This window comes from Pan paniscus, chromosome 22, assembly GCF_029289425.2.
Source record: "Pan paniscus chromosome 22, NHGRI_mPanPan1-v2.0_pri, whole genome shotgun sequence".
Taxonomy (NCBI): Eukaryota; Metazoa; Chordata; class Mammalia; order Primates; family Hominidae; genus Pan; species Pan paniscus.
The window spans coordinates 12036441-12180619 of NC_073271.2; the positions used below are offsets into that span (position 1 = coordinate 12036441).

General features: G+C 37.3%; 1 long non-coding RNA gene and 1 other non-coding gene across 2 annotated transcripts; one reads left to right on the plus strand and one right to left on the minus strand.

Annotated features, from left to right (window-relative positions):
* Positions 1-21253: 21253 nt before the first annotated feature.
* On the minus strand, positions 21254-80723 carry LOC106634208 (uncharacterized). The gene is made up of 5 exons (XR_004668414.3): positions 80436-80723; positions 61579-61627; positions 28634-28774; positions 24566-24729; positions 21254-21375 (listed from the first exon to the last, which is right to left on the minus strand). It is a non-coding gene; the product is annotated as an uncharacterized LOC106634208 (long non-coding RNA).
* LOC112438116 (U6 spliceosomal RNA) lies at positions 67612-67718 on the plus strand. The gene has a single exon (XR_003026597.1). It is a non-coding gene; the product is annotated as a U6 spliceosomal RNA (small nuclear RNA).
* Positions 80724-144179: the final 63456 nt, after the last annotated feature.

Here is a 144179-nt window from a genome sequence, read left to right on the forward strand (position 1 = left end):
CATGAGGCTAAGTGATTCATTAAGAAAAGAGGTTAATTTGGCTCATGGTTCTTCAGGCTGCACAAGATGCTGCAGGTACCAGCATCTGCTTCTGGTGGGGACTTCAGGATGCTTTACTTTTGGCCGAAGGCAAAGGAGAGCTGGCCTGCAGGTATCACACGGCGAGAGAAGTGAGAGAGAGAAGGGGAGCTGCCAGGCTCTTTTCAACAATCAGTTCTTGCAGGAACTAAGAGTAAGAATTCACACACAAGAAAATGTCTCCAAGCCATTCATGCAGGATCTGCCCCCATGACCCAAACACCCTGCACCAGGCCCTACCTCCAACATTAAGGATCAAATTTCAATATGAGACTCGGTGGGGGACAAACAGGCCATATCCAAGTCATGGCAGGACAAAAAAGCAAAGGTGTGAATTATGAGATGTAATATTTTTGTTTCTTAACCACAAATTTTAGTTTACTCATAATGAATAGTATCTTTAAAATTTAAAAAAAATTAGTAAGCATCTTAAAGCCAAAGAATCAAGAAAACAAAATATTTCATCAGTGTTATCCCTTCGCTGTTCCCAAATTGTATTTTTTGCAGACATTTTGGTTTTATTAAAATGCACTTATTATCAAAACACTATTTACATAAGATATTACAATAGCTCTATAACCTGATATTAAAGTTCAAAATGTTAAATAGCAACAAAAATAATTGAATGAATACTTTTTTTCCTATTTTGTGCTTTGTTATTTATTTTTTAATTTTTTAAAAATTGGCATGATTATATACACAAAGTTCAGTGAAAAAATCCTTCCTTGTCTGTATTTCTTTTTTAGCCATTATTGTTATAAGCTGTTTGTTTCATTTGATGATTGCTGAAAATAATTTGTCACATGGGGAGGTATTAAAAAATGAGGTACTCCACTGTGAAATGCACCAGGTATACCCATGCTGTCACCCACCCTAATCATATTCACTGTTTTCTCTCAAATCATAGACCCTACCTCGTGTTTGGATTTCTTCCCACTCAGGCACCCTTACAATCTGTTTTCCATACAAAAGTCAGATTGACCTTTCCAAAAAACAGTTCTGATCATATCCACCACCTTTTCTATACATCCTTTCATGAAGTCAAAATGCTCTTAGAATAAGAACTAATTCACTCAATATTTATTTAGCATAATCTCTCATGCAAATCTCTTCTCCAGTGATTACTTTGTAAGGCCCTCATTGTAAACGCATGTTCAAAAAAATTCAAGAAAACATCAAATAAAAGTAAAAGTTAAATGACAAAAACTGGATAAATGTATTTTCAAATTATATCACAAATAAAGTGTTAGTACCTCTTATGTAGAAGACCTTCTGGAAAACAAGAAGAGAAAGGCTAATAGCCCTATAGAAAAATGGACAAAAGATATGAGGAAAGAGCCCACGAATAAACACAACAATATGCTCAATCTCTAATATAATAAAAGAATGCAATTAAAAGTACACTGATGAGATTGGCAGAAATCCAAAAGTTTGACAACCTACTCTATCAAGGTGACTACAGGGAAATAGGATAGGCTCTCTTAGACTTTATTGGTAAGAACAATCTAAAATGATATAATCTTTATCATGAGGAATTGAGTTATAACTAGCAGAATTATATATGTATTTATTTTTCAATCTCCCCTCTATAATAACCTTGTCTAGGAATGTCTTTCAAAGATAACACTGGGGAAACGGTATATGGGGTGAAGGGTTCATGAGGGTCACTTTTACTCCTCTCTATACTTTTGTGCTTATTTATAAATACCTACAATGAAAGGTTTTAAAAATTAATCTTTGCTGGTGTTTTCTCTTGACCTTGGTATCCTATCACCTTAGCCTGGGTTTCCCAAAAAGCGAAGGCTAAGAGAAAAGCTGCTGCCTGACTGGACTATTCAGAAGTGTGATGGAGGGAGGGTGGTAAACAGGAAATAAGAGAGGGTCTTCACAAAGCTGCATTGTTGAGTTGGCCACCACGTGAGGCTGCTCATATGGAAGGGCTTTCGGAGAAGTGTGATGAAATGAACCTCGGCAACAGACACTCTTAGCCTCAGAGAGACCCCAGGGCAGGGAGTAAGTGGCACATCTGGTATACCCAAGTCCTTGTCCTGCTAGGGTACCCATGGGATGAGAAGTCAAGCCTATGCAGAGTTAGCTTTCATATCTGTGGCTACACAAAGAGGGGAGGCAGGGAGAATTTGATATGTGGCAAGAGAGCTGTATGCTTCCCCAAAAAGGGATTACTAACACTTGCATATAAGTTGTAGAACTTGCCTTTAATTTGATACAATAAAATGAATCATCGGATTAATTTTGGGAATGTTGATATTAAACAGCCAAACTCCTAATAGGTAATTTTATGATTGATGTCTTTACCAAGATATACAGCTTCCTCAGGAGAGAATAGTACATATTAAAACTAGAAAATTATACTATAGATGTTAAGAGTTCAAATAATATATGCCAATCTATAAGAAAGCCAGTCGTAAATAGTTTTCACTGATGCATGCCAGAATATTTAAATATTTAGCATATTTAATACATTAAATGTGGTAATGAAGTGGGACAACCATCTTAAATCTATACACACACACATATGACATAAGGTATTGTAAAATAGTATAGTATAATCTATATATGTACATAAATATTGATTTTGAAAAGTTGATAATACAAAGAGAAGAGAAGTAAGCTGGCATCACATGTGCTCTGTAAGCAGTTACTGAGGCAATGATACAACAGCCAAGGGCTCATTTTGAAGTGCTGATTATTTCTTTGTGCCAGACAGAAGCGACAATCAAAGTGATTTACTCTGAGAACTTTGCATTACTGTGAAATCATTTACACACTGTAAATGATTTGAATACCCATGAAGTCCGTAGGTCTCCAAATCATGTTCTTTTGCATTTCCCTGCCTTTCTTCCACCAAAGACAGATATCATGTGAAGTAACGTATCTGAAATTCATAAGCAGACAAAATTTCTACTGACTTCAATCATATGGGCCAATGAAAAGGTTATCATCTTCCCAAATGGTCTCCCAACCTATATTAGTTTCCTATTGCTACCGTAAAAAATAATCACAAATAGCCACAAATTATGGGAAATTATCATAGCCACCTTGGTGGTTTAAAACAACAGAAGTTTATGTACTCACAGTTCTAGAAGCCAGAAGTCCAAAATCAAAGCGACAGTGACTGTGCTTCCTCCTGAGACTCTTGGAGAGAATCCATCCCTTGCCTCTTCTGGCTTCTGGCAGCTGCTAGCATTCCTTGCATTCCTTGACTTGCCAGCGCTATCATTCCTATCTCTGCCTCTATCTTCACACTTCCTTCTCTATGTGTATAGCAGATCTCCCTCCACCTCTTAGATCTTCCTATGAGGACATTCAAGATGACATTTAGGGCCCACCCAGCTAATCCAGGTATACCTTCTCATCTCAAGATCCTTAATCACATCTGTAAAGACCCTTTTTCCAAGTAAGGTAACATTTACAATATTTGCATGTTCTAGACATTAAGACCTGATATCTTTGGGGCCACAATGTAGCTTACCTCACCAACCATGAGTTATTCTATTGAGATATTGTCTGTCATGCTTATTGCCACTGTAAAATAACAATTAAAAAAAAGTCTGCACCCCCCCTCCCTATTCACATACTCATCCTAAGATTAGCGATAATTTTGTTTCCAAGACAGAAGACAGTACACTTTTTCTGAAAAGGGCCAGATAATAAATGTTTAAGAACTTGTCAACCATATGATCTCTGTCATAACTGTTCCAATAGTTTCTTATATGTGCTGTAACAAATTGACACAAATTTTGTGGCTCAAAACAACACAAAGGTATTACCTTCCAGTTCTGTAGGTTAGAAGTGCAACAGTGTTCTCCCTGAATTGAAATCAAGATGATAGCAAGACTATGTTTCTCCTGGAGGCTTGAGGAGAACGTATGTTTCCTTGAATTCACCAGCTTCACATGTCCTGGTTCATGGTCCTCCACCTCCATCTCCAAAGCCAGCAACAGGTCCAGTGCTTCTGAGATGGCATCGCTCCAACTTTTTTCTCTGCCTCCCTCTTCCACTTTTAAGAACTCTTATGATTACATTGAGCCCACCCAAATAATTCAGGATAATCTCCTTTTAAATCAATTGATTGGCAATCTTAATTGATCTGCAATCTTAATTCCCCTTTTTTATATCATATAACATTCACAAGTTCTGAGAATCAGGATGTAACATCTTTGAGAAACCATTATTCTACCTACCACAAGGAACATGCAAAACCTATATTTTACTCCCAACCAGAACTTAGAAGGTGGCAGAACCTCTGATGAGGGACAAATGTAGAGACCCAAAGAGGCTAAAATGTAAACACCCTGACCTTGAGAGCAGCTACAAATTTTTTTTTCTTCAACTTTTTTTTTAAGTAAATTTCAGGGTACATGTGCAAGATGTTCAGGTTTATTACATAGGTAAACATGTGCAAATTTCTTGTATCAAAGAGGACCATATGACAAGGCATCTCTGGAACCCAACCAGAACAGTTTTGCAGTTGTCAACCAAGCCACCCAGAAACAAAAGGAACAAGAAAGCAATGTTGACCATCTTGAACTAAGAACCAAGGACCTCCCATGTTCTCACAGAATAATGTGAATTAAACTGATTAATTCACAGTAAGTTGATATGGAATAAAGTTTCACCTACCTTCTTACATGAAGGTAAGAAATGAGTTCAAGTAATGACTGATATTGGATGTCCTGCCGGTCAGATAATTGGGAACTCAGACACAGAGTACATTTGGTTTAGAAAAATAGAATATGGCATTCTTATTATTGCCAGCATAACACAGAACATACTGATATCGACTACATATCTTCAAAATATATAATACGTTTTATTCCTTTCCTTCTCTGACTTCCTAATATTGCAACCTTCCTGCCCAAAAGCCTTAAATAGTTCAGCAATTCTGAGCCTGGTATTAAAGATCCCTCCCCCTACTCTACACTAAGATCTGATTCAATTTTACCTTTGGTAATTTATTATTAAATATTAACTTTTACATATTATGATTTCCAGCTGAATTATATGTTGTGTTCCCTGTTATTAAATATTTTTATAATGTTTTCCTGCTTTGAAAGTCTTTTTTCACCCCATCTTTATACCTCTAAATCCTACCTATATTCAAGATCTTTTGCAAATCCTATTTTTTTCATAAATTCTTCCCTGATCTTTCCAACTGAATTATTGGGGGACCCCCACTCTATTTACATAGATCTTTTATTGCTATAGTCTTCTCACAGTTTATCAGTCAGGTGCAGTCAGAAAAAAACAGAAACCACACTAGGGACTCCAACAAGGAGGATTTAATATAGGGGCTGGTTATACAGATGTTTGAGGGATGAAAGAGCAACAGAAAACACTAAAGGTTAGCATGAAATAACAAGCAGCTATTTCTCATAGAGCTGGAAGAATAAAAAAGAAGAGGTTAGACTATTAAAGTTTAGGATCTCACAAAAGGGGACTTACATAACTGTGACTTGGATTTTTTTTTTTTTTTTTCAAAAAACAGGGTCTTGCTCTGTCACCCAGGGTGGGTGGCATTGGCATGAACATAGTTCATTGCAGCCTTGAAATCCTGGGCTCAAAAGGCCCTCCTGTCTCAGCCTCCTGAGTAGCTAGGACTACAGGCAGGCACCAGCACACCTGGCTAATTATTATTATCATTATTTTATTTTGTAGACAGTGTCTCACTATATTGTCAGGTTGATCTCCAACTCCCAGCCTCATGCTATCTTCCTGCTTCTGCCTCACTGGGATTTCAGGCATAAGCCACCACAACTGGCAGGACTCAAACTTCTAAAGAGTAGGCAATGCTTGACGGTGGTTAGTTCTTATGAAGGAGAGCAACCAACTGGTTTGGGAATTTGAAGGCAGTTGGACATTGAAACCAACTGGCACTCTTAAGATAACTGTTTCTGCAGGGATGAAATGTTATTGCTGGAGAAAACTGTCACCATGCAGGTGAGAGCAAGAATAACAAACAGGAAACAGGAAGTCCTTCCTTCTTTCTTCCTGTGTTCCAGTCACTCTAGTGTTTCTTGGTAGAACCCAAAAGGAGGCCAGCTGGCAAATAAATCAGGGAAATGTTTGCTGTGTCTTTAGCCACAGAATGGTAAGGCATTCTGGAAGACAAGTGAGGAAAGTTTTCTGAGGTGGCAATTCCTTCTGTAGCTTTAAATTTTTATCATATAGAAGTCAAAGGCCAGGTGCGGTGGCTCACGCCTTTAATCCCAGACTTTGGGAGGCCAAGGCGAGCAGATCACTTGAGGTCTGGAGTTCAAGACCAGCCTGGCCTATATGGTGAAACCCCTTCTCTACTAAAAATACAAAAACTAGCCAATGTGGTGGTGGGCATCTGTAATCCCAGCTACCACTGAAGGCCACTAGAGTCATCCAAAGCGTGTTGGTGCAACAGGATCCATATTTGCCAGAGGGATCTCTCTCAAGACCTTGGCAAGGCCAGACTCCACAGTGGGAGATTCCCCTCCACAGACCCTGAAATGTCTTTGAAAATTGCAACAGTTCATTTTCTCTCTTGCTCGATGATTTCTTGTGTCATTCCAACTTTATAGCTTATGCAATTTACTTTTTTCTCTCTCTCTCTCTTTTCAAAGAAGAGAGATCCCTCTAGTGGTTTGAGTGAGTCTCTGTTTTTCAGTAACCAAAGAGAACATGGAGAGAGAGCTCTTTTAATTTCCAAAGAGCTATGAGAGTTGATGAGCTGGGAGGAGAAAGAGATGAGCTGCAATAAGAGGAGACACAAAGAAGCATGACTTGATGATGCTCATACAGTACCTTTCTTTGCTATGCTGGCAGCAATCAAGGAATTTTATGAACCTTTAGAGACTTGTAAGATCCTTGCCACTGGTTTATCAGGATCTTTCTGATTATCATTTATGATTTATTCCCATTTTCTCATTCCTGTTATTTCAGTTCATTTTTCCACTATCTGCATTGCTTTTGGAGGATGCAAATTCCCCTCACATAATTGCCAAGTCTATGTACAGTTTCCATGCATGATTCTATATGGAAGTAGTTGATGAAAAAGAGTTCGTTAGCATGCTAATCAGTGTATTAGAAGGAAAGACTCAAGAAAATCCATTTGCATTTCTGGTTTTGTGAATTTTACTTCATTACAATGAGAGAGGAGGGTGACGGGATGGGCCACTTTCTCTCTCTTCAATTCTAATGAAGCAGCTGAAAAGATTTAAAAAATCATTCTGCATAGTCAAAATCAATTAAAAGAAGAACACTAGCAACCTGCAATTATTTATTTTTTTAAAAAAGATGCCTGATATTTAATTGGCTAAATAAAGTCTGCCTATATATCAGTAACATTTTAACTAAGAATCCCACTGCAGACATTTAGCCAAAGTAGCTAACATGTTTGATATTCCAGCTTTGAAGGGTTGGTTGGTTAAGCCTAAGGATATACTTTCTGTCCCCTCCAACAATGACCAAGTGGAAGATCTTAAGAATGGGTCTAGTTTCTTCCTGGTTTAGTCTTGGGAGGGTGTATGTGTCGAGGAACAGGCTCTGAAATTGTGGCAATAATCAATAGCTTACCAACCAAAAAGAGTCCAGGACCAGATGGATTCACAGCCGAATTCTACCAGAGGTACAAGGAGGAACTGGTACCATTCTTTCTGAAACTATTCCAATCAATAGAAAAAGAGGGAATCCTCCCTAACTCATTTTATGAGGCCAGCATCATCCTGATACCAAAGCCGGGCAGAGACACAACCAAAAAAGAGAATTTTAGACCAATATCTTTGATGAACATTGATGCAAACATCCTCAATAAAAGATCGGCAAACCGAATCCAGCAGCATATCAAAAAGCTTATCCACCATGATCAAGTGGGCTTCATCCCTGGGATGCAAGGCTGGTTCAATATACGCAAATCAATAAATGTAATCCAGCATATAAACAGAACCAAAGACAAAAACCACATGATTATCTCAATAGATGCAGAAAAGGCCTTTGACAAAATTCAACAACCCTTCATGCTAAAAACTCTCAATAAATTAGGTATTGATGGGATGCATCTCAAAATAATAAGAGCTATGTATGACAAACCCACAGCCAATATCATACTGAATGGGCAAAAACTGGAAGCATTCCCTTTGAAAACTGGCACAAGACAGGGATGCCCTCTCTCATCACTCCTATTCAACATAGCGTTGGAAGTTCTGGCCAGGGCAATTAGGCAGGAGAAGGAAATAAACGGTATTCAATTAGGAAAAGAGGAAGTCAAATTGTCCCTGTTTACAGATGACATGATTATATATCTAGAAAACCCCATTGTCTCAGCCTAAAATCTCCTTAAGCTGATAAGCAACTTCAGTAAAGTCTCAGGATACAAAATCAATGTACAAAAGTCACAAGCATTCTTATATACCAATAACAGAAAAACAGAGAGCCAAATCATGAGTGAACTCCCATTCACAATTGCTTCAAAGCGAATAAAATACCTAGGAATCCAACTTACAAGGGATGTGAAGGACCTCTTCAAGGAGAACTACAAACCACTGCTCAATGAAATAAAAGAGGATACAAACAAATGGAAGAAGATTCCATGCTCATGGGTAGGAAGAATCAATATCATGAAAATGGCCATACTGCCCAAGGTAATTTATAGATTCAATGCCATTCCCATCAAGCTACCAATGACTTTCTTCACAGAACTGGAAAAAACTACTTTAAAGTTCATATGGAACCAAAAAAGAGCCTGCATCGCCAAGTCAATCCTAAGCCAAAAGAACAAAGCTGGAGGCATCACACTACCTGACTTCAAACTATACTACAAGGCTACAGTAACCGAAACAGCATGGTACTGGTACCAAAACAAAGATATAGATCAATGGAACAGAACAGAGCCCTCAGAAATAATGCCACATATCTACAACTATCTGATCTTTGACAAACCTGAGAAAAATAAGCAATGGGGAAAGGATTCCCTATTTAATAAATGGTGCTGGGAAAACCGGCTAGCCATATGTAGAAAGCTGAAACTGGATCCCTTCCTTACACCTTATACAAAAATTAATTCAAGATGGATTAAAGACTTAAACGTTAGACCTAAAACCATAAAAACCCTAGAAGAAAACCTAGGCAATACCATTCAGGACATAGGCATGGGCAAGGACTTCATGTCTAAAACACCAAAAGCAATGGCAACAAAAGCCAAAATTGACAAATGGGATCTAATTAAACTAAAGAGCTTCTGCACAGCAAAAGAAACTACCATCAGAGTGAACAGGCAACCTACACAATGGGAGAAAATTTTCGCAACCTACTCATCTGACAAAGAGCTAATATCCCGAATCTACAATGAACTCCAACAAATTTACAAGAAGAAAACAAACAACCCCATCAAAAAGTGGGCAAAGGACATGAACAAACACTTCTCAAAAGAAGACATTTATGCAGCCAAAAAACACATGAAAAAATGCTCACCATAACTGGCCATCGGAGAAATGCAAATCAAAACCATAATGAGATACCATCTCATACCAGTTAAAACAGCAATCATTAAAAAGTCAGGAAACAACAGGTGCTAGAGAGGATGTGGAGAAATAGGAACACTTTTACACTGCTGGTGGGACTGTAAACTAGTTCAACCATCGTGGAAGTCAGTGTGGCGAGTCCTCAGGGATCTAGAACTAGAAATACCATTTGACCCAGCCATCCCATTACTGGGTATATACCCAAAGGATTATAAATCATGCTGCTATAAAGACACATGCACATGAATGTTTATTGCGGCACTATTCACAATAGCAAAGACTTGGAACCAACCCAAATGTCCAACAATGATAGACTGGATTAAGAAAATGTGGCACATACACACCATGGAATACTACGCAGCCATAAAAAATGATGAGTTCATGTCCTTTGTAGGGACATGGGTGAAACTGGAAATCATCATTCTCAGTAAAATATCACAAGAACAAAAAACCAAACACCGCATATTCTCACTCATAGGTGGGAACTGAACAATGAGAACGCACGGACGCAGGAAGGGGAACATCACACTCTGGGGACTGTTGTGGGGTGGGGGGAGGAAGGAGGGATAGCTTTAGGAGATATACCTAATGCTAAATGACGAGTTAATGGGTGCAGCACACCAGCCTGTCACATGTATACATATGTAACTAACCTGCACATTGTGCACATGTACCCTAAAACTTAAAGTATAATAATAATAACATAAAATTTTTTTAAAAAATGGGTCTAGTTTCTTAAGCAACCCTGGAGAATAGAAAAGAAAAATCTCCCATATTCAGGGTGCTTTTGTATAACAGCTGAGCTGCTTCAAGTGTCCCAGAGAGAATGGGACTGAACACTGTTCATGCTCATTATCGTTTATCTAAAAACTAAAGTTATTGGTTACAGAGCGTTGTTTAGATACTATGGCAATAAATCATTTTTGTGAGCTGCTGTGATGAAACATATATTGTCCTTCAATATAAGCAATCAACAGCAATGGTGTTTCTTGTTCTACTTCAAACTGTTGGTCCCTGGAAAATCTACAGAACAAAATCTCTTAATGTCACAGTATATTATGTGTTTCAGAAACTCTACATGAAATCATTCATGTACATTCATTCTACGTGAATTCTACATTTATTCTACATGAATGAATAAAATGGCAATCAGTAAATGGAAGAGATAAATAGACAATGAAGAAACAAAATTGGCTAATTCACAAGCCAGGTAATCTCTGAGGAATACCAGAGTATGCCACCCTAAAATATGCCTCTTTGGATTATGGATTATTTTGAGCTAAAAGCCATTAAAAACCAGCAGCAGGAAAAGCTCTAAAAATAAAGCACAGATTTTCCTTTTATTAGGGAAGTCTCCATTTATAGAGGTGTCTCCCTCATACCAGGAAGAGGAGGACTCTTAACAACTCTTAACTCTTATCAATGGAGAAAGCACCAATTTAAATCTGCAAACAAATCTTAATAAACAACCCTTGTTTGCCATTCTTTTCTCTTGTCACCTTCCCATAACTTGCCTCCTTCCACCCACAACATGAAACCCTTTTTCTTTAGTCTAAGATGGTATATAATCCTAAATTCTAACCACCCCCATAGGTCATTCATCTCTGGGTACTCGTGTGTGTAAGTACAACACATGTGTTAATGATATAGGAGTTAAAAAGAAATTATTTAGGCAGATAGTGAGGCTAAGTAAGGTTTTCCTTTTAATAAAAAGCAGCCCCCAAATCATTTTCTTTTCTAACAAAGAGCAGCCTGTAAAATCAAGCTGCAGACATACATATGCAAGCTGGAAGCTTGCATGGGTGAATGTTAGCAGTTGTGTCAGTAGGAAAAGGCTACCTATGACTAGGCATAATCAAAATGGCGGCTCCATCTTCCCTTCACTTTGCCAGCCACATGTACAATAAGAAGCAGACAAGATGATGCTGGCCAAGTGGAAAGTCCATTTGCATAATAAGATTAGGGTGGTGCAACCAGCCTTCCCTGGCCCCACCCCTCGCTATGTAAACGTCACACCTGGTAGAACCAATCTGTGGCCCTATGTAAATCAGACACTGCCTCCTCATGCCTGCCTATAAAATCTGCTGTGATCTGCTGCAGGCTGGCTTTTCCCTTTCAGACACCTCACTTCAGATAGCTGCTGTCCTCTCTTCTTTCTTCTGCCTATTAAACTTTTTGCTCCTTAACCCACCCACATGTGTCCATGTTCTTAATCTTCTTGGTGCAAAATGATGAACCCCGGGTATTTACCCCAGACAAGGATGCCACTTCACTAATAAACTATTGTTTGTTTTTCTCTTGTTAATCTGTTTTTGGACAGTCTAATTTATAGAGCCCCAGCTGAAGAATCTAAGATGGATAGAGAAAACGATTTTTTCCTCACCTACATCTGTAATTATATTAGTTTGAGGGTAAATATGAAGCAATAATGATCACTACTTGGTAATCTCCTTTACCAATCCTCTGTAATTTGGTTAATTATAAAGCAAAGTTATAGCCAATTCTCATGATTCAGGCTTCTTTTTATAGCATTATGTCTAATATATCTGATTCATGTCTATTGTTTTAGTAATAACATGCCAACCTCATGGAAACCAAAAAGTATCTCAGACAGCTCTCAATCAATTTAGAAAGCTTATTTTGCCAAGGTTAAGGATGCACGCCTGAGAGGCAGATCTGTGCCTTTCTCCAAAGATGGTTTTGAGGGCTTCAATGTTTAAAGGTGAAAGAGTGGGTATTTGGGAAAGAGAAAGAAATTTTCAAAAGGTGTGGGTAGACAAATGGTTGCATTCTTTTGAATCTTTGATCAGCCTTTCACTGAATACACAATTTACATGTCGGTGGTGTGGAGGAATAGACACTTATGCTGTCATCTGGCTCACTGAATCAGCATTTTTACATCAGAGGAAACAATCAGATATGTGTTTGTCTCAAGTGATCAGAGGGATGACTTAGAGTTCTGTCCTTTGTCCTGCACCTGTAAAGATAAGCTGTCTATTTCACTGTCAGAGTAAAATTCAACAGAACTGTCGTAGGGTGAAGATCTTGAAGTCCACAAGGAATTTCCTAGTGGGCAAATTGTGAGGGAGGTATATACTTTGTATTTTTGTAGCTATCTTATTTAGGAATAAAATGGGAGGTAGGTTTGCCTGATGCGGTTCCCAGCTTGACTTTTCTGTTTGGCTTAGTGATTTGGGGGTCCCGTATTTTCCTTTCACACTCACAGTAAAATTTTAATACCCTCAAAATCTGCAGGACAAAACTCACACATAAAGCTCCTTGAGAAGTTACTAGAGGTTAAATGGGTCCGAAGGGCTCTTTCCATTCTAGGAGAAGGATCATGATACTATGATAAGGTCACTAATATCAGCATCATTTATTTATTTAACAAATAATATTGAGTACCTGTGGTGGATTTATATCATGTCAACTTAGCTAAGGTGTAACCACAGTTTTCAGACTTCCCTTCACTGCATAATTCCAAGTTAGTATGGGCCACAAATGACATTTGCAAAAACTGAGAAGTAGAAGTGAAACAGCAGCCTTAAAAAATAAAACTAATAGTTGGAAGATCTGCGCAGGTCCACTAGGCACCACTGCAACTCATGTACGTTGCGCCCATCTGCTGGCTTGCCTTGAAGATGTAGGAGCCAAAGGGAAATGACCTATTTGCACTTTGAAGTTTCACTGAAAATCAACTGACAAAGGCAAATCAATAGCAGAGAAGGCTTGCACAATTTTATTTTAACATGCATAGCACAGGTGATTCTCAGGAGAATGATTACCCAATAACCCAATGAGGTACAGAAGCTTATATCCTTTTTCACAGGGGAGAGGGGAGAATGGGGAATGTGGACAATGCTTCTCAGAGGCAGCAAATGATTCTTAAGGAGAAGAAATGGACAGAAATTAACTTGTAAATGATTCTCTTTGGAATTCGAATGAGCCAGAAAAGCAGGCATTCTCTTGCGAAAAATCCATTCTAGTTGCATTCCTCAGTCTTCTTTTCTGAAAGAGACAGGGGGACTTCAGGGAGAGGAAGAAGGCAATCTTGTTCATTTTGGAAATAAGATTTCATGGTGAAATAAGAAAATCCCAGAGAATCCCTTCTTGTGCTTGGGCACGAAGCGGGGTTGGGGGAAGAAGACAATATTAGAGGGACCTGGATTCTGAGGCAGCTTCTAAGGCCTCTCAGCATGTCAAAGTGCCAATCTTTGCAGTTTTATTTTCCAAGCCCCAATAATAGCATAGGGCAGATCCCACTCCTAGTTTTTCTGCTCCTATCAGACACCCCGTCAACTCTCTGACAAGCTTCTTCAACTCCCTGTTCAGGTGAATATTTAGTTCCACGACAAAGGGCTCAAATTTTGATTGAAGGTCACCCCTTCAGCATTGAAACTGGAGGTTTGGAAAGACTGACAGAGTTCTAACTCATCCATTGGAGTTCCAGCTCATTCTCGTGGGTTCCAATTTCTCCTTGCTCTTCACCACTTTGCCTTCGTCTTTTCTTCACAGGTGGCTGCCTTCCTGATTCAGACTTCAGAATCAGGCACAAAGACAATAGACTCTGTTAGACCATTTAAGCAACTTCCAAAATTACATAAGTCCAGTTGGAATTTTTTCTTATAAAAGGCAAACCAAAACCGAAACCACATTTTTCTCTCTACTCTCACTCTTAACACAGAATGCCTCTGTGACCAAACGCGTGGGTTTTTTTCCCCTCAACACATCAAGCAATTCTTTAGCAGACACCAGTTGGGTGTCCTATAACTCAAATCAATTCTGACACTATGTGATCCCACAGATTAAGCGTCAGATCCCACAGGTTAAGAGCTCAATCCCACAAAACTGCCGCCCTACCTTAAGATGCCAATTGCAAGCCCCAGGTTGTGACCTGTAATCCTGATCAATGGCTATGGCAACTGGGATTCCCACAGTCTGCCTCCTTGTGTTCCATAATTTGCTAAGACAGCTCACAGAACTGAGTGAAAGGCTTTACTTACATTTACTGGTTTGTTTTAAAGGATATACAGGATATGGATGAACAGCTAGATTTAAGAGATGGCTACAAGTCTGGGGTAGGGGATGTCACAGTTTTCATCTTTCTCTGGGTTTGCCACCCTCTCAGCACCTCCACATGTTCAATAACCAGGAAGCTCATTAAATCTCGTCGTTCAAGAGTTTTTATAGGCTATAATCTCCAGCACCTTCCATCAGGTCAATGAGTGGGGTTGAAAGTTCCAACCCTTTAATTCTTTAATCCCTTGGTCTTTCTGATAACTGGCAGCATCTTGAGGCTATCCAGGGGCTCTGTCCTAAATTGAGATATTAGGATAAATACAGATGTGATCAAAGGGGGTCCATGAATAACAAAAGACACTCTAATTACCCAGGAAATTCCAATGGTTTTAGGAACTAGGTGACAGTAACTGGGTACACAGATCAAATGTATTTCATTCTTAAAGGCTCTGTTTTGTCAGACTGAACCTTGACTCATACAATGCCCACCATGTACCTAGCACTGATCGTATGGATATAAAATAAAAATTAATTTTGTATTCTGATCATACAGATATAAAAATTAAGCCAATCTAGTGAAGAAGTCTGTGTTAGTTTGTTAGGGCTGCCATAATAAAATACCACAAACTGGGTGGCTTAAACAACAGAAATTTATTTTCTCACTGCTCTGGAGGCTGGAAGTCCAAGCTCAAGGTATCAACATGTTTAGCTTCTCCTGAGGCCTCTTTCCTTGGCTTGCAGATGCTTGTATTCTTTCCGTGCCCTCACACAGCCTTTTCTCTGTGTGCGTTCCTGGTGTCTTTTCCTCTTTTTATAAGGACACTAGTCCTATTGGATTAGGGACTCACGTTTTCTACAGCAGATACACGTGTCGGCAATAACTTAAGCATATGCTGAGAATGACCCTGTAGTCTAAGAAGAATGTGTGTGCAGAGTTCTGAATCCCTGGCCTTTCCCTTAGAACACAGGCTGTCCAGCGGATTGAGGCCCTTTGTTTTGGGTTAAATAGTGATTGCTAGATGGATGGTACTGTGTGAAAATACTGTATAAACTGCATGCTTTTTACAAATGGTAGCACTTCTCCTGTTCAGCTCACTGCCACTGGACTGTCCCTGAAAGCAAGTTCCCCCAAAGAACCCTGTGTCTTATTCATTGTCTCCAGGTCTCTTCTTCAGCCTCTCAGACACAGTGCCATCCCTATTGGAGTAAATAGGGGTTCAGGATGACACCTTTGTGACCTCATTTAATCTTTATTACCTCTTTAAGGAACCTATTTCCAATATAGTCACATCTGAGGGTTAGGGCTTCAACATATGAGTTTGAGCCGGACACAATTCTTTCCATGACAAAGGGAAGTAAATAGGAAAGTATAATTGCACCTGAAATATGCTAGATGCAATTATAAAATGTCATGGAAATCCATACAAAAGAAATATAACACAGTTCTGGAAATGTAAATTCAGAGATAGAGTGATTATATAATGTATTATTCAAATAGGGACACTTGTAAGAGTGAAAAGGTGTATTAAAAAGAATTTAAAGGCACTAATTATTTTTAAGCAGGCATAATCTAGAACTTTCCCAGGAAAAGTAGGAGACATATGCACCCTGTTCAAAGAAGACCTAATGGAAGAAATACCATCTAAACTGAGACCTAAAGGAGGAAGGGAAGTTGAGACAAAGGTGAGAAAGAAGGGAGTGTACTCCAGGTGACCAGGCAGAAAGAACATAGTCAGCAGAAAACAATAAGCTGGAGAAACAGTGTGCCATGTTTGGAAAACTGCAAGAGATTTCACATGGCTGAAATTATGGGGGCAGAAGGTGTCAGGCAAGAAGCAAGGCTAAGCAAGATTTAGAGGATAACAGAATTCCTTAAAGAGTTTGGACTAGGTCTGTAGCAGGTGTGGGCCATTAGAGTTTCAGTCATGGAAGCAGCATTGTTTAATTCACATTTTTTAAAGATCTCTCAGATTCGATCAAGACAGCAGACTCCGTCAATTCCTGACTCTTACCAAATACCTCTTTTCCCCCAGGGACAAAGAGCATCATCCAAAAGGCCAAATAAATAACAGCCATGGGAAACAATAAGGAATTCAGAAATGGAAGATTTGCATAAAAACAGAAATTAAACAGTATCAGATAGACAAAGAAGCCACAGGCCAATGTATGAACAAGAGAGAAAAAGAGGTAGGAGAGAACTTTTTACCTCTTTTCATAAGGGTGTCCCAACCTTATGCGGAAGAGATACAGGGCAAACATCAGTGCAGAACACTGAGGAACTCTATTCAGAGCAGCTGAGCAGGTCGGCCTCTACTCCTAACCTCCTCACTCCCAGATCTAAGGGGACTAAAGAGTCAGCTTCCAAGGGCTCTCGTTAAAGATGGGCAATTTGAGTGTCAATAATGATAACTACAATAAATTGAAGTGCATCACATAAGCTTCCATCTATAATGATACTTTGATAACACAAATTAGCTGCCACCAAAGGATACCAATAAATTGTTTTAAAACTGTTAAATAAAGGGAAAGATTCAAGCATTTATCTTGCTTTTTCTATATGAACTGTACCAAAAGGTAAACAATACTAGATGGGATGTTTCTCTTTATAGAAATACTTCAGCTAATAAATGAGGAAGGAATAATTTAATTAGTACATGACCATTTTGCAACTATAAATGAGGTAATGGAGTAGGTATTGATAAGCAATAGCTGCTAAAACCATGAAAGAAAACCCAATGGACATTATGTGCCTCTGAATAGGAGAACATAATATTACCTACGAATTAATTTTGCTAAAAGAAAAAGTTAAACCTGAATCTAATTAAACATCTAATCAAACCTTCAGACCAATTACTAATATGCAGGAAATTTAGAATGATACAGGTTACAGTCAGAAAATCAACAAGACAAATGACCTATTTTTCTTAACAAACAAACTACAAAAATAAAAAAGAAATGGAGAAAGACTACAGATTAGAAGAGTAATCAGAGACATGCCTATCAATCACAATGTGTGGACCTTATTTATACCTTGATTTAAAAAAATCAACTGTACACCAAAATTGCGATATTTATGTCACAGTTGCACACCTAAATACTGACTCAATATATGATGACCGAATAGTTTGAGTTTGGACTAAATGAGGAGACGAGGCAGTTGCATACATAAATCCAAAGCTCTTGACAGACATCTGAACTGGGGAAATATATGTAGAAGTCAGAATCAACTATAAATTCTTGCTGAACACACACGAGCTGATGAGCTACAAAGCTGTGTTTGAAGCTGGGGTTATCAACTTCTGCACTACTGAGGTTTGGGGCCAGCCAATTCTGCGTTGTGTGTTATAAAATGTTTAGGTATATCTATAGCCTCCACCCAACTAGATGCCAGTAGCATTCCCACATGCAGTTGTCACAACCAAAAATGTCTACAGATAGTACCCAATGTCCCCTGGGGGATAGTGGGGGCAAAAGTGACCCCAGTTGAGAACCAGTGGTATGGAGTAAAAAGAGAAGAGGGCAGAGAATGAAGCCTCAAGGAATCATACAACTCCATCATTCACTTACAATTCCATGACTAACTGTGACCATCTTTCCAGACCCCAGTATTCTCATCTACAAAATGGACATGATATAATCTAATTCACAAAATAGGTGTGGCAATTATTTAATATTAAAAACACTTCTTAAAGTGAGAGCATATTCAAAGTGCCTGCCTTTGTAAGTGTCCATTACTGTGGGCCTCTTATCTCTTCCCTTCTCCCTTAAAGCTGTTAGTCCAGTTTAGCTCCACCAAACTCCAGAACAACATTTATCCTCTTATCGCTCTCTTAGGAAACCTGGATCTTTGACTTTGTAGCTACAATGCGGAAGCAATCCTGCTTCTGTGAAGCTGCTTAAGGATTCCCAAGTTTCACCCACTTCCTAACCCTCCACAGGAAGGTACTTTGCATAAGTAAACTAGCAAGCAATCTCAAAAGTAAAGACAAGATGTTGTTCTTCCTGGAATTCAGTATCAGAGCCCACTCTTACACCTTCCCGAGAGCTTTCTCAATATGATTAAGAAACACGTCCTCACTGGAACTCCTTGGATGAAAAAGTAGACAAAAATGTATATTCTCAGTGAATTGAAAAGATTTTGCCAGGAAAAAGTTACCCTGCTGTAAAAGAGGTTCCCTTTCTTACTTAGGTTTTGAGAAAGGGGCCTGAAGTTTGTGCTTTACCTCTGTTTACCCAACATGATTTCCTTTCAGCAGTTATAACTCCCTTATTAAGAGCTTTACTGAGATATAGTTCTTACACAATACAATTCAATCATTTAAAGTGTGCAATGCAAGGATTCATGGTATATTCACAATTGTGTACACCGTTACTGTAGCTAATTTTAGAACATTTTCATCACCGTAAAAGAAAACCTGTTTAGCCATCATTTTCCTACCTCTTTATCCCCCCAATCCAAAGTAACCACAGATCCACTTTCTGTGCCTATAGATTTGCCTATTCTGGATATTTCTTATAAATGGAATCATAATATGTAGTCTTTTGTGCCTGGCTTCTTTCACTTATGAAAATATGAAAAGCATAAGGTCTTCAAGGCTCTTCTTTGTTGTAGTGTGTATCAGAATTTCATTCCCTTCTGTGGTCAAATAATATTCCATTATATGGATATATCACATTTTGTTTATCTTCAGCCAACAACTAGTAAGAAAATGAGGATCTCAGTCATACAAGTTCAAGAAAATGATTTCTGCCAATAACCTGAGAGAGCCGGGAAACAGATTTCCCTAGCTGAGCCTCCAGATGAAAATGCAGCCAGCGGACACCTTGATTGCATCCATGAGACACTGAGCAGAGAACCCAAATAAAGCATGCCAGATTTCTGATAATAAATTAATATTATTGCAAACCACTACATTAGTGGTTATTTTCTATCCAGCATAGAAAACTAATACAACTAATACAGTGGCAAATGTCATTGTGTGTGTGTGTGTGCACGTGTGTGCATGTGTGTGTGTGTGTGTGCATGCGTAGCTTTGTGTGCATGCATAATTTGTGCACTAAGAGAATTTAGTGGCTTTGAAACATGGGCAGGACCTAACACATATTCTTGCTGTTGTTCTGTATGCCTTTTGTATACCTATCATTGACTTATGTTTTATATCTAAATAGCTCTTTTACTACACATCTTCCATACACATCTTCTATAATTAAATAAATTGTTAAGATTCTCATCTTGATGATAATGCAGTAACCTGCACAAGAGATTTGCTTGTTGATTTGTTTTGTCCTGAGAGGTAGAGTTCTAAACCCTTAAACCTTGCAAATGCTTTTCTGTTTTGAGTCCCAAGTTGCACTTATAAACAGAATGAGAGGTAGAAGAAATCAGAGATTAGATACAAAGAGATTTAAAGTTCCTAGGGGAGTGGTAAACCTAAAAGAAAACCTGCAGTTTGTCTGTGTAACCCGCAGACTATTTAAATGTGGATGTTATTGTTTAGTTAGCACAGTATTATGTAAGGGCCTAAAACAATTTTATTCTGGTGATTTCAGAGTACAGTGTGGTATATATCTGTGTCATCAGATTGCAGTCAGAATAAAATACAATGCAAGATAAACTCCAATCATGTTTTTCATTGTGGTGTTAGCCCCAAAGCTCCCCCATTTTACCCAAAGACAAATGGACAACAAATGGTGTTCTGTTATTGGTACAGAACTCAAACTGAATGGGATTTATCAGGATTTTGTATCTAATCTCTCTTCTTAAGGGCTCTGGCTGTTAGCTTTGACGAAGAGAATGGAAACCAGATGTTTAGATACCAGAGGCAGAGTTCCTAGGTTAAAAACAAAGTTTAAAAATGCCTTTTATTTTTATGTATTTTCATATGTCATTCTAAGTATGAACATTTCTCACTGATATTAGTGGATTTGAATTATGGATTAAATAGCCAACCACTCCCCAAATAAAACCAAACTGTGTTAACTACATCTTTAGCAATAAGTATATCTGTCCTTGTTATTACAGAAAATAAAGCCAGTACTGAAATTTCTAAATAATACTAATAAAAAACATATTCAAGAAGTAGAACACTTTCATTTAAAAATTCCAGTAAAATGCATTCCCTCCTGGCATGGAACATCCTGCTCATGAAAACACTTGCAAAGCCTCCAGCTGTTCCTGATTATTTTCCCCCATCAGCTCCACACTATCATCTTAAAAAGGCACAATAGGACTTTCCCAAATAATCACAATGCATGATGAAATTACTTCTCCAGATCTAAGAACTCCAGCAAAGAATTTGTAGGGGATTACTATCTCATTTTCCAAAAGTGTCTTATTCAGATGTAGCTACAACCACCCTACAGTTAGAGCAATAATTTTTTTCTTGTCACACTTCAGGGGGTCTCCAGTTATGTTACCAACTGTCATAAAACTCTAAAAGAAAAAAAAATTAATGTATACTTGCTCTCATAAACAAAAGACTAAAATGTATTCTATTATCCTTAGGAGTAGAAAGGAGAAAGAGTTCCTGAAATCAAAAATTGAATGATAAGATCATAATTGCAAAGAGTCGGCCAGTCTAGATTAGGGAAGTGACTCAATGTTCTACTTCATTTTCTGCTGCTATAACAGAATACCACAGATTGGGTAATTTACAAAGAACTTAAGTTTATTTGGCTTATGGTTCTGGAGGCTAGGAAGTCCAAGAGCATGGCACTAGAATCTGGTGAGGGACATCCCATGGCAGAAGGCATCACATAGGGTGTGAATCTGCAAGACAGAGACAAACAGAGCAAAATTGATTCTATTATCAGGAGCTCACTCCCGAGGCAACAACATTAATCTATTCATGACGGCAGAGTACTCACTGACCTAATCACCTCTTAAAGACCCCACCTCTTAATACTGTTATGATGACAGTTAACTTTTTAACACATGAACTTCTTGGGGACACATTTACATCATAGCACTCTCAAACCTAGCTGATCATAAAAATTGCTTGGAAACAGGTTTAAAACTCATATTTTAAGGACCCTTAACATGCCTTCTAAATTGGAACTCTTGAGAGTCACCATTCATAAAGCAGTTTCCAGGTATTTCAGATGCAGCTCATCTGTCACCAGAGTTTGGAAACCACAAAATTGAGGGGTGTTTAAATATTCCCAATGGTTTGTTAAAGTGTTAATTATCATGTAATACCTGATAATAATCTACTCAAACATTTAAAACACAGACTTTGGTCTGAATACTTGCATGTAACTTCTGACTCCCCAAAATCCCCAATGGAATGACCAAAGGAATTCAAAAATTGTGGGAAAATTGTATCAGCTCTGAAAATCATAGAAGGAGACCAAACTATTATGAAAAAGTAAAGCAATTCCTGCAGAATATATTGTAAGCAAGAAAATTGAGAGAACTGCTGACCAAGTCACAATTCCCACACTGACTCCAAGTTGATAGCAGCAGGGCATTAGGACAAAGTAGGAGGTACTGGAGGGAAGTTACAAATCTGGAGCTGACAAGGATGGGATTACTCTGCATAATTTTTCCCCAGTTTACTATTGAATCATACAGCAAGCCAAGTAGAATAGGGGCAATGCTACAACTAGTCTCAAAAGAGAAAAGCTATGACAGTCAGAGAACAGGCACATTATTCCAGCAATAAAAGAGTGAATTTAATCTCTTTGGCTTAAGAATAAGACTTCTTGATGTTGCTGTCCACACCCCCACCCAGCCTTAATTTATATCCTATTCTTCAGAGGTCATCACCTTATAATTTTTCAATGTAAAACTACAATAGCATTAACTCTTCCTTCCTTTTCCTTTTTAATTTCCTTCATTTTTTTCTTCCTTCCTTCCTTTTTTACTTTCTTTCTTCCACTGTTTCTTTATTCCTTCTCTTCCCTCCTCTTTATTCCTGCTTTATTTTTTATTTTGTCCCAAACTGTATCTATTTAAAAGAAGTCACATAAATCTCCAAATATGGACAAACCTAGAATGTCCTCCAACATTCTATTTACCTAGCCACTCCTTCATTCCCTATCCCATCCATGTGTTATTTGCAAGAAGCAAAGAGAAAATTCTAAAGAGAGTCAATAGTCAGAAGGCAGTCAATCTGAGAAGGCAGACAAAATATTTCATAAGAATGGTTTTATTAATAAAAGCTAGGAAAAACTATAGAAAATATCCAATGTGTACTTTCAAGAAGATTCAAGAGAACAATTTGTGTATGAAGTAAAAGCAAGAAGTCATTAAAAAGGTAGGACCTGAGAGCAGAAAAAGTTGCTTTGAGATGAAAAATATGACCATGAAATTTCTAATGTAATGGAATTTGTGAATACAAGATGAGATTCTGTAGAATTGGAATCAATGGATTAGAAAAATAAGCTAAATAACTTCTTCCAGAACTTCTAAAAATGTAAAAAAATGCTGCCAAAGAAGTAAAAATTTAGAGGAAATATCCAGGAGATCTAAAATAAGTTTTATAAGAAGTCTAGAAGGACACAGGAACAGAAAACCGAATACCACATGCTTTCATGTGTAAGTGGAAGCTGACTGAGGGGAACACATGGGCACATGAGAGGGAACAACACACACTGGGTACCTACTGGGGGTGTGGGGCAGAGAGCATCAGGAAGAATAGCTAATGGATGCTGGGCTTAATTTCTAGGTGATGGGATGATCTGTGCAGTAAACCACCATGGCACACATTTACCTATGTAACAAACCTGCACATCCTGCACATGTACCCCTGGACTTAAAATAAAAGTTGAAAAAGATAGATGTCTAGAAAGAAAGAACTTGGCAGATAGAGCAGCAAAAATTAAAAAAAAAAAAAAAAGGAAGAAGCAATAGAAAACTTAGCAGAGCTGAAGAAAGTCATTTGACTAGAAGTGTAGAGGACATGTTTAATGTCAGGTAAAATTAATTAAAGCAGAGTTAAGCCTGATATATTTTGATGAAATATTTCATTTCAGCACTAAAAACAGAACCCTACAAGCATCAACACAGGGGTGCCAGCAGGGAAGGGCGAGGACAAGTGACTTACAAAAGAAATCCTCAAATTGGCATCAAGTTTTTCACAATACTAAATGCCAAAGGATCATGGAGAGTTGCCTTCAGAGTCTAAGAAAATCAATTTAAGAACCAGGAATTCCATACCTAATTGAGCTGACATACATACAAAAGACAAGAAAAGACACACGCCTGTAATCCCAGCACTTTGGGAGGCTGAGGCGGGCGGATCATCTAAGGTCGGGAGTTCGAGACCAGCCTGACCAACATGGTGAAACCCCATCTCTACTAAAAATACAAAAATTAGCTGGGCGTGGTGGCGCATGCCTGCAATCCCAGCTACTCTGGAGGCTGAGGCAGGAGAATCGCTAGAACCTGGGAGGCAGAGGTTGCAGTGAGCCGAGATCGTGCCATTGCACTCCAGCCTGGGCAACAAGAGTGAAATTCCATCTCAAAAAAAAAAAAAAAGAAAAGAAAAGACAAAACATAATAACTATGTCCCCTTCCAAAACATTACAAAAAGAAGGGAACAGCTGAAAGAGACAAAAGCAGTATCGAAAATCTAAGAAGGGGAAAGACAGTAGTATAATAACAGGTAGTGTTTACCCATTGGTTACTATGGGCAAAGCACTGTTCCAAATACTTCAGTAACCCACTCAAACCTCACAATAACCCTATGAAATAGACTCTGTTGCTATACCCAGTGCAGAGGACAATACAGTTTTAGAGAAATCAAGGAACTTGTTCACAGTTATAGGGCTAGCAAAATGGTGCAGCCAGGAGTTAAGCCCAGAGAGTCTGAGTACCACATCTGAGTGCTTAACCACTAGGCTACCCAGCTCCTCGAAAGGAAAATGAAAGGAGAGCAAAAATAGAAAATGTGAAGGAGGAAGCTCCAAAATAATTATTAAAAATGAATCAATAACAAACGTATTGAAATACATACCTCTTGTGAAAACAAATGACTCTCCAAGCCTTAAAAAAGAAGAAAATCCTGCTTTTGCAACAACCTGGATGAGCCTGGAGGACATTACGCTAAGTGAAATAAGCCAGGCACAGAAAGACAAATATTGCATGATCTCACACATGTGGAGTCCAAAAAAGTCAAACCTAGAGAAACAGAGAGTGGAAGGGTGGTTACCAGGGCCTGGGAGATGGGGAGAAAGGAAAGATGTTTGTTAAAGAGTATAATCTTTCAATTATAACATTAATAACTTTTGAAAATCTAATGTAGATTATGGTGACTATGGTTCATAATAATGTATTATTAGCTTGAAATTTTCCCAGAGAGTAGATTTTAAGTGTTCCCACCCCCAAGAAAGGTAACTATGTGAGCTGATATGTTAATTAACTTAATTTTGAGAATCATTTCACAATGCATATGTATATCAAATCATCACATTATACACTTTAAGTATATGCAATTTTTATTTGTAAATCGTACCTCAATAAAGCTGGAAAAAATTCTTAAAAAAAAAGAAATATATGACTCTTCAGAAGTGTAAAGAACTTAAATCACAGAAAGGTTAGAAATAAAGAGACAAGTAAATATACACCAGGGAAATGCAAATTTAAAAATGCATGTGTCAATCTCAGAAAAGGTAAAATTCAAATTAAACATAAACAGGACAGAGAGAACTATTTTCTGTTCATAAAAAGGAAAATCCAGAATGAATTTGTAAAAGATAAAAACTTTGTATGTGCTATGTACCATGGCACTTCAAAAAAACAGCAAAATCCAATGAAACAATAAAAATTACATTGTAGTTGTGGCAAAAAGCATTTAATGTTTTCTCAGTCTTTGGCCAATCAAGACAAAAGTTCAGTATATAAAATAATTGACTATTACAAATCGTCCCTTGGTATCCAAATGGGATGAGTTTCAGGACCATCTTGGATACTAAAATTCATGCATGCTCAAGTTCCTTATATAAAATGGTGCAGTATTTGTATGTAACCTACGCATATCCTCCCACATTCTTTAAATCATCTCTATATTACTTACAATACCTAATACAATGTAAATGCTATGTAAATTGTTATTGTGCTATCTTTTCTTATGAATTATTTTTTTTTTTTTTTTAATTTTCATCTGCAGTTGATTGACTCCAAGGCTGCAAAATCCATGAATACAGAGGTCTAATTGTATATTTAGTATGTTAATTTTATGGATATGAAAATAATAATATAACAATATAGAGATACATGTAAAAGAGGGTCGTGATTAAGGACATTGCCTGCAGAGCTGTATAACCTGAATTTCAAACTTATTTCCCCCACTTAACTAGCTCAGTCCTTAGACAATACACTTACCATCTTGCTACCTCAGTTTCCTTCTATCCTCCCTTATAAAATGGATGGTATCATTGTTATGATAATTAAATAAGTCTATACATATAGTACAAAAATTAGTGTCCAGCCCATAATAAATAATTAATATGAGCTGCTATAATAATAACTAATGATGTACATATATATATATATATGGAATTTTGAGTTTTACGAATAGAGAATATTCTTTCTTTCCAAATATTTTAGGGATATTTTACAAAAAACAGTAATATAATATGCCACAGGAAAGCACAATAAATTATTTAATGTGGAAATTACATGGACCACATATCTAAGTATACTAAAACTCTAATAATAATAGTAAACAAAAAATCATCCTACAAAGAAATTTTAAAACACCCTCCTAAGAAATTTTTGGGTAACGAAAGAAATCAAAACTGTACTTTAACTTATCCAGATAATTCTAGATTGTATTCTAGATTCTAGAATATAACCAATTAAGTGTCTACATATCAAACCTAGGTGATTATAGTAATACAATAAAAGTTTTACCATACAACAAGGGAGATGTCATCTTTGTAACTTTAGAACAAGAATTTTTAAACAAGAAATAAGACACACCTCTTCAAAGGAAAAAGTGATGCACTGGACAGTGTTTAAATTATAAAACTATGTTAATCAAGGACACCATTGAGAGAGTGAAAAAACAGCTACCATAGAAGAAGATACTCATAATGTACATGTGTAACAAAGACTTCAGATCCAGAAAAAAGAACACTTAAAAATCAGTAGGAGAATACAAAAGAAAAATAGACAAGAAACTTGAACAGTTACTTCACAAAAGAAGTATCTAAATGGCCAATAAACTATGAAAAAATACTAACTTTTCATGTCATCAGAAAAATGCAAATTAAAACCACAGTGTGAGACCATTGCCCACCCACCAGAATGGCTAAAATTTAAAAGAACAATCAATACTAAATTTTTTCAAGGATATGGAGTAACCAAGTATCCCATACATTGCTAGTAGAAATGAAATTAGTACAACCAACTTGGAAAACTGTTCAGAGTATCTATTAATGTTGAAAATACATATTCCAAGTATATCCCCACCAAGACATGCATCCATATGTTCACCAAAAGATGTCTACTAGAAAGTTCATAGCAGCGATATTTATAATACTCTGTAGTTAGGAATGACCCATCAACAGTAGAATGGATGAACAAATGGTGATGTATTCACAGAATAAAATAATATATAGCTATGAGAACGAATACATTATAATTATACATAACAATATGGCGGAAGCTCACAAATAATACTGAGCCAAAGAAGCCAGATGCAAAGACTACAAACTATGATTTCATTTATACAAAGAACAAAGGAGGCAAAATTAATCTATGCTATTAAAAGTTAAGGTATTAGTTACCTTTGGGAGGATTGTGACTAGAAAGAAGGGCTCTGGGAAGCTAGTATATTCTATTTCTTGATCTAGGTACAGATTACACAGGTTTATTCAGTTGGTGATGGTTGTATGAGTGTGTTCAGTTTGTAAAAATTCATTGAGCTTTATGACTATGGTGTACACACTTTTCTCTTTTTATATTAACTATCTTTGAATAAAATGTTTTAAAAATCTATGGGAACAGATTTAAAAGTATACTAACAGGAAAATACAGAGCACTTTGTGCTTAACAAAAGAATATCACTCAAGAAGGTATAAAAAGTAATACAAAATGAACTAAGTTTCTAAATGTAGAAGCAGGAAAGGGAAATTAATAGAGCTTAAGAACCACATTTAAATTAATGATAAAATATTAAAATGCAAAACTGATAAATAAATCCAAGCACCAGCTCTTTGAAAAGACCATAGGCAAACCTCAGGAAATGTAAAATGAAAAAAAATAAAAAGAGGTAAAACCTAAGTTTGAAAAATGATGAAGGGAATGGGATATTATCATAGATCAGAAATTCTCAACTTTAGCAACACTGACATTTGGGGCCAGATAATTCTTTGTTATAAGGGGCTATCTTGTGCATTGTAACAGTACCCCTGGATTCTACCAACTAGATGGCAGTAGCACATTCCCACTTCCATCTGCAAAATCTGAAAATATCTCCATACATTAACAAATGTCAGGAAAGGCAAAATCACCTCCAGTTGAGAAGTAGTGCAATGGTAAAGGAAGTAAAACTCTATACTATTAACTTTTTACATCTGAATAAAAAAGCAATGTTTGAGGAAATATACATTATAAAAAATGGTGGAATTGTGGTAGAGAAGCTCAATAAAACAGTAATCAAAAAATTAAAATTTGTATTAAAGATTCATTACCCAAAAAAGGCATATTCTGAATTTTCTATGTTGTTACGTTGATTTGTGTGTATATTCATGCCCTGGTGCCACACCCATTTAATCATTGTGACAGAGAATACCCTTCAGACTTCTAAGAACTAGATCATTCATCTCCTACTTAGAATGTTATTGAGAGAAGTTATACAATAGAAATATAAATGAATACCCCATATAACTAATAGAAATTGAAGAAATTTGATTTAGTAATAGATAAATAATTATGACATATTAATTGTAATGATAAGATTTTATAAAAGTTGATGTATCAAAAATGTGATTCCAATGTACATTCAATACAAAAGTATAATATTTGAATTCTTTTTTCATAGTAAGTATTTGAAATTTGGTATGTATGATATACTTACAGAACATCTCCATTCAGACTAGCTATATTCCAGTGCTCAGTAGCTATGTGTGTATTGGACAGCACACTTACAGAGTATATTTAAAGATGGAAATTTCCTAGATTCATTTTTCTCATTTCCTGAAGACAGTAGAAATGTGATCTTTAAAAAGAATAAAAAAAACAAAGACAATTGGCACTTCAGAACTTAGAAACAAAATCTTCAAACAAAATGTTAGCAAAACATGATAATTGTATCATTACCTTAAAATGATAATTTGTCATTCATGATCAAGTATGGTTACTCTAAGAATGCAAGGTACAATTTATATTGGACCTATTAATATTATTTATCCTCTACTATATAAGAGAGAAAATCGTATGAGCAGTTTAATGCCAGAAATGTATTTAGTTAATTAAATTTCATTTATATTCCTGATTTTATCTTTTTTTTTTTTTTTTTTTTTCTGAGACAGAGTCTTGCTTTGTCACCCAGGCTGGAGTCCAGTGGTGTGATCTCAGCTCACAACAACCTCCACCTCCTGGGTTCAAGTGATTCTCATGCCTCAGCCTCCCGAGTAACTGGGACTACAGGTGCATGCCACCATACCTGGCTAATCTTTATATTTTTAGTAGAGATCATGTAGGCCAGCCTGGTCTCTAACTCCTGACCTCAAGTGATCCACCCGACTTAGCCTCCCAAAGTGAGATTACAGGTGTGAACCACCGTGCCAGGTCATCCCCCCATGCCCTGCTTCTTATATATTGTACACCATATATTAGAATTCAAAAGCTGATATCAAAGGTAAAAGTAAAATGTCTTATTTTTAATAAAACTGAGAATGATCTAAGAATAAGAATACCCTAATTCTTAAAGATTCACTACTTAAAAGTCAGCTCTCTCCAAATTAATTTATAAATACTTTATAAGTCCGATTAGTGTCAAAATTATTAAAAATATTACCTGTAAGAAATAAATTATAAAATGGCCAACAGATTTTTGGAAAAAAGGTGTGCTTTGACTTACTAGATATTAAAATAAATAAGAAAAAAGTAATTAAAATAGAGAGGAACAAGTGTAGGAAGTATAGGCAGTTCAATCATGCAATGTAAGGTCCAGAAAGAACCCAGATATTTATAGAAATGTAATATACAGAAATAGTTACTTTTCAATTCCAGTAAAGATAGATTCTTCAATACATGTTCGAAAGTTTAGCTACAGTGAATGTTTATTGGAGTACTATTCATTGGTGAAAAATAGGAATCAACTAAAATGTTTGTGACGGTTAATACTGAGTGTCAACTTGATTGGACTGAAGGATGCAAAACATTGATACTGAGTGTGTCTGTAAGGGTGTTGCCAAAGGAGATTAACGTTTGAGTCAGTGGGCTGGGAAAGGCAGATCCACCCTTAATCTGGGTGGGAACCATCTAATCAGCTGCAAGCACAGCCATAATAGAAAGCAGGCAGAAAACCATGAAAAGGTTAGACTGGCCTAACCTCCCAGCCTACATCTTTCTCCCGTGCTGGATATTTCCTGCCCTCAAACAACAGACTCCAAGTTCTTCAGCTTTGGGACTCTGACTGGCTCTTCTTGCTCCCTAACTTGTAGACGGCCTATTGTGGGACCTTGTGATTGTGTGAGTTAATACTCCTTAATAAACTCCTTTTTGTATATATATCCTATTAGTTCTGTTCCTCTAGAGAACCCTAACTAATACAGATTTTGGAACCAGGAGTGGTTCTAGAGGAACAGAATATTAAGGATGGAGTTCTTTCATTGGTTTTGGGGTTTCTGGAATTGTCTGCTTAATATGATTAGAGCCTAAAATGCTAAAGTCTCTGCTTCTAATAGTATGGAGAGAACTGATAGTTCTTGGCATGAACTGTTTAGAGAGTTATGCAAGATAAATGCATTTGACACTCCTGATTCACCGCTCATGAGATGCAAGGAGTTTAGTGACTCTATACATAATACCTTTGACCATATGTAGAGAACCAAAGAACATAATGAAGTTGGTTGGTTGCTCCTAAGTTCACTGGACAAAGTGATGAAAGAAAATGATGAACTCAAGGATTCTAACTCCAGGCTACAGAAGCAGATACTTAGCTTCAAATCTACTCAGATTGCCCTGAGTGAGAAAGAGCTGTAGAGAAAGAGCTGAAATTGTGGAAAAACAGACACAAACTCTTATCATGCGAGGGGCTGGCATGCAATGAAAGATGCATGCACAGCCTCACCAGGTGTCTACTGTTAAAGTGAGGGCATTGACTGGAAAAGAATGGGACCTTGCAACTTGAAATGGGGATGTGTGGGAGGACCCTGATGAAGCTGGGGACACTGAGTTTGTAAACTCTGATGAAACTTTTTTACCAGAAGGAATAGCTTCCCCATCCCCAGTAGTGGCAACATCCCCTCTCTAACCCATGCTGCCATCAGCCTTTCCACCTGTGTCTGAGGGGATAAAGCTTGTACTGTCTGAGGCAACAGTGATGGACTGCTTGAGCCAGTTGCCAGGCAAGATAATGTTGATTCTCCTCAGGAACCACCCCCAAAACCCCTGTTTGCTTCTAGAACTATAACTAGACTAAAGTCTGGGCAGGCCCCTAGAGGTGAGGTTCAGAGTGTGACCCATGAGGAGGTGTGGGACACTTGAAAAGAACTGCTCGAGTTTTCCAATGTACACAAGCAGAAATCTGGAGAACAGGCATGAGAATGGATATTAAAAGTGTAGGATAATGGTGGAAGGAACACAGAGTTGGATCAGGCTAAATTTATTGATTTGGGCCCACTAGGTAGGGATTCTGCATTTAATGTTGAAGCTCAGGGAGTTGAAAAAGGTTCTAATAATTTATTTGCTTGGTTAGCCAAAATACGGATTCCAAGATGGCTCACTCTGAGTGAGCTGGAATTGCCTCATCTACCTTGGTTTAATGTAGATGAAGGGATCCAAAGCCTTAGGGAGATTGGGATGGTGGAGTAGATAAGTCACTTTAGATCCACTCATCCCAGCTGGGAGGGTACAGAAGATATACCCTTGACCAACGCTTTGGGAAACAAATTTGTGAGGGCAGCACCTGCCTCTTAGAAGAGCCCTGTAATTGCTCTTCTCTGTATGTCAGAACTAACAGTGGAAACCACAGTCATTCAACTTCAATATTTAAATACAATGGGTATAATTGGATCCTGAGCTGCTAAGGGCCAAGTGGCAGCACTCAAACAACAAAGGCAAGGTGGGCTACTGTAATGGATGGCAGAGGCAAGGCAGCCATCAGAATAGTCTGACTTGTGTAGACCTCTGGCATTGGTTAATTAATCAAGGTGTTCCTAGAAGTGAAATCGATAGGAAGCCTACTGTATTCCTACTTAATTTATATAAGCAGAAAACTTCTAGATCAAATGGACAAAGACTAACGTGAATTATAAAACCAGAGAATCACGGCACCTCAATCAATTTCCACACCTGAGCCAGTTTACAGACCCAGAAACCCTTGAATGAAGAGGAAGCCAGGTCTCCTTAAGGAAAGACTCCACTACACCACTGACAATTTATGCTGTTAATCTTTCTCCCATTCTTCCCCAAAGGGACCTCTAGTCTTTTACCACTGGGGAAAGGGAAATGATCAGACATTCTGGGGACTGCTGGGCACTGGCTCTGAGGGGATGTTGATTTCAGGGGACTGAAAAGGTCATTGTGGTCCTCCAGTTAAAGTAGTGGCTTATGGAGGTCAGGTAATTAATGGGGTTTTAGCTCAGGTCTGATTTACACTGGGTCCCCGGACTCATTCTGTGGTCATTTCCCCAGTGCCAGAATGCAGAATTGGCATAGACATACTTAGCAGCTGCCAAAACCCCCACATTGGCTCCCTGACTGGTAAGATGAGGGGTATTAAGTGGGAAAGGCCAAATGGAAGCCATTAGAGCTGCCTCAACCTAGAAAAATAGTAAATCAAAAACAATATCACATCCCTGGAGGGACTGCAGAGATTAGTGCCACCATCAAGAAGTTGAAAAATGCAGGGGTGGTGATTCCCACCACATCCCCACTCAACTCTCCCATTTGGCCTGTGCAGAAGACAGATGGATCTTGGAGAATGACCATGGATTATCATAAGCTTAACCAAGTGGTGACTCCAATTGCAGTTGCTGTACCATATGTGGTTGCATTGCTTGAGCAAATTAACACATTTTCTTGTACCTGGTATGCAGCCATCGACTTGGCAAATACCTTTTTCTCCTTTTCTGTTCGTAAGGCCCAAAGAAGCAATTTGCCTTCAGCAGGCAAGGCCAGCAATATACCTTTACTGTCCACCCTTAGTGGTATATCAACTCTCTGGCTTTGTGTCATTACCTGATTTGGAGAGATTTTGATCACTTTTTGCTTCCATAAGATATCACACTGGTCCATTACATTGATGACATTATGCTGATTGGATCCATTGAGCAAAAGGTAGCAAACACACTGGACTTACTGGCAAGACATTTGTGTGCCAGAAAATGGGAAATAAATCTGACTAAAATTTAGGGACCCTCCACCTCAGTAAAATTTCTAGGTGTCCAGTGGTGTGGGGTCTGTTGAGATATTCCTTCTAAGGTGAAGGATAAGTTGCTGCATTTGGCCCCTCCTACAACCAAGAAAAAGACACAATGCCTAGGGGCTTATTTGGATTTTGGAGGCAACACATTCCTCATTTGGGTGTGTTACTCCAGCCCATTTATAGAGTGACCCCAAAGCTGCCAGTTTGGAATGGGGTCCAGAACAGGAAGGAGAAGGCTCTGCAACAGATCCAGGCTGCTGTGGAAGCTCTCCGCTACTTGGGCCATATGACCCAGCAGATCCAATGGTGCCTGAGGTGTCAGTGACTGATAGGGATGCAGTTTGTGGCCTTTGGCAGGCCCCCATAGGTGAATCACAGACGAGGCCCTGCCATCTTCTGCAGATAACTACTGTCCTTTTGAGAGACAGCTCTTGGCCTGTTACTGGGCTTCAGTGGAAACTGAACATTTGACTATGTGTCATCAAGTCACCATACAACTTGAACTGCCTATCATGAACTGGGTGCTTTCTGACCCATCTAGCCATAAACTGGGTCATGCAAAGCAGCATTCCATCATCAAATGGAAGTGGTATATACATGATCGGGCTCGAGCAGGTCCTGAAGGCACAGGTAAGTTACATGAGGAAGTGGCTCAAATGCCCATGGTCTCCACTCCTGCCACCCTGCCTTCTCTCTCCCAGCCTGCACTGATGGCCTCATAGAGAGTTCCCTATGATCAGCTAACAGAGGGAGAGAAGATTAGGACCTGGTTCACAGATGATTCTGCATGATATGCAGGCACCACACAAAAGTGGACAGCTGCAGCACAACAGCCCCTTTCTAGGACATCCCTGCAGGACAGCGGTGAAGGAAAGTCTTCCCAGTGAGCAGAACCTCAAGCAGTGTACCTGGTTGTGCAGGTTGCATGGAAAGAGAAAGGGCCAGATATGCGGTTATATACTGATTCATACGCTGTAGCCAGTGGTTTGGCTGGTCAGGGACTTGGAAGAAGCATGATTGGAAAATTGGTGACAAAGAAATTTGGGGAAGAGATATGTGGATGGACCTCTCTGAGTGGTCATAACTGAAGATATTTCTATTCCATGTGAGTGCTCAGCAACGGGTAACCTTGGGGAAGAGATATATGGATGGACCTCTCTGAGTGGTCATAACTGTGAAGATATTTGTGTTCCATGTGAGTGCTCACCAACAGGTGACCTTAGCAGAGGAAGAGTTTAATAATCAAGTGGATAGAATGACCCGTTCTGTGGACACAATTCAGCCTCTTTCCCCAGCCACCCCTGTCATAGCCCAGTGGTCCCATGAACAAAGTGGCCATGGTGGCAGGGATGGAGTTTACATATGGGCTCAGCAACATGGACTTCCACTCACCAAGGCTAACCTGACTATGGCAACTGCTGAGTGCCCGGTTTTCCAAAAGCAGAGACCAGCACTGAGCCCTCAATATGGCATCATTTCTCAGGGTGATCAGCCAGCTACTTGTTGGCAGGTTGATTATATTGGACCTCTTCCATCATGGAAAGGGAAGAGGTTTGTCCTCACTAGAATAGACACTTACTCTGGTTATGGGTTTGCCTATTCTGCACCCAGTGCTTCTGCCAAGACTACCATCTGTGGACTCACGGAATGCCTTATCCACCATCACGGTATTCCACACAGCATTGCCTCTGACCAAGGCACTCACTTTACGGCTAAAGCAGTGTGGCAGTGGGCTCATGCTCATGGAATTCACTAGCATTACCATGTTCCCCATCATCCTGAAGAGGCTGGATTGATGAACGGGGGAATGGCTTTTAGAAGTCACAAGTACAACACCAACTAAGTGACAATACTTTGCATGCCTGGGCAAAGTTCTCCAGAAGGTCGTGTGTGCTCTGCATCAGCATCCAATATATGGCACTGTTTGTCCCATAGCCAGGATTCACAGGTCCAGGAATCAAGGGGTGGAAGTGGAAGTGGCACCACTCACCATCACCCCAAGTGATCCACTAGCAAGATTTTTGCTTCCTGTTCCCACAATATTACATTCTGCTGGCCTAGAGGTCTTAGTTCCAGAGGGAGGAACACTGCCACTGGGAGACACAACAACAATTCCATTTAACTGGAAGCTAAGATTGCCACCTGGACACTTTAGGCTCCTCCTACCTTTAAATCAACAGGCTAAGAAGGGTGTTACGGTGTTTGCTGGGGTGATTGAGGCTATTAAGATGAAATAAGTCTACTACTCCACAACAGAGTTAAGGAAGAGCATGCATGGAATACAGGAGATCCATTAGGGTGTCTCTTAGTATTACTATGCCCTGTGATTAAAGTCAATGGAAAGCTGCAACAGCCCAATCCAGGCAGGACTACCAATGGCCCATCAGGAATGAAGGATTGGGTCACTCCACCAGGAAAAAAAACTACGACCTGCTGAGGTGCTTGCTGATGGGAATACAGAATGTGTGGTAGAAGAGGGTAATAATTAATACCAACTATGATCACGTGGTCAGTTACAGAAAGAAGGACTGTAATTGTCATGAGTATATCCACCTTCTTTTGTTAAAAACATGTTTGTGCATAGATATACTTGTACTAAGAAAATATCTTCATTTTATTTCCTTTTTCCTTTATCCTGTGACATAAGATTTATTGACTTCATATCAGCATTTAAGTATTGTTGACTTTATGTAATAGCATTTGCGTCGAGGATTGGTGCATTTTCGGTTGTATGAAAGATAGTTGTATCCTGTTAGGTGTAATTATAACTTTATAACTGTCTTTATTTGAAGATTATGTATGATCTCAGGAGATGTATATGGGTTCGAGTTGACAAGGGAGTAGACTAGTGATGGTTAATACTGAGTGTCAACTTGATTGGATTGAAGGATGCAAAGTATTGATCCTGGATGTGTCTGCTAGGTGTTGTCAAAGGAGATTAACATTTGAGTCAGTGGACTGGGAAAGGCAGACTCACCCTTAATCTGGGTGGGCACCACCTAATCAGCTGCCAGAGCAGTCAGAATATAAAGCAGGCAGAAAAAACAGAAAAGGCTAGACTGGCTTAGCCTCCCAGCCTATATCTTTCTCCTGTGCTGGATGCTTCCTGCCCTCAAACATCAGACTCCAAGTTCTTCAGCTTTGGGACTGGCTTCATTGCTCCTCACCTTGCAGACAGCCTATTGTGAGGCCTTATTATTGTGTGAGTTAACACTCCTTAATAAGCTCATATATATATATAATATATACTAATAAGAGATATATATAAATCCTATTAGTTCTGTCCCTCTAGAGAACTCTAATACAATGCTCAAGCAATGAAATTTGTATATAAATTATGATATATTTTTATAATGCAATATTATCCACCCATTTAAAATTATGTTGTGGAAGAGTAATCTATATAAAGAGGTTTATTACACAGCATTAATTGACAATGAAACAGTTTACCAAGTAATAAGTAATGTGAAGTTCAATTTTTGTGTTCTCTTTGGTGTTCACACCAAAAGGATCTCTTTGTAGTCCTCTTAATAACTTTTTGCTGCATTATCAAATCCCTAAGACACAAAAAATCAAATTCTTGAGTTTTACCTAACCTAAACTAGGTTTAACCTTAATTATTTAACCAAATTTCAGTCAAATTTTGATGTTTTTGTTTCCTTATCTCTTCTTTCCCTTCTTCTATTTTGTACCCTTGTTCTCTTTCAGCAAGTTTTTTTTTTAACCTTTTTTTTTGTTTTTTTTTCCATTTCCATTGATCGCATTGGGAGCAATTATGAAAAGCATTTTAGAAGTTATTGCTTATTAAAAGAAATTACTACTACATCACCTTGCTTCCACCTCCATCTTTATCAGTGCAGATACCAAAAGCCTGAATGCTTCTTTGACTTGCCCCTCTGCCTCAAAAGCCATGTCCAAACCTGATGTCATAATTCTGAAATGTGTTCAGAACCCACTGTTCTTCTTTAATACTGCTGTAACTGTGTGTTGTGAGCAGCGAAAGATGAGACGTAACCAAGTCTGTGCATGTTTGTATCTTTCCACAAGGTCAGATTTTCCTTGGTGTTATTTCAATTCCAAAAGTCACGGCTACATGGAGTTCCCAAGGAAGAAATTCTCCTTAGCACTACCTGTTCACTCAGTAGTTAGCACCATGGGCACACGGGCTCATGCCACAAGTCAGTCAATATTGCAAATCACACATTGTAGTATAATTAATATATAAATGTTATAGATTAAATATTCCATATCAGACAAACAATTAACATCAAGACAAAAAGGATTAGGAAAATGGGGTCAAATGAACCAGTGCAAGGAGAGTGACATGGACAAGGAGAGTGTCCTGGCCTGATCCTGATGGATGTCAATGACTTGCACTGAAGAGTCTTTTATTTGGGCAGAGCCTTCAGCCTCAGATGCCAGGTGCTAATCACAAGTGACAGCATAACCGTGTCTATCAAGATGGCCGTCTTGAGCTGGTGAAGTCTTGCTATTCTTATGGCCCCAGAGTCTTCTGGTGAGGACTGAATTGATAGTAAAGAGTGTGCCTGGTTATGTCCTTATCTGATTGATTGCTGTCTCTATTGATTAGACGAACATCTGATCGCTGTTGGTATGATGCCTGTTGGTATGATGCATTCTGAAACATAAGATGAGTCTTTTTCTAAGATGGAGTTACAGATGTCAAGAGTGCTCTATAAACAGCACCATTCAGTCCTTCAACACTTTTCACAGGTATATCTATAACCTACCAATAGACCTCATTGCTAACAATCTCCTCCCCTGTCCAATCCATACCTCAGCCTGAAAGTTCTTTCTAGAATACTGATTAATCATGCCATTTGTCTGCTTTTTGGAGAAAGTTAGAACTTCTGAGAATGGATTTCAAAGCTTTTGAGCCCAACCTGATTTTCCAACCTCACCTCAGTTTATCACTCCCTGCCTACCATACCAAACTCCACCCATCTCAGAAAGTATAGGAACTTTTGAAGAAGTGTTTCTGATGGAATAGTCTAAACAGTATGTACATTTTGCCAAGCCGTGTGTGTGGTACCACTGTAAATTTTATAATGACACTAGATTTTCCAACCATTTGTTTTTCGTCCAAGTATTTCTGATCGTTTTAGTAATAGCAAATTTTTTCACAGTAATTTGTTTTATAAGCATCAGGTAGTACCAAATCTCCCTCATGCAAACACATTATCATCTCTTTAACTTGTGCAGCCCTCACTCCATCCTCCACCCTTTTTCCTTTCAGGAGAAACTTACTTTGTGGTTTCACTCTTATTTTATTTGTTTAAAATGTCCCATCCTGTTAAGCAAAGGATTATTTCTCCAAATGACCTGTATCTTTTCATATTTTTCTCTTTTTTTTGCTCCTGATGTTATCTCTACTTGAAAATTCCTTGATATTTGTCTTCACTGAGCTAAATCCCACAGACATTCAATGCTTACCCCAGACATTACTCCCTTTTCAAAGGTTTCCCTCTTGATATTCCTAACACATCACCTCACATGTGAGTAGAAAGTTGAATTTATTAGGTTGGTGCCAACGTTTGCACCAACCTAATACTTAATCTCCTCATTACTACCACTAACAGTCTCAAAAAGGAAGACATACCTATATCAAAAGTCTAGAAGTAAAAGTTTTGGAGTTAAATGACTTGCTTTTGCCTGGGCGTGGTGGCTCACACCTGTAATCCCAGCACTTTGGGAGGCTGAGGCGAGCGGATCATGAGGTCAGGAGATTGAGACCATCCTGGCTAACACAGTGAAACCCCATCTCTTCTAAAAATACAAAAAATTAGCTGGGCATGGTGGCAGGCACCTGTAGTCCCAGCTACTCGGGAGGCTGAGGCAGGAGAATGGCATGAACCCTGGAAGCAGAGCTTGCAGTGAGCCGAGATCGTGCCACTGCACTCCAGCCTGGGCAACAGAGCAAGACTCCGTCTCAAAAAAAAAAAAAAAAGATCTGCTTTTGTTCCCAGTTTACAAATCACTCAAATTTCAATCTACTCTCTTTCTCTTTTGTATTCCCATTGCTCTTTGTAAATACTCTCTTGAAACATTTAACACACGCCTTTTCTCTCACCATACATAAAATCAGGTGGTACGTGTTAATTCATTTCTGACTTTTTCAAGCCTTAATAATCATTAAAAACAATTAAAGAAGATAAGAAGGAAGGAAGGAACGAAGGAAAGAAGGAAGGAAGGAAGGAACGAAGGAAATCATTCTATTCAGATTTCTAATAGCCTGTCTATCTAAACTTGGAGTTGAGGTAATGTATGATCCAAGAGGAAAAAGAAGCAACACGGATAGCTTAAGCGAAAATTAAATTCCTGTAAAGGGTGAAAGTTTACACTTTTTTTTTTAGGTGGAAGCTTGATTAGACCACTAGAAAAAAAAAAGAGTTAAATTACTTCTTTCTCTTCCAATAATCTTGTTTATTACATTGCAGCAAATGTTTGTATATGGAATTGCTTTTTAAAAGCAGGAAATCTGCTTCTCTGTGAACACTGGTTTGTAGCTCCTTTTTCATTTTCTTGACTAAAAACTCAGTTCTATAAATTGTTTCAGTAGTTCAATAAACAAGTGCTAAATTGTGAGCTCCCTAAGGATAATGACTGTGTCTTATTCAGTAATGTTTCCCAGGAGCCTCACTAATACCAGGAAGGCAAGTTTGAATATATTGTTGTTAATTCTCTAAAGACCAGTGGAGTACATGTTCTCTCAATGCCCATCCACATGGCAAAACTGTGTGAAGAATAACAACCAGACAGACCTCAAATTTGCTCATTTGATGATTTATCTTGTTTGATGAAAGGCACGATAGCCTAAGAAAACTCTCTTTTCTCAGATACTATTTGCCTCAGATCAATAGTGTGCAGAAAATACCATCACAGGACAAATGAAAATCGTCTTGACTGCAACTAGAGCACAAAGGGGAAAAAGATGTAACAATCTAAATTTCAAGAAAGCAGTCTCAGTTAAAAGCATTGCTCTCAGAAGTCTTTTTTGGTGCCTCTGCAGATGATCCTATTAGATGCTAGCAATTGCTAAGATTGAAATACTCCAAGGTGAGAGAGAATGCTTCGGAAACACAGACTAGATGGCCTATGATTCGTTAACTTTATTAAACAGCACTGTATTTCCTGAACAAACAAAAGAGTACACTGGTATGTTCCTGAACTTTTTAAAGTTTTGCAGTTGATGGAGTTCAGGACACACTAACCCAGGATGTGGCATCTTGACATTTGAGAAAATAGTAGAAACATGAAGGTCACTCTCACCTTCCCCTTGCCCCTTCTCCTCTGAAGCAGGCCATAAAATGTAGAAATAATTCTCTGACCTTCTCTCCTGTAGCAGAGAATAAAATCAGCTGACTTTCCCGTGAAGCAGATCATAAAATCCTGTTTCCTCAGGTGCCCTCCTTGTACCTGGAGGGAAAGAATGTTCTTATCTCTGAAGTCAGAGGGACACAGAGAAGAATCTGAACAAACAGGCCTTGCTAAGATGGGGTTTGTTACCATTAGATCATACCTCGTTAGTCCAATCACACTTCTGCACAACTCTCCACTCTTCCTCCTACCTAAGCATAAAAATATACGAGTTTCCCTGTTTCTTGGGGTTTTCATTTCTTTTTTTTCTTTGTTTCTTTCTTTCTTTCTTTTTTTTTTTCTTTTTTCGAGTAGGAGTCTTGCTCTGTCACCCAGGCTGGAGTGCAATGACACGATCTCAGCTCGCTGCAAGCTCCGCCTCCTGGATTCAAGAGATTCACCTGTCTCAACCTCCTGAGCAGCTAGGATTACAGGCATGCACCACCACTCCCAGCTAATTTTTGTATTTTTATTAGAGACAGGGTTTCACCATGTTGGCCAAGATGGTCTCAAACTTCTGACCTCAAGTGATCAACCTGCCTTTGCCTCCCAAAGTGCTGGGGTTACAGACGTGAGCCACTGTATCCAGTGGGTCTTCATTTCTGAAGGCTCCCATGTCAGGCAAAACTTATATTAAATAGATTTGTTTTTCTCTTGTTAATCTATCTTTTGTTACAGGTGCCTTAGCTGGGAACATTGAAACAGGTAAGGAAAAGATTAACGCTTTTTCTCCTTTGCACATTTCACTTAATTAGAGTACACCAGACTCCAAGTCTCTCTTACTTCTTGCTTTCTTACCCCATGCCTAGCTTTAATTCAAATTTAGTTTAAATGGTTAATTGCCTTAGAAGCCTGGTAAAGTAGTTTTTATGTTAACTAAACACCAAATGTGAGTAAATCACTCTGCTAGATGCTTTACATAGTCCACTCAATTTTCCCTTAAACAACTTCCCAAGGCTTATGTTTTTTTTCCTATTTATTCTTAGGAAAACTAAGAGTCAAGTGATCAAGTAACCATCAAGGAAGCATTCATAATCTTTCCATTGGACCAGGTCTATCTCCATGTTTATTCAACACACAGTGGCGTCAAATGGTATCCTCTTTATAAAACTTGCTCAAATTAGGGATTCTTCCCCCTCCTTCCCCATCTCCACCCAGAACTCCAAGGTATGACAGCAATCTGGCTCAACCCTTCAATCTCCCAGGTGAACCAGCATCAAAAGAATTCCTAGCAAGAACAACTTGGCATAGTGAAAAACAACGTGCCAGTTGAGGAATTAGATGTTCTGGGCTCCATTCACCTGATCAGCTGTGTTACCTCTGCCTGATGATTTAACTGCTCTTAGCCTTATGTTCCTTATCTTTAACTGAGGTTAACCATCTAGTTACATAGAATATTTTAGTTTGAGTTATAATGGAATCTCTAAGAGAATAGGTATATGTTGTAAGTATTCTTTAAATTAACATTTAATCCATAAACTGCAAATTAGGGACATTGCCCACACTTTTTAATTTAATTTTATTATTTTTGAGATAGGGTCTCACACTGTCACTCAGGCTGAGTTGCCATGACACAATCATGGCTCACTGTCGCTGTGACCTCCTGGGCTCAAGCAATCCTCTCACCTCTCAGCCTCCTCAATAGCTGGGGCTACGGGTGCCTGCCACCATGCCTGGCTGATTTCTGTATTTTTAGTAGAGATTTGGTCTCACAATGTGGCCTAGGCTGGTCTCGAACTCCTGGGCTCAAGCGATCTGCCTGCCTCAGCCTCCCAAGGTGCTGGGATAGCAGGCATGAGTCACTGTTCCCAGCTGCTCACAACTTTAAAAAAGAAAGCTTGATGTCTCAACTACATTCTAATGTCATATGGATTATGTTCCAACAAATTCTTTTTTTTTCAAAGAAAACAATTATTTAAAAAATCATTAACAGGTTTGTTTATTATTTGACATTTAAAATGTGCTGTTTTTATATTGAAATAACTCTATCCAAAGTGTACGAAGAGAGAATGGATTCCCTAAGATGGTCAAGTGCAGCAGCATGTTAGCTATCAGACAATAATAAATTGGGAATGACAGATAGTGCTGACCATGGTGCATTCCATAGTGAGAATGGTAAGGACTTAGCAGCTTCCCATTAAATTAATGAGAACCCTCAGCCTTTTTGGCCAGCAAGATTAAGCAACATAATGGAGACATCTGAATACCTTTCTACCACCCTGGGAATGAAAGGCAAGATTGAAAGGACAACCAATTCAGTTAAGTGTTTGGCTTTTCACCCAGGTTACCCCTAGATTGGGCTGTTATTCCACTATTCTCTCATTTTGGTTTTCAAGATCAGCAGCAGCTAAAATAGCATTTTGAAGTATTTTAGGTTGTTTATACCCTTGTTTCCTGAATCAATAAGAAATAAAAAGACCAGGAATCCCTCCAGGTCCCTAAAACTGTCCAATAAAGGTGTGCTGTTAATTTGGATTTATAAGCAGGGTTTTCATTTTATGGTCTGCTTGCTTTTTATAATCAGCAACTCTTCAGTCTGCTATCTAAAAGGAGGCATAGCAATTAGTTAAAAATTAAAATGAAAAAGACTAGAATCTAACTGTGGATTTTTCCTCTTCTGTGAGGCAGGATGTGAAAAATCAAAGTATTGGATTAGGAATTAGGCGAGTAGTGCCACTAACAACATGTGCAGCCTGGAAAAATCCAATCTCTCAAAGCCTCAGTCTCTCCATTGGTAATCAGTTTGACAGTATGATGGCTACGTTTTTCAGCATTTCTAACTATATTGCTCTCTTTAAAAACAAAGACTGATATGGAGAATGAGTAGGTAACAGAGCACCAGTATTCCCGAGAAGATATATGCCCAAGAAAATGAATCCTCTCTTGGGCATACATCTTCTTCTGTAAATGGGAATCTATTTACAGATTTTATTTATTCATTTTTCTTGAGACAGAGTCTCACTCTGTCTCTCAGGCTGGAGTGTAGTGATGCGATCTTGGGATCCTGGCTCACTGCAACCTCCGCCTCCTGGGTTTAAGCAATTCTTGTGCCTCAGCTTCTTGAGTACCTGAGAATTCAGGTGTGCGCCACCACACCCGGCTACTTTTTGTGTAGAGATGGAGTTTCACCATGTTGGCCAGGCTGGTCTCACACTCCTGACCTCATGTGGTCCACCCACCCTTGGCCTCCTAGAGTGCTAGGATTACAGGCGTGAGCCACCATGCCCGGCCTATTTACAGATTTATGCTATCTATTTTTCTACTATTGAACACTCAAATTCTAATCCATGGAAATTCCATTTATATATTGAAGAGTAAGCACACAGAACATTGTTCACATTGCTACTGTTAGTATTTTTTACCGGGACTTATAACATCACCTGTTAGGTCAACATTGATCCACCAGTCAACACAATTTGTTTGTATTTTTGCTTTCTTTAATCCATAATTTAATTCTCTTAACCCCCCTGGGAAAAATCCGTAGGCATCACTTTGAAGTTTATTTCTCATAATCTTTGAAAACATAGGTCATTAAGTGACTGTGTTTCCATTTAGAGGATTAATCCTCTGTGTGTTTTCTAATTCCTTAGGCTGACTAGTCTTGTCATCTCAATAGCCATTAACATCTTACCCAGAGAACGGAAGCTTAAAGAAAGCTGTTGAAGATTTAAGATAATCTATAAGTTTGGATAGTTTTTTTTATTTATCGTATTTATTTATTTATTTGAGACAAGAGTCTTGCTCTGTCACCCAGGCTGGAGTGCAGTGATGCGATCTCGGCTCACTGCAACCTCTGTCTCCCCAGTTCAAGCGATTCTCATGCCTCACCCTCCGGAGTAGCTGGGATTACAATCGTGTCCCACCACACCTGGCTAATTTTTGTATTGTTATTAGAGATGAGGTTTCACTGTGTTGGCCTGACCTCAAGTGATCCACCCACCTCAGCCTCCCAAAGTGCTGGGATTATAGGCGTGAGCCACTGTGCCTGGCCAAAGGTTTTAAAATTGTAAAGACCTGTAACATTAACCTTTGCATAGAGAAACACATAGTGGGGTTACTAGATCTGTATGTTTCACAGACTTCTGAGAGAGCTCAAGCCCCAGGAAAATAATGAAATCAAACTTTAGTGTCCAAAATTTCTTAGTAGTTTTTTATGAAAGTCTGCAAGGAAAAGAAATAGCAACATTGAGCACTTACTATTTGACAAGTCCTTTCTGTATATTAGCCTGCTTTATCTTATCTTAGCCCTAAAAGTGTCATGAGTCCTGGTTCACATATAAAGAAACTGAGGCTTAACAATGTAAGGATTCTTCCTTTGACTCTTTCTATGACAGGTAGTCAACAGCAAAATCAGTATTCCAACGCTAGTCTATAAAAGTCTAAAATTGATGTTTTCACTCTGTCACTGCTTCTCTTGCAAAACCTATTAGATATTCCCTTTATTTCTGCCCTTCATGCTTCTTTCTCTCTATTGATTGATTGATTGATTGAGACAGGGTTTCACTCCCATTGCCCAGGCTAGAGTGCAGTGGCGCGATCTCAGCTCACTACAACCTCCACCTCCCCAGTTCAAACACTCCTGTCTCAGCCTCCAGAGTAACTAGGACTACAGGCACGGACCACTATGCCCTGCTGATTTTTATACTTTTAGTAGAGATGGGGTTTCACCATGTTGGCCAGGCTGGTCTTGAACTCCTGACCTCAAGTGATCTGCCCACCTTGGCCCCCCAAAGTACTGGGATTACAGGTGTGAGCCACAGTGCCCGATCACTCTCTCCATCTTTAAACTCAAAGGTGGAGACTTTTTAGTTAAATTTTCTTCCACCTACCAAGCTTCTGCTAATAAAGTAATTTTTGTTTTATTAGAGTTAGCATTTATTGAGAACTATGTGGCCTAAACTGCACTGTAGGGTTTGGCACTATAAGAATAGCATTTACAGATTTGAAAACAAAGGCTAAAAAGATTTAGTAATTGCCTACGATGAGCTTGTTGGTGAGTTCTGAAGAAAAAAATTCAATCCCTTATCCATGTAACTATAGAGTGTGCAGTTAGCCACTATTTAAAAATCTAAGCCTCAGGAAGAAAATATATATTAAAATTTCTTTTATTTCAAGTAGGGGGGATTTAATTAAATTTGTATTTTTCAAAGAGATTTGGTTGCTTATCTCTATTCTGAAAATTCTCTTCAGCCTTTTGCTTTTTGAAAAACGATTTGCACTATGCCTAAGAAAAACAAGAACCAAACAAAATGCCACTGATATTATGGTATACCACTGCCATCTAATGGCCACTATGGCTAACAAATTGCAAATGTTTTATGACTGAAAATGACCAATGTACAATTATTAAAATATGGAGATGCAAGGTTGAATTTGAAGGGAAATGCTAGAGTAGTGTAATTTGATTTTATTACTTACTGTGGATCTGAGCCATCCCAAGAGTAAATACACAGTTTTAGCTCTTCCTGCATGTGTCATGAAGTGAACATTAGTGTTAGAGGCCTTTAAACAATGAATTGTAAAAAGCAAACACACCATGTGCAGTTGGGAATTTTGCTGTAAATTTTGTAAACTTTTTGGGTAAGCACGATTTTAAGTCGCATCTATATATTTCAAAAACATTTTGGAATTAGCTGTGGGAATGCCGTGCTGGGCTTGGTGACTGATACATACACTGAGCAAAACCAACTGGTGTTTTGGTCCATAGGTGCATGGATGGTACTACCGGATACAGCATTTTGGATTTTTATTGCATGTAGATTAATGTAACACTTCATTTTTCATTTGTTTGTTTGTAAATTTGTTCAAACACTTCTTTATTTGTTAGCTTATTTAAACCACTTGTGCCAGAGATGCCTGCCCATTTTGGCATGGAGAAACCAGAGATTTTGGATTCAGATATGTTTAGAACCATGAGTTGGAAGGACATTCAGTTACTCATTTAGCAAATATTTATTGAGTTTTGGTGAGGTGTTGCACACAGAGTAAACATGACATACTCTTCTTCCCTTCAAAGTAATTGTAGAAGTATCAAGTAACTATAGAAAGCAGAAACACAGATAGGCAAACACAAGACAAAATATGGCTAGTGGGATTGAGGACATGTTATCCCAACATGTGAGACCTTGGCTTTTGAGAAAACAGCAGAGGCAGAAAGGTCACTCTCACTTTCCCATCACACTTTTCTCCTAAAGCAGACTACAAAATCCAGCGAGCTTACTCTTTGACCTTCTCTAGACCCTCATTTCAGAGGCATCCTCCCTATACCAGGAGGAGAGAAACAGGGACACAGAAAAGAATCTGCACAAGCAGAACTTGCTAAATCCCCCCTCCCCCAGTTTATTATCACTAGATTATGCCCTCTGTCCAATCACAATTCTTGACAACTGTTCACTCTTAATCAAACTGAAGCATTAAAATACATAAGCTTACCTGTTTGTGGGATCTTCAGATTTCTGAAGCCTCCTCTCTTACATAAAATTTATATTAAATGAATTTAAATCCTACTCAAACTATTCCTAAAAATAGTTGAAGAGGGAATATTTCCAAACTCACTCTATGAGGCCGGTATTACCCTGATATCAAAACCAGACAAAGAAACAACAACAAAAAAGAGAAAACTACAGGTCAATATCTCTGTTGTAAATTGATGCAAAAATCCTCAACAAAATTCCAGCAAACTGAATTCAACAATACATTAGAATGATTATTTATCATGACCAAGTGGGATTTATCCCTGGGATCTAAGGATGGTTCAACACACACAAAATCAATCAGCATGCCACATCATATCAACAGAATGAAGAATAAAACCATATGATCATTTCAATTGATGTAGAAAAAGCATTCGATAAAATTCAATATCCCTTCATGATAAAAACCCTCAAAAAACTGGGTATAGAAGGAACATACCTCAACATAATAAAAGCCATATATGACAGACCCACAGCTAGTATCATACTGAATGGGGAAAAACTGAAAGCCTTTTCTCTAAGATCTGGAACATGGCATGGATGCCCACTGTCACTACTGTTATTCTTCATAATACTGGAAGTCCTAGCCAGAGCATTCAGACAAGAGAAAGATGTAAAGGGCTCCAAATTAGAAAGGAAGAAATCAGATTATCCTTGTTTGCAGATGATATGATCTTGTATTTGGAAATACCTAAAGATTTCACAAGAAAGCTATAAGAACTGTTAAATTTACTGATAAATTCAGTAAAGTTGCAGGATATAAAATCAACATACGAAAATCATTAGCATTTCTATATTCCAACAGTGAACAATGTGAGAAAGAAATAAAAAATAGTCCCACTTACAATAGCAATACATAAAATTAGATACCCAGGAATTAACTTAACCAAATAAGTGAAAGATCTGTATAATGAAAACTATAAAACACTGATGAAGGAAATTGAAGAGGACACCAAAAAATGGAAAAATATTCCATGTTCATGGATTGGAAGAATCAATATTGTTAAAATGTCCCTACTACCCAAAGCAATCTACAGATTCAATGCAATTTCTGTCAAAATACCAATGACATTCATCACAGAAAAGGAAAAAAAAATTCCTAACAATTATATGGAACAAGAAAACATCCAGAATAGCCAAAGGAATCCTGAGTAAAAAGAACAAAACTCGAGGAATCACATTACCTGACTTCAAACTATACTACAGAGCTATAGCAACCAAAATGGCACGATACTGACATAAAGACAGAGTCGTAGACCAATGAGAATAGAGAACCCAGAAACAAGACATGCTTATAGTGAATACATTTTTGACAAAGGTGCCAAGAACATACACTGGGGAAAAGACAGTCTCTTCAATAAATGGTGCTGGGAAAACTTGATGTACAGATGCAGAAGAATGAAACTAGGTCCCTATCTCCAACCATATACAAAAATCAAATCAAAATGGATTAAAGACTTAAGTCTAACACCTCAAAATATAAAACTACTACAAGAAAACATTGGGGAAATTATCCAGGACATTGATCTAAGCAAAGATTTCTTGAGCAATACCCCACAAAGAGGGACAACCAAAGCAAAAACGGATGAGTAGGATCACATCAAGTTAAAAAGCTCCTACATAGCAAAAGATACAATTAACAAAGTGAATAGACAACCCACAGAATGGGAGAAAATATTTGCAAACTACAACTAGCTACTCACCTGACAAGGGATTAATAATCAGAATACATAAGGAGCTCAAACAACTCTATAGGGAAAAAAAACCTAATATTCCAATCAAAAGATGGGCAAAAGGTCTGAATAGACATTACCCAAAATAAGACATACAAATAGAAAACAGGCATATGAAAAGTGCTCAACATCACTGATCATCAGATATATGCAAAAAAAAAAAATCTAACAATGAGATATCATCTCACCCTTGTCAAAATGGCTTATACCCAAAAGACAGGCAATAACAAATGCTTGCAAGGATGTGGAGAAAAGGGAACCTCCTTGTACACTGTTGGTGGAAGTGTAAATTGGTACAACCACTATAGAGAAGAGTTTGGAGGTTCCTCAAAAAACTAAAAATTGAGCTACCATATGATCCAGCAATCCCACTGCTGGGTACATACCCAAGAGAGGAAACCTCTATATTAAAGAGATATCTGCACACCTATGTTTGTTGTGGCACTGTTTACAATAGCTAAGATTAGGAGGCAACTTACATGCCCATCAGCGGAAAAATGGATAAAGAAAATGTGAAACATATACACAACGGAGTACTATTCAGCCATAAGAAAGAATGAGATCCAGTCATTTGCAACAACATGATGGAACCGAAGAAGATCATTATGTTAAGTGAAATAAGCCAGGCACAGAAAGAAAAACATCGCATGTTCTCACTTATTTGTGGGATCTAAAAATCAAAACGGCTGAACTCATGGACATAGCAATTTGAAGGGTGGTTACCAGAGGCTAGGAAGAGTAGCGGGGGATTTGGAGAGAGGTGGTGATGGTTAATAAGTATTAAAAAAAATAGAAAGAATAAATAAGACCTACTATTTGATAGCATAATAGAGTGACTATAGTCAATAATAATTCTATATTTTTTAAATAACTTTAAAGAATGTAATTGGATTGTTTGTAACTCAGACAATCGAGAGGATTCTCCATCGTGTGCTTATTTCTCATTGCATGCCTGTATCAAAACATCTCATGTACCCCAAAAATATGTACACCTACTATATACCCACAAAACTTTTTAAGTAAAATTTTTAAAAAATTAAATTGTATGCTTTTTTTTTGTTGTTAATCTGTCTTTTTTTATCGGGGTCTTGGCCATGAACCTAAGATGAGAAGGAAAGATATTTCTTTTCCCCTACATGGCATTGCAAGGAATGAGTGAAGAACAATGTCTCCTTGCTTATATGTGTGTCTCTAGAAGTCAGCAAGCACCTCACACGTGGTAAACACCCAAATGTTACTGGATGAATGAATAAAGTAGCATTAATTGAGTTAAACGTGAGTGTTATAAGACACCTAACCACAATTCGACAGGTTGCTGTCTGGAGTAGGAGACTGGGCTAAGGCATGATTAGGCATAAGCAGCCATGAGAGTCGGTGGAGCAGTGTGTTTCAGACAGACTTCAGGGATCTTTTTTTCTCTCTTTTTCTTTTTCTTTTCTTTTCTTTTCTTTTTTTTTTTTTTTTTTTTTTGAGACAGAGTCGCACTCAGTCGCCCAGGCTGGAGTGCAGTGGCTCAATCTCGCTCACTGCAAGCTCCACTTCCTGGGTTCACACCCTTCTCCTGCCTCAGTCTCCCGAGTAGCTGGGACTACAGGCACTTGCCACCATGCTCAGCTAATTTTTTGTTGTTTTTTTTTTTTTCAGTAGAGACGGGGTTTCACCGTGTTAGCCAGGATGGTCGCGATCTCCTGACCTTGTGATCCACCCTCCTCGGCCTCCCAAAGTGCTGGGATTACAGGCATGAGCCACAACGCCAGGCCTTTTTTTTCTTTCAGAAATCTGTTTTTCTTTGTTTTCATAGGTTATTGGGGAACAGGTGGTGTTTGGTTATATGATTAAGTTCCTTAGTGGTGATTTGTGAGATTTTGGTGCACCCATCACCCAAGCAGTATACACAGCAGACAATTTGTAATCTTTTATCCCTTACCCCTTTCCCATCCTTTCCCCTGAGTCCCCTGTGGCATTCTTATGCCTTTGCATCCTCATAGCTTAGCTCCCACTTATGAGTGAGAACATGTGATGTTTGGTTTTCCATTCCTGAGTTACTTCACTTAGAATAATAGTCTCCAATCTCATTCAGGCCACTGCAAATGCCATTAATTCATTCCTTTTTATTGCTGAGTAGTATTCTAGTGTGTCTGTGTGTGTGTGTGTGTGTGTGTATGTGTGTGTGTATGTGCCACAGTTTCTTTATCCATTCATTGATTGATGGGCATTTGGGTCGGTTCCACGTTTTGCAATTGTGAATTGTGCTGCTATAAACATGCATGTGCAAGTATCTTTATCTTTTTCGTATAATGATTTCTTTTCCTCTGGGTAGATACCCAGTAGTGGGATTGCTGGATCAAATGGTAGTTCTACTTTTAGTTCTTTAAGAAATCTCCACACTGTTTTCCATAGTGGTTGTACTAGTTTATGTTCCCACCAGCAGTGTAGAAGTGTTCCCAGTTCACCACATCCATGCCAACATCTATTATTTTTTGATTTTTTGTTTATGACCATTCTTGCAGGAGTAAGGTGGTATTGCATTATGGTTTTGATTTGCATTTTCCTGATCATAAGTGACATTGAGCATTTTTTCATATGTTTGTTAGTTATTTGTATATCTTCTTTTGAGAATTGTCTATTCATGTCCTTAGCCCACTTTTTGATGGGATTGTTTGTTTCTTTCCTTGCTAATTTGTTTGAGTTCATTGTAGATTCTGGATATTAGTCCTTTGTTAGATGTATAGATTGTGAATACGTTCTCCCACTCTGTGGGTTGTCTATTTACTCTGCTGACTTTTCCAAATACTTACAGTCAACTGATCTTCAGCAAAGCAAACAAAAACATAAAGTGGGAAAGGACACCCTATTCAATAAATGGTGTTGGAATAATTGGCAAGCCACATGTAGGAGAATGATGATGGATCCTCATCTCTCACCTTATACAAAAATCAACTCAAGATGGATCTAGGACTTAAATCTAAGACCTGAAACTATAAAACTTCTAGAAGATAACATTGGAAAAACCCTTCTAGATATTGGCCTATGCAAGGATATCATGACCAAGAACCCAAAGGCAAATGCAATAAAAAAAGATAAATAGCTGGGACTTAATTAAATTAAAGAGCTTTTACATGGCAAAAGGAGATCTGGTTTTTAAACCTCTGTCAGTGCAGCTATGATTCTAATCCTGAGTGTCATTACTTATATCTTAAGTAAATCTCTATACCTTCCTTGGCCTTCGATCTTCATTTAAGAATGAGGAATGTGATAGTTAATTTTATGTGTTAATTTGACTGGGTCACAGGGTACCCAGATATCTGGTCAAACATTATTCTGGGTGTTTATATGAAGATATTTTTGGATGAGATTAACATTTAAATCAGTAGAAATGAGATAAAGCAGATTATCCTCCATAATGTGGGAGGGCGTCATCCAATCAGTTGAAGGACTAAATAGAACAGAAGACTGATCCTTACTCAGGTGAGAGCAAATTCTCCTGACAGGCAGCCTTCTCACTGTCATATTGGCTCTTCTTCCCAATTAGCCTCAACTTTTCTAATTGCTTAGCAAAGTTGTGCAAGGGATTGCTCAAAAATATGCAACTCTTCAGAAGCCTAGGCTTGGAACCATCATCTTGTCACTCCCGCCACATTTGATTTGCCGAAACATGTCCTGAGGCTAGCCCAGTTTCAGAGGAGAGGAGATGGACACCACCTCCTGATGGGAAGAAAGTTAAAGTCACATTGTGAAGAACTGGGAATGATTTTTGCAATCAGCCTACCACATTTATCTACCATCTTCATGCATTTTCCAAAAATTCCTTTACCAACTCTTTAACATTCTATTTATTCATGAGGTCTACATTACCATAACCATATATGAAATTGTGGGTTTAAAGTTAAAACTTTTTTATGTGCATTAGACATTATAACTCTTAAAAATTTAGAGAAAAAAACTTACCCACATACTTAAATAAGGTAGAGTTCAGAAGTTTGTACGGGATTGAGAGACTGATAGGAAATTCTCTAACATGCTGTGAGATAGTAAAAATGATCTCTCTAACAAGTACTAGAGTCCCTGTTGTGTCCATAGCACTAGAACAAATGCAGGGGAAAGGACTAAGAACTTAAAACCTGTTTTAGGAGAGTTTGCAACGCAGAGTGGCCAACAGAATCATCTTGTCCACCTCCACACTAGCCAACCCATAAAGAATGTAAACCCTATGTCTATCATACAAAGAATAATTAAAATGGTATTTGGAAAAGGAGGTGATCAAGTGGAAAGGAGGGATAGAAGAAGGAATCATGGACTGAATTGGCTTCAAGCTAGACCTTCAAATATGAGTAGGAGAAGAATAGATAACCTTAAGGTAGGGAGGCTTTTTAAATGGGAAAGAAGCCCCAGCTAGAGGCTCAAAGACAGTAAATAAAAAACCACAGTTAGAAGTCAGTAAAATTAGATATATAATGTTAAAACCAACATTATTCACATTATGGTATGTAAATGACATTATATAATACTTACTTTTGGTCATCAACATGGTGGTCATTATGCACATCTGAATTTAAGAGAGACAGGAAATATATATAAAGAGTTGAGAAATGGGGATGAATTCTACTTCTGGTAAGGTAGGGCTGCATACTTTGAACCAATATTCCTACTAAAGACAAGGTGAAAAAACGGACATTTTATCAAAGCCATTAGCCTAATGACACAAAAATCTCAGAAAAATGGTGAAAAATTATCAGGTGAAGATTCAAAAGAAGGTTAAAGTGCAGAAAAGTGAATCCAGCTGAGAGGGTAATTTTTCCCTTGGGACCATTAGCTGCTCAGGACCTGGCCAGCACTTTTGATGGCTTCTCAGGGATAAAGACACCAAAGGTGGCATCTAGGCCCACATTTTAAGCTTGGGGCCCTAAAGACTACATTCTGAATCAACCTCAAGTAGCACTGCCCTCACACAGACTGCAGCCCAGCTTCAAAGCAGCTAAATCTCTGAAATTGAGTTAAGGTGTTCTAAGGCTACCAGCAATTTAGAAATTTTGTTTTTCAGCCTGTTTCATGTTCCTTTCAGCTAAGTTTTCCTTCTACTGGACACAGGTGGAATCTCAATGAGAAAAGATATTCATGAGACTATTAAGGAAATATAAAATGATGTATCATGTGTGCTGCAAAAGGGAATTTTATTTATTATGCTAAGGAATTTAGAGGAAAACATTGCAGCTTTGTTTATTTTAAAAAATAATAAAATTAAAAGTTAAACTTTTTTATTGGTGGCCAACCAAGGACCATTCATATATTTGGCTGTCTTTTGACATCTCCTTTACTTGAAAATCCATTTAGAAGGCTTTTCTAATGTGCTATGTGTGGAAATTGGTTGCAAGATTTAGAACAAAAATAATTCTGAGTGACATGTGAATTATCAAGTCATAGCTGAGAGAACTAAATCCAGTTTCTGAAGAAATAATACAGTTAGCCTTGTACCATTGGCTCTGATGGAGTTTGATTTTTGTGAGGTATGGATGTTTTCAGTTTTTGATACATAGTCTCAAGATATAACTAAAAGTAGGCTTTGGTGCTATTTTTGGAGGTGTATAATCTGCTACTCTACTTAAAATGTTTTGGTACATCTTCCTGTTTAATTCATTTCTCTGAGTCCCAATATGTCAGAACAAGATGTCCTCCTTCTTTCATTTTGGGGGACCCAATTTTTATTTCTGTAATTTTAATTATCACTTGTCTACCCTCTTCTTTACAGTGTTTTTACATGTGGGCCACTTTGTTAAGTGACTAAGCAAAGCCTGAGCCACCAGATGCTGACTTGCAGGAAAAAAATGAACTTAATGTACTCCAGTAAATCCAGTGGTAAAATTTGCCACGGCCAGGTCTTATAGTACAACACATTAAACAGGAATCTGTGTCTAAGATATTCAAAATTATTTTAAATTTTTAGTAAAATCAGCAGAGAATAACCATGAAATAAAAAAAATGGAAGCAAATATAACCACATCATAAACAAAATGTTCTCTTCCTCCAAACCTTCCATGGTAATTAATTTTATGTGTCATCTTAACTAGATTATGGTGCCCAGTTGGTTGGTAAAACCCTAGTCTACACATTGCTGCACAGTATTTTTTAGATGTGATTAACATCTACAATTGGCTGGCTTTAAGTAAAGCAGATTACACTCCATAATGTGAGTGGGCCTCATCCAATCAGTTGAAGGCCTTGAGAGTAGAGACTGAGGTTTCCCAAAGTAGAAGAATTCTGTCTCCAGATTGTCACAAGGAAATTCTTCCTGAGTTTCCACCCTTCAGACTCAAGAATGCAATATCAACTCTTATCTGAAATCTGAGTCCAGTTTTTCTGCCTGCCCCATGAATTTCAGGCTTGCCAGTCCCAATAACTGAGTCAATTCTTTAAAATAGATCTCTCTCTCTCTCAATCTCTCTCTCAATCTCTCTCTTTCTCTCAATCTCTCTCTCTCTCGTGTGTGTGTGTGTGTCTGTGTGTGTGTGTGTTTCCCTGGAGAACCCTGACTAATTCTTACACCTTCCAAGGAAGGAATAAGTTTCCAATGGTTATTTGTAACATTCCATGTAAATATCTGAATGCATCTAACATACATGTAGAGAAGTATTTTTAATATTGCCTTTGCATTTTGTTTAAAACCAAATGGATAGTAGCCACTTATAACCCATTTATTATGTATAGCTGTTTTAATACTTTCCAGGAGGTTATGTTCTTTTGACCCTCTGAGGTTTCTTCCCACAGTTTCACCCTACTTTTGCTTTCATTCTAATCCTTAAAGAGCATGAAAGCTTATTCTTTTCCTCCCTGAGTAAATAAAACCAATATAGTTATGTCATCTTGTGGCCCTTTGTGTATTTTAGGCCAATTTTTTTTTCCTTTCATGAAAGCAACTATTGACACAAAACTATTTAAACAACTATTATTTACATCTATAGGAAAAAATACTACTGATTTTTATAAAACAGTTGCCAGAGAATTATGATTAAGGGCAATTTACGAAAGGCATGTGTGTTACGGCCATTGCTCAGGGCAACAACTAGTTGGGAAGAAACAAAAATAATTTGTTACAAAAGAAAAGTGAGTTAGTAATGGAAAAGTCTAGAAGATAAGTATTTGATGAGTATATGAAGACTAATTTTGACATTTTCATTCTCAGCTTCTTGTAAGTAGGAGAAAAGAGTTCAGTTTTAGACAATCAAATGGAAAATTCTAAAAGGTACATTTAAGAATTTCTTAATCTTTTCTCATAATCTAATCAGACTGACTATATCACAAATAGTTGTCATGGAAAAGAAAAAAAGTGTAGGCAGCTAAGGGAAGGAGATAGAGGAAACAAAAAAAGAACAGTTGATAAAATATCCAAAATTGCATAATACATTAAACTTATAATTTTTCAAATGTCTTTATATAGTCACTTGGAGATGATGATTAACTGTATTAGTTTCTTCAAAACACACTTGGGAAGGTTTTAACGAAGTTATATAAGTACCAGTGTTCACAGTATGGCAGGAGAATTTTATCTTAGCAACTGGTATTAGTGATCTAAAAATGTTTCGCCCTTCTATGAGCACCCTAAAATCTGTTCTTACACACACCCTCCAGATTTTTTCCAACTTAAATTGGCAAGTCTTTGATTCTTTTTATGTATATGACATCAACCAAACTTGCAAGTTTTTAATTTGTAGTTTATTCCCTTTGCTATACTGACACCAAACTCTAGTGACAGGTGTGGACAAAGTAGGGATAAGAGAGACGTGTGGGTAATAGACTGTTTCTTTAAGGAAATCACTATGGTGAGGCGGCAACAAAATAATCCTCAAGCAATGGAGAAAGAACCCTCAGACAAGAAAAAGAAATCTGCTTTTGAAGGTAGGAGATGCTTCATGGAAGGTGGGTGAAAACCCCTGTAGATCTGATTTCTGGTTCTTGAATTTAGATATTTGGGTTTAAAATTCCCTCCCTTTACACCATCTAATTCTACTAGAGTCACGCCACCGTACAGGTCTTCCATTTTTGCTACCATACTTCGGTGGCAACAATACTATCTCCCAAACTTTGTTCCCAAGGACACACAGGATGACATAATTAGCAGTACACAGGATGACTTAATTAGCAGTTTTCACAACTCTTTGTCATGGATTACTGAATTCCAAAACCAAAATATTAGGGAACTTCAACTAGATGCATTCAGACCAGACAACCAATCCCATTTTCTCCATATTTTCCCAGGGATATTTAGTTTGTGTCTATCTGTATCAATTAAGAGGTTGTTTTGCAATAAGTAACAGAAACATACTGTGGATAGCTTAAATACGTATACTTTAAGGATATCAAGAGCTCACTATATTAATAGAAGGCTTGTCTGAAGCCGCATCTCTTAGCATCTCATCTGGCCCAGATGTGGGCACTGCTGTTGAGAATGAATTGCTATCATTCTTGTATGCACCACGAAGTAAAGATTCCAAACCATGTATGGAAAATCCAGTTGAGAGAACTAAATCATCGTAACTGCTTGGCCGCCAGGCTGTTCCTTAACCTCTTTGCCCTTTGCAGTGGGAAATAAGATACTGCCTTCCAAAAGGAATCATCACGGTGGGAAATTACCTGCAAATAGGACACCACGCCAGCTCAAAATACAAGTGGGTACTGAAGTTCCTTATCCTTAGATGTTGCTATCCTTATACTCAGCATAATCTTCACCATTGACTAAAATGCCCTCTAATGTAGATAACTTGCATTTGCCTCTTAGAGAACTCTGAACTGCTGCCACCCTGAACATGTCTTGGCTTCTTTTTTCCCCCTAGTAGGATCAAAAGCAAGTTTTTTTTCATTGTAATTGTTGAGTCATCGTCAATCTATTAACTTGTGTTGATTTGCAAGGCGGCAGCCAAATGACTGTCACAATAACAAAAGCCAAGTCTCCTTTGATTGTAGAATCATCAATAATATTTATTCACTTGTCTCTGGCATGAGACAATTACTTTTCTGCTACAGAAAGGCCGTTTTAATTGAACTTGTATTTCCTGCTTCCCAGGCATTTTGAGTAGGAGGAGGGCAGACCTCCTCACCATCTAATGCAATTGTTTTGCATCATCTTAATTTGAGTGGAGGCTGACATTCCCGAATTCCTGATTACATGCCAAGCTGTGGGGTGTGGCAAACAGCTCAGTTGTTTTAATTCCAGAAACTGAGTGGTGACATTTTGCTAAGCTTCTGTCATATACGCCCTCATGAAGGGTGGGAAAATTTTGAACTCTGGGCTTCAGTTTATGTGTTATGTTTAGTAAGTGTGTAAGTAACTAAAGCACCTTTGTTTACTTGGTTTTGACATTTGGAGAATGAGGTTTTCTCACCACAAGATAGAATACCAAGTGAATCTTGTTCTTCACACGTTCCTGATAAAGATGAAGAAACAAATGATTGAGAAGTTAAATGATAATTTAAAAAATGTGGTAAATACCAAATGAATAGTGTAGGCAGAAAAGGGAATAAGAAAGAACTTTGGTGACGGTCATGGCAGCGGGAATGGTGGGCTATCCCTTTACCCCAAGTTCTGCATCACAGAGAACAGGTTTAATTTTTTCTATGTTCAGATAAAAATCAACCAAAAAATTCTTTTAATTTGTACTACTGCTAGGTAAATATTTCTGCCTCCATTCCCCTAGGAGAAGATACTAATGCGTAAACTTATTCCACTACTACCCCAAATAACTGTTCAAACCCAAAGTAAAGACTTGGACCCCAAGCCTGAATCTGGTACATGTGATCCCTAGGTTGCCAGCCTTAAATATGTATAACTTTGCATTGAACCCAAGGTTAGATCTTGGGGGGGAAATCTTTGAGTTGCTATGTCCAAGGGAAAATGTCTATGAATGTGACCTGGGGCATCATGTCTTTTTGCCCAGACCCTGAGAGGACCTGCATCTGTTTTCAGACCAACCTCCATCTGGAACTTAATATCCGTACAAAGTGGATGATTTTAGGGGACTGCCTGTGGCTTAGGCAGAATTGTAGAGTCAAACAGAGAAAGAAATCATCTTTTTAATAAACTGGTGCTACAGGATTTTCCAGTTTAAACTCCAGTTACCCTTCCTTTATCCCTCCTGAATTGGTTTTATAAGTTTAAAAGAACAGACAATGAAGTCCTGTCAGACTGGTTCACACAAACTCCACAGCACCTGACAGGTTTGAAAAACACTAACATTTGAGTATTCCCAAGTGTCACACACTATCTGCACATATTCTGGGTATATGAGTATGGAAAGGAAGGGACTTCTCCAAAATATTTTACAAACCCTGAATTCCTCTAATGGGGTTAGAAACTCCTTTCCTAAATCACAACTTCAAGAAAAAAACTTCTGGAATCCTACAATATAGTATCACCTCTAAATTTTTTCTATCAAATCCACAGTACAATAAAGACTTCATAAATAAAACTTATAAATAAAATTTATAAATAAAACTTATAAATAAAACTTATAAATAAAATTTATAAATAAAACTTATAAATAAAATTCATTTATAAATAAATAAAATTTACAAATAAAATTTATAAATAAATTTACAAATAAATTTATTTATAAATAAAATTTACAAATAAAATTTATAAATAAATTTATTTATAAATAAAATTATTTATAAGTACATAAAATTTATAAATAAAATTTATGTATTTATAAATAAAATTTATGTATTTATAATAAATAAAATTTATTTATTCATAAATAAAATAAAATTTGTAAGCAAAACTTATTTATTCTTAAATAAAATAAATAAAAGAGTAGATGGGACTACAGGCCCAGATAATTTTTTTTTTTTTTTTTTTTTTGGTAGAGACGAGGTTTCACCATGTTGGTCAGGCTGGTTTTGAACTTTTGACCTCAAGTGATCTGCCTGCCTCAGCCTCCCAAAGTTCTGGGATTACAGGTGTGAGCCACGGCTCCTGGCAAGTCTTGCCTTTAAACATAAAATGCCAAGGAGTAACAAAGTGAAGGAAACAGACTTCCCAGAATTTTTGGTGCTATTCTTTGATAGCAATGGCACTAGTAAGAGGAGAAACCTACACTGTATTTTCTTTGTCCCTGATTGCCATGGAGTAGGTCATCCAGGGGAGGGGGTAGTGTGGTCTTTTGGAAGAATATGAAAAGGGGAGTTAGAAAGAAGAACGAAGGAGGTATGGTTTGTGATATGATCTTGCCCTTCTCAAGTAATTAGAAATTTGAAGGTGCTTGAGAGTATCAAATGTTACTAAATTGTACACATATTTCTAATTCCTTACTCCTAAAACATCACTTAATAAAATTCACTTAAAAAAAAAAACCTCTCATCAGAGGTGTCTAGTTTTTGATTCAACAGCAGGTGAGGATCTTAGAGGTTGCCGCTCCATTCTAACAAGTAAAAAGTTAAACAGCCTGAAAAAATCAGCAACTCTTGTCAGGTCTGTAAGCAAAGTGAGGTCCCAGAGCAAATCGCTAATCCTAAAATTGGAGAGATGGACAAGTGACTATAGAGAAGCACAGCTTACCAGAGCAAAAATCTCCCTGGAAACCAGTAGGAAAACCTGAACTGTAATTTATGGATTGCTAAAGGCTCAGTATGGACAAGTCTGATAGATAAAATCTCTAGGGGAACCCAATCATTTTGGGGTCCCCATAATTTTGTGAGTTTCGCCTCCTGGAGTCCTAACAGGTTCTCTCAGTGAACAGTGAAGAAAAATCTCATTCTTCCAGCACAGGGAGGGGAAAAGATCTCACCTTGAAATACACCAGAGCATTCTGTTCTACTTAACAAGGTTGCCCTCAGGAGAAGCTATTTAACCAGAACCTAACTTAATGTGGTTTTCTCAGAGTCTGCGTGTCCTGGTAGAAGAGAAATACCCAATCCCAGTCCCCTCTGGCTTCCAGATAGGGAAAGAGAAACCCAACTCCAGCCCAGTCCAGCCATCGTGCCTCATGAGAAAGGGAAGGGGACTGAAAAGCCCTTGTGAAGTTCACAGTCCAGGTAAAAGCTCAATAAACACTGACACCTATTCATGAGACTATAGGACACTTCTCCTCCTTTCACATCTTTCCACCATATTACTAAAGTCCTGTTCACAGTAGTTTCTTTAACTCTATCCATCGTGTCCAGCTATCAAGAAAAAAATTACAAGCTGTCCTAAAAGGCAAAAAGCATAATTTGAAGGGACAGAGGAAGTATTAGAACCAGACTCAGATATGGCCAGGATGTTAGAATTATCAGACCAATGATTTTAAACAACAATAAATAATGTGCTAAGGGATCTAATAGATAAAGTAAATAGTACGCAGGGACAGACAGGTGATGTAATCAGAGAGATGGAAATTCTAAAAAAGGACCAAAAAGAAATATCAGCGATCAATCATACTATAACAGAATTGAAGAATGTATTTGATGGGCTTATTAGTAGACTAAAATTGGCCGTAGAAAAATCTTTGAGCCTGTGGATATCTCAATAGAAACCTCCAAAAGAGAAAATCAAAGAAAAGAAAAACTGACAGGAACAGTACAGAATATCCAAGGGCTAGGAAAACTACAAAAGGTGTAACATGTGTGTAATGCAAATACCAGAAGAATAAGAAAGAGAGAAATGGACAGAATAAGTATTTGAAATAATAATGACGAAAATTTCCCCAAATTAATATCAGACACTAAACCACCAATCCAGGAAGCTCTGAGAACACTAAGGAAGATAAATACACCCCCACCCCCAAAAAATACACTTAGGTATATCATTTTAAAACTATAGAAAAATCAAAGATAAAGAAAAAATCCCAGAAGAAGCCAAAAGAACAGAAAACCTTACCCACAGAGAAGTAAAGATAAGAATTACATCCACCTTCTCCTCAGAAACCCTGCAAGAAAAAAGAGAGTGGAGTGAAATATTTAACATGTTCAGGGGAAAAAAAAGCAACCGAACTAGAACTCTGTGAAATTATCTTCAAAAGTGAATGAGAAATAAAAACTTTCTCAGACAAACAAAAATTGAAGGAATGTGTTTCCAATAGACGTATGTAGCAAGAAATGTTAAGAGGTTTTTTTAGCAAGAAGAAAAAATATATAGGTCAGAAACTCAGATCTACATAAAGGAAAAGCATAGGAAAAGGAATAAATGAAAGTAAAATTAAAATTTTTAATTTTTTCATTCTTAATTGATCTAAAGGATAACAGTTTTTAAGATAATAACAACAATATGTATGTGTGTATACATGTGCTTATTTATGCTCATGTATAAATTAAATGAAATACAGCAATCAGACAAAGGATAGGAGGAAAGAATTAAGATTATTTTGTTATTATAAGGTACTATACATACTACCCATAATAAATGGTATAGTCTTATTAAAGTAGATTTGAATTAGTTATAAATGCATATGGCAAACTTCAGGGAAACTACCTTTTAAAAAGTATAACTGATGATCTAGGAAAGGAGAAAAAATAAAATCATATAAAATTCACAATTAAAATGATAAAAGACAGAACAATAGTGTGCTATAGATTGAATGTTTGTCCCCCTCCAAAACTTATTTAGAGATTGAATTGCCAATGTAATGGTATTAGGAAGTGAGACCTTTTAGAGGTGATTACGCCATGAGGGTGCCACTCTAAGGGGTGGGTTTTATGTCTTAATAAAAGGGTTTTCAGAAGTGGGCTCTCTCTCAACTCTTGTGCTTTTCTGCTGTGTAAAGAACAATATTCTTCCCCTCTGGGGAATTCAGCATTCAAGGTGTCATTTTGGGAGCAGAAACCAGGTCCTCAGCAGATACTAAAGTTGCTGCTGCCTTGATATTAGACAATATCAGCCTCTGTAATTGCAAGCCAATAGATTCCTATTCATTATGAATTACCCAGTCCGTGGTATCCTGTTATAGCAGCACCAGCAGATCAAGAAACATTGGAAGACAAAAATAGGAACAAGCAATTAAAGCAATGAATTAAAAACAGTAATGAATACAATAGATACTAATCCAATTACATTAATAATCACTTTAAACATCAATGGTCTAAATGCACCAATTAGAGAATAAAGATGATGAGAGTAAATCAGAAAGCAGGACACAGCTAGACGTTGTCTATAAGAAACACACTTTAGTTATAAAGACATACAGAATAAAAGTAAATGGATGGAGACAGATAAACCGTGCTAACACTGATGAAAAGAAAGTGGTGTCACTATTAATTTCAGACAGAGTAGACTTCAGAGCAAGGAAAGTTATCAGAGATTAAGAAGGGCATTACACAATGATAAAGGGGTCATTTCTCCAGGAAGATATAATAATCCTGAACACGTGTTTGCCAATAACACGATGTCAAAATATGACACAATAAGGGATTTTGGCACGTATTTCAAAACTCCTTGATCAGAAAAGGGAGACCCAGCAGTCGAAAATCAATAAGAACATAGTAAAATTCAACAATACCATCAATTAACCGGATATAATTGACATTTATAGAGTACTTTATTCAACAACAGTAGATTATATATTCTTCCTAAGCTCACATGAAACCACATGAGATCACAATTTGGGCCATAAAACACACCTCAACAAATTTAAAAAAATAGAAATTATACAATTTCCATTCTTATACCACAGTGAAATTAAACTACAAATCAATAGCAAAAAGGTAGCTGAAAAATCTGAAAATATGTGGAGATTAAACAACATACTTTTAAATGACTCATAAGTCAAAAAAGAAATATCCAAAAAAATTTAAATATTTTGAACTAAACAAAAATGAAAACAAATTAAAATTTGTGTGATACAGTGAAAGCAGTGCTTACAGGTAAACTTACAGCATTGAATGCACATGTTACAAAAGAAGAAATATTTAAAATCAATTATCTAAACTTTAACTTAGGAAACTGGGAAAAGAAGAGCAAATTAATTTCAAGGTTAGCATGAGAAAAGAAATAATAAAAGTTAAAGCAGAAATCAATGAAACTGAAAATAGAAATTCAATTTTTTAAAATCAACAAAACCAAAAGCTGATTCTTTGTAAAGATCAATAAAATTGATAAGCCTCTAGCTAGACCAAGTTATTAAAAATGAGAGAGGACGCCGGGAGTGGGGGCTCAGGCCTGTCATCCCAGCACTTTGGGAGGCCAAGGCGGGCGGATCAGGAGGTCAGGAGATCAAGACCTTCCTGGTTAACACGGTGAAACCCCGTCTCTACTAAAAATACAAAAAATTAGCCAGGCATGGTGGCGGGCGCCTGTAGTCCCAGCTACTCAGGAGGCTGAGGCAGGAGAATGGCATGAACCCGGGAGGCGGAGCTTGCAGTGAGCCGAGATTGCACCACTGCACTCCAGCCTGGGCAACAGAGCGAGACTCTGTCTCAAAAAAAAAAAAAAAAAAGAGAGAGAGGACAAAAGTTATAAATACCAGAAATGAAAGAGAGGGCATTACTATGAATCCCATGGACATTAAAATGATAATAAAGAAATACTATAATGACTTTATGCCCATAAATTTGATATTCTAGAGGAAATAAACAAATTCCTTGAAAGACACAATCTATCAGAACTCACAAAGAAAAAATAAAAACTCTAGCCTATATCTACTTAAAAAAATTAAATCCCCAAACAGAAAGCACCAGACCCTATGGTCTCACTGGTAAATTCTATCAAACATTTAAAGGAATAAATTATACCAATTTTCTACAATCTCTTTCTGAAGATAAAAACAGAGGGAATAATTCCTAACTTATCTGTGAAGCCAGCATTTCCCTAATAGTAAAAGCAGACAAAGACATTACAAGAAAAGAAAACTATGGACCTGTATCTCTTATGAATGTAAATGCAGAAATCCTCAACAAAATATTAGCAAATTGAAGCCAACAATATATAGAACAATTATACACCATGACCAATGGGATTTATCCTAGGTATGTGAGGCTGTAGGCTCAGCATTCAAAAATTAATTGATGCTATCATCATACTAACAGGCTAAAGATAACAAATCACATAAGCATATAAATAGATGCAGATAAAGCATTTAACAAAATCCAGCACCTTTCATGTTAAAAACTTTCAGTAAACTAGAAACAGAGGGAAACTTCCTCACCTGATAAATAGTATCTATGAAAATTATTATTCTGAATGGTAAGATATGAAAAACTTTCCTACTAAGATGAGGAACAAGGCAAGAATGTCCCTCCTCACCACTCCTTTTCAACGTTGTACTAGAAATCTTAGTGCAATAAGACAAGAAAAGGAAATAAAAGAAATATTGATTGTAAAAGAATAAATAAAGGTGTCTATTTATGGATGACATGATTGTCTATGTAGAAAGTCTAAGAGAATCGACCAAAAACTCTTGAAACTAATAAGCTATTAATATATAGCAAGGTTGCAAGATAAAAGGTTAATATACAAAAAGTCAATTGCTTTCCTATTTCCTGCTTTCCTTTCCTGTATTTCCTGTAAATAAATCAATTTGACATTAAAAATGCAATACCATTTACATTAGCACCTAAAAAACAAAATACTTAAGAATAAACCTAACAAAATATATGCAAGATCTATATTAGGAAAACTACAAAACTCTGATGAAAGAGATCAGAGAACTAAATAAATACATATTGCATGTTAATGAATAGGAAGACAATATTGTGAAGATGTCAGTTGTTCCCAACTTGGTGTATAGATTCAATGCAATCTCTATCAATATTCCATCAATTATTTTGTAGATAACGCTAAACTGATTCTAAAATTTATATGGAAAGGCAAAATATCAAAATAGTTAACTCAATATTGAAGGAGAAGAAGAAAGTCAGAGGACAGGCATTACTTGATTTAAGACGCATTACAAAGCTATAGTAATCAAGACAGTATGGCAATAATAAACAAAAGATCAATGGAACAGAATAGAATACCCTGAAATAGACTCACATAAGTATATTAGTTAATTAATCTTTGACAAAAGAGCAAAAGCAATTCAATGAAGAATTGATAATGTTTTCAACAAATGGTGCTGAAATAATTGCACAGCCACATGTAAAAAAATTAATGTACATACAAACCTTACACCTTTCACAAAAAATGACCAAAATGGATCACAGACCTAAATGTAAAACACAAAACTATAAAACTCTTGGAAGCTAACAACAGAAAATCTAGAATAAGCTTATCGAACCCAGGGCCCACAGACCGCATGTGGCCCAGGATGACTTTGAATGTGGGCCAATCCAAATTTGTAAACTTTCTTAAAACATTACGAGATCTTTTCTGTGTGATTCTTTTTAGCTCATCAGCTGTTGTTAGTGTTAGTGTATTTTTTGTGGCCCAAGACAATTATTCTTCTTCCAATGTGGCCAGGGAAGCCAATAGATTAGACACACCAATCTAGAAAACTTTGGGTTATTCTAGATTTTTTCAATATGTGACTTTTTCAATATGACATCAAAAGCTGGACTTCACTAAAATTGAAAATTTCAAACCTGTAAAAAACAGTGTCAAAAGAATGAAAAGACAAGTCACAGACTGGGAGAAGATATTTGCAAAAGACATACCTGATAAAGTACTGTTATCCAAAATACACAAAAAACTCACCAATAAGAAAACAAACAACATGATTTTAAAATGGTCCAGAAACCTTAACAGACACCTCACCAAAGAAGATATACAGACGGCAAATAAGTATACAAAAAGATGCTTCACATCATGTGTCATCTGAGAAATGCAAATTAAAACAACAATGAGATACCACTACACACAAATTAGAATGGCCAAAATCCAGAACACTGACAATACCAAATGCTGCCAAGGATGAGGAGCAACAGGAACTCTCATTCCTTGCTGGTGGGAATGCAAATTTGTATAGCCACTTTGGAAGACAGTTTGGCAATTCTTACAAAACTAAATATACTCTTGCCATATGATCTAGCAGCTGTGTCCCTTGGTATTTATCCAAAAGAGTTCATGATGGTTAATTTTAGGTGTCACTTGACTGGATTAAGGGATGTCCAAATAGCTGGTATGGCATTATTTCTGGGTTTGTCGATGAGGGTGTCTCTGGAAGAAATTGACTTTCAAATCAGTGGACTGAGGAAGGAAGATTCGCCCTAATCGAATGTGGGCAGACACCATCCAATCAGCTAAGGGCCTAGATAGAACAAAAACAAAGGAAAGGTGACTTCTCTCTCTTTCCTGAAACTGAGGTACATTTCTTCTCCTGCCCTTGGACATCAAAACTCCAGGTTCTCCAGCCTTTGCCATCTGAGATTTGCACCAGTGGCCCACCAGTTTCTAAAGCCTTCAGCTTCAGACTGAGGGTTATATTGTTGGCTCTAGTCCTTTAAATTTGGACTGGCTTTCCCCAGCTTCTAGATGGCCTATTGTGGAGCTCAGGCTCCATAATCCCATGAGCCAATTGCCCTAATAAATTCCCTCTCATCTATCTATCTATCTATCTATCTATCTATCTATCTATCTATCTATCATCTATCATCATCTATCTATCATCTATCTATCATCTCCTATTGGTTCTATCTCTTAGGAGAACTCTGACTAATGAAGAATTCAAAACTTAGGTCCACACAAAAACCTCTCCACAATGTCTATAGCAGTTTTATTCATAATTGCCAAAACTTGGAAGCAACCCAGATGTCCTTTAGCAGGTGAATGGACAAACTATAGTATATGCATACAATGGAATATTGTTCAGTGCTAGAAAGAAATAAGTTGTGACACCATAAAAAGACACTGAAGAAACTTAAATGCATATCACTAAGTGAAAAAGCCAGTCTGAAAAGACTACATACAGTATAGTTTCAATTCTGGAAAAGGCTTTCAATTCTGGAAAAGGCAAAATTATGGATATAGTAAAAAGACAATGATATGCTCCCTTCAGAAGCAGGTACACTAAAATGGGAGTGACACAGACGAATCTAGCAGGGCCTTTGCACAAGGATGACATGCAAATTCATAAAGCATTCCACCTTTTATAAAAAGAGCAAATCCTCATGTAAACTATAAACTTTGGCAGGAGAGCTGCTGCTGCTGCATCAAGGTAACCTCATCAGTTTTAACAAATGTACCACTCTCATGGGGGATGTGGATAATGGGGAAGGCTGTGCATGTGTTTGGGCAGGAAGTATTTGGAAAATCTTGGTCCCTTCAACTCAATTTTGCTTTGAATCTAAAACTGTTCTAGCAAAAAGTCCAGTAGAAATAATAATTTTTTAAAAAAAACTACCCTCTACTGTGAAACACAGTCCCAGACCTGGGGGGCATGGATAAAGATTTCTTTAAGCAAATTCTGCGTGCATTACACTAACATTATAGCAAAACTCAATTACTTGAACTCCTTTGCCTATGTGCTTATTTCTACCTTTCTTCTTATATTGGTGTTTCTAAACTTACATTCAACAGCTGGAATGTGAAGGGGACAAAAAGAAAGAGGGGAAAAGATATGAGTTAAATTGTTGGTAGCATAAGATGCTTGGCAAAGTAGGGAAGAGTCCTCCTCGCTTCTTAATGAGTTTTTACATAAAAGGCCCAGGAACTGAGCCAAACCTACAGTGTTCCTGAATAACATAAGCAACTTGGAAAAGATTTCACTAAGTGAAGCAGGAGCGCTCTAAAGCCCTGGGCTATAGGCAGAAGCCTATGGGGGTTTATACTGCTGAACTGTCTCAACAGTTTCTTTCTTAAACTTGACTTCCACTGGAGACAGTGTCTTAGGCATGGTAGTGAAATACAGTGGTGACTGGAGCAAGCCAGGTGGTACTATCTATGTTCAAGACAAACTTGTTTGCTCCTTAGAGGTCTTCTGGGGAACTGCAGGTAGGGGGATGAGAGGGGAAAGCTGCAAAAATGATGCTTGCTATTATTTTGCCACCTGACAATGGTTTACCCAAAGGTGAAATAGACATAGTCTCTACCTCAATTCTGTGTCATCATTTTTGCCTGAAGATTTCAAAATAGCTTCCAGTCTTTCCCATGTCTGGTCTGTCTTTTATTTTGCTGTCAGATCTTTCCAAGTTATGAATGAGATTAGTGCCTGGTGATAATAGACACTCAAATATCTGCTGAGTAAATGAAGTTTCTTCCTATGATTAAAACCCTCCTATGGCTTCTACTTTCTTATACTGTAGAGTTTCAATTCCTTAACATGGTGTCTGAGACTTCAAGTCTTCATGCATCCTCTTCTTTTCTAGGTTCTTATCACACGCTCCTCTTTGTGATTCCCTAACTTTGAGCTGTTCCGGTATGTTTCAAAGCATTTACATGTGCTAGTTCCTCTTGTTCTCATGCCTTCATTCCTACTCTGTCTTGAAAGTTTCTTTTCCTTCTCAGTCCTGCTCCTCAATGAAATCTTCCTCGGTGGTATCCAGACAGATTGAGTTGGTCCCATTATAGGAGTTTCAATGAAACTAGTAAAATGTATTCTGCTTTCAAGTACATTATAAATGGTTGTTTACATGTTTGTCTCTCTTGTTAAATGATGTCTTTTTAGGGAAGAGCACTCAACTTGACTGTCTATGTCAAAGTATGGATCATGTGGAACAAATAAAAGCAATGGGGGTAGGCAAACCTAGATGAGACTTCGGGCTTCCCCTGCCCAGTGTGCGACCTTAGTAAAAGTAATTAATTTCTCAGAAATTCAGTTTTCTCCTTTAAAAAAATGTTACTTCGGATGGGTCAGCAATTGACAAATAAAATTTTTATTTCTGAATAAAATAAAGTGTTAAAGAAGTAAATGACAAAAAAAAATTTGTGGGGTGTGTGTGTAATTGCCAGATTTCCAAATAATTATTTTAATACTTAATGATTTTTGGACTCTGTTATCAAAGCTCTTTTTGTCCTGTTACAAACGCAGCATTGACAAAGTATATTCGAGTCATAGGCTTTTGAATTGCCTGTGATTCTTTGTGAAAATAAAAGACTTCTTATTCATGTGACTTCTTATTCAAGGAAGTCACAATTATATAGTAGCATCAAATAAGTGAATACACTAAGATAGTAACATAGGTATGAAATTAACCAATCAAAGCCAAAATATAGAGCTATATTTAGTTCAGAAGTTAGAATTTCAGATCTACAGGTTTGTGCCTGGTCTACAAGGAAACAAATAATTTAAAAATCATCTAGTTCCCAGGTATTCTTATTTATTCCAAGCCATCCTGCTATATTTGTGTTTGCTTCTTTAATTCTTAAGTGTAAAAGTGAAGATAATTGGAGGGAAACTAAGATGAGTGATGTATTATTACCAAAGATTTAAAATTTAGAATTGCACAAAAACCTGTGGACTTCTGAAACCATTCCCAAAGAAGAACGTGTTGCCAGGCTCATGAAAAAGGATTTTTCAGTCTGAGTTCAGTATCTAATATCTCTTTGTTGTAAAGAAATTGTAAATTAATTGTATTCTGAATTTAAGTTTTAAAGGCATAACTAAATCTAATGTAAAATTTAGGCTCATAAAATTCTTTACTTTTAAAGAGTAGAATTTTCTTTTACTTTTATGAACACAGAGAAAAAAGAATAAAACAAAAGTTGCCATTTTAAAAAACACCTCCACAATTTGGAATTTGGTTGTTCTCAAAGGATAAAACTTCTGCCAAATGGATGACAAGCTGTTATCAGGCATAATAGGAGGCTTCTGTGGGAGTAGGCGATGGATTAATGCACAGAAGTTGCATCACATTTTGAGCTCACATACTCTTTGAAACAGAAAGAGTCTAAATTTCAAAGCTTGTACTAATCTTTCTTAATAACTCTAGCACTTATTCATAGATGTCCAATATAAATGTGTATTAACCCTAGAAATAAAAACATCAACTTTCTAAAGAAATATTATTTTCAATATCTTCTTACCTCATCACGTTCTTGGAAATCGAAATGACTCAATATGTCAAAGAATGCTAGTGAGAAATAAAACCATCCTTTTTTTTTTTCTTTTTTTGAGACAGGGTCTCACTATGTCAACCTGGCTGGAGTGCAATGATGCCATCATACCTCACTGTAACCTCAAACTCCTGGGCTCAAGCAATTCTGTTGCCTCAGCCCTCTGAGTAGCTAGGACTACAGGCATGCACCACCACATTTGGCTAATTTTTTAAATCTTTTTGTAGAAGCAGGGTCCTGCTAGGTTGTCCAGACCAGTCTTGAACTCCTGGCCTCAACCAATCTTCCTGCCTCGGTTTCCCAAAGTGCTGGGATAACACAGGCATGAGCCACCATGTTCAGCCAAATCCACACTTATAGGTTAATAAAATATGAATTCACAATTAAGATAGAAGGAAAACTAGTAATCAAGATTTATTGAGTATACTGTGCCCAAAGATTATAGGTTCTTTAGCATACTTTTATTATTGACTACTTACAGCATCTACTAAGTATGTTTTATTATTCTGATTTTTAAATTAGATACTGAAATGTCAAGAGATTATGATTTATTGAGGATCATATAGCTGGTTTGTTATGCAGACAAAACTCAAACCCAGGGTTTTTGTGGATTTTTTTAAGGCCCTGCTTATCCAAAAGTTGTGCCATTTTTAATTTTTTCCTAGTGTTACAAAATTTTTCCCACATATAAACAACATAGGAGCAGTTAAATTGAACAGACAGTTCTCACAATATAGGAGACATAAATCACTTCCTGGGATGAGATATTATAAACTTATCTAAGCATCAACATTTTTTGGAAAGACGCCAACATCATTGTACAAGGGAGTTCCCTGAAATGAGCCAAACAAAACCCTTGAAAACAGAATCCTATGAACCATTCATTTCATATCCTCTGGGGAAGTAAATAAAGAATCCTCATCCCACATGGTCATGCACCCTGCCGGCCATCCCATCTTTGGGAAGGGTCAGACTGCATTCCTGGGATGTTTGAGGTCATTATGAGAAGTTGGTTTTTGTTCCCATCCACACCCATTATGAAGGAAAATAGTGTTCAAATTCAGTTCAAACAGTGTTCAAAAACTAACCCTTTACAACACAGAGCTCCATCTATTCTTGAGCTTGAAAATAGTCTTCCAGGTAATTTTATAGCAATAGCTTGATTCCTAAAGAGCGCAGGAAACTCATCTTACTTTATTTTTATTATTGAGGAATTATCATCTGCTGCCCTCAATAGCTAGGTAAAATAGCTAAGAAATTAGGAGTGAGGCGTTTTCCCTCTAATCTGAGAGAGAAGATATGCCGTGGATACAAAAGATGATCACTGCAAGGAGCACATACTTATGTAACTCAGGTTGACTCATAATATGTCATTTTGCTTTGTTGGGATTAGTGTATAGAAAGTTAAGCGACACTATTCCATGTACTTTGTTAATCGGGGATAGTAAGTGAAATATCACATTCTACCTGTTTATCTCCTTAAACATATCATTCCTATTTCATATTCAAAGGGACATGGTAAGAGAACTAAACCATGGTCAACATTTGCAGTAGGAAGAATAGGTACTTTTAGCTTTAGACTCTGAAAACATATAACATTTAAATGAATCTTGTTAAGATTTCATTTAACTGATGCTCACCATCAAGTAATATAGAAGTCAGCAGAAGAAAAGCTTCCAGAAATGCCTGGAAGAGACATTAACCTCTAATTCAACAGTAGTTTTTGCTCCAATAAAACAATAATCTTCATTTTTCTCTTTTTGTTTTTTGTTTGTTTGTTTGAGACAGAGTCTTACTCTGTCACCCAGGCTGGAGTGCAGTGGCGTGATCTCAGCTCACTGCAACCTCTGCCTCTAGGGTTCAAGGGATTGATTCTCCTTCCTCAGCCTCCTGAGTAGCTGGAAATACAGGAGTGTGCCACCACGCCTGGCTAATTTTTGTGTTTTTAGTAGAGACAGGGTTTCACCATGTTGGCCAGGCTAGTCTTGAACTCCTGACCTCAGGTGATCCACCCGCCTCAGCCTTTCAATGTGCTGGGATTACAGGCTTGAGCTACCGCACCCAGCCTCATCTTCATCTTAGGGTCCAAGAGTTCAAACAAGTCTGCAATGCATACAACTGACGAAGGTGAACTTTCCAGAGAAGAGGCATTTCTTTCTTCCTTTCTTTTTTTTCTTTTTTGAGATGGAGCCTTGCTCTGTCCCCAGGCTGGAGTGCAGTGGCATGATCTCGGCTCACTGCAACCTCAACCTCCTGGGTTCAAGTGATTCTCCTGCCTCAGCCTCCCAAGTAGCTGGGACCACAGGTGCACGCCACCACGCCCAGCTAATTTTTGTATTTTTAGTAGAGATGGGGTTTCACCATGTTGGCCAGGATACTCTCCATCTCTTGACCTTGTGATCCACCCACCTCGGCCTCCTAAGTTGCTGAGATTACAGGCTTTCACAACATGCTTCCCGACATGCATGATCTGCTCAGGGAAGGTCAGAGAATCCTTTCCATACTTGCCCTTTCTCAAATTCCTTAAATTTAAAAAATTCAAGATGACAAACTGTCGTATTTTAGGGTGTATTGTGTTCTAAATGCCATCACCTATTTGATCACCTTTTAAGGGAACACTTCACCAGCAAGAATTCTCTGAATTAAAAGATGTCAGAAAATTCTTTTCATATCACAGTGAATTTAGGAAAACAGGTATTCTTCGTCCCTTGTGTCTCAATTTTATTCATATTAATAGAGATCTTTCAAATAAAAACTATGAATAAACATTTAATATGCCATTTTTCTAAGCCTCTAAGACTTCAGTTTGACCCGTTTAGGGTCAGTGTGAGTCCAGGTGACCATATGGAGGCACCGTCAGGCCACAGCCCACTGTCTGTCCATCAGAAGTGTACTGGGAGGGAGGTTGTCTTTCAGAGATCAAGCATGTCTGGTTACTGAGAGCAGAAATTAGTCATCTTCTGAATCAAAGTAACTTAAGTTGGATATAGGAAGTAATTTTCACATTAATATATAATAGTTTATCTACAGGAGGCTATTCTTCATAGAAATTTCAGCTCCCTAATCATACAGCACTCATTATAGACTCTGCAGGATGATTGTCATTAAAGCAGATATGTCCTTGACTTTGTCATAGGGTCTTGAAGCTCATTTCTGTCTTTTGCTACCTGGAGCCTCTGTGCTTTGTACAAGACAGAGAGCTTTATATAAATTAAACAAATCCAAAGATGTCTCGTGCATATTCCAGATGGTTATATAGTAAACTTCACCTTAACAAGGGCTCTATCCCAGTGCTTCAGAAAAAGAATTTGATCACACAATGGAAATTCAGACAGTCCCATATCTGGTGAGTAATCCTAGCTCATTACCTAGCACTCCGTCTCTACTTTATCCCTCTTTAGTTTTTACTTCTTGTGGTAATTTCCAGGAGGAGTAAAAAATTGTTGATGTTTGTGAAATACGGCCCTCAATAGAAAGTTCAAACTTGAATACAATGTAGAATAAATGATGACTACATAAGAGTCAAAAATCATCTTAACTGCTAAGACTCTACTTGACAGTCATTCACAGTATAAAATAGATAAAATATTTGTCTTAGTCCATTCAGGCTGCTGGCTATAACAAAATGCCATAGACAAAGTAGCTTATAAACAATAGAAATTCAATTTTCTTGGTTCTGGAGTCCAGGAAGTCCAAGGTTGAAGCTCTGGCAGGTTTGGTGTCTAGTGAGGGTCCCCTTTCTTGTTTATAGATGGCGTCTTCTCACCGTGTCTCACATGGTGGCAAGGGTTAAGAGAACTCCCTGGGTCCTATTGCGTAAGGTCATTAATCCCATTCAGAAGGGCTCCACACCCATGACCTAATCACCTCCCAAAAGACCCCACCCCCTAATACCATCACCTGGGGGTCAGGACTTCAACATATGAATTTTGGAGAGACAGATACTCAGACCATAGCAATCTTCTTATCTCATTTGCATGCCTGTCTGAGACCAAAATGAAGTGTTTTCAAAGAGTATCTTCTCTGTTGTTTATATTCTACTTCTTCCAGGTGACCTTTCCCTTATTCTAACACCTTGTTTCTATGTTCCTGATCTGATGTTCTCAAAATTACTACCTTGCTTTTGGCTACCTATACCAATTTAGACCATAAAGCATTTGTTGCTACTAAGGTTTTTCTTGTGCATCTTATCTGCCAGTCTCCCAACATGGTCTACTGCCTGCCTTCCTTGCCACAGTTGTCTGTGGCCTTCCAAGATGACATTGAATTGATTCGATGAGTTCTTGAGAATATAGACTAGGATTTTTGAGGCCTCCATTTCCATTTTCTTCTCACCAATAGCGTGCCACTGGACAGGTTACCTAAAAACCCTTGAACTCACTTCGTTCAGTCATGGAATAGAGAAAAGTATCTTCATAGATGGTTAGGAGGGGCACGTGTAAAAAGGCTTTGTCTGCTCACAAATGAGAAGTTTTGATTTAAGACAACAGCAGAAGTCTATTACTCTAAGAGTAATAGTGAAAATGACACCTTTCCTATTTACTCTGGGAAAAAGTTATGGGCAGTAGGGGGTGGTACCAATTGTTTACTAAAATCTGAGAGAAAGCATTCTTCAGGAAAAGGGGACTTGATTGTCTTTTCAAATTAAACAGAGAATTCATCCATCAATGTTTCGTACCTTCCCAGCTAGCAAATTTCTTTCTTGGTATAAATGCATTAGGAAAGATAATTGCCAATTTACAAAAAGAAATGATAGTTCTTAAAGAGATACTGCATATGCTTGGGCATAACTTAATGAACCATTCTTCTGAATCAGTCACATTCACACAGTACTAATCAAACCCCAGCCAAATTACTTTGATTTTACTTTCTCCAAAATCTATTTTGGGTAGAAAGTTAATTTATATCTATCTCATGAACCTCAAATTTAGTCTTCTTGTATATTTTAATTAAATAAATACTTTATTCATATCCCCTCTCTTCTTCCCACAACCCCCCTTTTTATTCCTCCCATTTTCATTAATATGGCTTCCCTTCCAAAAGGGTTTGATGTTTCCATATGTTCATTAGCATCTTGTCCAGAAGAAAGAACAGGACATGGAGGAAGAGTCTTTATTTGTGAGCTTGCTGTTCTCTCTTGAATACGCAAAGCTCTTTCTACTGATATATTTGGGAAGAAAAATATTCTAAGTATAAAGGAGAATCTGAGCACAGTTATGTTCTTTGGTTGGTAGATCTCATTTGCAAGAGGTTTTTACTGGACTCAGATTAGAGCCTTCAGATGGAATAATTCAAGGGTAGAATTTCAAAGCAGATACTACCCCCAATTTTATGCAACTAAAGGGGTCATTTTGGAGATTCCTATTTTTTGTGGACCAGAAACCCAGTTTATTGATTCAATCAATGATAGGTGCTTTGGAAGTTTTCAGATGTTTTCAGATGTCCTTCAGAGAGGTTTATGGATTTAAAACAATATCAGATAAACTAAGTTCTGGATGATATTTAAAAAAATGCCAGGAGTCCTGTGATAACCTGTTCTTCTCAGTATGTTTCTTATGTCAATTGCTTTTTATTTCAGACAAAACCCAAGTTTTTCTATTTGTTTTTTATATGCCAATATGTAAGATAATATGATGATAATAATAGCTCCCACTTTTTGAATGCCTACTGTGTGTCAGATGCTAAGTGCTTGCCTCTTTTTACTTTTATATCAGCTTGACAAGTTTTATAGATGGGAAATCTAAAGATCAAAGAGGTTAAATAACTTGTCTAAGATCTCAGAAGTCATAAAAAATGGAAATGAAATTTGAACCCATGCCCGAATCCAAATTCCTTGTTTCTTCCTCTATACCAGACTATTTCCATATTATGTTTCTTACTGTGTGATGAAAGCCAATGTATAAAATACCAACGTCAACAGTTTTCCAAATATGTCACTTATTTTAGCAAACAGTTATTTGTCAGAGTCAGCTAGTGTATTAGTCTGTTCTCAAGCTGCTAATAAAAACATACCTGAGACTGGGTAATTTATAAAGAAAAGATGTTTAATTGAGCCACAGTTTCACATGGCTAGGGAGGCCTCAGGAAACTTACAATCATGGCAGAGGGAGAAGCAAACACATCCTTCTTCACATGGTGGCAGGAGAGAGAATGAGAGCCAAGTGAAGGGGGAAGCCCCTTATAAAACCATCACTCACTATCAGGAGAACAGTATGAGGGAAACCGCCCCGATGATTCAATTATCTCCACCTGGTCTCTGCCTCGACACATGGGGATTATGACAATTCAAGATGAAATTCTAGGTGGGGACATAGCCAAGCCATATCAGCTAACTTCACTGACCTTTTGTATATATATATATATGGTCAAATGGAAGGTGTTTCACCCACTCACCTGTTATCCCATTCCCCGCTCCCACCTTCCACTGATGGGTGAAGCAAATCCTGATGTTGGTTAAAAAGGCCAAAAACTTAGGCAAAGCTTTCTATAATTAACTCTCATTTATTCATTCTGTGACATGTCTTTGAGCCACAAGACAATTCTCCCCTTTCTGAAGGAGTAAACCTTTTCAGTTTACTATTAATTTAATATTTTTTAAAATATTTGCATGCCACATGCTTGATATCTATCCAAGCATAAATCATTAGATATTTTGTAAAAGATGTTGGCATCTTCTTCTTTCCATTCCATTAGTGGCACTGATAAATAATGTTTGCTATTGATAGAGTCAAAGGAAATATTTCAGGAAGGAGCAACACTTGTAAACACAATCGTCTATCTGGAATGGTCATGATAACCACAGGAATTGTAATATTGCATGTTTCCAAACTAAAATATCCAGAGAGCTTTTCTACCTTTCTCGCTTCATTTCCCACCTCGTCATAAATTTTCAACTAATATTGGGGAAATTAGTCACAAATCCCAAATTAGTATTTGTAATTATCATCAAAATAGTAAGATAATAGGGAAATCGCATCAGTTTCCAGACAGCCAGAAGATTTTTTAACCACTAATTTACTGAATATTTAACATGCCAAGCTTAGTGACAGAATTGGAGCTGCAAATATATATGATTAAAGAAGAACTAAATAAATTAACATATTTTGAAAGATTTGGGAAGTGATAAATAATCGGTGATACATAATTGAACAGTATGCAGACATTAAAACTGGTGGTTTCAAAGACATGAAATAATGAAAGGAAGCAGAAGGCACTCATATGTATAGTAGGATTACTGAATCATCAAATAAAAAGAGAAAAACAGCTAGATCCTAGAAAAACTTGCAATGAGTAAAGCCAAAATTATACTAATTTTTTAATAAGTAATAGAATTATAGGTGATTTTATTTCTCTTCCTTACATGTAGCAGCTTTCTAAAAACATTGCAAATAGAGGATGGTTGAACTTCTGGAGGAATGGACAGAATGCTAGACAAGAGGATGAGATAAATGCCCTAACCTTGCCTAAGGAATTTAGCAAGACATCACAACACAGTTGAGCTAAAATGTAAGGATAGGTCTGTCAGGCAAATTGTGGCAAGGAGGGCATTCCAGACACGGAAAAATGAAAGCACCTAGTAATTTCCATGGCAATGGCAGAGTGTCCTGTACTTGGCCTAAGCATATCAAGACTGAAATATCTGAAGCATTATTAGCTCATAATCACAGCAAGTTTCTTCACAAGGGGGCCTTAAATAAGCAAATAGGAATTGATGTGAGAGCAAAAAGAACTGCTTGAGATAGTACAACAATATGTGAAATTGATTTCAAGTAATTTTGACAATACCATTATGCTTCAATGCTATAATTGCCTATTGCCCACCTAATGGGACATTCTTAGGTTATTTTTCCTTCATCCTATGCAACTTGCAGTGATTGTAATGAAAGATGGCTATAAGGTGAGGATGAAGAGAGATGTCAGGCTCGTGATACTCTGCCCTTCAGTCAATAATGCTAGCAGAGGCTCTTTAATGAGAAGGGGAGTGACAGACTCAGGTTTATTTCTATAAGAAAATAATTTAGCTGGGCGTGGTGGCTCACCCCTGTAATTCCAACACTGTGGGAGGCTGAGGTGGGTAGATCACTTTAGTCCAGGAGTTCAACACCAGCCTGAGCAATATGGCAAGACCCTGTTTCTACAAAAAATACAAATGATTAGCTGGACATAGTGGTGTGCGTCTGTAGCCCTAGCTACTCAGGAAGTTGTGATGGGAAGATCACCTGAGACCAGGAGGTCGAGGCTTCAGTAAGCCAGGATTGCACCACTGCATTCCAGCCTGGGCAACAGAGTGAAAGTCTGACACATACATGCACATGCATGCACACACACACACACGCATACACACACAAATGCACAGAAGAAGAAAAGAAGGAAAGAAGGAAGAAAAGAAGGAAGAAAGGAAGGAAGGGAGGAAGGGAGGGAGGGAGGAAGGAAGGAAGGAAGGAACGGAGGGAGGGAGGAAGGAAGGAAGGAAGGAAGGGATTCTTGTAGATTCAGGAGGATCATCTGAAAGGGGAGACAAGCTAGGGGCAGGAAGGACAGAGGGAGGGCTGTTAGAATGGTTTGGGGCAATAAGAGAAAAAGAAGAGGCAATAATTGTTAAAAGTTGCCAAGATAAAGTCTCCTTTGTTAAATTACTCACTAACTCTACGACCTTGGGTAAGCTTCTTTGCCTCCATTTCTTTACCTGTAAATTGAGTCATAGACCTTCTTCAAAATACCATTGTGAGAATTAACGCAGGAGAAAGCATTTTATAAGGTTTTAAACCCTACAAAATCCCAAGGCTTTATCAGCTCTACTTCATTAATGTTATTAGCAGTAATAATATTAGTATTCCTATTGCAACATCCTCACAAGGCACACATTTTGAAAACATAACCAAAGACAGACAAGAAAATCAAGTAAGAATTTCTGCTTATAGTAAGAACATTTCTAAGAATATGGTGTAGCAGTTATATGGATGTATTTCATAATGCAAGATTTCAGTACTTCTCTAAAATAAGATATGAAGATTACAGCTTTCATTTGAAAATAAGAAGTAAAAATGAATCATTGGCTTCTATCACCTACTCTTATGGTATTGGGAAATCACCAAATAAAATGTTTATTTTCAAAAATGTATATTTTATCTGGCTAACAGTAGTGTTACTACAGCTTGAATGGGTGGAATATTTCTCAAGGATATTTTTTTAGTTGGGGTTTCTTCTTCATGATCCTTTGAATAAAGGAGAGGAATCTTTTGTTGTTTTCATGAGTTTTTTTTGCAAAATTCTCATTTCTTTTAAATCCAATTTAAAGAAAAAATACTTAGACTAAAATCCCTTATGTATAATATTAAATACAAATAAAACTAAGAATAAATATTTTAAGTTTGTAACATAACTACAACCATGAAACCAAGTAAAATTCCAAGAATTATCAAGCAAAAACAATTTAAATATTCAAATTAATAATTCAATGTGATCAATGATACTGAGTTTGATGACAGAACGATATAGCCTTCGATCTGGTTTTACGTTTGATCTGTTTATGTATATTTTCACGAATCCTACTAATGTAAGAATTGCCTCTTACATTTATATACTATATAAAGCAGAATTGTTAAGACAGTTAGCTCAGAATAATCACAATTTACCCAACAAGCAGTCTTCAAGTGCCAATCTAAGACGTGAAAAACGAAAAAGACTATTTGTTTGCTTAACGTTTCAGTTAGCATCGTGGCTTTGTTGAAATCAACATTAAATAATTTTTATTTTATTGATTGCTAAAATTGAAAGTAGCAAATTTGTTTATTGCATATTTAGTGCTCACTTACCTTGGCTGAATTATTGTAGGTCAGTATTAGAAACATCTCCATAAAGCAGCATTTGCCACATGAATGTGGTACAGAGGTACTGATTGACTCAAGACTTATCTATTTCAACTACTCAGAAACCTTGATTGTGCAGTCACTTGGCATCCACTTTGCACAAACATTATCATCACCATAGACTCGGGCGTTGATGTGACTGAGAGATCCATTATAAGACTGGCATCTACACGATGCAGAATTCAAAGAAAGCTATTTTGGACACTCAAGATGCTGTCTACAGACCTCAATCTGAGATCTTGTCATCATCTGAAGCAAATTCTAATTTGTGTTTATTGATGAGAAAAGCATTCCAAATTACAGTTCCCTTTAAAGGAATTACAAGATGTATAAGACATTATAAGATTTTTGTAAGATCTTTATAAGATCTTATAGAAATTTTTAACTATAAGATCAAAATTACAGCTAAGACAACAGAAAAACAATATGATTGAGATTTATTGCCTTAGAAAAAGGAACACAGTTAATTAACCCAGACTTAACCTGAGTAAGAGCTCTGGTGAACAGACAATACGCAATTTAGAGAATATAGACAAAACTGACATGTTGATCAGTCTCTAACAACGTTTGCAATCTAAGCAGGAAAGAAGCTGAAGTGAGGTTAAAGTACAGGTTTAAAAAGTATGCACACATATATTTTGTTAACTGTCCTCATTTGTTCAGAGCCAAACAGGCTGTTAGGGAGAAAACTACAAAAGAAGGGAAACACAAAAGCACTTATCTTCAACAGAAAATAAGTCAATCCCTGAGAATTATTTCGTGATTTACACAGAACAATGCAGGCATATAGATACATGTTCCCTTTAATGTCGGGTCTTCGCAAAAGCTATGTGTTTATACTGCCACAAAAGTGACGGTAGCCATGCCACATTAATCACGTTTTGTTTACCAGCTAAATCCTAATGGCCTTTGAGAAATGGCTCAGTAAGAGCAGGCTCTCCTTAGGGCCACCTCTAATCAAGTGATTAGACTGATTGGGAAAATGGCATGACCCATCAAATAAACCCTTGGTATCACGTGTTTGTTTTTTAATCACTCATTGCCAACACAAGATTATTATTTTTCAATTGTACATTTTTCCCTGTGATTATGTCTGTCAAGGACTAAGATACATGACATTTATTCTTCTATAAATTTGTTACCATGAATATGACATTTACTCTTCTGTGAATTTGTTATTTCTAAGATATCATGTCTTAGGCTTGCTTAAATCAATATAAAAAACATCAACTCTTATGTCTGAGGTGATTGTTTTCCCAGTATGTCTTTTAATTTTACTTGTAGTTTTTTGAGTGATTTTTGGTAGTAATAACTTTTTGTTTTGTGTTAGAAAGTTATCTGAATCCAAATACCTACACACACACACACACACACACACAGAAAGAGAGAGAGAGAGAGACAGAGAGAGAGAGAGACAGAGAGAGAGAAACCGTTTTTATAACTATTCTAAAGCTTTTTTTTAACTTTATATTTTAAAGTGTTTTTTTTTTAACTTTAACTTTTCAATTCATCTGAATTTTCCGTTGAGAGAGGTGCAGATCCACACTGTTTTAACATCTCTCTCTTCTACCTTGGAACATCTTGACCTCCAAGTCTACTATCAAATGCATTGTTTCCACAAGAGCTCACAATTAGCTCCTGGCTTATTTCAGCTGATAATGATGTCAGCTTTTTGAGCTTTCATTTTTTTTAACAGGATATTAGAAAACCAAAATCCTTTCAGACCTAAAAGACTGGGCATTTAACAAGGAATGTATTTAGATTACAAAAGATAATTAAATATCTCCATATTTTTGGAATGGAGCGTCTACCTAGAAATCCTAAAATCTTACTGGCTAGATCTCAGCCAACTTGTAAACAAGTTATTTTTTTTTTCTCCCATGGACTTTCTGAAAATACATATTTTTAAATCTCCTACATATAAAATGTTAGCATATTTGGAGCCTACTCACAATCTTAACTGATGTCAAACATTAGATATTTGTAAATGTCGAAGGCCCTATAGGTGGCCCACCGAAGTAGAAAGTGGGGCAACCTGTTTTGCTTGTTTTAATGCATTCTTGAAATCCACCACTTTGGTTAAGATCTATAGATAGCCTGTTGGTTGGAAGTACTGGGTTATTTCTAGTTTCCTCACCGTGTGTGTGTGTGTGTGTGTGTGTGTGTGTGTGTGTGTGTGTGTGTGTGTGATGAGGAAGCTATCCAACTTTATTCATTGGATCAGGTATTTGATTCTGGTCTGTTTACTTATAACCAAAGCACTACGCAGCAAACTTAAACTATCACAGGATCTTTGAATTTGACTCTTCCTAAAAATCTGGAGTTTTTACAGCGGGGTAGAGTTTCAGAATATTTCCATTCATCTCTTATATGTAAATAACACACGACTAGAAACTGAAGTGACTATAGAACAAATTAATTTGAATACTATCCAGCCTTGGAGGAAAATTTCTAGATATTTGTATGTAGTAGGTCTAAGAAGTATGAATAATGGCAATGAGAAAAACCTTTCAGGCCGAGCACAGTGGCTCACACCTGTAATCCCAGCAGTTTGGGAGGCTGAGGCAGGCAGATCACTTGAGCTCAGGAATTCAAGACCAGTCTGACCAACGTGGTGAAACCCCATCTTTACTAAAAATACAAAAACTAGCCAGGCGTGGTGGCACACGACTATAATCCCAGCTACTCAGGAGTCTGAGGCAAGAGAATCGCTTGAACCCTGGAGGTGGAGGTTGCAGTGAGCCAAGATGGCACCACTGCACTCCAGCCTGGGTGAGAGAGTGAGATTCTGTCTTGGAAAAAAAAAACAAAAAAAAACCTTTCTGAATGTTAGTTCTTTTACCTAACGTAATACTTAAGACTTCAGATTAAACAGTAATTTTATTTGAAAATGCAGGTAGAAATCAAATGGAAAAAAAATTACCAAAATAAGAAAACCTGTCCATACTTAGATGAAACTGTGCGCCAATTCTGCAGTATGTCTGGGTGACAGAGTACACAATCATTATGCATTTAAATTCATCTAGTCTGTATGGAAAATCGCCCTGAGTGTAACTGACTATAACTATAACCTTGACCAATTCAACTGAATGCCATTTTGTTAAATAAAATATTAGGGCAACAAGATAAAAAAAATAGATACATTGGATTGCGTCAAAATTTTAAAAATCTTTTGTGCATGAAAGGATATTGTCAACAAAATGAAAGGCAACCCATGAACAGAAGAAAATATCTGCAAATCATACATCTGATAAGGGGTAAATATCCAGAATATATAAAGAAAACTCAACAATAGCAAAAAAACAAACAACTTGATTTAAAAATGGTCAAAGATCTTGAATTAACATTTCTCGAAAGAAGATTTACAACCGGGCAATAGCACATGGAAAGATGCTCAACATGTCTAATTATTAGGGAAATGCAAATCAATACCACAGTGGGATACCATTTTACACCTATTAGGATAGTTAATATTTAAAAACAGAAAGTAACAAGTGTTTTTAAGGAAATTGGAACCCTTGTACATAGCTGGTGGGAATGTGAAAAGAGGCAGACGCTGTGGAAAATGGTACGATGGTTCCTCAAAAATTAAACATGGAATTACCATGTGATCCATTCCACTTCTGTGTATGTACCCAAAAGAACTGATAGCATGAATGGATATTTGCACGTTCATGTTCATAGCAGCACTATTCACAACAGCCAAAACCTGAAAGCAATCTAAGTGCCCATTGATAGATTACTGGATAGACAAAACGTGGTATATACATACAATGAAATAGTATCCAGCCTTAAAAAGGAAGGAAGTTCTGGCATATGCTATAACATGGATGAACCTTGGAGACATTATGCTGAGTGAATAAATCATCATAAAAATATAAATACTGTATGATTCCACTTACCTGAGGGACCTAGAGTAGTCAAATTCATAGAGAAAAAGTAGAAAGGTGGTTTCCAGAAACTATGGGGAGGGTTGAATGGAGAGTTACTATTTAATGGATACAGAGTTTCAGTTTTGTAAGATTAAAAAAAAATTCTGAAGATGGGTGGTGGTAATAGTTGCACAAAATTTTAAAGGTATCCCTGCTACTCAGGAGACTGAGGTGGGAGGATCCCTTGAGCCCGGGAATTGGAGGCTGCAGTGAGCTATGATGGCACCACTGCACTTCAGCCTGGGCAACAGAGTGAGATCCTGTTTCTAAAACAGAAATATATATATATTAAATGTACTAATGCCACTATGCACTTAAAAATGGTGAAAATAGTAAATTTTATATCGTGCATCTTTTACTGCAATTTAAAAAATAAATAATAAAATAATATAAAGTAAAAGAAATATTAGAGGCTTTTAAATGCCTGTGTTTCCATGGAGACCTGGTTGTTGATCTTGATGACTCATGTAGAAAACTGTTTGGCATACGGTATTCCTGTTTTATAGAGTGAAATGGTAACGTTTGTGCTATTTCTGCTCCTTCCAAAATATAAATGGATTTTACAATTACTCAGGAATTACAAATTACTGAAATCATCAGAGAAGGCATCTGTGAGCAGGTTCGAGTTTCACAGTCTGAAAATGCCTATCATAGTCAACTATCTCATGACTAGTAATTATAGTTTTAGTCTTCAAAATGTTTACTTCTACTTCAAAACTTTTCCATGCAATGTGGGAATTTCACACGGTCATGAAATGTCTTTATTACATGTTTCCAAGAGCCTTGTTCCATGCCCAATATGATGATTCTCTTAAAATCATTATAAACAGATTTTTCTCATTAAAATTACATATTCTTTGTTACAAAGACTGAAATCAAGCAAATATCGAAGATGACCCCCAGATATTTGGGTATTGTTAAAAGCAGAATTAGAACATGGTTATCTTTGTCCATTTTCTACTAATAGTAATGATAGCCACTATTTGTTGTGTACTTATGTGGGTACATGCACATTTATACTGTCTAACATTTTTATTCCTATATACAATAATTTATCAAGTCAGATTATGAGTATTTCAACTTACAGGATTGATTCTGTGATGATGTTCACATGTTCACAGCCTCTGGAGTAAATTTCCTCTGTATTTAAAACCCATCTCTATTTCCAGGCAATCAAATAGATCAAATTAGCACATGACTCTGGAGAGAAAATTATCCATGAATGTGGTGTTCCTGGTAACAGAGAGTTTTCTGTTACTTTGCTCTTAAAAAAAAAATGGAAAAGTCTCTCGACTTCTTGGTTTGAGAGTTGCTAGTGCAGTGTACACGTATAACAAAATACTGTAAATGTTCTACTCTAAGGAAGGCCAAAAAGAGCAGGGAATGTGTATTATATGTTCAAATTAAGAAGTCAAGGAAGAGGGTGAATAATCCAATCATTATGCTGAGTGAATAAATCATCATAAAATATAAATACTGTAGTATAAAGTATAAATCCAGACCAAATCACCAGTTTGGTCTGGGTACTTCTCCTTTCTTGTTACTCTGGGGGGTGAGTCTTTGGGTAATTGTTGCTGTTGTCTAACATTTCTCATTGCCCTTTGACTTCAGAATGCTCTAGAGTTGCTGTCTGTGTGACAAGTCTAGTTTAACATTGGAAATATGTGTTCTTCATTTTGGTTTTATACAATCTCTGCAATCTTATCACTGATGCGTATTTTTACAAGAATGTAAATGGCTCTGAGCAACGTTCAGGATACTCAGAGTGTCTTGACACACATAGAGGTTTTTAAGTACAGACCATTGGTGATATGCACTTGGCATATCAAAAACTCAGGAAATCACCAAATGGGATTCTCAAGGACAATTACCAATACTGACTCCTTCACCTCCCCTGAAAACACCTAACTACTTATGGGGTGTGTGTTACTTAAATGATGGGAAAAGAAACAATCTAGAAGGGAGTCATTAAAGAAGTTGAATGGTGATGAGGACCTTGGCCTAGTTGAGATTTACAGAAACTTACTTCTTTGAGATGAGCTTAAAATACAGAACCCCATGTTGCCACAATGCTGGCATGTCTCATGGGATCATAGTCTCCTTAGCCAAGATTGGCCTTTGTTTTCACAGAACAGTTATGACTACCCTAGGGGGAAGACAATAATACTGATAATAAAACTGATTAAATTATATGAACAAAAGAAACCTGCTTTAGAAATATACTTATTTTAACATGTTTTAAATGGTATGCTTCTTGTAAAATATTCTAACATTAAGCTTTTTGTTTTTTCTTCAGAACACATCCATAGATACCACAACAAAAGTTATTACAGTAGGGCTGAGTTTCCATGTTTTGGAGTTTGTATTATTCCATTCTCACACTGCTATAAATAACCACCGGAGACTGGGTAATCTATGAGGAAAAAAGAATTAATTGACTCACAGTTCCATAGGCTGCACAGGAAGCATGGCTGGGAGGCCTCAGGAAACTTACAATTTTGGCAGAAGGGTGAAGGGGAAGCAAGCATGTCTTAACATGGTGGCAGGAGAGAGAGCTAAGGGGGAAGTGTCACACACTTTTAAACCATCAAATCTCATAAGAACTCAGTCACTATCACATGAACAGCAAGAGGGAAATCTGAGCCCATGATCCAATCCCCAAGTCTCTCTGCCAACATTGGGAATTACATTTAACATGAGATTTGGGTGGAGACACAGAGCTAAACCATGTCACAGTTCTTATTCAATTCAGAATCATATGGACCTTTAAAATCCTTAAGCCCAATTTCACACTCAGTGTGGAAATGCCTTCTAAAGCATACTCTACAAATGTGATGGAAACTTGGCTTGAATATTCACAAAGATAGAGCATGAAAACACATGGTAAATAAGCAAAATGTATAGTCATTGTCAGCCGACATGTTTTTCCTTGTTATACTAATCTATCTGAGGTAGAGGTCCCTGAATTTTAGTCAGATTTATTTCCCATCCTCTGGTTTGCAAATGTCTCACCAATAAGTCCAGTGTGTTTGCTGCTTCTTGTTCACTTGATCCAATCAGCATAATGTCATCAATGTAATGGACCAGCGTGATATCTCGGGAAAGCAAAAAGCGATCAAGTTCTCTCTGAATAAAATTATGACACATAGTTGGAGAGGTGATATACCCCTGGGGTAGGATAGTAATGATATATTGCTAACCTTGCCTGCTGAAGGCAAATTGCTTCTGATGGGCCTTATGGACAGGAAAGGAGAAAAAGGTATTTTCCAAGTCAATGGCTGCAAACCAGGTTCCAGGAGATGTGTTAATTTGCTCAAGCAATGAAACCACATCTGGTACAGCAGCTGCAATTGGAGTCACCACTTGGATAAACTTATGATAATCCACTGTCATTCTCCAAGACTCATCTGTCTTCTGCACAGGCTAAATGGGATAGTTGAATGGGGATGTGGTGGGAATCACCACCCCTGCCTCTTTCAAGTCCTTGATGGTGGCACCAAACTCCACAATCCCTCCAGGGATGCAATATTGTTTTTAATTTACTATTTTTCTAGGTAGAGACAGCTCTAATAGCTTCCATTTGGCCTTTCCCACCATAATAACCCTCACACTACCAGTCAGGGAGCCAATGTGGGGGTTCTGCCAGCCAGCTGCTAAGTATGTCTATGCCAATTACACATTCTGGCACTGGGGAAATGGCCACAGGATGAGTCCCGGGACCCACTGTAAGTCGGAACTGAGCCAAAACTCCATTAATTACCTGACCTCCATAAGCCCCTACTTTAACTAGAGGACCACAGTGATGCTTGAGGTCCCCTGGAATCAACTTCAGCTCAGAGCCAGTGTCCAGTAGTCCCCGAAATGTCTGATCATTTCCCTTTCCCCAGTGCACAGTTACCCTGGTAAAAGGCCAAATGTCTCCCTGGGGAAGGATGGGAGAAAGTTTCACTGCATAAATTGTCAGTAGTGTAGTGGGGTCCTTCCTCAAGAGGACCCAGCTTCCCCTTCATTCAACGGGTTCTGGGTCTGTAAACTGGCTCAAGTCTGGAAATTGATTGAGGGGCCGTGATTCTCTGTTTTTATAATTCAAATTAGTCTTTTGTCCATTAGGCCTAGAATTTTTCTGTTTGGATAATTTAAGTAGGGATGCAGTAGGCTTCTTATGACTTTCACCTCTAGGAACACCATGATTAATTAGCCAATGCCAGAGCTCTAAATGAGTCAGACTATTCTGATTGCCGCTTTGCCTCTGCTATCCATTATGGTAGCTATGCCCACCTTGGCTTTGATGGCTGAGTGCTGCCACTTGGCCCCTGCCACCTCGGGATCCAATTATTCCCTGTCTATTTAAATTTTTTAGTTAAGTGACTGCAGTTCCCACTGTTAGACCTGACATACAGAGAAGAGCAATTACAGGGCTCTTCGAAGATGCAGGTGCTGCCTTCACAAATCTATTTCACAAGGCATTGGTCAAGGGTATATCTTGTGGACTCTCCCAGCTGGGATGAGTAGGTCTAAAGTGACGAATCCACTCCACCATCCCAATCTCCCTAAGCCTTTGGATCCCTTCCTTGACATTAAACCAAGGGAGATCAGGCATTTCCAGCTCACCCACAGTGGGCCATTTTTAACCCATATTTCAGCTAACCAAGCAAACTATTAGAACCTTTTTTAACTCCCTGAGCTGCAACATTAAATTCACAGTCTTTACTTAGTGGGCCCAAATCATTAATCTCAGCCTGATGCAACTCTATGTTCCTTCCACCATTATCCCATACCCTTAATATCCATTCCCATGACTGTTTTCCAGATTGCTGTTTATATAAATTAGAGAACACAAACAGTTCTTTTGGAGTGTAGTGCACCTCGTCATGGGTCACACTCTGAACCTCCCCTCTAGGGGCCCATAGGGACTTTAGTGTAGTTACAGGTCTAAAAGCAAACAGAGGTGTTGAGGGTGGCTCTGAGGAGAGTCAACATTATCTTGCCTGGCAGCTGCCTCCGGGGAGGCCATCACTGTTGCCTCAGGTAGTGTGGGGTTTATCTCCTCAGACAAAGGTGGAAAGGCTGATGACAGCCTGGGTTGCAGAGGGGATGTTGCCACTACTGGGGATGGGGAAGTTCTTCCTTCTGGCAAAAAAGGTTCATCAGAGTTTACAGACTCAGTGTCCCCAGCTTTATCAGGGTCCTCTCACAAGATCCCATTTGAAGTTGCAGAGTTCCATTCTTTTCCAATCAATGCTCTCACTTTAACAGTAGGCACCTGGCGAGGCTGTGTGTGCATCTTTCATTGCGGGTCAGCCACTTGCATGATAAGAGCTTGTGTCTGTTTTTCCACAATTTCAACTCTTTCTCTACAGGACATAAGACTCTCACTCAGGGCAATCTTAGCATACTTGTGGCTCAGTATCTGCTTCTGAAGCCGGGAGACAGAATCCCTGAGTTCAACATTTTCTTTCATCACTTTGTCCACTGAACAGGAGCAACCAACCAGCTTCATTATGTTCTTTGGTTCTCCACATATGGCCAAAGGAATTATGTATAAAGTCACTAAACCCCTTGCCTCTCATGAGCAGTGAATCAGGAGTCTCAAATGCATTTATTTTGCATAACTCTTTAAACAGTTTTCAACAAGGACTATCAGTTTTCTCCGTACTATTAGAAGTAGAGTCCCTGGCATCTTTGGGTCTAATCATATTAAGCAGCCAATTTCAGAATCCCCAAAACCAATGAAAGAACAACATCCTTAATATTCTGTTCCTCTAGAGCCACTCATGGTACCGAAAACTGTATTAGTCAGGGTTCTCTAAGAGGGATAGAACTAATAGGATATATATATATCCTACTAAATAAACACACACATATATATATGTTTATTAAGTATTAACTTACACGATCACAAGGTCCCACAATAGGCTGTCTACAAGCTGTTGAGCGAGGAGAGCCAGTCTGAATCCCAAAACTGAAGAACTTGGAGTCTGCTCTTCAAGGCCAAGAAGCATCCAGCACAGGAGAAAGATGTAGGCTGGGAAGCTAGGCTGTCTCTTGTTTTCACATTTTTCTGCCTGCTTTATATTCACTGCCAGCTGATTAGATTGTGCCCACCAGATTAAGGGTGGGTCTGCCTTCCACAGCCCACTGACTCAAATGTTAATCTCTTTTGGCAACACCCACACAGACACACCCAGAATTAATGCTTTGTATCCTTCAATCCAATCAAGTTGACACTCAGTATTAACCATCACAAGCATTTAATATAAACCTAATAAGTTATTTCTAACAGCTTTATTGAGATATAATTTACATACCATAAAATTTACCCTTTTAAAGTATACAGTTCAGTGGTTTTAATAATTCACAAAGTGGTACAACCATCATCACAATTTAGTTTTAGAACATTTTCATCACTCCAACATAAATAATTTTTTAGTTCTTTTTGCTTTCACCTTTAGGAATTCTGTATTTCTGGATAATTATAAAAGGCATTTTATTAATTTGGCAACGACTGGGTCAAATCTAAAATGAAGAAAAAAATACTGTAAAGTTAGACAGCTATCATAAAGGAGATAATAAGTAATTGTTTTATTTGTTGTCTTTAAACATGTAAAGGCTTCTGGGAAGAATCCTTAAATATTAATTTTTAGTAATGGAAATTCTGGAAATTAAAATATATCAAACATCAAATGTTATTAAAAATTTTAAATCAACAAAAGTCTGCATTTGTAAGTCAAATTTCTACCTAAGATTACAAAGGCTTTGGTTATAGATCCCCTTAAAAGGATTTGGATGATTCTAAGAAGAAAACAAAATTACTTAGATGTAATCCTAGCTTTTGGCTCTGTCAATGCAGAAGACATTTCACCATGTGATTACACAGAAATAGGATGTTTTTATAGTACCTATTCTTATAGAAAATGTTCTTTGAGGTTCTGGGCACACTGGTAAAGACAGGATAGTTGCCATATTTCAGCACCTAACCAGAACAAAAGATGTGCATTCATTTTACATTCACAAGTCTTATTAATTTTTACTAATTTCCATGACTTATTTTAAATTTGTACTGCGTGAGTTGGAGAAATTCTCAATGATCAAGTTACCTGAGAGCATTAGTCATTCTTTAACATGATTATTGCTGCACTGGGTTAAGTCGTATTTGATAATTTTCTTCTAAATGTGACTTAATGGGCTTACCAAACCAACATTAAAAAAGCTTTTCAACTATTTAGTCACATATTTTCTGCTATTAAAAAATGTTTCTGATTTTTGAGTGTTTGCCTCCCAAAAAACACTTTAGAAGTTTTTTCAGAAACACAACTTAATGGGTAAATCCTGCTACCAAAACAGACTCTCTTGGGATTCACAGGCTGAGAATCCAAACTTTTACCAAACATGATTTCTTCTAAAGATGTCTTATAGCTTACTGAGAGAAACCATTTGGGGAACACTGCAAAAATACAGTGTAGTAGAATCTGGGAAGCAACTTGTTCAGAATTTTGGGCTATGGTATTTCAGGAATTTAAAAAAAACCAAAGCATTAGAATAAAAGTCTAAATGGACTCCCTCTTTGGCCAGGGCATTCTAAAATGTAACCTGAAAGACTGGTTCAGGCCATGATGAAAAGTGGGGTTCAGACATGCCTCATCATACCCTTCCAGCAGTAACATCAATGCCGACCTTAAGTCTGATAAGAAACATCTACAATTCTCTCTAAAGCCTGCTACTTGGAGGCTTCATCTTTAGGATAAAACCTTGGCGTCTTCAACCCCTAATCATAGCAAAGACATCCCTTTCTACTGATAATAACTCTTTCAACCAATTGCCAGTCAGAATATATTTATATCTACCTATGACCTGGAAGCCCCCTGCTTCAAGCTGTCCTGTCCTTTCAGATCAAACCAATGTAAATCTTACCTGTATTGACGGATGTGTTATGTCTCCCTACAATGTATAAAACCAAGCAGTATCCCGACCACCTTGGGCACATGTCCACATGTCGTCAGGACCTCCTGAGACGGTCACGGGCACCTCCTTAACCTTGGCAAAATAAACTTTCTGAAGTGTGTGAGATCTGTCTCAGATACTTTGGGTTCACAACAGGGACTAAAGAGTATGGCAGGAGCCCATCCAGTACCCTAAAATACTTACTTTAAACATCAGTTTTTTCCACAATGTTTACTAGAAGGCTAGGGGCCTAGCCTTAATCCTGGTGCTTGCCATGTTTGTCGTTTTGGAGGGAATGTTGTGCAACACCTTACTCACCCAGGAATTGTACCTGTTGACTCCCTTCAATGTTTGAGGCACAGCCAGCACTCTGTCTACAGGAGCTAAACAGCACAGCTGGTTCCTCTGGCAGCGTGACTGGAATTCTTTCTCAGCTTTTATGTTCACACAGAAATGTTATCTTAATCTCAACTGACAAGTGTGTTCTTAAAACAAAACTCAAAGGTAGAAGGCTAGAGGAATGCTTCAGGGAGCTCCAAAATGAACAAAATGAATAGATCTGCACAGCAATTACATTTAGAAACCGAAACTTTTAATCCACAATTTAGACAGTAGCTGCAAAAGACAATTTGTTCCTTTCTGTTTTGGAGTGAAGATTATAATACATCATAATAGTGGTTTTTCACATTAAGTAATGTTTTTGCATTTCTGTAAAAAGTGCCTTAATGCCAAAACAAAAGGAAAATTAGTCATTAGTGGAAAAAAATAAATCCATAGTAGTGGTAATAAGTCATTTATTCCTCCATCCAGCAGTTACTGAACACCTATTGTATGCCAGATTTTTATCTAGGCAAAGAAAGAGTGAAAGATAATTCTCATAAAGGCCCTAAAAACAGGGAATCTTGGGGTATTCTGAAAACCTTGAACTAGGGCGCACTTCCGAACAAAGAAGGGGTGTGAGGGAGGACTTCTCAGAGGAGCTGAATACTTGTAAATAGATAATATGGAGATTTTAGAAATTGAAATTCGAAACATTCTAAAGCAGTGTCAGAAAATGTTCTATGTAAATTTAGCTGTTATTATTATATTATGAAAATCTTTGTGTGTCCTAAGCATACATAACATAAGCATACATAAGAAACAGATTTAAATCCGTTTCAGATAATCCATTGTCCATCAAGCATAATTATTGATCTTCACATGGTTCAGACACAATGCTGAAAATTGGAATTAGGAGAGAAAGATAATTTTTCCAGGAGTCCCTGAGGCAAGCAGTCTTGTATCCTAAAGCTTAGCTTGTTTTTATTTATTTATTTATTTATTTATTTATTTTGAGACAGAGCCTCACTTTGTCACCCGGGCTGGAGTGCAGTGGTGTGAACATGGCTCACTGCAGCCTCAACTTCCCAGGCTCAAGCAATCCTCCCACCTCAGGCCCCCAAGTAGCTGGGACTACAGGCACATGCCACCGTGCCCAGCTAATTTTTGTATCTTTTGTAGATACTGGGTTTCACCATGTTGCCCAGGCTGGTCTCAAACTCCTGGGCTCAAGAGACGCACCCACGTTGGCCTCCCAAAGTGCTGGGATTACAGGCATGAGCCACAGCGCCTGGCCTGTTTTTAATTTTTAATCATCAAAATTATAGGAAGAATAATTTGTTTTATTCTCTAAAGTCTCTAGAACGTTTTTGTTCTCTTCCTCCCTCCCTCTCTCCTTCCCTCCCTCCTTCTCTCCCTTCCTTCCTCTTTCCCTCCCTCCTTCCATCCTTCCTTCCTTCCTTCCTTCTCTCTCTTTCACTCTTTCCTTTTCAATCTCATGTCTCCAAGAAAAACAAACTTGGCACAATTATTAGGAGTCACTCTTTCATGGTGAGTATAAGTTTCATGACATTTCAGAGGAAGTACAGTCAGCCATTTCCGCGGTGATTGAGGAGGTTTGAAGATTATGGACTAATACGCAGGAAGTTATCTATAGATTGCACTGGAAGGAACCTGAGGAATTAGAGCTCAGATTGGGAAGGAGATAGGTTATGTTTTCAGCACTTTTATGCACCTTTTATCCTTTCTTATAGGAAGACTGCAGATAATAACTAACAAATGACTAATAATACTACCTATGACTGTTTTATTCCCATTCTCTGTAATTCTGTCCTTATGAGACTGCCAGAGTGAGGACAAATTTTAGGCCACAGACTGAGAGGAAAAAATAATCAATAAGAATTTCAGGTGTGGTGAGAAGGGAACATGCCATGGTCTTCAAAGCAATGATCAGAACACATTGTCTTTCCAGTTTGGGGGTGGGAAGAGAAAAAGGAGTAAGACTATAGCAGAACTGCTTAAACAGAGCTCAATATTCTACAGAGTCAACAAGCACCCCTCTCATTCACTACATACAGATATTAAGAACGCTGATTAAAAGTGGGAGAGCTACTGCTTAAGTACAATATGTGGAATGTTGAGCTCTGTTTAAGTGTTTCTGACAGCATGCCTCTTTTTGACAAATACCAGTTAAAATATGAAATACGAGTTTCTTGGAACAGAATGCAGAATCTCTTGGGGAACTGAGAGAAGCCAAGTTGACCGTTTAATAATCATCAGGTTCTTTTGGCAAATATTGAGAGCTCCCAGCAATTAGAGGTAGGCAAGTAGGTGTTGGATGGCAATCCTCTCCCATGTAACCGTGCTACCCCATGGTATGTCAATAATGAAAACAAGTTATATAACAGATTAAGACTTGTCTACAATGTATTAACAAGAAGCAAAAATAGTCACATCAACTGCTCTTGTAAGCTTAGAATACTAAGGCTGTTAAGACATTCTGAAAGCAGGATAAGCCAACCTTCTAGTTTGGGTCAAGCAACATTGTCATCTCTGAAATGAAAGTGTGTGGCCAAATGGAGATGTGAACCTACCATGCTGCTCCAGAGATATTAGTTTCTGCTGGATTTGCATATCTTTACATCAAGTTCATACATGGGTGTTGGTGCCTGTACACTCATTCTATCCAGTCATGTAACTCAAGCACAGCTCATTTTACTAATATTTGTATGCTAATTAAAAACTCTTAGGTATAGATTCCTATAATAATATTTAAAGTTTTTATGTAGCTACTTCTGAAGTGTGAATACCTGATTAGGGTACTTCAGATGTTCAATACTCCCTTAGAACAGTGAATATAGTAAGCATTCAAATGTTACCTTACTACTTTTCTTGTACTTATCTTGGTTGTCATTTTCATTAGTATGTGACATGCTCTGCTATTTCTCTACATGTCTAACTTACTCACTAAGCTAGTGCTTTTCAAGCCCATTAGTGGGTTATAAAATCAATTCAACAGTTTCTACATAGCATTTTTAAATGAACTAGGCCAGAAAAGAATAGCAAATATTAAAGTGTATCAGGTTTTTGGTTCAGGCTTATAAAGGTATATATACTGAGTTACAACGTAAAATATATTTCCTACTGTGGCTCATGGTCAAAAAGAACAAACAGAAAAATGCTATACTAGGTTGTATACTTCAAAGAGATCTTCTCTTATTTATGTTGCTAACCCCAGTGTTTAGTATATGTTTAGCTGGTCAGTAAATGTTTGAATATGAATAACTTGTTTTTTCTGCTAAGACAAATTTCACTGTAAGATGAAACTGGCATTTAAACCTTTTGGAGAATCTGAAACCGAATACGTGTAATTGATATTTGTAGAACCAATGCATAGAAATGTTCTCTGTTGCTCTGTTTTGAAGAAAACTGTAATTATAGACAATCTCTCCTGGAAATCTTTATAGTTTTGTGTCTCAGTGTTCTGCATTTTAAAAACCAGAAATTACTTATTCTGGCGAAATGTATTCCAGTGCCCTTTGTATCAGTTGCCTGTTGTTGCTGTGCAAATTGCCACAAGTGTTGTTGCTTAAAACAACATGTTTACTATCTCATAGTTTTATGAACTAGACATCTGACATGAGTCTCACTGGACTATAGTTAAGAGAGCCACAGCCTGCTTTCTTCTGAGGTTCTAGAGGAGATTTTCCAGCTTCTGGATGCCTCTGGAATTCCTTGGCTCATGACTCTTTTCTCCATCTTCCAAGCCAGCGGCGCAGCCCTCCGACATCTGCCTCCATGGTCACATCTCCCCTTCTGACTCTGACTCTCCTATCTTCCTCTTTGATTTATAAGGACCCTCCTGATTACATTGGGCTCACAAAGATAATCCCAGATAACCTCCCCATTTCAAGTTCTTATTTAGCCATATCTGCAAATTCCCTTTTGCCACTTAATATTCACAGGTTCCAGGAATAAAACTTGGACATTTTGGAAGCCATTATTCTGCCTTCCATGCCCATCAATTCTACTGCCTAAGAAGTGACTCAAACAGAGAACATTTGCAAAGCATTTTGGATAACGTTCATGCTGCTTGACTTATAGATGTGGCTATGCAGGTCATTTCCTAAAAACCTGTTTTCTGATTTCATATGATTTTGGGTGTTCAACATGGGCCAAGAAAGTAACACCTAACCATCAGTGATTTTAAAATCCTTGCTTTTGAGAATTTGTTGAAATTTAGGTAGCAACCCACATTTTCATATTGAAATTTGAAATTATTCTAACTTTTAATATTACTTAGTTAATAAACCTTAGAGTAATGAATTAGAGAAATAGAAGTAGAAGGTACAGAATTCTAAACTAGTGAAGAACAGTTTGATAATTTATGAGGATACATAACTTGCAGAATGTGAAATTTTGGGAAATAATATGGCTGTCCAGGGCAAAGTCACTGCAGTTTCCTGAGTAATTAAGAAATGTAATTTGGAAGAACTGCTGGCCTGTTGGCAAAGATTTTGAACGCTATCTACGCTGGTTTGTTTTATAAGTCAATGCCTTCTAACACTCTTATTTTCAGTGACTGTCATTTTAATTTTTTTCTCCAGTTCCCTAGTTTCTATGAGAATTTGGTCTTGCTAATAAGATTTTCTCCAATTATGAAATTTGTCAACAACATAGATTCTTGAAAAGTAATTATAATCCTTTACTTAAAATTTTTATTGTTTCCTTTAAAATGTCTTCTGCATAGTAAAATTCAAAATCAAATATCTGTCAAAGAGGTGAGTGTGCCTTATTACCTCAAAGATGTTAAATTGCTTTTGCAAATTACTTTCTCATTCTCTTTTCTAGTCTCATCTTAATTCTCCATGGTTTTAATAGCAGGTGCTCTTGCTGGCTTCATTTGGTTTATTGCTTTGTCTAAAAATAGTTTTCATTGCTTAAATAGGCTTGCAAATTTGATTCTTTCTAATAATTTCACTTATAAGCAGTCACATTTTCTCTCTGAAAAATAATTTAATATTTATATTGCCAGTTGGGCTAGGTTTGGTTTTTAAGTTGTGCATTTGTTTCCATTTGAAACTACTATTGTTAATAATCAACATTGGCTGAGGCAAGATGTAGTAGACACCACCCTTACCAATAAATATTCCTTGGACTGTTAACATGAGTAGTTCATTGAAAGTATGTTTGAATCAAAAGAATTAGGTTGTAAAGTGAGCGGAGGCTGTGGCTTCTGAAAAAAATTGGCTATGGACTTAGAAATCAAATCAAACCTAGGATTAAATTTGGCTCTGCTACTGATTAGCTAAGATTTGGAACATGCACCTCAGTTTTGTCATGTGTACAATTGGAAAATACAGACCTCGTGAGAATGATGTGAAAACTATATGAGATAATGCAGCTAAATTTCTAGCATAGGATTCACAAAAAGCATCTAATAAATTGTACCTCTTATTACCTAGACATTTCTAGTTTTGCTTTAAAAAATAAAATCTGTGGCCAGCGCCATGGCTCACACCTGTAATCCCAGCACTTTGGGAGGCTGAGGCGGGCAGATCACTTGAGGTCAGGAGTTCGAGACCAGCCTGGCCAACTTTGTGAAACCCCATCTCTACTAAAAATACAAAAATTAGCCAGGCATGGTGTCACACACCTGTAAACACAGCAACTCGGGAAGCTGAAGCTGGAGAATCTCTTGAGCCCGGAAGGTGGAGGTTGCAGTGAGCCAAGATCACACCATTCACACCACTGCACTCCACCTAGGTGACAGAGCCGGATTCCATCTCAAAACAAACAAACAAACAAAAAACTGTGTATCTTAACAGATTTTTTTAATTGATATGTGCTATAAACAGTTCTTAACACCCACAAGGAATACACAAAACATCCAATAGATTACAAAAAATGTTAAACTTCAAAAATTCTTGATATGAAAATGAAATCAATAAAAATTTTTAATTGTTAGATTACCAATTTTTTTTTTTTGAGACAGAGTCTAGCTCTGTCACCCAGGCTGGAGTGCAGTGGCACGATCTCAGTTCACTGCAAGCTCTGCCTCCCAGGTTCAAGCTATTCTCCTGCCTCAGCCCCCCAAGTAGCTAGGACTACAGCCGTGTGCCACCACGCCCAGCTATTTTTTTGTATTTTAGTAGAGACGGGGTTTCACCATGTTAGCCAGGAAGGTCTCGATCTCTTGACCTCGTGATCCGCCTGCCTCGGCCTCCCAAACTGCTGGGATTACAGGCCTGAACCACTGCACCTGGCCTAGATTAGCAATAATTTCTAACAGAATATTTTTATCAACCGACTGTCATTATAGTGGGGGCAAAGGGCTAGATTAAAGGCATTAGGACAACTAACCATCTGTATATAAAAGAATAAAACTAGTACCCTACGTCACACCATTTTCAAAAATCAATTACAGACACACAAAATACTTAAATGGAAAAAAGCTACAAGACTAACTTAAAATATTATATGTGTATATATATATATGTATACACTCACGCATATGTACTGGAAAAGGTGAATAGTTAAATAAATAAATTGGAAAGGAAAAACAAATATTCCTTACAGAGGAATTCCATTTAAAATATGCAGATTCTCCTCCCTCGAAGGCATGGCGCTTAATCACCACCACATTTCTCCTTGTTGGTAGGCTAGACATAATAACTTGCTTCCAAGGACTAGGGTAAGGAGAGAGAAAATCAGTAACTTTACAGTGAAAAAATCTGGCAAGGTGTGATTAACCAAGTAATTAAGGTTAACATCGTCAGTGATGTCATGTAGGTATGATATCCCCCTTGATATTCTGGGATGAGAAGGGCACTTTACCCATGACATATTCTTTCCAAAAACCCATAAGCTCACTGTAATCATAAGAAAAACATCAGATAAATTTAGATCCAAGACAATTCTACAGCTTCCTTGGCCAGTACTCCTCAAGACTGCCAAGATGATGAAAAACAAGGAAAAGAAAGAAAAGCTGTCATAGACCAGAGGAGACGTGGGAGAAATGACAAAGAAACACAATCTGGATCCAGGATTGAATACTGGAAACAAAGAAAAGAAACCTAGTGAAATTCAAATAAAATCTGGAGTTCAATTAGCAGTAATGTATTAATGTTGGTTTCTTATCTTGGACAAATGTACTATGGTAATGTAAGATGTTAACAAAAGGTGAAACTGAGAAAGAGAAACACAGAGACTCTGTATTATTGCTGCAATCTTTCTATAAATCCAAGATTATTCAAAAGTACAAAATGTATTTAAGAAGACTATAAGATTTAAAATAAACATATCAACATATCATTATATTCTTTTTTTTTTTTTGACGGAGTCTTGCTCTGTCACCCAGGCTGGAGTGCAGTGGCGTGATCTCAGCTCACTGCAAGCTCCTCCTCCTGGGTTCATGCCACACTCCTGCCTCAGCCTCCTGAGTAGCTGGGACTACAGGCGACCACCACCACGCCCGGCTAATTTTTTTGTATTTTTAGTAGAGACAGGGTTTCACCGTGTCAGCCAGGAAGGCCTCGATCTCCTGATATCGTGATCCGCCCGCCTCAGCCTTCCAAAGTGCTGGGATTACAGGCACGAGCCACCGCGCCTGGCCCTTTATATTCTTCAGATAAAGATGTCTTAACCAAGGAAAAAAATGTAGAAAAATATTGATGAAAAGAAAATATTGATAAATTTGACTACATTAAATTCCAGAATGTTCATCAAACCAAGCTGCAAAGAAAGTAAAAATATAAATCACAAATGGGGAGAAGGTATTTGCAATAAATACATTGAAATGACAGAGATCTCTTGCAATGCAAATTGAAAAAAGATAAGCAGCTCCATGGAAAAGTGAGGAAAATACTTAAATAGAATTTCAGAAAAAAGGCAGTCTCAAAGATCAATGAGTATATTAGAGGATGTTCAACCATATTACTGTTGAGGAAAAGACCACAGTGGGATATCATTTCATGTTTGCTCACTTGGAAATTTTAAAGACTGAGAATATCAAGTGTTATCAAAAGTGTGGAAAGCCAAAACATTTATACACTGCAGGTGGAAGTGTAAGACTTTATTGCCACTTTGGAAACAATTTGGCAGTATCTAGAGTAAAAGATGTGTGTATTCTATGTATGACAAAGCAACTGCACTTCTAGGTATATAGCACAGAGAAACTCTCGTATATATGAACCAGGAAACAGGCACCAAAATACTCTCAGAAGCTCTGTTTATAATAACAACGACAAAAAGAAAAACAAAACAGATGCAACCCAAATATCTATCACAACATAATACCATCCAGCAATGAAAATAAAACAATAGTAATGAGTGAAACAAGGATGAATTGCAAGAATACAATTTGGAGGGAAAGAGGAAAGTGCAGAATGCATACAGTATTTCTTTACATCAAATTTTAAAATACAGAACTAAACAATTTAGTGTTTAGGATCACAAACACGTGGGAAAGTGCTATGGTCTTAATGTTTGCATTCCTCCAAAATGCATATATTGAAATTTAATCCCCAAAATGCTGTTACAAACAGGTGGCGCCTTTGGGAGGTGATTAGGTCATGAGGATGAAGCCCTCAAGAATGCAATTAGTGTCCTTATAAAAGAGGCCTCCAAGAGCTCATTGGCCCCTTTTTGCCCTTCTGCCATGTGAGGATATAGCAAAAAGGCACCATCTTTGAAGAAGACAGGAAGCCCTCACCAGACATGGAAGCTACTGGCACCTTGATCTTGGACTTCCCAGGCTCCAGAACTCTGAGCAATAAGTTTCTGCTGTTTACAAATTACCCAGTTTAACATTTTTTGTTATAGCAGCTTGAACAGACTCCAATAGAAACCTATAAAGAAAAGCAAAGGAATGGTAAAGATAATTCTTACAGCTACTACCTCTATGGAGGGCTTAGAGGAGTGGTGCCTAGGGAACTTCAAAAATAAAACAATATTCTCCGTTTTTAACTGGATGGTGGGTTCATGGGTGTTTGTATGCATACTAAATATGGTATAAATATTATTTTATATCTACTTAATAATAAGAAGAAAGAAAGACAAAGGTGAGAGATAGAGACAGGGAAGGAGTGTGGGTTATCACCCTCACTAGCGGTGATACACATACAGCATGGAGACCCCAGTGTGCAAAGGGATTCCCAAGTGTAGAGCTAAGTTTACCAGTTTGGTAGATTTCACTGCCTCTTTTTATTCTTATCTCATATCAAAGCTTCATTTAAGTTAGCTGGGCCCAAATTACCGGAGTAAAAACATCATTATCTCCTCCCTCTAGCTCAACCTCTTGTGATGTACAGTGCCCCATGCCTGTTTTCTCGGAGCCACAGTCCCCTCTTCCTCCTTTTCTCACTGTCACAACAGAGATTCTATATGTCTCCGTCTACATACCTGACCCTTAAATGCTGTAGTAAGCCATCCTTCCTGAGAATTCATCCCCAGATCCTAGGCTGTCTTTTTCTCCTTCCTTAGGATGTCCTTCCTCCTCACTTTGCTCAAGACCATGAATTGATGCAGTGGTAATGGAAAAATTTCTAAAGCATATCGGACCGATCATTGCCAGAAATGCATCTTCTCTCTTTTCTGATTCAAGGCAGTTGTTAGGCCAGAAAAGTGGCCTCAGAGAAATACACACCTCTTTTTAAAGTGATGGATTCTGTATTAGATCTGAGAACTTCTTCTTCACTTTGTATGCCAAAGAAAAAATTTTAAGCAAGTATAAAAGCAGGGAGACTGATGTACTGGTCCAGATGAAGGAAGGTAGTCTGAACCAAGGCAGTGGATATAACAGAAGTGGAAATAGAGATGAGGGAACAGATTTGAAAAAGATTTGCTTGGAACCCTGTTTATTTACTAGACAAAAATCTGTCTGGAAGGAATTATGTGAAAATAGCCATCATCTTCATAAAACAACAGTGGGTGGACAGATTAAAAACTTTAAAATTATTGTCTACAATGAGACAAGAAGAAAGCTGAGTATTTTGAGAGTTATAGATTATTGAAGCAAAATTATTAATTGAGCACCAAGCTCTGCCATTGCCTCCAGGAAGCTACAGAGAACATTATTACTTGTAACCTAATGAGCCTTCAGAAATCAGTAACTAATCATGTTCATGACTTGCTATAGTTATTAGCATTAAACATGAATTAGACTAATTTTTAGTATTATACATAGGTGGGATTTGTCTTTTTGAAAATTTTCAACTATTCACATTTATCCTTTTTGTTCCATAGCAAAAAAAGATAAACAACATGTTGGAAAGCATGGATATGGTTCATAATATTTTTTGACTGAGCAATTAATTCTTATAATGACATTTAAAGGCTTTCTGAGAAAATATGAGAAAACTTTTAAGAAAAATGTTTTAAGTATAATATATAAAGGATGATAAAAGATCTGGAGAAAGGAAAGTATCCTGCTTAAGTCAACAACTCCTACTGTAGACAGAGTTTTTAATAAAAAAAAAGAATTCTGACAATAAAAGATAGTTTAACCACGTAGTTTTTATCTTGGAGACTGAGGCAGCATTTAAACCACAGAAGAAAGAAACCAGGTAAATTTATTTTATGACTCCGAATTCATAATAAAAAAAGAGCACCTCAATTTCAGGCATATATTTTGTTTTCCCCCAGGATAAACATATTTTTACAACATAATTTGGCACATTTTACAGCCAAAGTAAAATATGCAGAAAAACACTATAATATTAATGATAACTCTACAAACTGCATGGAGAAAACATTACTCAATTATCAGTTAAGTAGAATTCAACCTAAGTGTGGGGTTTTAATCCCTCCTACATGTAAATGTTTATATGTTGTATGTGTTTAAGGTTCATTAGCTCAAAATGTATCATACATTCCCTAATGAAAAGTTATTTCTTATGGGCCTGTATATCTTTTTGGTTTGTATTGCAATTTGTACAATGTCCTGATGCACATTTTTTATTAATGTTGTAATTACATTGTAAATTTTTTTTGTTTGTTTGCTTTTTTCTCTCTTCGAATGTTAGTGCATTGAAGACAGAAACTACCACTTCTATAAGATCTCTTTAGTTCTTTTCACAGTGCACGGTACATGGTACTTATTCAATAAATGTGTAATGAAAAGCTTTACATGTATATAATGGCCATGCTCAGGATATTTAATTTCCCTAAAAACTGTTAGTTCTAACTATGAAGCTAGTTAAGTAATACAAACTTTGTCATCCTTATAAATGTTTTCTTGGGATCTATAATTTTGTATAAGCTTTCCAGTGAAAACTTTAATTCATCCCTCTAAAATATTGTATAAATTCTGTAAACAAAAGAAAATTTCTAAGTACCTTTCCCCCATGAAATATAATACCATTAAATGGCTCTGTTATATTTTGGAGAGGAGCTATCTCATCCAAAAATAATAGAAAATCATGAGTTTTAACATTTCCGTAAAACAGAGCATAAAGAAGTGTGAATCTTCTCTTGTTCTCAGGCATGCATATTCTGCTCTGTTGGTTGCTAAGATACACTAAACTTAAAAGTACAGAAATGCAATTTGGCTCCTTAAAAATAGGCTATGCAGCTTTCTTATTTTTGACAAAATTAGTCTCTATGGAACATACACAATCTCAGCACAATCATCTATTTTAGTCACTTTCTGGCCTTAGTTAATTAGATAGTGTTTTGTAAAGATTTTAATTTTAAGTTTTCATTTTGAGAGCAACAAAGTTATTTGCAAGCACTAACCAAATATCTCTGGTTTTTGGCTTCCCATCCTTCTTTTAAGTGATCTGTAAAAAAACAACCCCGACATAGGTTTTTGCAAGGAAAAGCCACACTGATCTCAATTTCTAAAAGTAACTAATTCTTGTGTTCTTGCATTTCTTCTTCTTTTTCCTGAAAAAGTAAAGTTACTTCACAGGCCAAATCTATTTATCTTGAGGTGAGGTGGTGGTGAAATTGGGTCGAATACCATGTTGCATTCTCAGATCATGACAAATCTGGCAGACTCATCTTTTCTAGTTGAGCCAGATAAGAACTATGGGCATCTTTATAAGGTTCACATCATTCCTGTTGGGAAGCCCAACCTCAGAACCTATTACTTGTTTGGTAGTGTCAGTATGTTGAAGCTGAATTACACATCTGGGCATATCCCTGGGCACCAGCCTTAAAATCTGCTTATTTTCTATAGGATCCTGCCTTTCAGGGGAAGGCATGAAAAGGTATAATTAGGAAAGAATACTTGTAGCTATGTAAATTTTAAAGATGCATATATATGCGGATATATATGTGTGTATGTATGCATATACACATACATACAACAGGTTGCAAGATCCCTGGATCTGAAGATAGCAGACAAGAATCAAAAATCTCTGCCACGTATTGCCTACTAATTCATAACCCCTAAATTGGATTCTATTTTTTTTAGTTCTCACACGATTTCACATTCCCTTTCTTTCCTTTTACATTAATGGCTTTCTTAATTCTTGGTAGGATTTTTTTTTTCCTTCTCATTTTTCTCTTCTAGCACCTCTTACCCACAGAATTCCATCTTTTTCTCTCTTCTTTCCTCACTATACAGTCTACATGAACTTCTTCACTGTCATATTTCAATTAATGTCCATACCTAGTACTTGATAAATATCTGTCTCCAACCCATCCCTTTTTCTTTGACACTCCAAATTCACATCTCTGAAGCTGTGTCTTCGAATGTAATTGTCACAAACCAAATTCATACTCTACTACTCCATTTCTGCTCTTCCTCCTTTCTTTTATCTATGATTCTTATGGTAACAGTGCAAAGGCTGGGAGAGGAAAAATAGAAACGTATTAATGTAAAGTTGTCATACTACTCTTGAAGTGATATAATACCACTTTCTGTTAGACTCCAATATGTTGAAGGTTTATGCTATAAGCACTAAGGTAACCAAAAGATGCTGCAGACTATTATAGCATCTCTTCAAACAGACTTCACAGAAACTTGCAAGCAGCCTGTGTCTATGACATCAGTTGGCATGAGCAACAGGTTTTTGATTTTGGAGAACTATGTTTACCTGACACTGCAACAAAATAAAAGCAGCTATACATAATAGGAATGAATACAAATATTAACAACTGATACCATTGAATTTTTGGAGGGTGAGGAGCCCCTCAAGACAAATAGAGACTTTCAATTTTAAAAGAGCAGATATTGTGTTTGTTCCCCTGACTTATTTCTTAAACCAGCTAATCATTTCATGAGCCGTTATCTATTCCTTGCTGTCTTCTTTTGCCCTGCTCAAACTTTCACCACCCCCAGTTGTTTTTCTTCATGCACGTATACTAAATTTCAGGGCTAAATGGTTTCATTGTTTTGGTAAAGTTGACATTTCCTTTACTACTTCTTTTTTTTTTTTTTTTGAGACGGAGTCTCGCTCTGTCGCCCAGGCTGGAGTGCAGTGGTGCGATCTGGGCTCACTGCAAGCTCTGCCTCCCGGGTTCACACCATTCTCCCGCCTCAACCTCCCGAGTAGCTGGGACTACAGGCACCCGCCACCTCACCCGGCTAATTTTTTGTATTTTTAGTAGAGACGGGGTTTCACCGTGTTAGCCAGATTGGTCTCGATCTCCTGACCTCGTGATCCGCCCGCCTCGGCCTCCCAAAGTGCTGGGATTACAGGCTCCTTTACTACTTCCTATTTGTATTAAATTATTGGTTGGCTTAAGAAAGGAGAAACAAGGAAGAAACAATATCTATCATTTTAAAACTTCAAGGGCCTATTTCTTGAATTTCACCACCCAAAAAATTAAAGGGTCTCTATCAGAAATGTTTTTATTTGCTCACAGCTAGTATGCTTAATGTTTTAGTTTTTTCTGAATTCAGCTTACTATGTTTGAAAATCATCACCTTTAAAGAAATCTGACAGTATAATTTTGCAGGTACAAGGAAAAGAAAAAAAGCCATCAATTCTGTAGTTTGTTAAAACTAAAACCCATTCTCCCTTTTTCTCTTATCGCCAATCAATCTTTCCCATATTCTACTGAGCAAAATGACTGTTGCCAAAATCAGTTCTCAAAATCCAAATATGAAGCTTCTGGAATGTTATAATGTAAAAATAAAGTATGCTACATTCTGGAGTAAAAATTTGAGGACACGCAGACAAGGACATACCTGGGTTGGCTCAATCTTGCTTGTCCTGTGGTTTCAGAAATCTTAATTGATTATTTGGATATCTTTTTCGTGTATTTTAATGCTGTGTTGTGCCCACCAAATTAGGTTGCTCAAATGTCTGATCCAAGAGGATTATGGAAGCATTCTCGAGTATTTTCATCTTCCGTGTTCCTCTGGGCTTTCTCTCTTGAAGTCATTTTATTAGTCATCCCCAAATGGCTTCTACTGATGTTTCTGATAACTTGATGCTGCCCTGGGAATGACCATCACACAGCTGTCACCACCATCTGGAGAACTCATTATCTCTATGAAATAGCGTTCTCTTACCCATGGGATACGACCTTTGCTAATTACTCTAGTGGAGTAAAAAATAATTTCCCCATCATCATTTTATCCTGCTACCAGGTCATGTGGCAGCCACATGACTCCATCCCATAGTTTCCTGTAAAAAGACTGGTAATTCGACTTTTATTTGATTTACTCTTTATCACAGCTTTTACCTCCTAAGAACTTGGGCAACAGTCCAAAGTGGAATGGATCACAAGTCAAACTGAGTATCAGCACATTATCACGTACTGGCTACAGAAATAAAGATTTGAATTATTTGTTTTTCCCACCATCGGGTGCCCTTGGTTAAAGTTAACCCTCCCTTATACTACATAGAAATAATCTACATTGTAAGATCATCTGCATTAACAAGTATATCTTTACATCTCAGATAAAATTGCATCTTCCTTCTCTATGGTAGCACTTACTACTGATGTATCATTATATCTTCGGCCTCATGTGCGACAAATGTTTTCAGCAGGGCAGAGGATCTACTGATAGTTGTTAAGTGCTTCCTCTGTGCTGGCACTGCGCTAAATACTGCACATGTTTAACGCACACTGCACTCACTTAACCCTCACAAAAACCCAATGAAGTAGGTACTAATACTATCCCATTTTGCAGATGCGCAAATGGAAGCAACGAGGCTAACTAGAACCCACTTTGCAATAAGCAGTGGAAGCAGGGTGAGAACCCAATCAGTGCAGCAACAGAGACTTCACTCTTAACCAGTGCCCAACTGCTTCTCATAATAAAACATGTGCTGCTAACCACTTATTAGCCTACATCATGTTGATGAACTTTAGATTAATTCTAATCTTTGCTTTTATGAACAGTATTCTAGTGTATGTCTTTGTATGCACGTCATTTTGCACATAAGCATTTATCAATAGAATAAGTGTCCTGAAGTAGAATTTTTGAGTAAAAAAAAGTATATATGTATATTTTACATTTTGATGAGTATTGCTATAATGTTCTTCATAAACCATAGTCAGAATTTACGTTCCAAAAGCCATATATTAGAGTAAAACCATGTATTTTACAAGTTTCAAGTTACTTTTGGTGCATATCTACATGTTCTTTGCTTTTATTCATTCTCAGGTTCCCTCCTACACCAAATTGATACAACTATCCCAGGACTTGGTCCGCAAAGTGTTCTGTTCAAATATTCAAAATCTAGGCGCAGGTATTTCTTAGTACTCCATAAGATGGGGAAGGATGAAACCATCTGCATAATTGGATATTTTCCCCATTACAATTGGAATATTTGAATTCACAGATGTTAAATAGGGTACCACTTTATCACTAGGTTTTCTGGAAATCAAATATTAACTACACATGGGAAAACCCCCAGTTTTTGTTTGTTTGTTTGTTTTGAGACAGAGTCTTGCTCTGTTGCCCAGGCTGCAATGCAGTGGTGCGATCTCAGCTCACTGCAACCTCAGCCTCCCAAGTTCAAACCATTCTCCTGCCTCAGCCTACAGAGTAGCTGGAGCTACAGGCACGCACCACCAAGCCCAGCTAATTTTTGTATTTTTAGTAGAAAGGGGATTTCACCATGTTGGCCAGGCTGGTATCAAACTCCTGACCTCAAGTGATCCGCCCGTGTTGGACTCCCAAAGTTCTAGGATTACAGGCATGAGCTACCGCACCCAGCCAACCCACAGTTTTTCTATAGATAAATTGTTAAATGTCTGAAATATGTTCAACGTAAACTCACCACAAAGAAAGTGGAGATTTAAGAACAAACTTTAATAAAACTGGGGAAAACTATAATAGAAAATTTGTCTCAAAGTAAATAATTGGCAGTTAGTACATTGAAGATTTTTTAATACAAACTTTTTTATCTCACAAAATAAAATCTAAATAGAAAATTTACCATAGTATGATTTTTTTCACATGTTAAGATAAAAATTAAATTGAAGCTAGTGCCAAAAGGGAAAAACTAGATAAGTTATAGTAAATAACTAGAAAAGTCATAGTAAATGTTTAAAGAGATGTTATGTTAGTTAAAATAAATTAATTATATAAATATAGATTTTAAATCAATTTTGAGTTTCAAAATGAGTCAGATGCATTTTATAAATAATGTAGCTTGCATTACGACGACATATTTACAATGTTTTCAGTTGAGTGACTAATATGAATCAGGCACCTTCTCATGTGTTTGTTCATTTAAGACCAAAGAACAACATCCCATTGAGGTGGGAATTCTTCATCTCCCTTTTACAGACAAAACTGGAGTTCAGGTGGGCAAAGTGACGTATCCATAGTCACGGACAGACATAGTTAGCTATGTCAGATCTCAAGTCCCACAAATCTAAGACAGAAGATTCAGTTGTAATTAACAAGAAGATATTTCTGACCGATTTCTGAATATCAGTTGAACTAAGAACTCCAAGGCTACTTTGGATACTCCAAAGTATCTTTGGAAACACTTTAACCTCAAGTTTTAAATATTTATTAAGTTTCTATAATACCATTTGGGGTGTTTTTGGTGGTGTTGTTTTTGACAGAGTCTCACTCTCTCGCCCAGGCTGGAGTGCAGTGGCGCCATCTCGGCTCATTGCAAGCTCCGCCTCCCGGGTTCACGCCATTCTCCTGCCTCAGCCTCCCGAGTAGCTGGGACTACAGGCGCCCACCACCACACCAGGCTGATTTTTTGTATTTTTAGTAGAGACGGGGTTTCACCATATTAGCCAGGATGGTCTCGATCTCCTGACCTCTTGATCCACCCACCTCTGTCTCCCAAAGTGCTGAGATTACAGGCGTGAGCCACCACTCCCAGCCCTATTTGGTTTTTAATTGTCCAAAATAAATTGGAAGAAATACATTGTTCTTTGTGAGTTAATTACTTAACACTTTGCACTCCCAAGAACTTTCAGAGGTTCAAATGCCTTCAAGGGCCTCACAATTCTAGGGCTAGGCTGGAATAAGGATATCAAAAGAAATAGCTTCAGAGGCATATGAAAGAGGCATGCTCTTGGGAAGGTATCCAACTTCAGAAATATTTACAACCTTATGAACAAGAGATACCAAATGTCCAGTCTGGGCCTATGGTTTTGGCGTTGGTGTTTCGGCTACTTCACCAAAATTAAACCTGAATATTTACAGTATCCAGAAAAATAATAGTAATAAAAATATAATTGTAAATTGAATTCTAAAAACCAAACTCGTTGTGAATCATAACACTCTGCAGAATAAACAATATTATAAATGTATATTTTGTTTTGGCCTTGGTTAGAAAGAAAACACTAATTTTTTAGAAAACTATATACATATTTAGATAGAATAGGCTAAAAGTCTATCCTACACAAATTTCAAATTTAAATACACTGCTACTCAGAACTAACAATATCAGCCTCATTTTATATCTCAAAAGGGATGTGAGCTATAAATAAAAGAAGAATATTATGTTGCCCACACAGTGTCAATTGCACTTGGCAGAGTTTGCTACCATCTCTTTTCATTGGGAGACTTAACAGAGATATAAAGATTTTGCAGTGTCCGTAGTTCTTCAGGTGGTTCCTCTCCTCTAAATCTCTGATCTCGTCTACATAGTAGCTTTCCAAAGGGAGAATGAAGTTCTGTCAATTTTAACACAGAGGATAATAAAACATCTAAGCCCACTTAAAAATTTTTTTCCGTAGGTTATTGGGGTACAGGTGCTATTTGGTTACACGAGTAAGTTCTTCAGTGGTGATTTGTGAGATTTTGGTGCACCCATCACCCAAGTATATACACCACACCCTATTTGTAGTCTTTTATCCCTCACCCCACTCCATCCATTCCCCCCAAGCCCCCAAAGTCCACTGTGTCACTCTTATGCCTTTGTGTCCTCATAGCTTAGCTCCCACATATCAGTGAGAACATATGATGTTTGGTTTTCCATTCCTGAGTTACTTCCCTTAGAAGAATAATCTCCAGTCTCATCCAGGTCGCTGCAAATGCCCTTTATTCATTCCTTTTTATGGCTAAGTAGTATTCCACTGTATATATATGCCACAGTTTATTTATCCACTCGTTGATTGATGAGCATTTGGGTTGATTCTATAATTTTGCTATTGCAAATTGTGCTGCTGTAAACATGCATGTGCAAGTATCTTAAAAAACAACAACTTCATGCCGTATTGTTGTTCATTTGACATCAAGCTCTACAACATTCTATACTTTCTAAATGAAGCAATGCTGAATAAATTATTCATTTTTGTTGGCCAAAAAAATGTTTTCAGATTCTAGCTAAAAATCCAATTCACTAGCACTTTAAAAACCTGGCAGAGGAAACCCAGACCCCTATTTATAATTAAGACTGAAGAGTCACCTGCTACTCAACATATCCACACACAAACTCCTTATCTTTGCCCCATTAAGCCTTTTCCTTCATCATAAATTCTTTAGAAGTTACTGAACGTGCAGTTTAAATAATCATCCATGACATATGTTGTGATTGCCCTGATTACAAGATCTTCTACTTCTCTCTCTTTTGAAACTTTCTAGTATTTGTCTGCAATATTCAGATCCTTCATTTTATGATAATCATTTGTACGTATTTACCATCTCTGATGTCATTGTAAATTCCAAAAGGATGGGCAGTATTGTACTTCTTAACTATTTTACTAAGGAAATAGATAAAAGGATACTTATGATGTGTTCCCAGCTATCAAGAAACCAAGAAGTCCAGCTTCTTAGTGTTCCACAGAGCACTTTACATATCTGTAAAATTTGATTTTTTTATTAAAAAAAATGGGATTCTTAGCCCATAACAATAGCTGGAAAAAAATGCAGACGGTGAAATTTTTTAATTTATTGGACTTCATTGGAAGACATCATTTTTTAAAAACCACCAAAATGACAGCATAAAAAGGAGCAAGGGCAATGAATTAATACTGTGAATTGTATTAATATATTTTTAGAAACAAAGGATAACTGTAGTAAATAATAACATTGCAGGTTCTGTTTTCTTGATTTGTTTTTTGTTTTTAAAATAACTAAGCAATTAAAAGGACCACATTTTAATATTAATAACATTATTTGTGGTTAAGGGATGCAAAAATGATTACAAAGAATAAATCAGATCTAGCATTTGACAGCACAACAGGGTGACTATAGTCAATAATAAGTTAATTGTACCTGAAATAATAACTAAAAGTATAATTGAGTTGTTTGTAACACAAAGGATAAATGCTTGAGGTGATGGATGCCCCATTTACCCTGATGTGTTTATTACACATTGTATGTTTATATCAAAATATCTCATATACCCCAGGAATATATGCAACTACTATTTACCCACAAAAATTAAAAATTTTAAAAATGACTTAAATTTCAGGAGTAGAAGTGCTCTATTCTCTCCCCTTGAGTGGGAGAGTCTAATTTGACATTTTAAAATTACCGTTTATTTACTGAAAATAAAAATAAAAGTTCAAACTAAAAAAATAGTTAGATTAAGTAAAATATTTCATATAAACTAAAATAGGTACTTACCAAATAATGCAACTGTATATTACAATGAGCAGTTCATACTTTTTCACTGTTTTAATATTTAAATATAAGTAACACTGTAAGTTGTCACAAAGAATGATAGAATTGAAGTAAGTCAAGTTCTGTTTCTTCGTGTTTACAATGTGCTGCCATTATTTATTTTGATCCACTGTTTAAATAGAAGAATATGTGTTACCATGGTAGTTAGAGAGAGAACTGCACCCACCAGTGTGTGTGTGTGTGTGTGTGTGACTGTGTGTGTGTGTGTGTGTGTGTTTAGGGAGAGGCAAATCTATCCAAAGAATATTCCAAAGTAACTTTCATATAGAATATAACATTCATCAAAGGTTAAGTAATAAAACATTGCCAATGGGAAGCTCACATCCATGTTATTAAAACCCAACAGGTACTACAACGGTCTTTTAGAATTTAGAGAGCTTTTTCTGGCAGGAGTATTTTACCGTGGTATTGCTTAGAGTTTACTGATGCCTGGTGATAATAAAAAGCAGACTGACTTTAGTGAGTTTTATTGCTGTTTTCAAATCTTTCCATACAGGGAATTTCTTGATCCCAGCCCCACCCACACTATTTCACTGCCTGAAACCTGCCATCCTTAACTGAGATCAAGAATGTTCAAAGACCTAGCAACAGGCCTCATCAAGTTATTTTATGGCAGTGATCACAGTGGTGACTGTTAATCATTGGCAGAGTTACCCTTTGCAAAGTACACAGAGACTCCTTTTTAAACCACTTTCCAGTTTAGCATACTAAATGAGGATGTTTGTTTGGAATGTTACCACAAACAGATTTAAATGGTTTTCCTATGATACTGTGAATTTTCTTTTAATGCTCAAATGCGTACAAGTTCTTAGCTGTCAAATTAACAAGATAATTCCTTCTCTTTTCACTTGCTGTAGTAATAGCAGTATAATTAGGAGTGCAGCTCCAGAAGAGACTGTTTAACTCCTCAGCTCCTCGGTCAAAGCTTATTTCTTTTCCCCAGTTTCACAAACTATGAGCAGTGGGATCTTGGACAAGTTTCCCAACATTTAAAACGCGTGGTAAAATGATTACAGTAGTACTTGCTTTCATAGAGTGGTTGCAGGGATTAAATTAGATAATTTGTGTAGAGTAGGTCTCACACTATCTGAGATACTGAATGACAAAACATGCAAAATTGTTCACTCCTGCTATTATTAAAATAGAATAATCTGAGAAAAGAAAAATAGCTCAGAGCAGTCAGATATGTAAAGTACGCAAACTTTATCAGGCTTGGAGAGACATGAGTTCATACAAGTCATCCATGCCCAGGGGACAAATGTTTAAAGGTATCTTATTCCCAGCTAGCTGCTTATGTTCATGTTCTTGGAGTTTGTGATACAAAGAATAATGTACAGCCAATCAATAGCTTATGTTATTTTAATGTAAATTCTTGGTAAACAACATAGAAGTTGCCTCCTTCTCCTCCTTAAAAACCCACATGTAACTGCTGCTAATCAAAGTGTATATTCAGGGCACTTAATTCTGTGCACCTAGTGGCCGCCCTCAAGCTTTGGCTCACAGAAACTCTATACGTGATGGTATTTTCTGAATCTGATTATTTGAGGTTGACATGATAAATCAAACCAAAGTATCTTACCTCCCCCAACCTCTCACCTCTCCCTAAATGCTACATTGCTGCTACCACAAAGAGGGGTAAATTGTAGAATTTTTCCACCATTCTTTGCTCTCTTAGTTTTTAAAAATCTTTTAAATTTAATCTCTCATATGTTCATTTGTCATTCCAAACTGGAAATAATTTTGTGTGGTGTCATAGTAAAAAATATTAACCATTTTGCCAATGAAATATTACTATTTCTAGATTTTTTAAAATCTGACATCTCAACCATTTAAGTTTTGGGGACCCATTTCAAGTTAAGGACTCTATTCATTTAAGAAAATTTTTTTTAATGCCAAGGTAGACTAGTACCAAGTTAAATCTCAAAAACTAACCATATCCTGGTATTATAAGGAGCTGCCTGCAAGAAAAATATTTTTCTAATCCAAAAACTTTCAGAATAAGTGGAATATGAACGTGAACATGGCAGTAAGCCAAAATTTCCATCAATGCATAATGAAACCAAAGGAGATATCAAACCCAAAATTCTTTACTTAGGATAAAAAAACGCTCAACTTGACACCAATAAAAGGTTACAACCTTTTCAAAAACAAAAAGCTTTTCAAAAAGCCCTTCACAAAGTTATCAAATGAGATACTGGATTATTTGAATATGGTGACAGAGGGAAACATTTTGATCGGCTGATCAGCTGAAAACAAACTCATTACACTCCCACCTCACCAACTAGTTTAAAGTCAGGAAAAAAAAAAAGGTTATTAGCAACTGGAAACTTTTTCACAAAAATATATGCCTATTGTCTTGGTGCGGTGGCTCATTCCTGCAATCCCAGCACTTTGGGAGGCTAAGGCAGGAGGGTTGCTGGAGCCTAGGAGTTTGAGACAAGCCTGGGCAACATAGTAAGACCTGGTCCCTACAAAAAAATTGAAAAATTTGCCAGGTGTGGTGGTGTGTGCCTGTAGTCCCAGCTACTCAGGAGGCTGAGCCTGCAAGGAGGCTGAGCCTGCAAGATGGAGGCTGCAGTGAGTCATAATTGTGCCAGTGAACTCCAGCCTGGGTGACAGAGCTGTCATATACATATATATATAATATTATATAATTTTATAATATATTAATATAGATCCATAATAATATAGATCTATATTAAAACATCAATATTAAAACAATAATGTATATTGACTCAGTTGTTATCAAATTCAACTTACATAGTACCTTATAAATGTTTTATGAAAGTAAATACCAGTCTGTAAATATTTTTTCCTAAATTTGTAAATAAATTGTATTAAATCTTTAGTATGTAGGTTTTATTGGTTAATTCTAATAATTCTGCATTAAAGACTGGTATTAAAGCAGTATTTCAGTATTTTTCAAATCAAACACTCAAGATACATGTATTTCAGTAACTCTATTCATGTTCTCCTAGCTCGCTCTGGAGAAAAGAAAATATTTAAAATATGTCTTCAGCTCATTTTCACATTCAACTGATTTCATCCAACCTCTGGCTAAGTAGGAAATGTGTGCCAGATTAAAGTTTGATGATCAGCAATTTTTTTTCTATACTAACATTTTTTTCTGCTTACAGAACACTGTTCTATCTTTTTCAGTACATTTCACACAGGATCACATAGGCAAATTTAGATGTCCTTAATGTTCACTTATTTCCGCATACAAAAGTCAATCAGATATCTAGTTACCTTATGTTCCAAATAAAAATATGTTCCAATATATTGATGTTGAAAGAAACAAGAAAGGATTACATGGAGCATTTTTGATGTCACCTTGAAGAAATTGTCATACACCATCTGCTGGTTTATTGAGCATACATAATAGCAATGTTGATGAATTCTTCTTTAATAAATGATACATATTGACATAATCACCAAATATATCCTAATGACCAGAAACATATCAAGGTGACTAGAAATGGATCCAGCTTAAGTTATCCATGTGTATTTTGAATCTGTGAAGTGACTAATACTCTAAATAATCTATTTTGTGCTATGCTTCATTTATATAGACTTGTAAGTGCGCCTTTCAATCTAGCTCACAAATGAGGTTCATGGTCTTCTTTGTCTTCATTGTCTCTGTGGGCTGTCTTCTGAGAATTCTTACCCCATTAAGAATATACAGGCTGAAGAGGTCAGTCTACTAGCATGTCAAAAATAATTTAGAAACCATTCTCTCTGTTTTATGCCTTGATTGACTAACATGAACGTGTTGGGAAAATTACACCTATAGCCTATAAATGGAAATTATTCCATAAATCATTGAGATCAAAGTCTTCAATAACTTCCAAACAAAAAAGAAATGAAACACGACTTATTAAGCAGAAAAGTTGGGAGTTCAAATATGGGTAAAGAGGAGGGAGGAAGTTTGCTATATAATTAATAAATAAGTAATTAAAAATAAAGGAGACTTTTATGAATCATGTGAGACAAAATCATGGAATACTTCAGAATCTCAATTTTAGAACTTAGCTTATGAATGGATCCATAAAATGAAAGACTCAAATGAAAATGGAAATACTCAGTCAATCATTGGATCACTGGTATTGTGGTATGCTTTACAGTTGACAGTATTAGAGTTTGGTTCAGGAACTGGAAATCACTTAGGTATTTTAAGGGGGAAAGAAGTCAGATCAATAATTATAAATTGTGTAAAATCCTTGGAAGAACTGGAGACCTGAAGGCAGGGCTGGGCCTCCAGGTCTGACCTTTGCTAGATTCAGGAAGATGGAGAATCAAGGATAGCTGATGAAGCTCTAGAGTTTAAAGAAAAGGAAAAAATGCCTCCACTGCTGTGCCGCAAGGATTAAAAAGCCACTGCCAGAGTAACTCCCTCAGGAATGGAGCACTTACCCCATGAGACCAGCTGCCTCCTCAGGGGAATTTCTTCCTGACACCTTTGAAACTTAGGGATGAGTTTTTCTGCTACGCACGAACTCTACTTCTCAGCTCCGCCTGCTAGCAGAACACAACATCGAGCAACCAAGAGATGGTCTCTGGCTCCTTTCTGGATTCCTAAGCTCTGGCATCCACATTGGCATCCACAATAAGTTCAAAAAATTGAACTTATTTTAAATACATAACGATAGATGAATGAGAGCCTGGGTATCGTAGTTTGGTCTTCAAGCCTTTGCAATACAGAAAGGCCCACTTTCAGAAAGCCAGCAAGTTGGATATTTTGCACCAGTCAACCACATTCATTATTATTTACAAAGTCTTTTCATGGTCACAGTGCTACATACTCTTCATAAAAACAAATTCGAATAGATGGTGTTATTCCCATTTTACAGAGGAGGAAATTTACAGGTTGAAGTTGTACCATGTCTAAAATTACATATGAGGCCAGGCCTGGTGGCTCCTGCCTATAATCCTAAGCCCTTTGGGATGCCAGGGTAAGAGGATCACTTGAGGCCAGGAGTTTGAAACTAGCCCAGGCAACATAGTGAGGCCCCCGTCTCTACAAAAAAATTTTTAAAAAGAAATTAGCTGGGAGTGGTGGTGTGTGCCAGCAGTCCTAGCTACTTAGGAGGCTGAGATGGAAGGATTGCTTGAGTCCAGGAGTTTGAGGTTACGAATCTCTTCATAGACTGCTGTGATTACATAGTTATGATGGCACCACTGCACTCCCGCCTGGGTAACAGAGTGAGACCCTATCTATGAAATAAAAGTAAAATAAAATAACTTGAAATAAGGTGCTAGAATTAGTAACTTAATAACACAAATTTGCTTTGAAATCCTCCTATTACTACTACACTGCTTCTACATGTATTTGCTAAGTAAAGCCAGTATGTTTCTTGGTTATCAAACATCTAAAAAGAAAACTTTAGGCCAAGTGCAGTGGCTCACGCCTGTAATCTCAACACTTTGGGAGGCTGAGGGAGGAGGATTGCATGAGCCCAGGAGTTTGAGACCAGCCTGGGCAATATAGTGAGACCTCATCTCTACCAAAAAAAAAAAAAAAAACACAAGCAAAAAAACTTAGCCAATCATGGTAGCATGATCCTGTAGTCCCAGCTACTTGGGAAGCTGAAGTGGAAGGATCACTCGAGCCCAGGAGGCAGAGGTTGCAGTAAGCTGAGATTGCACCACTTCATTCCAGCCTGAACGACAGAGCAAGACTCTTTCTCAAAAAACAAAACAAAAAAGAAAAAGATCTATTTAGTTAAAACGTAACAAAGGAAGACGATTACCATGGTTGAATGTTGGTGTACCCCCATAATTTATATGTTAATCCTAACCCCCAATGTAATGGTATTTGAAGGTAGGGCCTTTGGGTGATGATTAGGTCATGAGAGTGACGCCCTTATGATAAGGATCCGTGACCTTATAAAAGGGACTCCAGAGAGCTAGTTAGTTCCTTCTGCCATGTGAGGACACATCTAGAAGTACCAGAAAGTGGGCCCTCGCCAGACACTAAATTTGCTGGAACCTTAATCTTAGACTTCCCAACCTCCAGAACTGTGAGGAATACATTTCTGTTGTTTATAAGCTACTCAGTTTATGGTACTTTGTTATTGTAGCCCAAATGGACTGAGACAACCATCCAGTAAAAAACAGCATCTACCTCTATAATAAATATAAAAAGTTATATTCTAAAATGGAATAACAATGGATTTATTGAATCAAAGACATTGATTGCCTAAAATTCATTACCCAAAGAGGTAGTTGGGTATCAAAATTCCTGATATAGGGGAAATGTTCACTGTATAATAGCTTTAAATGACAGGAATTATGGAATGCTATACAGTGTTCTTATTATTTGTTAATTTTTAAAAAGATTCAACATTAATGTTTTTCTTGGAGACAGGGTCTCGCTCTGTTGTCCAGGATGCAGTACAGTAGCATGGTCGTGGCTCACAGAAACCTTGAACTCCTGGGCTCAATCAATCCTCCCACTTCAGCCTCCCAAGTAGCTGGGACCACAGGGGTGCATTACTATGCCTAGCTAATCTATTTTTGTAAAGGCAGGATCTCCCTATATTGCCAGGCTGGTCTTAAACTCCTGGGCCACTGTACAGTATTATCTTAGCTTAGAAAAAATATATGAAGACTACATCAAAATTAAATAGGTAACTCTGGATGATGGTATTTTGAGTGCCTTTATTTTTTTCATTACTCCATCTTCCAAACTATCATATTTGAATTTTTTAAAGCAATAAATAGTACCCTTAAGACAAAGTAAAAACTTTTTTAAGAGAATTAAAGCATTTAGAAATAATAGCCAAAGGGCAAGCATAGATAGAGGTATGGTAGGTAGGTTATCAAAATAAAAATAGTTGAAGATAAAGTTTTTAAAAGTGTGATTCATATTAAGAAGGAAAGGAGAAAATGTTTTCAACCATCTCCGCCTGTTTTTTAAGCAAAATCCTAGGACTATTAAAGATTCTTGACACATACAGGAGAGTCAGACTGTATTTCAAATAGATTTATTTTCTTTTTAAATCATGAAATATCACTTATATTTATTAGTTTAAAAATCCATTTTATAAACACAAATTCTCTGATAATTAATAAAACTAAAGCTATATATGAGCTATAGACAGTGTTTGTCCTCAGTATCGTTGCTGAATATCTTAATTGACTCATTTTGTTGTTGTTGTTTTAGCAACAGTGTCTTATTCTGTCACCTAGGCTGCAGTGCAGTGGGGTGATCATAGCTAACTGCAACCTCAAACTCCTGGGTTCAAACACTCCTCCCACTCTAGCCTCTGGAGGAACTGGGACTATAGGCATGCGCCACCAGGCCCAGTTAGTTTTTCAATTTCCTGTAGAATTGAGGTCTCGCTCTGTTGGCCAGGCTGATTCGGAACTCCTGGCATCAAGCAATCGTCTCTCCTCGGCCTTCCAAAATGCTGGGATTACAGGCATAAGCCACCATGCCAACTGGCTTATTTATTCTTAATCTTAAATTTATTGAGTATATAATCATTCAAACAATTTTAAAATCATATTCACTCTTGAATTTTTAAAACATCTGCCACAGGTGGGAGAAATGTAATCCAGCTTCTCATTTTCCAAACCCATTGTAATTTAGCCTCTAAAATAAAACCCTTAAAAATCTGAACAAGTAATCAGTATTGCTTAACTGAAAAATGATTGACCATGATTAGTTATTGAATAAGTTTCATTTGTATTTGTTTGGTATTGGTTTCGCTCACTGGATGAGATTATTTAGTAAGCAAATAAAACTTTGAAATTTTTACAACTGTTGGTGAAATCTCTTTATAGATTGTGAAACATCTGTTTAATTCTCATTTGGTGGTATAAGGTACTCAAAGATGAATCAGTAACAAGGAATTCTTTACTCATGTTTTAATTTCTAACAAAACAAAATTGTGTAACCATCCAAGAGGAATCTAGAAATACTTGTTGAATTAATATGCCTATAGATCACCAACATTAATGATTTCTGTATAGTCTGGTTATGAGGCTACCCTATGTTTTCATCATCTGGATTTTTTCTTTCTAACTTCAAATATTATTTTTGAAATAAACCTCAGATGCTAAAGTGAATAAAATAAATAAAATAAAAGTGAAACCCTGTACATTTGAAGTACAGAACTTTATCTTAAATACATAGAAATGATACCTTTGTTTTAATGCCAATAAACTAGAACTAGAATAACACATTTATTTTCTTCTGGATTTTGAAACACTACACACACACACACACACACACAAATACACACACACATGCATATAAATAACTCTGGCTCAGATAATGTGATTTTTAAAAGCATGCCAATTTGGTTGTGAATTATTACACCAATAAGATATAATTAGAGAATCATTTATTTCCTTTATAAGTATACTGACATTAATAACGCTACTCCTCAAATGACCTTTCAGACTTCACCTCTGGACCACAGCCCATCATGCTTTGCATTGTGTTATTGATACACTGGTACTAAATTAAACTCAGATTTAAGGAGCTATCTTGAAGAAATCGGCAAATACTGTACGTGAATACAAGCTTGAATATCCATGGGTAATTTATAGCTTCTTACGTCAAATGTTGATGGAAAGCATTTGAGAATAGATTGTGGATTAAGCAGGGATGACATTTCAAGTGGACTGAATGGGGATTAGCTGCTACTGTTCTGGAATCTCAGGCCTATGGAATGCTAGCCTGCTAGACTGTTCCACTCACACATACTAGCTCAACAACAGATCTCGTAGCTATCGGTGCCACTCATCCCCAATAGCCGATGCCCTTCTAGTGGCATCTCCATCTCTGTTTCCCAGTTGCTCACTTTTTCTCCCCAAAATATATTCCGATCCTTTTCAAAAATAATTCTGTATTTTCCCAAGCTTAGTGGTCTCCTCTCTGACTTCTCTATTGAGACATTACTGTATTCTATATGTCTATTCAGACATATATTCTCTATTTAGACATTAGCCCAGACATTCTTGGTAGATGATTTGTAGTCTCTATTACTACTATTAGTGACAGCATTGAAAATCTAGTTGGCCACAGAAGGCACTCATACCACAGTCAACACTGCATCAGTACTCACATCATTTATTGTACTTAACTATCTGGGCTCATTTTTTGCCATCACTCTCTGCCGCCAACCTCCCCCAAGTTATGAACAGACTGTATTTGCAAGTAGTCTTTATGTATTTAGGGAAAGCAAGCAGATTTGACTATTGCCCAAAAAAAGTACCGTAATGCTAATCTACTATGAAATCATGTCATGACCAACACAGAGAATACAGGGATTCCTTTATTCATTGTTTTGGGGAAAACCTATATTTGTTTAGAATCATGAAATTTTCATATCGGGAAAGAAGTTGTTCCTTATGTGGTCATAACTAAGAGATGTCAGTATTAAGGGACCCAGACACAGGGATGTTCATGTGAATTTGAATCAGGTAATGGGCATAGGCAGATGTATACTAAATAAAGAATTTAATTTTGGTTAACAGTCACTAAGTACATCTTCCTTAACTTTTCCCTCATTTTTTTCTCATTTATTTAAATTGTCCTATCTTAAAAACCCAAAGTGGCAGCTGGGTGCAGTGGCTCACACCTGTAATCCCAGCGCTTTGGGAGACCGAGGCGGGTGGATCACCTGAGGTCAGGAGTTCAAGACCAGCCTGACCAACACTGAGAAACCTTGTCTCTACTAAAAACACAAAATTAGCTGGGCGTAGTAGTGCATGCCTGTAATCCCAGCTACTCGGGAGGCTGAGGCAGGAGAATCGCTGGAACCCGGGAGGCGGAGGTTGTGTTGTGCCGAGATCATGCCATTGCCATTGCACTCCAGCCTGGGCAACAAGAGCGAAACTCCATCTCAAAAAAAAAAAAACAAAAAAACACCAAAGTGGCTAGTGGGATATGATCAGGGAGTGGTGAGATGGGAGAAGAGAGTGGATTTTGACAGGTTTTTGTGGATTATGAGAAGTGGTAGAAGAATTGAAGCTTCTGCTGTCCCTGTCAGACCAAAGGAGTAGGAGGAGTTCCTGCTGTGAACTGAGAAGCTGGTGATTTTATCTCAAAGGCAGCCAAGCTCTTTCCAAAGTAAGAGTCAGTAACTGTTTATATAAAGGGCAGGATTGCCCAACTGCAATCTGTTTGTGAGATGGGTGTTAAAATGCTTTGGGGCACCTCCCACTACTCCTGATTATAGGGAATTAGGTTAGCATTGTTGAGGGTAAGTGTTTGAGGACGGTGCTTGACACCTACCTCCCCACACCTTTCAGAGGTGTATATCAGTAATACAGAGGAACTGTCAAAAATATAAGAAATCAACTAAATCAATTATGATCCTGAAGTTGCATTGTTATGTGCTTACTAACAGTGAGAACATTTTGTTGGAAAAAATAGTATAAAGTATACTAACCTAAAAATGCTATTAACACTTTGATCCAGAGATGATACAAAAATATTTTACAACTGGTATGGCATAAACAATGACCTATTAAAATGAGCACAGACCAGACTGTTGGAAAAAGGGCCCTAGAGGTCTGCTGATACAGGGAAGGGGCTGAGATGAACAAGGTGTTAACATGTACTTCACTCTTTAACAACTGGCACAGACGAAACCTTGTGTATACTACCCGAATATTAGTCCTGCCTTTTCCTAATTTGTGTATACTACCTGAGTATTAACCCTGCGGATGATATTACCAATCCCACCACTCTTGGTCTCTAACAGCCTGATGTTCTGCCTAACATTGAAAAGGACTTGCTTATTCACAATGGCACATGCCTTTGCATCTCTTGCTGTATACGTTTTTTTTTTTATTTATTTTTTGTTTTTGTTTTTGTTTTTGAGATGGAGTCTCGCCCTGTCACCCAGGCTGGAGTGCAGTGGCACAATCTTGGCTCACTGCAACCTCCGCCTCCTGGGTTCAAGTGGTTCTCGTGCCTCAGCTACCAAGTAGCTGGGATTACAGGCGCATGCCACCACGCCTGGCTAATTTTTGTACTTTTAGTAGAGACGGGGTTTTGCCATGTGCCCAGGCTGGTCTCGAACTCCTGACCTCAGGTGATCTGCCCACCTCGGCCTCCCAAAGTTCTGGGATTGCAGGCATGAGCCACCATGCCTGGTCTCGCATATATATTTTACTGCACTTCAATCATTTAGCATTTTAACATTGACTTGTTATGGTTTCTTTACCAGAAATTTTGATTCATATGAAAATAATGTCAAAACAAATTCTGTTGTTTTTCACAAAAATTCTGAGCTTGGCTGCCATATTAATCAAGGGTAATAATGTGTGAAATGGTGGAATATTTCATTGAATGTTCGGTCAGCATACAGCTAATGCCACTATAAATTTAGATAATAATAAAATCTCATGTCGACTGTATATCAAAATTTATCAGTAAACGGCAAACGGTTAAAACAGCCATGAGTTTTTAAAGAGTATTGGTATTAAAATTTGCGATTCTTAGGATGTTTTATATATGTCTTATTCTACATATGTCAAACGGTTAGATATGCCTTCTTAGATTCAGCTGGGTATGGTTTTTATGTGATTACTTCAGCTAATCTACTGTTGAATGTAGTGATTGTGGTAAAATCATACCTAAGAGTTTATCAACAAATAGTGGCAAGTAACAATTAGGTAAATAACTATAGGAATTATGTTTATATGCCAATGCTTAGTAAATCTTTTTGAAGTTAGGCTTTGAATTTTACACATTGCTGTATTAAACAACTCCAAATATTTTGACTATAAAAAGTGCAAAAAATTGTTTATAAGAAATTAATGCCTTCCTAAATATTTTTATATGATTGAAATTGTAAAGGGTAAAAGTATAAGTAATGCAGAATTATTTCTGAGAACTCTAAGAAGAAATCTAAATACAATAGTAATAAGAAAACAAATGGTCTAAGAGCCAAGACAAAACTCTGTCACATCTAAAATTTAAATAGTACTCTGAAATAAGAAAGAGTAACTAGAAATGGGAAGCCCCAGTTGCAGTCAGCCGAGATCACAGCCACAACTACCCAATATGAAGAAATATAACATGGGAAGGATGTTTCTAATATGGGTACTTAGGTCAGCTATAATGCCTGGCTTGCAAATCACAGAAAGTACAACTCAAAGTAGCTTAAAAATGAGAGTATTGTATTGGCTTATATAACTGCAAAACCCAAAGTTAGGCCTTGTTTGAGCGGTGCTTGAGCTACCTGTGCAAGCATATCACCAAGGATACAGTTTCTTTGTCTTTCCAGAATGTTTTCTGCAGAGCTGGTTTCATTCTAAAGACGACTTTTTGTAATATCATGATGACTACAAACATCTTTGGAACACACACTTCCCGGAATACATTTGCACCATAGAGGAGAGTGTATGTGTCTTAGCATTCTCAGCGAATGTCTCAAAATTAATTACCTTTGCATGGGCTAATGCTGCATGCCCACCTGCTGAACCACACTTTGTATCCAGGGAGGTAGAATTAACCGATTAAAGTAGTTTGATCACATATTCCATACCTAGAACTTTTTTTTTTAGCTTCCCTGGAGCCATATGGATCCACCGCCATCTCCACCAGAAAAATATCTGCTATTAATACCATTGGGAATAGGGAATAGGGGCTGGGAAGTCATCCAACAAATGTCCTCACTAGTAGAGAAATACAAGAATATTGGGGCAAATTAAACACATTACACAAATACAATAATTGATGTCCTGATGAATTTTCCTCCAATCACGTCTTTCATATTCCTGGGTTACTGCAACGGCTTTTAGGTTTTTTTGGGGGGTTTTTTTTGTTTTTTTGTTTTTGTTTTTTTCCCTTGACAGAGAACTCTGTGCCAGCTGCTGGGTGCTGAGCACTTTTTTTTTTTTTTTTTTTTTTTTTTTTTTTTTAGTATTTATTGATCATTCCTGGGTGTTTCTCAGAGAGGGGGATGTGGCAGGGTCATAGGATAATAGTGGAGAGAAGGTCAGCAGATAAACACGAGAACAAAGGTCTCTGGTTTTCCTAGGCAGAGGTCCCTGCGGCCTTCCGCAGTGTTTGTGTCCCTGGGTACTTGAGATTAGGGAGTGGTGATGACTCTTAACGAGCATGCTGCCTTCAAGCATCTGTTTAACAAAGCACATCTTGCACAGCCCTTAATCCATTTAACCCTGAGTGGACACAGCACATGTTTCAGAGAGCACGGGGTTGGGGGTAAGGTTATAGATTAACAGCATCCCAAGGCAGAAGAGTTTTTCTTAGTACAGAACAAAATGGAGTCTCCTATGTCTACTTCTTTCTACACAGACACAGTAGACACAGTAACAATCTGATCTCTCTTTCTTTTCCCCACATTTCCCCCTTTTCTTTTTGACAAAACCGCCATTGTCGTCATGGCCCGTTCTCGATGGTCGCTGTCTCTTTGGAGCTGTTGGGTACACTTCCCAGACGGGGCGGCCGGGCAGAGGCGCCCCTCACCTCCTGGACGGGGCGGCCGGGCAGAGGCGCTGCAACGGCTTTTTGTAAGGGATACATAGAAAATAAAAATCATACAGAACATGTAAACATAAAATTCAGCAATAGCATTCCTATCATTTGATGCTAAGACAAAATATATCCCTGCCAGTTTTTTAGTCATAGACAATTCATAGGAACTTAATCATCAGATATTAAATCTGAATATGAAGAGGATGTTCATCGACCTTATAATGAAATATGTGAATAAATACAAAATCAAAGTAATATTTAATTAATAACTACTCTACCAGAACAGCATATTTTGCATTAGTTATACGTACTGATATAAATAGGTAGCATTTCCTTGTACTCATTGTTCTGCCGACAAAAATTCTATTATGGGAGAAAAATGGCAATAAAAAACTTATATTTGGATAAAAGTTCTGAGAAATCTTGAAGACTTTTAAGTGGAATGCATTTGAAATTAGAATTCTGAAAGAAATATGAATTTGTGGTAAAATTGTCAATAAAAATTAACACATTTTAAGCAGATTAAAGAACACAGAATGTGTCTGGACTCCATATGTGAAAATAATATGACATAGAAAATTCAAGTTTTTACTTGAAAGAGGGCTTGATGAGATTAATCTGAGAACAAGAGTAAAATTTTTAGAGGTATAATTTAGTGTAAATGAGGAGGACAAAATATTTTCACCCATCTTTTTGGTTTTGTTTGTTTTGTTTTTTGAGACGGAGTCTCACTCTGTCACCCAGGTTGGAGTGCAGTGGCACGATCTCGGCTCACTGCAAGCTCCGCCTCCCAGGTTCACGCCATGCTCCTGCCTCAGCATCCCGAGTGGCTGGGACTACAGGCGCCCGCCACCACGCCCAGCTAATTTTTTTTTTTTTTTTTTTTGTATTTTTCGTAGAGACAGGGTTTCACCATGTTAGTGAGAATGGTCTCGATCTCCTGACCCCGTGATCTGCCCGCCTCGGCCTCCCAAAGTGCTGGGATTACAGGCGTGAGCCACCGCGTCCGGCCTGTTGTTTTTTTGAGACGGAGTTTCACTCTGTCGCCCAGGCTGGAGTGCAGTGCTGTGATCTCGGCTGACTGCAATCTCCACCTCCTGGGCTCAAGTGATTCTCCTGTCTCAGGGTCCTGAGTATCTTGGATTACAGGCGTGCACCCCCACCCCCGGCTAGTTTTTGTATGTTTTGTAGAGACAGGGTTTCGCCGCGTTGGCCAGGCTGGCCTCTAAATCCCGGGCTCAAGTGATCTGCCTGCCTCAGCCTCCCAAAGTGCTGGGATTACAGGCGTGAGGCGCTGTGCCCGGCCTCACCCATCTTTTATATACAAATTATAAATGAAATAATAGGAATAAAGAAAACCATCTTGTGAATCATAACCATGCCCTCTCCGCTTGTTTAACAGGCAAGGAGACAACTTAAGAGACCAAAGAACAACTGTGAATTTGTTTAAAATATGACGGTAGTAGAAACCAAAAAATATTTCAGTTTCAATGAAAGAGAGTCTCTTTGTTTTTAGCTATGTGAAAAAATCACTGAGAACGGTTTTAGAAGATTAATAGTAACTTTACTTGCAGAAAATATGAATCATTGCTAGATTTGTGATGGACCATCTAACCTGAGTGACAAATTCAAAGGTAGCCACCACATTTCAGGAAGACCCAAGAGTTCCATAGACATATACCATACTTTTAAGATTTAGCTATCATGATGCTTCATGAAAATAAAACAAAACCATAAAATGTTTTCAGTGGTATCAGTTCTTTACCTGGTTGAATACTAGCATCTGCAAGAAGACTAATAATTTTCCAAAACATTTTAAGTGAAACCAAATCAAAAACTGCGGCCACCTCTACTGTTGAAAATATGTCACCCTATATATCATTATGCATTACAAGTGAACACTCTAAGAACAAATTAAATTAAATTCAGACCTTCTTTACTTGTTATACATACTTCTAGCTGATGGTATCTCACCAGTGATATTTTATTTCTTCTATATTAAATGAAAGATTTCAACATATTTTTGAAAATATAATTAAGTTTTATTTAAGTCTGAAAAAATATTTTTTTCTCATTTGAAGCATCCATTGATGCCTTCTCCTGATATCTAGCCCATTTCCCTATCACTAAAGCATTTATACATTTACAGAGGAGTGATTATGTATTATCCATATTACAGATCCCTCTGGAGGTATCAGCATAAAACAAATAAAAATTGAGTCAATTTCTGCTTAGAGTAAATTAATCTATGTCATATTTCACTCATGATCATTTTTATTTTCTGTTCAAAGGTGCTAATTTAGTCAATTAATTAAAGGAACTTTTTTCTAGCACACACATCAATATGCTTTATCAAATATTGGAAGTTTTTTTTTTCTGTTTACAACTGTAGTGAGATTTAACCAGTGATATTAGACTCTATTTCACTAAACTGAATAGAATCCTTTCAGGAATCAGAGTCTTTTAGCACTTATTTGTTCTTTAGTTTAACTGTGAAAAGAAAAATAATTCAGCAGGATTCATCAAACAATGCCAAATTATGAATTAAGATACGAATGATGCATTAAGTTTCTTAGTGGACAGATATAGCACATTGTAACAGACAATTTTCTGAGAAATGTAATTTATATTCAGAGATCCACAATCCATAGTGTATAATATGCATGCATATAAACAAAACAAAGTTGATCACCAAATTATTAACTACTGAGCTCAAATATTTTCCTTGCAGTTAACTAAATAAATGAGATCTTCATGGGTCTCTTTTGGGATATCTATACTGTAACAAGAAGATAGGAAATTTAAGCTTAAATCAGTTGTATTAACACCAATAGTGAGTGAAAACTTTCAAGGATTTTTTTTTACATGTTGACATGAAGAGGAGAAAGTAAAATTTAACATTAGTTCATTCAGGTTTTATACTTGTTGGTATTTTACAGATTGAATGTTTATGTGTCCCCTCCCTAAAATTCATGCTTTGAAACATAACTCCCAATGTGATGGTATTTGTAGGCAGGGCCTTTGAATGAGTGTCCTTATAAAAGAGATCCCAGAGAGATACCTCACCCCTTCTGCCACGTGAGGACACAGTAAGAAGATGGCACTCTAGGAACCAGGAAGAGGGCCCTCAACAGACAATGAATCTGTACCGTGATCTTGGGCTTCCTAGCTCCAGAATTGTGAAAAATGTATTTCTGTTGTTTGTAAGCCATCCAGTCTATATTATTCTATTATGGCAGCCCGAACTGACTAAGGCAGGTAGTGTCTTAGTGTCCTAGGGCTCCTATAACAAAGTACCAGAAATTAGCTCGTTTAAAACAACAGAAATCTGTTCTCTCACAGGTCTTGAGACTGGCAGCCTGAAACCAAGGAGTTGGCAAGGCCATGCTGCCTCTGAAACTCCTGGGGAGGACACTTCCTTCCCTCTTACAAATCTGGGTAAGCTCAGGTGTCCCTCAGCCAAAAGATGGCCTACCAGGAGGGTCATTTGATTAGAAATGCATGTTCACGAGGGGTCTTCAGCATTGACTTATCTATCTCCAAAAGGAATAGCATAAAATCATAGAATTGAAAGAACCTGTGTGTCTCATAACTTGAAATTTGTAAACTACTTACCAGATCATACCATCTATAGTGAACTGTCGATTAATAGTTTCTATAAATTCTGAAGTTATCTTGTAAATAGTAAATTATATTTTCATCTTGAAAGGATTAATCTGTTTAATGTGAACAGGTAAGGTAGACTAGAATTTTATTAACTTTTTTTAAAAAAAACCTTGATTTTTTAATATAAGTGTCAAAAATAAAAAGTGGCCTGTGCCTCTTCAAAATTTTAAAAAATACAAGAACTTAGAAGGTTTTTGTTTCTGAGTCTGGTTTATTGGAGAGTGTGTGATAGGTAACCTCTAGGATGCTATCACCTATGAACCTATGAACCCTGCCTCCTGGAATTCACCCATTGTGTGTAATCCCTTTCCCTGGAGTGTGAGCTGGACTTCTTGACTTGCTTCCAAGAAGAGATTAAGATGAATGTGATGGGATATTACTTCTAAGATTAAGTTTTAAGAGACTGTGGCTTCCATACTGTTTGTTCTCTTGTGCTGTCTCGTAGATCATTTGCTCTGGACATGCTCCTGGAGAAACTCGTGTGATTAGGGAAGTTAGAAACTGATTCCCCATCTAGTTGAGCCTTCAGATGAGACTGCAGCCCCAGTCAAGAGCCTGACTGCAATCTAATGAAAACCTTGAGCCATGCCCAGGATCCCTGATCCACAAAAACTGATAATAAATGTGTATTGTTTTAAGCCTTTGAACCACTAAATTGTGGAGGAATTTGTTATGCAACCACAGATGACTAATAAGGGGGAAGGGGAAAGGCCGAGGATTCTATTATAATATAGTGTTAAGATCATGTGCTTAGGAATCAGTTTTTCCAATAACTTAAAAACATTTTATTCAAGTAATATATTACTTTAGCTAGATCAAAAATTTCAAATACCAAAGATATAAAAAGAGTAACATTTAATCTCCAATCTCCTTTAATTCTACATCCCTCTCCTGAGTTAATCAAACAGTTATTTTCCCAAACATTTTCTCTGCATTTACATTTTCATATATGATTTTTTATTTCACAGGAATGACATGGAATAGTCTACAACCATTTTTTAAATTAACCAGTCCTGAAGACCTTCCCACAGATGTACACAGATGTCTAATTTTATTATTTTCGCTGCTGCTGAAATCAATAACATATCTATAACACAATTTTATTTAATCTACCCTGACTATTACACATTTGGGTTATTTCTAATATTTTACTCTGACCAAAACTGTTGCAATTAATAGACTTGTGCTTATCTTTTTGTGCTCATGAACTAGGTGTTTCTGAGACAGACTTGTAGAGGTAGAATTTCAAAGGACATGACAGTTTTTGATAGAAAGACTCAAATTATCCTTTTGAGCAGAATAACAATTCACACTGTCACAGCAGTGTACTCCAATTCTGGTTTTCCCACATCTATGTCAATACTAGATTTTTAAAACATTTTTAGAACACATTCCACCCGCTTCTTCCACCCCGTAGAAGAATGACGTATTTTGCCTTTCTTCTGATTTTCATAATTTACTTTTGAAATGGTTTAGATCTTTAAATCACCTGGGATGTTTTCAGCAATGTTTAATTGACCTATAGATTGAGTTTGGAGAAGATTATAACACTAACAAGAAAATAGGTAGTGTTTTCAATGGACTCTAAATTAACCCATTGAATACAAACCTGTTGAATTCCTCATTTCCTTCTCATCAGAATATCCTGCAGTTCTTCTATTACATAGTTGATAATCTGTAAAGAGTCATCAAATTGGACTGATTAAATTGCCTGTGGGGTTTTGGTCATCTGCCATTGAAAGGTACAGTGACTTCCTAGAACCCAGATCTTGATTTCTAAATACTATTATTCACTAAAAAACAAATGAAAGGCCAAATGACAACAACAGAAACTGAGGTTCCTTAGAGAAACGACTAAATCAGCAGCAGGGTTGGAGAAAGTATGAGATAAGACTGGAACATCTTGTGACAGAAAGTATGGAAGTGGTTACAGGATGATGGAGACATGCCAAAACGACATGGGAGTCGGCTTGAGAGATCTCCACCTGGCCCAACTAGAACAATTTAGGCATCGACCTAAATAATGATGGTAACTTATTATAATCTATTGAATAAAATAAGAATCCACAAGTCTATGATAGAAATAAATATGTGGAGAAAATAGAGAGAGAAAAGTTTCTTAGAATGCCAACTAATAAACGTAGACATGATGATAGGAAATTACCATTCAGCAACCGTCAAAGCAATACCTGATCTCGGCAAAAATCATCAATGAATGCTAAACCTCGTGAGTGAAAGTAATATGAAAAATAGATTGTATCAGTCAGAGTTCTCCTGAGACACAGATTCAACAGAATCTGTTACATCTCTCTATTTATATTTATATAAAATATAAAATTATACATATAGACATATATTCTATTACACACACACACACACACACAGATGTAATTTAAGGAATTGGTGCATATGATTGTGGCGGCTGGCAAGTCAGGCCAGCAGGCTGAAAACAAAGGCAAAATTTCTGTGTTACAATCTCAAGGCAGAATTCTTCCTCTCCAGAAAACTTCAGGTTTTGTTCCTAAAGCCTTCAGTTAATTGAATGATGCCCAATCACATTACTGAGAGTAACCTTCTTTATTTAAAGTGAACTGATTGGAAACAATACTCACACCTACAAAGTATGTTCACAGCAACATCTAGATTTGTATTTGACCAAACAACTAAGCACCATAGCCTAGCCAAGCTGACATGTAAATTAATCATCACAGAGATATTTATGTAACCTCAAAATAATTCACTATAAATGTATTAATCATAAAGGGAGAAATACTAGCTTTATAGACATCAAGCTATTCATTTGATCAAAGTTAACATCAAAGTTAGTGGGACAAATCCTCACATGATTCTGAGGTTTTCCTATCAAAAAAGCCCAATATTTTCTAAGTATAAGGGAACCTATGACAGACCTAACTGAAGAATATTCTGTAAAATAATTGGACTATACTCTTATAAAATGTCAGGGTTATGAAAGACGAACAAGACTGAGAAAGTGTTCAATACTAAACGAGGGAACTGGCACGGTGGCTCACGCCTGTAATCTCAGCACTCTGGAAAGCTGAGGCGGGGGCAGATCGTGAGGTCAGGAGTTCGAGACCAGCCTGGCCAAAATGGTGAAATCCTGTCTCTACTAAAAATACAAAAATTAGCCAGGTGTGGTGGTGGGTGCCTGTAATCCCAGCTACTCGTGAGGCTGAGGCAGGAGAATTGCTTAAACCCGGGAGGCGGAGGTTGCAGTGAGCCGATATCACACCACCGCACTAGCCTGGGTGACAGAGAAAGGCTCCATCTCAAAAAAAAAAAAAAGCAACACATGGTCCTGGATTGGATATTTGACAGTGAGGGGGCGCCAGAAGCTGGAGGAGAAGGCTTTAAAGTACACAATTCATTGTTAGGACAATTGATGAAATTTTGTAAAAATAACATGTATTAGATAATAGTATATCTATATTGATTTTTCTTACCTGAATAATTATAGTCTGGTTATTTAAGAGTATATACTTGTTCTTAGGAAATACACACTGGTATTTACAGGTCAAGCAGCAAGATTTCTGCAGCCGTCTCTGATGGTTCCAAAAGGTTCATAAATAGATTGATAAACAGACAGGATAATAAAGTAAGTGAGACAAAATGTATACATTGGTCAATCGAGGTCAAGAATATACAAGAGTTATTCACATGATTCTTGTAACTTTTCACTAAACTCAAAATTATAACCCAAAAGAGCAATGTTTACAATGTGTTTCTCATCGTATTGGTAATTTACATTTTTTTGGAAGTGGAAATTTTTTTTCAAATATTTTGGCTATAGGTCTGTGTCTTAGATACTTAGTTCAACACAAACCCCACCATTTAATTCTCTAAGGAATTTAGGAGCTCTCTTTCCCACAATTCAATTTCCAATAGATACTATGATTACTATGAAATCTATGATTTATAGATTTCAAAGTGCTGTACATCACAAAGCAGCATGGGATTAATTTAAAAGTGTTCAGAATTAGGAGACTAGGCTAATAGTCCAGAGCCATGAGTGCTTATATTTAAGTATTCAACAATATAAATGAGTACATTACTCACATGAATACTAAGATTCTTACTGTTGAACTATTTTGTAATACTATTAACCATTTTTAATTAAAATTATCATTGCGTATGTTGAGTTTTAACGTAGAAAGAGAATAAGACTCCTTCAGGAGGTAGTTTTTTTGTTTTGTTTTGTTTTTTGAGGCAGGTTCTCACTCCGTTGCCCAGGCTAGAGTGCAGCAGCATGATCACAGTTCATATGAGCCTCGGCAACCCCGGGCTCAGGTGATTCTTCTGCCTCAGCCTCCCAAATAGCTGGGACTACAGGTGTGTGCTACCATGCCCAGCTAACCTTTTAATTTTTGTAGAGATGATGTTTCGCCATGTTGCCCAGGCTTGTCTTGAATCCAGGAGATAATTATTATATGGATACACTTAGGAATATCTTTAGTGATCTAAGTAACCAGAAAAAGAGGAGCCCTTATTATTCTACCTTCTGACTAGGCTTCACTGAAAACTCTGCTTGTTTTTATGCATAACAAAACTCAGATAATAACTGGAGAGAAATAACAATTCATTCTTCACAGTAATTCATGCAATTTAGTAATTAAAAATATTAGTTTCCATTTTTATTCCTGGTTCAAATGTGGTAAATGCAAACCAGAAAAATTATTAGTCCAATATTGTTAATTAAAACATTCTGTGTCTGTGAGTTACACTTTTAGAAATCAAAAACAGCAATGGATAAAGAAAGTATATTTTCAGGAATGTAGATTTGTTATTTAAAAATAAAAAGCAGAAATTTTGACAAAAGATATTCTTGAAGACGAACTGGCCATACTGTTCAAAACTGCGTGGTCGTGGTTTTGAATATAAATGCGATTTCTTATGTATAAAAATAGTTATTTCATGAAGAATTGTACTTCAGTGGAAAATATAATTGAGAGATTACAATTTTTAAAAAATCATTTACTGCTATTGAAGGTACTGGTAAGTTTCTTTAATAGTTTTACAAATTCCATCCCACTTAGTACTATGATAATATAAAATTTTATCATCTAGCACATAAATTCTAATTTAATAAATCAACAAAGTATTGTTATGTTTTACTGTGGTTACTAACAACCTTAAGGTCTATGGCCATCAAGGCAAAACAGTCTCCAATCAAAGCCTGGAATGAAGGAGTTAACCATACTATCCATGTGATTTTTGTACACTAAAGAATTAGGTTCTCTAATGTAAATATATATATTATATATATATGTGGTTGTTGACAAACATTTTGGACAACTGATTAGATAACAGAGTGAAATGATAACTAGAAAGTTATTCTGCAATCTAAGTACTGTTTGATAGTACTTATTCTTGGAGAATACATTCCAAACTTAGAATATTTAGGATATTAAATCGTTTCCAGTTGCTTTTTCATTCTCTGATTAGATCACAATTTTATCAGTATATGAAGTCGCCACTTCTTTCACTAAAATGAGTGTCGTGATGAGGCAGCATTATATTTCTTCATTAACAGCAGTGTTTGTGTTTCAGCCGTGTTTTCAGAAAGTTATGATAGAATCATTCTGATTCCTTTTTAATGTCTTGGCCTATTTGTGAGTAAAAGCAAATATAGGAAACATGGCTGAATCCAAACTGCTGTCCGTTAACTGAACCTATATTTGAAATAAAAGTATTACTTTAGCTATAACCATAATATTCTTTCATAAAATGACCTAAAGACAATGGCAGTTGCCTGATGGAGCAGCTTCCTGTGTAAGATGACTGCCTAACTAGAATTTATGTGCAGTATTTAATGTGTGGAGTTGCATTTTGAAACCAAGAACTTTGCTCCCCTTCCACGGCTACTGCTCTGATTCAAGCTACTACCACTTCCTCCCTGGACTTATGCAATATCCTGAATGATCTCCCTACATCTTCTCTTGCTCAATTAGAATTCATTTTTACATAGTAGCAGAGTAACATTACATTCCTGTTCAAAACCTTCCTGTGACTTACAATTGCACCTAAAATTGAAATGTACATGATCCGACCACAACCTCCCTCTGCTGCTTTGGCCCATCTGGCCCTCTTTCTGTTTTTCTGATAGATACACCAATGTGGATTCTGCCTTGGGTCCTCTGCATTCCTGGTCTCCTCTGCTCTTCTACCATCTCTTTTCCAGGCGTGCTCCTTCCCATCATGCAGCTCTCAACCCAAAGGTCTCCGTTCCAGATCTGCCTTCTCTGTAAGTTTCTCAACACACCTTTGCATTGTCTTCATAATATTTACCACTATCTGTCATTATCTTGTTAGTTTATGTGTCTTTTTTCTTCCTAATGAAAATAAAAACTCAGCGAGTATAAGGATATTTGTTCCTAGGAGGATGTCTAGTATAAAGGGGGAACTCAATAAATATTTGTTTTATAAAATGAATCTTCAAAACTGGTATCATTTTTCTGCTGTAATTGAAACGTTATTGTCCTAGTGTTATAAAGTGTGTAGATATTATTTTCCTTTAAGCATTTACATGACACAGATTCTGATCATTGTTGGATTTGCAAACAACACTTAATTGAAAGAAGGAAGTGGCAAAGGGTTATGTCTTGCTTCATTGCAGTGAAATAATATTTATTATTCTATTGTTTAAAACATTGAGCAGGCAGAGTCTGCTTCCTGGAAATAAGATGAGTCAGATTCTAACCATGTGCTGATTGCATATTCTCCATTGTAATCATATGATCAGACACAAATGAAAACTGTGCACAAACGCCTCTCTGGCCACTTGAGCATTGGACAGTCAACAGGAGCCCTTCACTAGGTTCAGCTTCTTAAGGTTCAGCTTCCTACCTAGCTCTAAATCTATACCCTCAGCACCTGGCATAGTACATGGTGATGGATATAAGATGAACAAATAATATAGGTGAAAATTGATCAACCTACTATTATCAGTCATCAATAAATGAGAAAGTTTGGCTCTAAAACTTTATTTCCAAGCCAGGCATTTTTCTATGAGAAAATAAGTCCCTGATTCTAATGTTAGCTGTCTAAGTTAGCTCATTTAAAAGCAAATTTTACATTCATTTTTCATCAATATTTATTAAATTTTTTCTGTGCTAGGCAATATGGATACAATGGTAGAAAAACCAACACAGATCCTGTTTTCAGGGAACATATGGTCATCTAGAGTCACAAATATGATCAGCCAATCAGCCAAGCATATATTAATAATTATGAATTGTGATAAGCACATTTAAAGAAGCTATGGGAGTATATGGCAATAATATATGATTTAGTCTGAGGGGTCAAAAAAGGCTTTGATGAGAAGGTGACTTTTTAGTCGAGATCGGAAAAATGATTAAGAATTAAATAAAGTGAGAAGTTTGAAGAGAGTTGTAGTTATGGGGAGAAAAGAGCATGAACACAGACCTGAGGTGGGAGGAAGAATGGATGTTGAAAGAACTGACAGACCAGCAGTGTGGCTGAATGGAGATGAAGAAAAGAAGGACAGAGACTGGCACAGATGAGACTGGAGAAGTGGGCAGGAGAGAGATCATGGGGACAGTAAGTATTGTAGGCAGTTAAGGGCCATTGGTATATTTTAAGTCTAGGTAATAGGATCAAATTTGCTGTACTGTTGCTCCTGCAATTTGCTGAATGTGAAACCTAGCCAAATGCAAAGTTTTATAAGAGACTTGGAACCTCCCTCAGGTATGCCAGTGATGGGAAAGGGAGTGAGCTAATGACATCTGACTTCTTGATCCTACCTCATCCTGGTACACAGATGAATAAGCTGGTGGAAACCTATTTTGAAATATATGCTTGATGTACACACTTAGGGCAACACAGAGTTTGCCATGATTACCGAGTTATTGGAATAGAATTGTTTAATTATGCCATCACCAATTGCAAGTGAAATGTACAATCTTAGGATCTTGCCACAAAAGTCTTTTCAATTTCAAATAATAATTTTAAATAATTTTCTCTTTGCTATATAAACTGAGACTTTGTGAGCATGTATTTTAATACACTTATTTTATTGATGTATAGAATTCAAGTGTTAGATTCTACTACAACCCTCAAGGTCTTCTATGATTTTGCTACTTGAAATACGGTCCAGGTACCAGTAGCATCAGCAGCAACTAGGAGCTTATTAGAAAGTTGAAATCTCAGTTCCCAACCAAACTAACTGAATTAGAATCTGCATTTCTAAAAGATCTGTAGGTGATTTGTTTGCACGTTAAAGCTCGAGAGGAATTGCCCTACAACTTTATTCTATTTATTTAGAACAGGAACTTGATCCTATTTATATAGGAATCTCTATTTGAACAAGTGAAAAGGTTTAGTTTAATGTCATTTTTGTTCAATTTCATTAAACATAATATCTTTGTGTTTTGAAGTATGCAGCTATTTAATACTGAGTTGTAAGAGTCAAATTGGAAGAGTTTGGCAAATCAACATTTTTAAAAATTTTCTATTTCTCAAACATGTCTTCTCCCATCCCTTCGATGGGTGCATATTTATACATTCTTATTTAAAATACACAGTGTGGTAAACACCAACATACATGTAGTGTCTTCCTGGAAGAAGAAGGTTATTTCTAGACTCATTCATTGAACAGTGTATTTATGATGGAAATGAAAAATGTTGTCATAAATGCAGCAAGAGGATTTGGCATGAGAGAACTATTTTTCATTAATCTTAGGGACAAATGACTGTTTTTTAAAGAAAGTTTGTTAAACTTTTTTTAATTTGCCAAAAGAAAGTTCCAGAGCTTAGGCTGGAGCAGATTTTGAGTGAACAAAATTAATATATTTCACATCATAAAATTTTTGAAAATGGATTTGCTGTTTGGGTCCTTGCATTAGTGTTCTATTTGCTGCTATAGAAAATTATTATAACTTACTGACTCCAAGCAACACAAGTTTATTATTTTATAGTCTGGAAGTTAGCAGTCCAACATGGGTCTCAGCAGACTAAAATCAACATGTCGGGAAGGCTGTGTTGCTTTCTGGAGTCTCTAAGGGAGAATCCATTTTCTTGCCTTTTCCAGCTTCTAGAGACCACCAACATTCTTTAGCTTGTGGCCCTTTCCACTTTCAAAGCCAGCAACGACAGGTTCAATCTTTCTCACATTGCATCACACTGACACGGACACTGCTGACTCCCTCTTTACCTTTAAAGACCCTTGAGATTTTATTAGATTATTGGATCAATAATCCAGAATAATATCCCTAGTTTAAGGTCAGCTGATTAGCTACCTTAATTCCGTTTGCAACCTTATTTCCCCTTTGACATATACCATATTCATAGGTTCTGAGGATTTGAGCATGGACATCTTTAGGGGCCATTATTCCGCCTACCACAATCCCTGTAGGAAGGGGTGGGTGCCATGGAATGTGGGGAAGGGAGAGAAATAATTCTCATGAGTGATAAGGAGAAGGAAGCTCCTGCAAATGGTGGCAGGCTGTGTTCTCAGGAGAAAGACACCAGTGAGAGTTTCTCTATAGTAGGGGTTGTCAATGAGACTACAAACTGATTTTTATCATGGTTTTTAACATACCACTTTAGGGTGATCCCTGTTCTGCACATTTCTGTAGTTCTCCATGAAGCCCTAACATCTAGTAAAAAAATCTGTTATTTAGGGTGACTTTTTGGAAAGAAGGAAGAAGATGGGAGAGCTACGTTTGTCAAGCCTGGATGAAAGCCAAGCTCAGAGAGAACAAAGCTGCAGAGTGAAGATGATTAGAAGGGATTGTAAATCAAGTCAGGAGCAGAAATTCACAGCGAGAGAGAGAGGAAGGGAGCTCACGCCATTCCCATGCCCCACCACTCATAGGAGTTCAGAGGAGGTTGACATTACATTTCAACTAAGCAAAAGTGATTCGACAGATACAGATGGAGTTCTTCATATGGTTTGGGCTCTGAGATACAAAGGCAAATAAGATATGTTACTACCTTCAAAGTGTTTGCAGTCTAAAGGAGACTGAGAAGTCAATGCCTATTATAGGACAAAGTCTGCATGCAGCAATGCACAAGGAGCTTCTGGGAGCATGAGGAGAATCTTCCAAAGTGGATTGTGCATGCCACCAAGGAAGGCTTTCCAGAGATAAGGTTTCAGTTCTGTATGGAAGGATGACTCTGCTGCATCAGTGATCTTTTTCCCTGTTTGAGTCTTTAATCGTTCCCTCTCTTCTTCCCCTTTCTTTTCTGTATTCAAACAAGCTCTCTAAGGTTCCCCATTTTTAGTAGTTTTGTAATCCCCCTCCCAGCTCCACATGTCCATTCTGTGGCTGCCTCCTCTCTGTTTCTTTTCCTGCCAAACTTCTTGAAAGGACTACCTACACTTGATTTTTCTACATTCTTATATCTTGTTTACCTCTATTCCTTAACTGTCTGGGTTCCAAATGCTGTCTGCAAACCTGCCTAAGACTGCTCTCTCCAGAGATACCAACAATTTCTTTGCCGAAACAAAAGAAGCATTTTTCAGTCCTTCATATTGTGAACTGTCTGGCACATCTGACACCACTACTAACTTCCTTCTGGAAATACTCTTCCTTTCTCTTCTAGGATAACAAGATTCTGATCTCCTCCCACCTTTCTGGCCAAGCCTGAATCTCTTTATCAGCTGCCTTCTCCTCCAACCCTCCAATAAGAATCAATTATCTAATGTATGTTCACATACTTTTGCTACAGCCTGAATGTTTGTTCCACCCAAAATTCACACATTGACACTTAGGTCCCAGTGTGATGATATAAGGAGATAAGGCTCTTGGGAGATGATTACATCATGAGAACTTCATCCTCATGAATGAGATTAGTACCCATACAAAAGAGGCTCTAGAAAAATTGCTCACCCCTCTGTCATGTGAAGACGCAGTGAGAAGGCCCCATCTATGAAGCAGAGTGAGCTCTCACCAGACACCAAATCTGCTGGTGCCTTGATCTTGGATTTCCCAGTCTCCAGAACTGTGAGTCATAAATTTCAGTTGTTTATAAATTACTCAGTCTGTGGTATTTTCTTATAGCAGCTCTAATGAACTAAGTCATTTTTTTATTTGAAAGTTTATTCAATGAAATGGATACTTTATTTTTAAAAAATTGAAATGTGTCTTATCATTCACTCTAATGGGATTCAACCTATACAAGTTTGCTTCAAATATACACGTATTACTTCTGAGGGCTGCCATTGCCATTACAAAAAGAAAAAAAAAAAGAAGTCTACAGAGATAATAAATAGCTTTGCTATAAGGAATAGAGTATGAGAAAATATGATGGCTTATGCTTATTCCCAACTACATTTTCTTTCGGACATTTCTGCTGTTTTATGAAAGCAAATATGCCAACTTTATTTGAAGTTTTGTTCAACAAAAGTGTTGTAACAGAACAATGTAGAGAGGAAAGGGTAGAAAATAATTGTGGTTATGAAGTTCACTTTAAAGGACTTAAAAATGGCATAAAAATAATCAAAAGTAATGAGCTAACAATATTTAAACACAACTCCCATATTATGGGTTGTTTTCTTTTTAGTTAGTGGCAGCTTTTCAGAAGAAAAATATTAAGTTTTCAACATCAAATAAACTACCATCCCTACTTCCACTCAAATTACTGAGACTGACTTTTTTTCTAAATAGAAAACACCCTATTTAAAAAGTCAGTGTATTTTTCTGGTATTCAGAAATATTTCATTACTTACAAGTCTCTACCACAGCCCTCTGCCCACACAAAGAGTGATTTTGAAATAATAACTCATTTTCTCGAGAAAAATAAGGTGCTTATGCCGAGCTAGCCATAACAAATATCTAAAAATTGAATAGATTTCATCTTCAGTCTTGAACTCCTGACCTCAGGTGATCCACCCGCCTCGTTGTAGGAACAGATGTTAGATCACAACAGGTAGAAAAGTGCATAAGAACTAAAGGCAAAGAATGTGGCTTTCAAGAAACTTAGCATGAAAAGAAAAGGGCTAAAAAAAATTTTTCCTTTTTGATGTTTATATAAAAACCACACTCAGAAAATAAAGGACTACTAGTCCATCTACAACAACAACAACAACAACAAAAAAAAAGATTTCATCTTCAGGACCATTCGTACTCCAGAGTGCTTCACACAAGAATACAGGAGTGACCCTGGGGTTGGGCAATGCAACAATGCTCTGATGGTTATAGAGTTATTCCACATATACTATAAAAACTTCACTCGTAAACTCATCTCTTATCATTTGACATTATAGTCAAAATGGTATATTAGTACCACTAGTAATATTAAGTACACCTTGACTTAAAGTCTACAGAAATGTTGCAATCACACTAAAGATGAATGGTACTCCAACTGCTGTTTTCTCTCCAAAATGTGTCAGGTAGTTACATTTATTTTGTAAAAGTCATCATCTGTTAAATGTCCAGATAAACTCAATACTTTATGAAAACATTGGCTAACTCTTTTGGAATTTGATTAGTTATACCCTAACATATTTTGTAAGTATGAATTCTTTTTATGTCTGACTCAAACAAGGCTTCTCTTTTACACTAGTGTCAAATTTTATTAGGTTGGTTCAAAAGCAATTGCGGTAATGAAATTGAAAGTAATGGCAAAAACCACAATTACTTTTGCAACAACCTAACAGCTGAGGGCTTGATTTTGGGCTCAACTTGCAATGTGAAAACTTGCATATAGTCAACATTGTCTTTGAAAATCCCCTACATTGCGTATAAAATATAGTCCGTGGTATTTCTACACCATATTTTAATATAATCTACCATTTCTAAGAGTCCAATACAGCCAATCTTTCACTCAGCCTTGCACTAGGTTTTGTTTCTTCTGGAACAGATAATATACTTTGCTTAAGTTTCGGATGGGGAAGGTGCTTACACCATGAGAGGCCCATAACAACTATTGAAGAAAAAATGGATGAAGTACTCCAAACTGGTTTTCTTTCCTTCTTATTTTCTTTCTGTCTTATTTTCTTTTTTTCCTTCTCTTTTTTCTTTCTTTTTTTGGAGACGGAGTGTCACTCTGTTGTCTAGGCTGGAGTGCAGTGGCGTGATCTCAGCTTACTGCAAGCTCCGCCTCCCAGGTTCAAGCTATTCTCCTGCCTCAGCCTCCCGAGTAGCTGGGACCACAGGCAAACACCACCATGCCTGGCTAATTTTTGCATTTTTAGTAGAGACAGGATTTCACCATTTTAGCTGGGCTGCTCTCGAACTCCTGACCTCAGGTGATCTGCCTGCCTCGGCCTCCCAAGGTGCTGGGATTACAGGCGTTAGCCACAGTGCCCGGCCATATTTTCTGAAGCACTGGAAGATTGAGTGGCCTAGTCATCAAACAGTTCATTTCTGTGATCTGTGTAAAAAGACCCCACATACCTACATCTTAGTGTAGAGTAGCAGTTCTCAATGTGGGTCGAGGGTCTAGGGCATGGTTTTGCCTCTGAGGAGACGTTTGTCTAGGGACATTTTTGATACTTGTGACTGGGGGAAGGGGTGTCAATCTTATCTAAAGGATAGAGGCCAGGATGCTGCCAAATACCTTATAATATAGAAGACACTCCCCACAACAGAGCATTGTCCAGCTCAAAATGTCACCAGTGCCAAGGCTGAGAAACCTTCATCTAGGGTGGCAGAGTTACCATGAAATTTCATGCTCATTGAACTTGGATGAGGTACTGACTAGTACTATATTATCAAGTATCTAACTCTATTTCTCGTCTCCTTAATTTTTTTCTCATATAGATGTTCCACTTTGAGCAGTAGTAAAGATTTTCTTTCCCATTATCTCTATTCTTATTCATGATCGGAATGAGTCCTGTGAGGTCACCAAGGCCTCTAAGTTGTTAAAGGGTACACTTGGGAGGGGAGAGGCTACAAAATATGAAAAGAAACTTGTTATTACTTTGGAGGTGGCCATTTGCCCATTCAGACAGGTAAGAGAGTCTGGGTATGGTGGCTCATGCCTGTAATTTCAACATTTGGAAGGCCAAGGCAGGAGAATTGCTTGAGCTCAGGAGTTCAAGAAAGACCAGCCTGGGCAACATAGCAATACTCTGTTTCTACAAAAAAATTAAAAATTATCCAGACGTGGTGGTGTGCAGCTGTAGTCAGGGCTACTTCGGAGGCTGAAGTGGGAAGATCACTTGAACCTGGGAGGTCAAGGCTGCAGAGAGCCATCATCATGCCACTTCACTTCAGCCTGGGAAACAGAGTGAGACCTTGAAGAAGAAAGAAAGAAAGGAAAGGAAGGAAAGGAAGAAGAAAGAAAGAAAGGAAGGAGGGAAGAAAGGAAGGAAGGAAGAAAGAAAGCAAGAAACCACAACTGGAAGCCTTAGGAGGTTGGCATGTAGTGGATAT